Source organism: Nylanderia fulva, unplaced genomic scaffold, assembly GCF_048542155.1.
Source record: "Nylanderia fulva isolate GAGA-0341 unplaced genomic scaffold, ASM4854215v1 Scaffold70, whole genome shotgun sequence".
NCBI lineage: Eukaryota > Metazoa > Arthropoda > Insecta > Hymenoptera > Formicidae > Nylanderia > Nylanderia fulva.
Genome location: NW_028190808.1, coordinates 524960 through 645767, shown reverse-complemented (window position 1 = coordinate 645767; position 120808 = coordinate 524960). Strand labels below are relative to the sequence as shown.

Genomic DNA, 120808 nt, shown 5'->3' with positions numbered 1-120808 from the left:
CTCGCTGCCTTAAGCGCCGCGACATATACCGCACCGAAAAATATTTGTCATTTGCAACTTGCCTACAGATTAATTTAAACTTTACCATGTTGTTTATCATTAACACTGCTTAATTTATTATGAAATCTATCACAATCCGGGCGTGTACATAAAAGAGAAAGAGAGAAAGAGAGATGGAATGAGAGAGGGGGGGGGAAGAGAAAGCGAAATGGAGAAACAGAGATATATATGTATATGTATATAACTTAATCATGATAATTTCTGATTTTATAAATATAAACTAATAATTAATTTATAATCATTTATATAGTTTTTCTATAATTTTACATTCTAATTTTGTTAAGTATTTTTAAACGTTATTTCAATTTCTATGTTTATAATACGAGTGCAATAATCAAATTTTAGATAAAATATATATATATATATATATACGTATGTAATTTAGCTATATTTTTATTTATAATTTTATATATATATTGTTAGTTTATGTAATTGTTAATATCTATAACTAATTATGAGTTTATATATGTAAATGGTTTCATATATAAACTAATAATTCGTTTATATATAATTTTATATATAGTAATATAATAAAAGCTACATACATAGTACTCATTAGAATAAAATTTGATTTTTGGTGTACTATTATGTATGTAACGGTTCACCTTTCCCGACGCCGCGGATCGCTCGCCGGTTCCAGGATTCGGGAGGAAGGGGAGAATTCAGACTCGCTTATTCCTTTTTAACAAGCTTTGGTTTATTCAAAAAGAAACAAGTAAACAAAAAGATTGTTGGCATAAAGCCTAAATAGAGAAACTTATTGACTACTCGGTATAAACGAAATGTTTGTTGGCATAAAGCCCTAAATAGAGAAACTTATTGGGCTACTCGGTATAAACAAAAAAAGGAGGCGTATAGCCTGTAGCGGTGTCCGGAAAAGATTTACAAAATTTCCCGGTATAACTTAGAGATACGGTGTACGGAGGCGTATAGCCCATAGCAGAAAGAAACCGGAAACCGGGAAACCCGGCGTAATGACGAGAAACCCGTCACCCGGTGTATAGCAGGAAGAGACCGAAACCGGGAAACCCGGCGTAACAACGAGAAACTCGTTGCCCGGCGTGTAGCAGTAAGAGACCGGAAACCGGGAAACCCGGCGTAACAACGAGAAACCCGTTGCCCGGCGTGTACAGGAAGAACCGGAAACCGGGAAACCCGGCGTAATGACGAGAAACCCGTCACCCGGCGTGTAGCAGGAAGAGACCGGAAACCGGGAAACCCGGCGTAACAACGAGAAACCCGTTGCCCGGCGGGTTGTAGCAGGAAGAGACCGGAAAAACCCGGGGAAAACCCGGCGTAACAACGAGAAACCCGTTGCCCGGCGTGTAGGCAGGAAGAGACCGGAAACCGGGAAACCCGGCGTAACAACGAGAAACCCGTTGCCCGATACTAAAGGTAGGAGGCCAGAACCGGGAAACCCGGCGTAACAACGAGAAGCCCGTTGCCTGGCTAGGAGGTCCGGAACAGGACTGGTGCCGGCTCATCCGTCGAGCCGGCTTATATACCCTGCCGGCGGTTCCCCCACTCTACATCGAGGCTGTGGTGGGGGTAACGCCGGCGTCGTAGTGGGGCGCCTCTGGGGGTTGTAGTGGGGCGCCTCTGGGGGTTGTAGTGGGGCGCCCCTGGGTAGGGTGACCCGTGTATTGCTTATGTTTTTGTGTTTAGGAGCGCCTTAGGCGCCATAGCCTCAAGTGGCGGGCGGGTGATCGGCCCGCGAGGCGTTAGTAACGGCCACGCCGTTACATGTATAATAAAGTTAAAATAACGCTTTATAAAAAAATTTAAAACACTACAAAGTTACTATCAAATTATAGAAAATCTATGAAATTATAATGCAAACACACGAAAAACTAAAAAATAACCTATTTTAATTAGAGTAAACAAAACAGTAAAGCATTGTCATAGTCACACATAGAAACTGATATTAAAATATTTAAAATATATTTTTTTGAAACAAGATCGACAGAGAAAAACAATACAGAAAGTAGTTGTAGTATAGTAATTCTAATATTATACATTTGTGTACATAATGTACACAAAAATGTACAATATTAGAATTACTGTTCTAATATGTACATATGTACATTTGTGTGATGTTAATGAGTTTTATTAGACCAACACATAAAACAACATTGTGATAATTTTTTAGAATATAGTTTTTTTATTAGTTACATCTCAAAATGGTTAGTTGTTGTTATGCAATCAAAGAATGTTGAAATGCATTAAAGAACATTCTAAACACTTAATGTAAATATTAACTGTTATTCACAATACATAATTCGAAAAAATACGTATGTTGATACAAATGCAAATATGATTATAAGAAATACAAATACAATTTATGAAAAAAAATTATGGAACATAAATAAAGTAGATGTTAAGACTGCGAATATACTGGTCGCTATTCTCGAAATACAATTCGCAGAAAAACTGATGTAAAAAATTGCAGTAAAACTTAGCATACATCTGTGTCGTCTACATATAATCTTTGCGTACATTTTTTGTAAAACTATCTACTTAAATACCTATTTAATTTGAATAATTATAATTACTTTAAAAATTAAAATTATTAAAATTATTATAATTACTTAAAAAATTACACATATATTAATATATTATATTATATAAATTGAAAGTTGAGACTCCTGGATACTCGCCGATTATGTCGGAATCGTGACATCATGCAGAGGCGAAAAACACGATGAAAATTCTTGCGAAACATTTTTAAATAAAAAAATATTTCAATAAAATAACACTACAAACGTCTTGGCACACTTGTAAAATATATCGAAAACTAGCTTTTTCCCATTATAATCAATCAACAGCTGTAAAATGACTGTAATATCAGATCCAGTCCATCTGGTCTTTGCACATGTGCAATCATTCTGCATGACAAAGTCTGATGTTTCAATTATTTTACAGCTGCTGATTGACTATCAAGAGAGAAGGTTAGTCTTCGGTATATTTTACAAGTGTACAAAGAGATTTGTAGTGTTGTTTTATCGAAATCTTTTTATTTAAAAATTTCCGCAAGAAATTTCTCGCCTCTGACGTCAACACGTGGCTCTGACGTGGCTGCGACGAGTATACAGGAGCCCTAAAACCAAGATGTTAAATCAAAGCGCTTAGTGTAGTCTTAAAAACATACATTTTAAGCAAACAAAATTAAACATAAGCTAATTGCACATATATGTATTATTAGCATGAATTTGTTTTTTTGTAAAATCCATTGCATAACTAATTCTCTATAAAAAAATAATATATACAACTAGTCAATTTTTGTACAATCTCAATAGATTTTCCAATCACGAAATTTCGATAAAAGAAAATGCCATTCGCTTAAAGGAATAAAGGAAAAATGTTAGTAGCGATTTACTGAACCAATCAAACACTTTAAGTATTGACAAGTGATTTGAATTTCAGAGTTGTATGACAATATTAATATTTAAGTAATTAAACTATCTTTTACTTTATTATAACGCGTTTATCTTCCAGACTTATAGTTTAATCATCTCTTTATTTTACAAGCATGCTCATCTGGAGACACCAAAAGATATTCTCTGGAAGATTTAAGCTAGTGCGGACTCCATTCTTAAAAGGAGATAGCACCTACTGATCTAAGTTTGATCAAGGACGTCGACCAATGCGGACTCTGTTCTCGACCAAGGACAGTCCCAGCACCCACTGGTCTAAGTTCGATCAAGGACGTCGACTAATGCGGACTCTGTCCTCGACCAAGGACAGTCTCAGCACCCACTGGTCTAAGTTCGATCAAGGATGTCGACCAATGCGGACTCTGTCCTTGACCAAAGACAATCTCAGCACCCACTGGTCTAAGTTCAATCAAGGACGTTGACCAATGCGGACTCTGTCCTCGACTAAGGACAGTCCCAGCACCCATTGGTCTAAGTTCGATCAAGGACGTCGACCAATGCGGACTCTGTCCTCGACTAAGGACAGTCCCAGCACCCACTGGTCTAAGTTCGATCAAGGATGTCAACCAATGAGGACTCTGTCCTCGACCAAGGACAGTCCCAGCACCCACTGGTCTAAGTTCGATCAAGGACGTCGACCAATGCGGACTCTGTCCTCGATCAAGGACAGTTCCAGCACCCATTGGTCTAAGTTCGATCAAGGACGTCGACCAATGCGGACTCTGTCCTCGACTAAGGACAGTCCCAGCACCCATTGGTCTAAGTTCGATCAAGGATGTCGACCAATGCGGACTCTGTCCTCGACTAAGGACAGTCCCAGCACCCACTGGTCTAAGTTCGATCAAGGATGTCAACCAATGCGGACTCTGTCCTCGACCAAGGACAGTCCCAGCACCCACTGGTCTAAGTTCGATCAAGGACGTCGACCAATGCGGACTCTGTCCTCGATCAAGGACAGTCCCAGCACCCATTGGTCTAAGTTCGATCAAGGACGTCGACCAATGCGGACTCTGTCCTCAATAAGGACAGTCCCAGCACCCATTGGTCTAAGTTCAATCAAGAACGTTGACCAATGCGGACTCTGTCCTCGACTAAGGACAGTTCCAGCACCCATTGGTCTAAGTTCGATCAAGGACGTCGACCAATGCGGACTCTGTCCTCGACTAAGGACAGTCCCAGCACCCATTGGTCTAAGTTCGATCAAGGATGTCGACCAATGCGGACTCTGTCCTCGACTAAGGACAGTCCCAGCACCCATGGTCTAAGTTCGATCAAGGATGTCAACCAATGCGGACTCTGTCCTCGACCAAGGACAGTCCCAGCACCCCATCTGGTCTAAGTTCGATCAAGGACGTTCTACGACCAATGCGGACTCTGTCCTCGATCAAGGACCAGCTCCAGCACCAATTGCCCCAGTCCAGGCACCCATTGCGTCTTAAGCTTCGATCAAGGACGTATCGACCCAATGCGGACCTCTGTCCTCGACTAAGGACAGTCCCCATGCACCCCATTGCGTCTAAGTTCGAATCAAGCACGTCTGACCAATTGCGGACTCTGTCCTTCGATAATAAGGGACCACCGTCCCGCACCCATTGGTCTTACGTTCGATCAAGGACGTCGTTATCCGACCAACTGCGGACTCTGTCCTCGACTAAGGACAGTCCCCAGCACCCACTGGTCTAAGTTCGACTTCCAAGGGTGTCAACCAATGCGGACTCTCTCTGTCCTCGACCTAAGGACAAGTCCCAGCACCCACTTGGTCTAAGTTCGATCCACGGCACGTCGACCAATGCGGACTCGTTCTCGATAAGGGACAGTCCAACACCCACTGGTCTAAGTTCGATCAAGAACGTCGACTTAATGCGGACTCTGTTCTCGATCAAGGACAGTCCCAGCACCCATTGGTCTAAGTTCGATCAAGGACGTCGACCAATGCGGACTCTGTCCTCGACTAAGGACAGTTCCAGCACCCATTGGTCTAAAACATAAGAGTACTGAGACTATCTTCTTTTAGAAATAGTCCGCACTAACCTAAGTCCTCCAAAAGAACATAAATATCTCATCTGTTCGCTAAATGAGCATGTCTGTAATAATAAAAAGCTATAAGTAAGATAAATATGTAACTACTATATGTAACATATTATCTATATATATATGTATATATATCATTTGTGATATAATAATTATTATATATAATATACAATATTGTTAATACATAAATAATATTGTATATATAATAGAAAGTACAGTTAGTCACCAAAATGTCCACAATACCGTCTTGTGTTGTGTATCACGAAAAAATAAATAAATACAATAGAATAGCAGTCTTATGATACACAAGAGGTCATATGTATACATATATATTTGCAAATTAAATTCTTTTTCAAACTATTGTATTGTATTATACTTATATTTTATCGTTTTATATGTAGCATGCTATTATGCTTCTAAAACAAATAATATTTCAAAATAAACAAAACAAAAAATTCATAAAAAATTAAAAGCTACAATTATATTGTTGCCAACTTTCAATAACTTCATTATCGGTGTAAATTTTGTCGAAAACTGACATCTTGAAAGAATATAAAATAAATTTGATAGTAGTATTATGTTTGAAGTATTAATTAAATGATAAGAAAACATTTTTTAAAATATTATCTAATGAAATAAACAAGAATTCAAAGCAGTTTGCAATTACCAAGAATGACATTATTCATATTGTGTAGATCTTTCTGTTTATTATGGATCCATGTTTTTATTTGCGGCGATGTCCGATTAAATAAACAACTATACTTCTTTTAGTTTTCTTGAATTTCTCGTAAAGACGGTAGCGTTATAATATTTCATCTGTGTGGAAAATGCTTGAAGTACTGTTTCTTTTTCTTTTTCTGTCCAACGCTGCTTTTGGTTTTGCCATAAGGAGATGCTAGAACAGATGACTAAACTTATATTATTACCATATATTATGAAAATAGTGCATTACATATTGAAATTGATAAATGCCGAATTACTAGATGTGAATTAACCGAAATATTAAAATATAAAATAAAATTTTATATATTTATATATTTTAGCTTTACATTTTATTAAAAATATAGTCATAAAAGAAATATAAACAATATTTTTTAGCTTTACATTTTTTATTAAAAATTACTAACATCATAAAGAATAGCAAGAAAACGTATTTATATATACACTAAAATGACAATATTTATTTTCAACTAAATGATTTTTTTTCTTTTAGTAGCGATTAGTAGGTATACTAGGGGAGTTCTAACCCGTGGGCAATGAGGGGGGGTAAGGGGCGTGCGGCGGAATCGGGGGCGAGGGGGTGTGACGTCACGAGGGGAGGGCGGTCTATCAGTAGATAAGCTTATCTTTTGTTATAAACATATCAGATAACCTGATAAGTGGATCATGTTAACCTGATAAGGGGATCATGTTACCTGATATGTTTATAAACAAGATAAGATAAGGGGATCATGTTACCTGATATGTTCATAAACAAGATAAGATAAGATAAGCGGCGTCTTGTTAAGGTATCAAAGATAAGATAAGCGGCGTCTTTGAGCGATATCTAAGTTTTCATAAACAAGATAAGATAAAATTCTTACGAATGGCTGCCGCCGTTTCAGGCTTGGATCGAGCGCCGACAATTGGATATCCTAAATTTTCTCCGAAGATAAGATAAGATAATTCTGCGAATTATTAAGAACAAAGGTTTGCGACAATCAAGCGGGTTGATCCGTACAGGTTGCGACATGTTAATCCGATCCAACGTGTCGATCCGACGGGGTAAATGAAATGGCGGGCCTTATCATGTATTTCTAAAAAATTATCAGCGATATCTAAATTTTCTCTGAAAATCCAAGCTAAGATATCGCACAAATATTTCTCGCGAATTAACAATGCATCATCAATCCCACGAACAAAGGATGATCGGGATATATAATGAGGACCGATGCAGCTGCCGGGCCATAGTACCACTGGCGAGCGCACGCTTCATTCAGAATGTTTGTAATACTATAAGTGCTTCCGACATTCTCAGTTAAGTGCCGAACAGTTCACAATATATTCCTAAGAGTGTTTTTACTGCAAAAGTGTGGACAATTGTAGAGCATTTGTGGGAAAAACTGCCGGAGCACATTAAGGTGATCATGAGGTTCAAAACCTATCGACGCTGTCGTGAACATTACAATCAACCGTGGCAGGAAACGCACATTGACGGTCCTAACACCCATGATCAGGGATTGCAGCGAATGTCAGCAAAAATAGGCTGAGGTTAAAGTGTGAAAAAGTGATAGACATCGAAAAAAATGGAGAGCACACCGCAAATCATGCAGAGTGTCATGAGAAGGGGTGTTTATAAGACTGCCGAGAGATGGTATAGACATCTCGAGGTATGCTGTCACAATGAAAAAAAAGATAACCCGTTTTGTAATAAACGTTGAAGCGGCGACTTCAATTGTACAATATGTACGAAATCGCGAACTTGGTGTGCGAAAACCGCATACAAGAGATGTTGCCTATTTCCTGGAAACGCATGAAGACATGTAAGAGTGGCTGGTGATTTATCTAAATGCACCCAGAACGTCTAAGCGGACACAAGCGAGTCGCATGTTATCAACGTCGATACAAAAATTGTGTCGATTATTTCACTGTGGACAACTATGATTTTGGCTACATGGACATGCCTTCAACATCGGTGTCATGCAAATAACACAATCATCCGAAAATGATTCTGACCAAGAAATGGAGGAGGAGTCAGATAGGAGAGAACCGTCATCATCATCATCATCATCATCATCATTATCATCGCCAGATTTCTTGTCGGCAGCCTATTTATCTATTCTATGATAAAATAGGTGTTACAACATATGTGATATTAACTGTGTTCTGAGAGAGAGAGTAGATATGTCTTCGCGGAAGGTGTAACATGTCGATAGACAACTACTGAGCAGCCGCTATTTTGTTTCGTCGGAGATCATCTTCGGAGATAATTGCATCATTGCATGAACAAAGGGATGACCGGGATATATAATGAGGACCGATGTCACTGCCGGGTCATAGTACGGGTGACATTTCGGCGTAATAAGTGACTCGAGAATAAATTGTTTTTGTGATAAAAAATGGAGAAAGACAAAGAAGTAGTGATCTCCGACGATGAAGAGATGGAGGTGGTCGTCGTCCCTGATGACGAGATGGAGATCATAACCATCTCCGACGACGACAGCGACAGTGATGGTGCGCTGTACGACCCTGTGTATGACAGGGAGGTGAACAACGTCCTGGATAACATTGAGGAGATGGAGGTCGATATCGTACCCATTGATGAAGACGGCGATGACGATGACGATGACGATGACGATGACGATGACGATGACGATGACGATGACGATGAAGATGAAGATGAAGATGAAGATGAAGATGGGTTACGATAGTGACAACGCTGTCCGGGAGTCGTGCAGGTCCCGCATGTATGGCATACGCGCCACTGCATCCCTCGACGAGACAGCGAGGGTATGCACTGTGGCGTCGTATGTCATGGCATTCGTCGCACCATGGGAGATGATCAGGATCTGCTTTCGCTGTTTCGTGAGAAACAGGGGCAGATTCCTGAGCATCACAACCATCGAGGGACACACTACATCGCGGTACACAGCTGTACCCGAACTGCGTTGCGAGGATTGCCGGGGAAAGACTATACGTGTTCTACCTGGCCAACGCTTGTCCCACATGTCAAGGACGTGAGTATATATATATATATGTCAAAAAATATATATAAAATATTAATTTATTATATTTCTATGCACAGATGTCGAGTCTGATGACAGCGATGGGTGATGCGGACCCCTTCTCTCACTGCCCCCATCAGGGCTGTAAGTATATTAAATACCAAAAAAAAAATCTATAAAATATAAATTATTATTATTATTATATTTCTATGTGTAGATGCCACTACCTCGAGCCGCCACATCTCTCTCTCTCTCGCCGGCTCTCTCCGCTCACTCGCCGTCACCCGTATTTATTTATATTTTATATTTGATATTTTTTATATTTGTTATATTTTTATATTTTTTATTATTTTATATTTTATATTTTTATATTTTTATATTTTTATATTTTTATATTTTTTTATTTTACATATATTATTTTTTATTTTTTATTTACACACACAGTAGAGAGGGTTTGGAGTCGTTAAATACCGCGGAAGTGACGAACCGCGGGGTCCTCATCTCTACTGCAACACATGTACAAGTACACACACGCATACACACACACACATACACATACATATGAGGTGTAAATCCGACCGGCAACCTCCACGCGGTACACCTCGGGTAATGCCAATGCCGGCGGTAATATATTAAATAAGAATAAAAAAAAATATTAATAATATAATAAAATTTTATTAATTTAAAAAATGTTTCCCTTCTTCTTTCCTTATAGAAAAAATATGTAAAAACTAATGTAAAAAAAAATATGAATAAAAAAGTAATGAATAAAATATGTATTTTATTAAAATAAAAAAAATGTTTTTTCCTCCTCTCCTTCACATCCCTCGCCGCCCGAGCCGCCGACTCTCTCCCGCAAAATCTCGCCGCCGCATCTCTCGCCGCAGGCCCGAGCCGCCAACTCTCTCTCGCAGCATCTCTCGCCGCAGGCCCGAGCCGCCGACTCTCTCTCGCAGCATCTCTCGCCGCAGGCCCGAGCCGCCGACTCTCTCTCGCAGCATCTCTCGCCGCAGGCCTGAGCCGCCGACTCTCTCTCGCAGCATCTCTCGCCGCCGCATCTCTCGCCGCCGCATCTCTCGCCGCAGGCCCGAGCCAGCCCGACTCTCTCGCCGCCGCGCGCTACCTCTCTCTCGCCGCCGCATCTCTCTTACTCTCGCGCGCTGTGTCTTCTCTCTCGAATGCGTGCTGAATCCAGGCTTGGATCTCTTTCTCTCTGTCTCTTAATGTCGCGTGCGCCTCTCTTACTCTCGCGCACTGCGTCTTCTGTCTCTTAATGTCGCGTGCGCCTCGTAAGATAAAATTATCGATTCTGCCGCAGCATGGATGGTCTTATCTCGTAAGATAAAAATATCGATTTTTTTCTCGCTGAATGCAATGTCCTTGACACAATAATTATATCTCACAAAGTATGTAACGGGTGGCGCGCAAATAAAGTACACCATGATATATACATATAAGTATTTATTCATCTTATATTTAATACATAATTATATATAGTTTTATTACATATTAAAACTAAAGCCACCAGCTCGCAATCGACAAGTTGGTGCATGTTGAAGGCATTGCTAGCGCGTATCGCATTCGACAATTCTCTCGCATTCGTTACAGTGGATGCAATATTGGAGAATTGAGTATATTTGATATCAACCGTTGCGACGAGCCTCGTCAAACGATCGAACATTATTTCGATACATGAATCGAGCTCGAACATACGATGTAACGTCGATTCGACCATCATCATGCGCACTGTCCGCTGATTCGAGACTTATGAGCTTGGTGCCGTTTATCTTGTGAAATCGCACTGTTAGCGGCCCGACACTTATGCAATTATACACATCGTTGTTGGAGGAGGAGTCATTGTTCAGGTAATTGTGAATAGCGTGGCGTTGCTCGTAGAGTCCTTTCCACGTTTCAAGAGATAGTAATAGCTGTTTTCCCCGATGATCTCCTATGGCGATCTCCACGTAACTCGGCGGATCCATTCTGATGCCGATTTCGAGGAATTTGAATTCCGTTGCCGTCAATGCGTATCGTCTTCCAAGTATGCGAACCGCACGAGGCTCCAGCGAAACGCTGTAAAAATGAGATAAAAAAGATAAAATAAAATTAAAAATATAAAATATATAAAAGATACAAAAAAGTTATACTTACTCGTCGCATTTCTTCTCGCACATTTCTTCATGTCTCGGCATGTAGTAATTCATGCTGCTGCTGTTTCTTTGAACCGAAAGTATTAAAAAGTGAACCGTCAGTTAGAACGGTCGACGAAAGACTGATTGTATAATAAGGTACTAATAATCGAGTAACGGTCATTTTTAAAATATTAGGAGAAGAGGATTCTTAGAAATATATCTGGAGAGAAAGAACAAAGAGAAATATTTAAAATATTAGGAGAGGGGGATTCTTAGAAATATATCTGGAAGGAAAGACAAATTATTATAAGAAGTGGGGGTAAAAGAAATTCTTAGAAATACGATTGCGTGAGAAATTTTTAAAAGTAGTGGGGGTAAAAAGAATTCTTAGAAATATCTAGTTAGGAAAAATAACAAAGAGAATAGTATGTAAATAATATGTTTATTCAAAAAACGGATGATCGTCGCGATTAGCCGACCACCAATTGAATAATTTAAATACATTTTGTAACGCGCAATTTTTTACATGTTTATTACATCGTAGAGTATATGTGGGATCTAATTTATTTAATGCAGGCACATCTTCATATATGGCATCCAAGGTCTCAATCATGAAACCGCTGCACACATCGTCCACTATTTCGGCAAGCCACTCTCGCTTTTCGAGTCCTTTTACATACACGAGAGAGGACTCTTCTTTTTCTTCCTCCTCGTCTTGTTCATTTATGCCATTGATAGCTGCCGTGATCAAGCGCTGAGCCATGCAGTATGGAACATTTTCCATCCTCTCATTGCAAGCTGTGATGATGCTGAGTTATCCATGAGGCCTGGTACCCTTTCCGACTTTATAAGCACGCTCCACGGCACAGAGCATGCGAAGAAATAGTGCGACATGATATATCCTCTTCTCAGGATTGGCCGCTTCCTTCACGATAAATCGCTTGTTTAGGATAAATCCTTGCAGGTCGACGAACGTTGGTGCGGACATGATCTCTTCGATGTGAGTCAGTCGAGAGGTATTACTTCACTAACATCAGACATCTCGCATCATCATCATGATTATGTATCCTCCTCCTCCCCTCTCTCACGCGCGTAGTTGTGTAAACAATTTAGGTGATTTTGCGCACAACGTTGGTCAACGGGTTGTACTGGATCATGCGATCGTGCATGATGAGACAATATGCTGTGGTATTATTAGGTATATTTTCCTTACACTAAAATTCCAATCTCACATCCACCGTTGCGCTTTTGACCGATTCGTTTTGTCGAGAACAATCGATAATCACAAACGGACCGTTTTGTAAAAACCGTGTGATGGTGAGGCTCGGCTCGAGATACTCGTATCCGTAATAATTTTTGCAGAAAACGCGCATACATGTCATACAGAATCGACCATCTGTTTCTATCGAAATCCAGATTCATATCGTCGTACGGATAACATTCCGAGTTCAGATAGAGTTTCACGTTGGTTAATTTACAGTTGTCGAATCGACTCGTATCCTCGGACATGGACGTTTTTCCGCCCTGTCTGCAGGGCAAAAATTACATATCGCGGCTTCTCCAGTTGAGTCGCGGTCTTAATGGCCCACGAATGCTTGGTCGTACGCTGCAATAGCGGAAATTCGTATAGATCTCACGAGCGGAAACCCATGCTGAGGTAACGTCCGCTTTCCAGAGCGCGCAGCATCGACAGCTTCTTAATCTCGCTCAACAACACGTGTGGCATTTGCCATTGTATCTTGAATATGTTGATCGCAGGCTCCAGTGCAGAATTTCCATACAGACAATTATTGTCGTTGCGCGCTCGTATTAGGATCAACTCATGACGCGCATTAATAACCACGCGTTTGTAATCCTCGCAAAATCCCAGCAACATTTGCAGCGGTACGCAAAAATTAAAGTATCCATTCACAGTAGTCGGGCTATCCCAGCCTGCATTTCGCATAATCACGCTTCTATCGGATGACATTGTTACATAGTTTTTTTAGCAGACTTGTTATTCCCACATTCCTGTTGCGATCAATCTCCACACCATCGAGCTCATAGCGAATTTCGTCAAACATGAATGCGACGCAGTTATTTCCCAGGCATCACATTGGATCCCTCAACTGGATGAGTTATCCGCAGTTCACCCTCGATGTAGAGGAAACTCTCATACGGCAAACGTATATAAATCCTGTTGTTGTATGAGTATTCTTATCTCGTTGCTGTATCCAAATGTTGTGTTGGCAAACGGGTTGTATGTGTGAGTCTTAATCTTGACGATGCGATCGTCAAAGACTGGCTCTTCCTCGATGTTGAGAATCTCAGTCATTGTTCAGATGGCGCGCACCGCAAATCCCAAAGATAGTAAAAACGCAACGTTTGACGAGGTGAGGTCTCTTCTTCGTAGTTGATTTGATATTAGCGAATGATGTTGCTGCTGGCCTGATTGTGTTCTTTGTGTCTTTATTCAACACGAGCATCCCGTCGCACAGGGTGGCCCGCCGTCGTACGTGCAATCTAACTGTATCTCTTCACCTCGAAAATCGAGCAATCGTCCCTCCTGATCAGTAACGCGTAACACTAAATCAGTAATGCTTCGTACGAAGACCGGCAGGTAAATGATCTGCGCCGGCATTTCCGATATCTTATATCCTGGGTGGTACCCTCGGTGAAAATTCATGTATCGTGTGAACGAGTTTATTGTTGCTGTATGCACCCGCGGTCACGTTACACTCTATGCGGATAATGTTCACGTTGATAATATTAATCGCCATGTTCGATTTGTGCCATTTTCGCGGTTGCAGTATAACGATTCGAGAATCCCAGCAGCAATCCAATGTTGTTGGGCATGCTAAAGTTTACTCTGTAGGCACACTTGATCTCGCTTCTCATCGTATTGTAATTAGCGCGGAGCACGAATTGGGTAATCTTCATCGTCGACACCTTTATCACTAACAGCATTATGTTTTCGGGAAAGTGCGCGTTTCAAAAATTCATGTATCGCTTGCAGCTCGTACGATCCCTCGGGAATCGTAATTTCCGCATCGTCTGTTTCCGTAGTAAAAATTTATTATTCGAGGAATTCACATTCGATATAGTGTGATAAGTTTCAAAATCCGTCAGACCGAGCTCGTAGTCCGCGCTCGCTCAAATCTATGGGCGGAAAGTAGGTCGCCGCGAGGACGCTACTCTTCCCAGTCAATGTTAGTGTTAGCGACATGTTGACAAAACTGAGTTAAATAACGCAATGTCAGTCTTTAAATTCGCGGCGAGAAATCTCGGAGAAACTGCAAGCACAATTGTCCACAGATACTCTGATCATACGTTGATAAGAGGTGTAATTGTATTCCAATTTCGGCACGTTTTAAATATCGCACCAATTCCTCGGGTGGTCGAAGATTGCCAAAACTGTCGAAATAGATTGCGCGATTTCCCCTTTTTGCATACGCCACCCAATGAGTGCCAGAACCGTCTGTGCTGTCCAGATTGACGATACCGCTCTCATTTTTCTCGCGCGCCATTTATCGGTAAATTATTGCGCATAAATACACCTTTAAAATATGAAATGTGCATACGTTTTGCAAGTTGTAGCAATTGCACATTTGTAGTTACACCTTGCGGCATTTTTAACGTTTTTTTGACGTTTTTTTTTCCTCGCTCCTCGTCCATATTTGTAAGGGGCGAGATACAGTCCGCGGCCTTCCATGGCGCGATTGTGGCGTAGTATCTCTTGCAACTGACGTTGCGCGGCTTTATTGTCGTTCACCGCTTTTGCTACGCCAGCCGCTCCGCCGACCAGGGATCCGAGCGCACCCAGCATTGGTAAAATCGGTAAAAATCCGCCTCGTTTCGCTGCCGAAAGTACCCTCCTCTTTGTCCTTCCTCTTTTTCGTTTTCAAGCCCATGCCGAGCTTCGTCTTGGCCTTCATCACTGTCCAGACAACTGCGGCCGCGGCTCTCTCACCGAGACTCGAGTCTTTCGCGACGATGCGAGTTTTCGCTTTCTCGGCGAGTACCTTATCCGCCGCGTGTCTCTCGGTGAGTTCGCTGCTCCGAGAGTACGCTATATCGTGTTCACGGCACGCCGCGTCCAATGGGTTGACACCTTGATCACCTCTAGCCAATCGCTTTTCCAAACGAGTTTCCGGGCCGCAAAATTGATAACCGGGAATATGAAGCTCGACCGGAAGTGCGTTTATCGCACGATTTAATACACCTGTGCCTATTTTCGTTGACATCCGTTGCATTCTTTAGACATTACTGAGCAAAGCGCGAGTCCGCGCAGCTATAAATAGGCGGACGTTAGAATTCAAATCGGGAGTAAGAAAATGAAATTCGTGCGACAACCTCTGACGATACGAGTGATGAATTACGACGACAGAGTACGCTGCAGCGTGAACGAAGGTGTGCGCAAACACGGTACGATGCTACAGACAACTACGAGGTGTGTTCAAAAAGTATCGCGAATTTTGAATTTCTGCGGGTTACGTATATTTGATTTTCGATTTTTTTGTGGTGTTATGTTGGTACTCATGTTTCTCATTTATGCCGCCAAGTACGGCCATTTTGAATGTTCAGTTAATTTTTGACAGCTGCTTTGCTTGCACGTGTTTTGGCTCGTTTTCGATTTTTGCCTATTCCAAAAAATGGATCAAAGAATCTGTATCAAATTTTGTGTGAAAAACAAAATTAAGTGCGCGGACGCATTCCGAATGTTGACTGTGGCATATCGTGAAGCTACCTTGGACCGAAGCAACGTTTATCGGTGGTACAAAATGTTTTCCGAGGGCCGAGAAGATGTGAACGATGAAGAGCGTGCCGGACGCCCGAGCACGTCAACAACAGACGAAAACATTGATGAAGTGAAGAAAATAGTATTGGTCAATCGTCGAATCACCGTTAAAGTTGCTGAGGACCTAAACATATCGATTGGCTCGTGCCATTCGATTTTCACCAATGATTTGGGCATGGCACGGGTCGCCGCGAAATTCGTACCAAATTGCTCAATTTCGACCAAAAACAGCATCGAATTTTTGGCCAAAAACAACACACTAATAATGCCGCAGCCACCGTATTCCCCAGATCTGGCCCCCTGTGACTTTTTCTTGTTCCCGAAACTGAAGAGGCCCATGAAAGGACGACGCTACGCTACGATTGAGGAGATAAAGACGGCATCGAAGGAGGAGCTGAACAAGATCACAAAAAATGATTTTTTGAAGTGCTTACGAAGATTGGAAAAAACGTTGGCACAAGTGTATAATATCTGGTGGGGATTACTTTGAAGGGGACAAAATAGATATTCATGAATAAATAAATAATTTTTGAAAAAACACAAAATTTGCGATACTTTTTGAACACACCTCGTACACGCGCGATCGTTTGCGGCCCCTCAAACTGCTGTAAAACCAACGTGTTGATAAGCCTGCTGGAAAGTCCGCACGGTGTGCGTTTCGAGAACGTGTACGTATACTCGAAATCGCTGCAACAGCCGAAATATCGCTATTTGGAAGATTTATTGACACCGATTGACGAAATCGGCTACTTTACATTCTCCAATAACAGTGACGTCATTCCACCAAGCAAGGCATATCTAAATTCAATTTTTGTCTTTGATGACGTGGCATGCGACAAGCAAGATACAATAAGAGAGTACTTCTCAATGGGGCGCCACTCGAACATCGACTGCTTCTATCTCTGTCAGACATACGCGAGAATACCGAAACATCTTATACGCGACAACGCGAACCTGCTAATCCTATTTAAACAGGACGCCACCAATTTGAAGCACGTGTACAACGATCACGTGAATACCGACATGTCGTATGAGGATTTCAGTGAGTTATGTCGTACATGTTGGCAACAAAAGTATGGATTTCTAGTGATAGACAAGGACAGCTCGCTTACGAACGGGCGATACAGAAAAGGATTTAACGAGTTCGCAATACCGCAGAGCCATTAGTCGTCGACAGCACTCTCTAGAGTTTAGGATGGCTGATAATATTCGCCAGCGTGAAAAGGTTGCCAAGGAGATTGCGAAGACGGCCGAATTCGATCCGCAAGAAACACCGCGCTCTGAAGACCGGAAAGATCGATGATGATATCGCCGTCAAGACTCACTTTAAACTTATTATCGAGCCGCTACAAAAGATTGTCGACAACGCGACGATTTCGGTGAAAAACGAGCCTAACACCGACGACGACGACGACGACGATGACGGTGTGAAGATCGAGACACGGTATGAGGGGGAGACACCGAAAAAGAGAAAACATAAAATTATCAAGCGATATAAAGAGGAGGATAAGACATTGAAAAAGAGAAAATATGATATTTCGAAGCCATTGGACGCTTCATTGCCGACAACATCTACACCGATAAGCGCACAACTTGTGATGCCTAAAACACTCGTAGACGAAAATGTTTTCGAAACCACGCGTAACCCGCCCGAAATATCCCTTCGACACTGGTTAAGATCGTCGGAAGGTCAACAAATGATGCGAAAGGATTGGGGACCATTAGAACAAGAGTACATGGACGCTCTCTTCGGTGCTGATGAGAAGAAAGAAATTGATAATGTATATGGAGTCTACTTCGGCGAGAATGAAATGCAGCTCGGCAGCAAGCGATTCGCGATTGACAAAGATGATAATATAATCATAGGCGACACGCGGTACATTGGAACGCCCGGATTGTACGAGTTGATCTTCAAGAAAAGACCTAATTACCGGGATGACGATTTGCAAAAATACAAACACATATTATTGACGACAAACGTGCATAAACGCAATTTTAGTGCGCAAGGTCGTGTGAAGAGTAGCAAGGGGGACAAGTACAAATATAGAATCGCACTGTTGACACGGGTGGAGAGCCCAAAATCTGGCACTGGAATGCCTCGCGCTATGACGCTAACCGACAATAAGATTGATTACGTGCACTGGGACAACCCCAACGAGCTAGTGGATCGCCTACGATTGCTCGACGCTTCGCACCAAGCCGGCAACAACGCGCACGACAACGAGATCCTGTCGATCATCGAGGAACTGCGGGAAGCGGGCATTATTATAAATTAAACAAGGGTTCCGACAATCTATTCAGTCCATCGCGTGACACTCTACAAAGCATTGCAAAAAATGTCTATCAATAAATTTGGATTATTCGAGAGGAGAATTGATACAACCGGCGATCATTGGCACACATTGATGAGAAGATGTGTGCGTAAAAACGCTCTATGTCGCGTCGCTACAGATTATGACGCGAGATCGCACAAGATTCGCCGTGTAGCGCAACCTGAGGCGGATACCGATGCCGTCAACAAATTGTACCTGGAAGAGTGCTTTAAAACATTGATGGTCCAACAGAAAGAGTTAGATGAGAAGCTGACTGCGTTAGAGAAGGATGTACGAGCGTTGGAGACTGCGATAAAAGAACTTTTGCGTGCACCAAACACTACCTCAGACACAGACATCTAATGAGCGGTTGGCTCAGAAACGTCTATCAAACAGTTGTGAAACGTCTAGAAGGGATTCTCGAGTGGTTACGATCGACGTGCTACCAAACAACAATGAGTGGTATCAGTGACCGACCCGGAAGCAGCAGCTGTGAACGACCTGGAAACGGTGGTGAACGCGACCGCTACGATCGAGGTTACGATCATGTCAAACAGGGTTGCGAACGAGGCTACGAACAAGTCCTTAAAGGTTACATACAAGGCTATCACCAACTCAGTAAGGGTTGCGAACAGGTCAGGGACGGTTACGATCGATTCAAAAGCGGCTGCGAACGGATCAGAAACGACTGTGAAAAAGGCTGCAAACGAGTCAAAGACGATTTTCGAATGGGTCAAGGACGGGAGTGAACAACGCTATAACGACTACCTAACCCGAAAGAACCCCGAAACAACATGGCACGAACGTGAACGAACCCCGAAAGAACCCCGAAACAACGTGAAAGAACCCCGAAACAACGTGAACGAACCCCGAAACAACGTGAAAGAACCCCGAAACAACGTGAACGAACCCCGAAACAACCTCGAAACAACGTGAACGAACCCCGAAACAACGTGAAAGAACCCCGAAACAACGTGAAAGAACCCCGAAACAACGTGAACGAACCCCGAAACAACGTGAACGAACCCCGAAACAACGTGAAAGAACCCCGAAACAACGTGAAAGAACCCCGAAACAACGTGAACGAACCCCGAAACAACGAGAAAGAACCCCGAAACAACGTGAACGAACGTGAAAGAACGAGAATGAATAGTGAAAATAACAACGAGCAACATAGTTTGGAGAGAAGGCAGTTGGTAAACGAGTTGCACACGTCAGCGAGAAAAAATTTCCCTCGAAGACATGTCATAGTGCGAGGATACGATGATCTGTGGCAAGCCGACATTGTCGAGATGCGTCCGTACTCCCGTTTCAACAGAGGTTTCAACAGAGGTTACCACTACATACTCACTGTCATCGATGTGTTGAGCAAGTATGCGTGGGCTGTACCACTCAAGAGTAAAGGAGGAAGCGAGACAGCTGACGCAATCGCTGAGATAATTCGAGACAGCAAGAGATGTCCGAAAAACATGCAAACCGATAACGGGAAGGAATTTTACAACGCCGATGTGCAACGACTTATGCGAAAACATGACATTAATCACTATTTGACATATTCGGTATTGAAGGCGTCGGTCGTCGAGCGATTCAATCGCACGCTAAAGAACGACATGTGGAAGATGTTTACGCTGAATGGCACTTACAAGTGGTTCGACATACTGCCACGCCTCGTATCAGATTACAACGGACGCAAGCATCGAACGATTGGTATGCGACCCGTCGACGTTACCCCCGCGATCGCCGAAAGACTCTTGGCTACCGTGTACAATCGTGTAAAAATCGCGGGCCCGGCAAAGTTCAAAGTAGGTGATCAGGTACGCGTCAGCAAGTACAAACAACTTTTCGAGAAAGGTTACACGCCAAATTGGACAACCGAGGTGTTTAAGATTGTTAAAGTGCAGCATACTAATCCCGTAACATATCTACTCGAGGATTATCGCAAGACATCTATCGCTGAAGCGTTTTACGAGCACAAGCTGCATCGCGCAAATTGTCCGGATGTGTACCTCGTGGAGAAAATACTGCGCAGGAGGGGTGACGAGGTTTACGTGAAATGGCTGGGATTCGACAGTTCGCACAACTCTTGGATACATAAAAACAATGTTATTTAATGTATTTTATTCAATCATTGTATAACATACTATATATTGTATACCATATATATATAAAATATATAACAAAAAATATATAAAATATATATACTTCTCATTAATACATCCTTACAATATAAATATAATAAATATAATAAATATAATTTACAACGGTATTCTATAATGTCCCCACGGCAAGGTGTCGGTCGACTCAGGTACGACATACCGTTTGTCGTCGTAGGGACTTAGTGTAGAGCAATTTTTGTCTCGCTGATGGTATACACTTTATGTAATTTCGATCTTATGCATGACTGCTGACGCGTCATTTCTATTTCATCATTAAGGAAACGCGTATAATCGTCGTTGTTATACTACGCGCTACGACGTTATTTTTGACACCTTTTGCCTTTTTAGTATCTTTTTTACCGTTTACCCGCAAAGCATACATTTTTGCTCTAAGCCCGACAAATTCGGTCATTATCGCGCCGTTATTCTCATCTTTCATCAGACCCGGCACTTTTTTATTTGCGAGTGGTATACCGTACGCATTATTCGCGGCGTAGTCGCTGGTATCGAATCGAGCGATATCGCGTTTCAAATTTTCATAGACATCTTGACATTTAATTTGATATATTAAACTGTCCGTGTCGGTGTACATTACTCTACAATTGTCACGATAGAGCGGTGACATGTATTCGTGATGAAATTCATAAAGACATACTTTTGATATGTCGAGTATGCACATGCCGACGTAGATTGGTTTGTAGATTTTAACTTCGAGTTTGCGTAATTCAATTGCAACTAATTTTTCCGAAAATATGCTAGTACTATGAAAATTTGGTTTCGCGATCTTTGCCTCCGCACCGTACCGTCCGTCCCATTTTGTTAATAATTTTACATCAACATGATTGCGCACATTTTCCATCGTCTTGCCAAATACCGCATTATTCATCAATTTATATAAATTTTTTTCAAAATCGTTTTTCGCATGTGTTCTAAACTGCGTGTTGAGTTGGATGTATTTTTGCAGCCACGCTGACTGCGTGAATTGTAGTATGTGGTATATTTTTGTTATGCGTAGCCCGTGGCGCGTGCACTGCTGTAGATTACGATAGTGTATCACATAGCGCTTCTTATCGCAAAGCGTTGCGAGGAGTTTATACTCCCTTGCCGGGCGGCTTATCGCGCGTCGGGCAAAACGGTAGGTCAATGTGCGCGTCATGAAGATGCCGCGGATACTCTAAATCTACTTTGAGAACATAGCCTATAGGCGAATCGAACGATGATACGTCAAAATTCGATATATCGTCGACCCACCGAAAATCGGCATACGGCAATGGTTGACACATTGCCCATCCGTACAAATTATTTACATCGAAATACATGAGGTACAATGAGAGTTTCGATGGGTCGTACGATTGCATGTACTTGTTATTAGCCTGTGCGTATCGGCCTGAACATTGACTAAGGCCGCCGCGTATATCCCGTTCGACAAACATAACCATGTCAATGTCTGTTAATAATTCAAATTTTATATTCGTATGTTTTAACATGGCGTCCCATGTATATCCGGGGAGAGTATAATAATACGCGGGATCGAGTCCGTAACTTTTTATACAACTATCGCGAAAATTCTCAAATATATCGGCCAATAACAAGACATCAATTATTAAATATAAATCGCTATATTCGCCTAGCGTTCGAAGGGAGAATCGGCTCCAGACGGTCTCGGCGTGCGCGTAATCACTCTCGGATACTGTGTCGCCGGTTAAGGAACTGTAAAATGAGTCGCGCGGCGGTAAACATGTGTCTTGTAATCTGTCCACGCAGTCTATGTATTCGTACGGAAAGACGCCCTTCCGTGTCAATAAATTGAATTTTTCACTAGTTAAATTTTGATATTCCGAATGTAAAATTTTTAGTTTTTCTTTATCCAAAAATGACGCTAATTTGTCGAGACTAGCGCTGAGAAACTTGTACGAATCGATAAACCGTAATTTGATATAATTTTTCGAATTATTATGATCTCCATCTCGTCATCAGGGACGACGACCACCTCCATCTCTTCATCGTCGGAGATCACTACTTCTTTGTCTTTCTCCATTTTTTATCACAAAAACAATTTATTCTCGAGTCACTTATTACGCCGAAATGTCACCGTACTATGACCCGGCAGTGACATCGGTCCTCATTATATATCCCGGTCATCCCTTTGTTCATGCAATGATGCAATTATCTCCGAAAGATGATCTCCGACGAAACAAAAATAGCGGCTACTCAGTAGTTGTCTATCGACATGTTTACACCTTCCGCGAAGACATATCTACTCTCTCTCTCAGAACACGTTAATATCACATATGTTGTATACCTATTTTATCATAGAATAGATAAATAGGCTGCCGACAAAAAATCTGGCAATGATGATGATGATGATGATGATGATGATGATGACGGTTCTCTCCTATCTGACTCCTCCTCCATTTCTTGGTCAGAATCATTTTCGGATGATTGTGTTTTGCATGACACCGATGGTGAAGGCATGTCCATGTAGCCAAAATCATAGTTGTCCACAGTGAAATAATCGACACAATTTTTGTATCGACGTTGATAACATGCGACTCGCTTGTGTCGCTTAGACGTTCTGGTGCATTTAGATAAATCACCAGCCACTCTTACAATGTCTTCATACGTTTCCAGGAAATAGGCAACATCTCTTGTATGCGGTTTTTCGCACACCAAGTTCGCGATTTCGTACATATTGTACAATTGAAGTCGCCGCTTCACGTTTATTACAAAACGGGTTATCTTTTTTTTCATTGTGACAGCATACCTCGAGATGTCTATACCATCTCTCGGCAGTCTTATAACACCCCTTCTCAAGACACTCTGCATGATTTTGCGGTGTGCTCTCCATTTTTTCGATGTCTATCACTTTTTCACACTTTTAACCTCAGCCTATTTTCGCTGACATTCGCTGCAATCCCTGATCATGGGTGTTGGACCGTCAATGTGCGTTTCCTGCCACGGTTGATTGTAATGTTCACGACAGCGTCGATAGGTTTGAACCTCAGGATCCACCTTAATGTGCTCCGGCAGTTTTTCCCACAAATGCTCTACAAATTGTCCACACTTTTGCAGTAAAACACTCTTAGGAATATATTGTAACTGTTCGGCACTTAAACTGAGAATGTCGGAAGCACTTGATAGTATTACAAACATTCTGAATGAAGCGTGCGCTCGCCAGTGGTACTATGGCCCGGCAGCTGCATCGGTCCTCATTATATATCCCGATCATCCTTTTGTTCGTGGGATGATGATGCAATTGTTAATTCGCGAGAAATATTTGTGCGATATCTTATCTTGGATTTTCAGAGAAAATTTAGATATCGCTGATAATTCTTAGAAATACATAGATAAGGCCGCCATTTCATTTTACCCCGTCGGATCGACACGTCGGATCGGATTAACATGTCGCAACCTGTACGGATCAACCCGCTTGATTGTCGGCAAACCTTTTGTTCTTAATAATTCCCAGAATTATCTTATCTTATCTTCGGAGAAAATTTAGATATCGCTGATAATTCTTAGAAATACATAGATAAGGCCGCTATTTCATTTCACCCCGTCGGATCGACACGTTGGATCGGATTAACATGTCGCAACCTGTACGAATCAACCCGCTTGATTGTCGGCAAACCTTTTGTTCTTAATAATTCGCAGAATTATCTTATCTTATCTTCGGAGAAAATTTAGATATCCAATTGTCGGCGCTCGATCCAAGCCTGAAACGGCGGCAGCCATTCGTAGAATTTTTATCTTATCTTGTTTATGAAAACTTAGATATCGCTCAAAGACGCCGTTTATCTTATCTTTGATACCTTACAAAGACGCCGCTTATCTTATCTTATCTTGTTTATGAACATATCAGGTAACATGATCCCCTTATCTTATCTTGTTTATAAACATATCAGGTAACATGATCCCCTTATCAGGTAACATGATCCCCTTATCAGGTTATCTGATATGTTTATAAACAAAAGATAAGCTTATCTACTGATAAGACCCCCTCCCCCGCGTGACGTCACCCGCCTCGCCCCCGATTCCCCCCCGCCCCTCACCCCCCCTCATTGCCCCCGGGTTAGAACTCCCCTAGTATACCTACTGCGATTATTTTTACATAAAATAATTCTGAATTTTAACTATTGCTTATCAAAGAAATTAAGAAAAATGATATTGATTAAACATTGCAATTATTTAGTAATATGTACTTTGTAATATGTAGCAATTAATATATGTAACAAACACCATTATGAATAACTTTATTAAATATTTTATAACATTCAAGAGAGAGAATCTTTGAAAAATTTAAAAAAATATTAAACTAAAGAGACAGTGTTTTCAAGAAATACTTATAAAATCATCAAATATTGATCTAATATTCTTGTTGTATAACTTACACAATGAAAATATGAATTTTAATAAATCAATGCGAAATACTTACTGGATCTTTTCCGTTTATTTTTTGGTTTCTCATTTATTATATTATTGGATGTATTATGTGAAGATATATCTGAAATAAACAAATTTTCAGCATTAAAAATAAATACGTTTCAAATAAACATACGCAAGGTGAAAAATTGAACTTGTTACAATCGAATTTCATATATATATAATCACTAATTCAATAAAAATTTCTGTACTAATTTAATAAAAAAGAAAGAGCTAATTTAAGATAATGTATATTAATAATGTATTAAAAATGTATTATCGCAAGCAATAAAAAATTCAAAATATATCATAAACACTGCTAAAAGATGTTTACATTCATAGATTACTAGAACGTCTTTTGAATGTTTTTGTTTTTCGGACTTTTTTGCTGCCTAAGAAGACGTTATTAAATCATGTTTGTGTGCTAGTCTATCGAATAAATATTTTTATATTTCAATGTCAAAAAAAATGTAATATCTTTAATTTTTCACCTAGTATTTCTTATTAAGTAAAAATAGAAAATTAGTTTAAATTTCTATATATTTACTTAAAGATAAATTTTCTTCATTTATGTGCGTCATCATCATTGCGTCGTTATTATTTTCATCATCTAGATTATTATTTTCATCTTCGAGTTCGCTGTCTGATGAAGATTCTTTCAAATCTTGTATATTACCTTGGACCGCCTCTAAATATTGTGATATTTTAAGAATATCCCTGCTTTCAAGCGGTTGTCTATAGTGTTCTCGATGTATTTTTTCTGCATGTCCCATGAATGTAGACAAATCGGAAACATCGATATCATTAAGATTCAATTGTATGCAATGAGTTGCCACGTGTTTCCTTAAAATCGTACCGCGTAAACTTGATGATTCAATTGCATTGCATTCTTGCGCAAATTTGCGCATTAATATGCAGGCTCTAAGATATCTATATCTATTTTTGTTATAACCAGGTAATCCAAAGACGTATGGATTTTTCTGCGTTACTTCAGCTTCTTTACGAAATTGTAAAATCAGATTAACACATTTAAGTAGCTCATTCGTTAATAACACAGGTACGGTACGCCCTAATTTCCCTCTAATGCAAAATCGACTATAATTTTCTGCTATTCTTCGGTTCTTCTCTGATAATAATGCATATATATCGCAATACATGTTTTTATTTATACTTTCGTGATTTTTAAAATCTTCGATAAGTATTCGCTCTATTTCTCCCGCTCGTCGTCTATTGAATACGTGAAATGATGTTAACGTTACCTCTGTTAAAGAGATCCAATTTTTGTAAGAAAAAGATTTTTCTAATGCCTCATAGGCCTCTTTTCTTACTTTTTCCAAATGTTGATACAATGTTTGAATATCTTGCATTAACGGTAGGTTCACTTTTTTGCGTCTTTTGTAAGCTGATTGTGTTTCAATGACAGTTTTGTTGACTGTTGTTCCAATGTCTACAACTAATAATTTTAGAAAATCTTTTACTAATTTCTTTTTCTCTGAATCATTTGCCTTTATGTATTCTGTAATAAGTAGATTTCCCACATGTTTAAGCAATGTTGATAAATTAGCCGCTACCGCTGGAGTTTTGTAAATATTTTCTTCATTATTGTAACCTGCTACAATATTAATTGCAGAAATGCAATCATCGTATACTTTTGGATGATAGAGTGACTTGAAATCTTTAATAGTTGTATTTATTTTCTTCAATGCTAATAGGAATCGACCAAGAACGCGCAACCTTGCACGTATCATATCGTGCTGGTGTTGTGTTTTATATTTAATACATAACTTATTTGCATATAATATTAACAATTTATCATATCGTATAATTCTTGTTACTTTATCGTCTCTCATTACTGGAAATACAATTTTCTTTAACGTTTCACTTGCCAAATGATGAATTCTGCAAGCCACTTTTCTGCCCATAATCATGATGCATTTATTTTTACTAAAATCTTTTTTAAAGCAATTTCGAGAATGATGCCGTATGGTTTGTTTTGCAAAAAAACCTTGGCATTTTCCACATGCTATAAAGTCTGTAGCAACTTTATTGTGTTTTTCATTGGGACGTCTGCATACAATAAGTTTTCCATTATTAGCTTCTGAGTTTATGTTAAATTGAAAATTTCCTTTTTTTCTAATAATATCTATTATTTTTTTCCGTTCCGGATTGTCTTTAGCTAATAGGGCGAATTTTTTAACTTCAGGTTCATCACGATGTACAGTTTCCAAATGACGCGGAAGTTGCGTTTGCAATTTCAAGCAATAGAAACAGTAGTTTTTTTTTATAGTTTTAGCATTAGACATTTCTACATACATATCTTCGTCGTTGCACGCAGTACTATTTTCTATCGAGACATCTGTATTCGATACTGAAGACGCAGTTGTATTTAATTTCTCCTCTAAAACTAATTTCTTTTTCTGTTGTGATTCGTTATGTTCCAATAAATGTAGTTCATCTTCAGATGGCAAATACTCCGAATCACTGCTATTTTCTTTATCATTATTAATATCTAAAGTATAAAAGAAAATATAAAAGAACATTAAGTGAAAACATGCATTAACATATAACTGTAATGTCTTTGATTTTGATGCATTTTATAATATTTGCTTATATTTTTATCTTCTATTTCTCAAGATATGTTAAATGAACATAGTAAATCTTAATTCAAGAAATGTGTGGATCTTTTAAAATGCGATATCCTATATTATTTAATATAAATATGTGTAAATATACAATGTCCCAAAAGTTCTGCCATAGTCAAATATCTTGAAAACAAATACTTCAAAAAAATATTTAATAAAAGTTATAGGGCTTTATGTAATGCATTAAATATAAAATCTCTTGTAAAATATTTAGTTTTCGATAATCTTTAATACTTTATTACTTTTATGCATAAAATAATTAGACATATCAATTGATGTAAAGAAAACAGTTTTGAGGTTATTTTGAAGAAAATATATTATAATTTGCAACTTTCATGCATCACTTAAAGCCTTATAATTTTTATTTGAAATATTTTCTCAAAAAGCTTTTATTTTCCAAATGTTTAATTGTTGCAGAACTTTTAAGACATCCTGTACGAGAAACTGCAAAAAAAAAACAAGAATAACTTTCAATATTTACATAAGTATATTTTAGTATTATTCAAAATATAACACGTATAACAACTGTTTAAAACATAACTTTCAATCAGGATATTTATTTTTATATTATGCATCAAGACCAGTCATGACAGTTGTAATCCAAATAACTTGTCATTATTTCGTGAGAAAGTTGGTTGTCACTATGCTACTGTACATAGAAATTGATTGTATATGCGTATATATGACAAAATCTTTGGTTTTTAAAAATATTTAAAAAATATTAAATGATTCTTGTATCAATTATTTGTAATTCTATTACAAGTCGCCGCGTACAGTCGCACGTTATAGATCCGCACGATTTTTATATATTTCTGTACCGAGATGGAAAGATTGTTCTCAGAATATATTTGGTGTTAACTGTAAATACTCTCTCACAATTATTTTAATTCCCGTCTCGTATCGAAGCGTCTAAGTAATTCGACGCGCGTATAACCAAAGTGGTGACGTCCCGACGTGATCGCGAGCGAGCGGGAATTCGCGATTCTTTTGTGTTCGCGTGAGAGAGCGGTACATTTTTTACTTTTTATTGTGACGACCGGTGAGACGATCTATTCGATCGGACCCGGAAAAGTGATAGTGACCAGTTGCGTGTAAAAAAAAAAAAAAAACGATTTGACATAATTGTGACGCGAGACGATGGAGTGATCGGTTCGCGCGTAGAGACGGAGGCGCGGGCGTACGAGCAACCGCGTGTGTAAATGCAGCAGGCGGCCCCGATTGCGATGCAGGCGGCCCCGAGTGCGATGCAAGCGGCCAGGTTGGAGCAGCCGCCGGGATACTTTTTCACCGCTCCCGAGATAAACCGTGTTGGCATGCGAATGCCAGAGTTTACGCCGTCGGATCCGGAGCTCTGGTTTAATATCGTTGACCGGAGTTTCCAGGCCGCCGGAATCACGGTCGATGCTACGAAATTCGGCTACGCACTAACATCCATCGGGCCGAATTACACTGCCGAGGTGCGAGATATAATCATGAACCCGCCTGCGGAGCACGCGTACGAAACGTTGAAGACGGAGCTGGTCAAGCGTCTGAGCCTGTCACAGGAGCACAAGACCCGGAGGCTCCTGGAACATGAAGAAATTGGAGATCGCAAGCCGTCGCAATTTTTGAGACACCTCGCTGGAAACGTGGTTGGCGACCCTGTTTTGCGGACGATCTGGCTTAGCCGGTTGCCAGCTTACATTCAGCCGCATCTGGTGACGCGCACGGCAGACACGATCGAACAACTGGCCGATATCGCGGATGCGATTGTTGAGGCGACCCGGGCACCGGCGTTTCAAGTGGCCGAGGCGTCAAAATTTGTGCCACCGCAGACGCAATGCGCGAGCGATCCCGGGGCCTTGGAAGCCAGGATGGAGGTGCGACTGGCGCAAATGCGGCTTGCGATGCAGCAAGAGATGGCAGAACAACTGACGGCCATACGTAAGTCGATAGAATCAATTGGTGATAACCGATATCGCGACGATGATTGACGTCGTTCGCGACCTCGTTCGCGTTCACGTTCACGCCCGCGAGCGCGATCCAGCAGCCGTGGTCCACCGGCCAGCGGCGTATGCTGGTATCATTGGCAGTTCGGAGCGGAGGCACGGCAGTGCAGACCACCCTGCTCGATGCAGATGCAGGGAAACGCAGGAGCGGGACGTTAGAGGCGGCAAGCGACCCGGAACATAGTGCGCACCGCTTATTCGTGACTGACACAAATACGAGAACGAAATTTTTAATTGACACGGGCGCGGATCTCTGCGTGTTCCCTCAAAAGATGGTTCGAGGGCCACGACAGAGATCGACCTACGAGTTATCGGCCGCCAACGGCACACCAATATACACATACGGGACGGAAAACATGACTTTGAATTTCGGATTGCGACGGGCTTTCGCGTGGCGTTTCGTGATCGCGGACGTCGAAGCCAATAATCGGTGCCGATTTCCTCGAGCATTATGGCCTCCTCGTGGATCTGCGCAATTCTCGCCTCGTCGATCAGCTGACGAGCTTGACGCCCGCGGGCGTTGTATCCATTGCGACGTACCGCAGATTAAAACGGTCACAGGGGAGACGCCATACCACCGGTTGTTGGTGGAATACGCGGACATCACAAGGCCGAGCGGACAAATACAAGAAACGATCCACGCCACGCGACATTTTATTGAAACGACGCCGGGACCGCCTGTCGCGTGCAGACCACGAAGACTTGCTCCGGATCGACTCGCGGCCGGAGTTCCGACGAATGGTTGAGACCGGAATCGCGCGACCTTCAAAGAGCAGTTGGTCGGCGCCCTTACATATGGTGCCGAAAAAAAGCGAAGAATGGCGACCTTGCGGCGACTATAGAGCATTCAACGCGAGGACGATTCCGAACCGATATCCTGTGCGACATATCCAGGATTTTGCACAGGCCCTCGGAGGAAAAAAACTATTTTCAACAATAGATCTGGTGCGGGCGTACCACCAGATTCCAGTGGCGGAGGAGCACATCCCGAAGACGGCGAACACCACACCGTTTGGCATGTACGAATTTCCGTACATGTCATTCGGATTGAGAAACGCGGCGCAGACGTTTCAGAGATTCATCGACAAAGTCTTACGCGGATTAGACTTTTGTTACGCGTACGTCGATGACATTCTGGTCGCGTCAACGTCGGAGGAGGAGCATCAAAACCATCTGAGAGCAGTATTCAAACGTCTGCGGGAATACGGGGTGACTATCAACCCCGCGAAGTGCGTATTCGGACAGCAGAAGGTAGAGTTCCTGGGATACGAAGTTTCCGACGGGGGAACACGACCGCTGCCGACACGTGTGGAGGCGATCCTCGCGGGTCGAGAGCCAGGAACGACGAAGGAGCTGCGACGCTACCTAGGCATGCTCAACTTCTACCGACGATTCCTGCCAAAAGCTGCCGAAATGCTAGCGCCGTTGAACGATCTCCTCCACGGCAACGTCAAGGGAAAAGCGGCGATATCGTGGACGCCGCGAGCGCAGAAGGCATTCAAGGATTCGAAAGAGAGCTTGGCACAGGCCGCGCTCTTGCGACACCCCAGGTTAGACGCAGAGCTCGCCCTGTTTACTGACGCGTCGGAGCAGAGCATCGGCGCGACTTTGCAACAGCGTGGCAGCGACGGATGGGAGCCGTTAGCCTTCTTCTCGAAAAAGCTAAGCCCATCCGAGATGAAGTACAGCGCGTTCGACAGAGAACTGCTGGCAATCTACCTGGGGGTCAAACACTTTCGATACATGCTGGAGGCGCGCGCGTTTGTGATCTACACGGATCACAAACCGTTGATCTACGCCTTTCGTCAACAACCGGAGAAGAGCACGCCGCGCCAGTTCCGCCATTTGGACCTTATCGTGCAGTTCTAAACCGACATTCGGCACGTGACAGGCGAGGAGAACGTCGTGGCGGATGCGTTATCACGAGTCGAGGAGCTGAATTCTCCCCTGGACTACGCTGCACTAGCGGAGTCGCAGGGGACTGACAAAGAACTCGACGATTATACAAGGCGAGAGACCGGAATAAAACTCGAGAAAGTGCAGATTCCCGGAACGGGGATACAAGTTTACTGCGATACGACGACATCGACACCGCGGCCGTTTTTGACAAGGCCGTTTTGGCGGGCCGCATTCAACTTGGTGCACGACCTGGCACACCCAGGAATCAAGGCAACGGGCAGACTCGTGGCGCAGCGCTACGTCTGGCCGTCGATGAACGTTGACTGCCGCAGCTGGGCGCGTGCATGCGTGCCCTGTCAACGTTCAAAGATCTCTCGACATGTCTCGGCGCCATTAGGAAAATTTGCAGTACCATCGAGCAGATTCGAGCACGTACACCTGGACATTATCGTGATGCCCGTCTCAGAGGGCATGCGATATTGCCTCACGTGCGTGGACCGCTTCTCACACGGTGGCCGGAGGCGTTCGCACTACGAGACCAGGAGGCGGAGACGGTCGCAAGAGCATTCTACGAGGGATGGGTTTGCAGATTCGGGGCGCCCGTGCGAGTAACAACGGACCAGGGGCGCCAGTTCGAGTCCCATCTCTTTCGACGGCTGAGCGAGATGACAGGAGTGCAGCACCTGAGGACGACGGCGTACCACCCGCAGGCCAATGGAATGGTTGAGAGGTTACATCGCCAGCTCAAGACGGCAATCAAATGCCGGCAGAATGATCGCTGGACGGAGGCGCTGCCGACGGTGCTGCTCGGGATCCGAGCAGCGTGGAGAGACGACCTGCAGGCGACCGCAGCGGAGCTGGTGTACGGCCAGACGCTGAGGATCCCAGGGCAATTCCTGGGCCGACGACCTGTGAACAACGAGGACGACGCGGCCGACTTCGCAAGGACGCTGAGGGAGCAGTTCGAGGAGCTGCGACCGGTGGACGGCACCCGACACGGGGACCGACGGCCGTTTATTTACAAGGACCTAAGTAGGAATAGTATGGGGGTTCTAACCCGGGTCCTCTGAGGGGGGTGCGGGGCGGGGGGGTTTTCGGGGGCGAGGGGGTATGACGTCACGCGGGCGGGGGGTCTTATCAGCAGATAAGCTTATCTATGTTTATAAACAAAAGATAAACAATATCTATTACAAAGGGCTGCCGACAATCGGGGGGGGGGGGGGTTGCGTTTCTTCTCTTCATACGTTTATGTTTATAAACAAAAGATAAACAATATCTATTACAAAAGGGCTGCCGACAATCGGGGGGGGGGGGGTTGCGTTTCTTCTCCTCATACGTTATCTGTATATTTCTAAGAAATATAATCAAATTCTAAGAAGGGCCACCGCTTGGCATGCGCTGACAATCAAGGGGGTTGCGTTTCTTCCCCCAAACGTTATCTGTATATTTCTAAGAAATATAATTAAATTCTAAGAAGGACCGCTTGGATCCGAGCGCCGACAATCAGTTTTCTGAAAATCTAAGATAATCAAATTTTAAGAAGGGCCACCGCTTGGCATACGCCGACAATCAAGGGGGTTGATACATGATCTATACGTATATTTCTAAGAAATACCAGCGCCGATAACCAGCGGCTGCAGGAATTTATAAACAAAACAAGCGCCGAAAATTTACGTCATCTAAATTTTTCTCGTTCGTACGTTGACGAACAAAGGGTTGATTGGGATATATAACGAGGACCGATGCCGCTGCCGGGCCATCGTACCACTGGCAAGCGCACGCTCGCTTCATTCAAGATGTTTGTCATGCTATCAAGTGCTTCCGACATTCTCAGTTTAAGTGCCGAACAGTTACAATATATTCCGATGATTGTTTTACTACAAAAATGCGGATATTTCGTAGAGCATTTGTGGGACAAGCTTCCAGAGCATATCAAGACGGATCTGGAGGTTCAGACATATCGTCGCTGCCTCGAACATTACAATCGGCCGTGGATGCGAACGCATATTGACGGTCCAGCACCGATGATCAGGGATTGTAGCGAATGTCAGCGAAAATAGGCTGAGGTTAAAAGTGTGAAAAAGTGCCAGACATAAAAAAATGGAGAACGCGGAGAATGTTGAACGCGACCTGTTGGAGCGTTTTCGCCAAGTGGGCACCTTGGGCGAATATTTCGGATGGCTGCAAGAGTGCGAACGGTTTATCGAAGAACTGGAAGAACGCAGCCGTGTCAAGCGTCCGCGTATCTCGATTGGACATAGGCAATCTCTCGTGGCAAGAATAGCGCGACTCGAGGGTGCGAAGGTGCGCTTGCAGAGACAGTATGTCGGTGAATCCATGTTTAGTGGTGGATCCATACCTAGTGGCAGCGGCGGCGGCAATAACGCGCAAAGACTTGTTTGGCGCGAGATCGATACGGCGTTCGATAGCCGTATACTTACCGATGCGGTAATTAACGTCGACTATATCGAACCGCGTCAGTTTTTGGAAAATGCAGCAGACATTATAGTCGAGAACGTGGAGAATGTGCTGCAGAGACACATCAGTGTAAAAGTGAACACTGTTTTCAACGGCGAATTTGTGTCCGGTGACAAGCGTGCCAATAAAAGTATTAATACGAGAAACTTTGAACTCTTTCGCACGTCCGATGTACGCGAGTGGTACGAGCGCCGCGTAATCGAGCCCACGTTAGCATCGCTAGAAGATTTCCAGGAACGCGATAGCGGTTGGACATTGTCGCGGATAATAGATTTGACAGTAAATATCAACAAGTATAATCCAATGCGCGCTGGATGCCATGTCAAATTACCGCAAAAAATTATGGTAAAAAGAGCGGTTGTTAATGTGCTATCGCGGACAATGCATGTTTTGCATGGTCAGTGGTAGCCGCTCTGTACCCCGCTGAAAGACATATGGAACGAGAATCCTCCTATCCGCATTACACCACAGTGCTGAATCTCCAAAACATTGAGTTTCCAGTGACTGTGAATCAAATTAAAAAATTCGAACTTGCAAACGACATCTCCGTAAACGTGTACATCATCGACAACGAGAACATCGTCCCGCTACGTCTTTCGGAAAAAAAGAAGGACAGACACGTCAATCTGCTGTACGTGGAAGACGAAAACAGCGTCGGGCATTTTGTTTTGATAAAAAATCTGTCTCGCCTCGTGAGCTCACAACTGAGCAAACACAAATGTAGAAAATTTATCTGCGATCGGTAAGTATATATTTATTAAACTTAAATTATATTTAAAATATTTCTAATTAAATTTTTTATTTTTTACAGATGTTTACACTATTTCGGAGCGGCGGATAAATTGCAAGCGCATACGGAAGATTGCGGGAATTTGAACGACTGTGCTATCCGGATTGCCGAGCGACAAGGACAAGTGGCTCAGCTTCGACAATTACACGAGGAAGGAGCGGCTGCCGTTTGTAGTGTACGCCGATCTCGAGTGTGTTTTGGCAAAGACCAAAGATGCCAAAAATTATCAACACCATCAAGTATTCAGCATCGCGTATTACGTACAGTGTTCGTATGACAGTTCGTTGTCCACATACAATTCCCGCCATAGTGTCGATTGCGTCGCGTGGTTCGCCGAACAGCTTAAAAATTTAGCAATCCGCGTAAAAAATATTTTAACGACCAATGTCCCCATGATAAATTTAACGCCTGACGAGTGGGCAAAATTTCGCAGCGCAACACATTGTCATATATGCGAAAAACCGTTTGACGAAGACGATACACACGTTTGCGATCATTGCCACCTCACCGGGCGGTACAGAGGCCCCGCGCACTCAAATTGTAACTTAAATTACAAAGAATCATTTTGTATTCCTATAGTCTTTCACAATCTGTCCGGCTACGACGCGCATTTCATTATCGAGGACATAGCCACAGCGTTCGAAGGGGAAATCGAATTATTGCCGATAACAAAGGAAAAATATATATGTAACGGCGTGTCCGTTACTAACGCCTCGCGGGCCGATCACCCGCCCGCCATTTGAGGCTATGGCGCCTAAGGCGCCCCTAAGCAAAAAAACATAACTGATACACGGGTCACCCTACCCCAGGGGCGCCCCACTACGACGCCGGCGTTATCCCCACCACAGCCTCGATGTAGAGTGGGGGAACCGCCGGCAGGGTATATAAGCCGGCTCGACGGATGAGCCGGCACCAGTCCTGTTCCGGACCTCCTAGCCAGGCAACGGGCTTTCTCGTTGTTACGCCGGGTTTCCCGGTTTCAGGCCTCCTACCTTTAGTATCGGGCAACGGGTTTCTCGTTGTTACGCCGGGTTTCCCGGTTTCCGGTCTCTTCCTGCTACACGCCGGGCAACGGGTTTCTCGTTGTTACGCCGGGTTTCCCGGTTTCCGGTCTCTTCCTGCTACACGCCGGGCAACGGGTTTCTCGTTGTTACGCCGGGTTTCCCGGTTTCCGGTCTCTTCCTGCTACACGCCGGGCAACGGGTTTCTCGTTGTTACGCCGGGTTTCCCGGTTTCCGGTCTCTTCCTGCTATACACCGGGTGACGGGTTTCTCGTCATTACGCCGGGTTTCCCGGTTTCCGGTTTCTTCCTGCTATAAGCTATACGCCTCCGTACACCATATCTCTAAGTTATACCGGGTAATTTGTAAATCTTTTCCGGACACCGCTACAGGCTACACGCCTCCGCATTTTGTTTATGCCGAGTAGTCAATAAGTTTCTCTATTTAAGGCTTTATGCCAACAAACATTTTGTTTATACCGAGTAGTCAATAAGTTTCTCTATTTAGGCTTTATGCCAACAAACATTTTGTTTATTTGTTTCTTTTTGAATAAACCAAAGCATTGTTAATAAGGAATAAGCGAGTCTGAATCTCCCCCTTCCTCCCGAATCCTGGAACCGGCGAGCCGATCCGCGGCGTCGGGAAAGGTGAACCGTTACATATATCATTCTCGAAAACTGTTAGATTGACACAAGACAAAAATGCAAAAAATTATATCAAATTACGCTTTATCGATTCGTATAAGTTTCTCAGTGCTAGTCTTGACAAATTAGCGTCATTTTTGGATAAAGATAAACTAAAAATTTTACATTCGGAATATCAAAATTTAACTAGTGAAAAATTCAATTTATTGACACGAAAGGGTGTCTTTCTATACGAATACATAGACTGCGTGGACAGATTACAAGACACACGTTTACCGCCGCGCAACTCATTTTACAGTTCCCTGACTGGCGACACAGTATCCGAGAGTGATTACGCGCACGCCGAGACCGTCTGGAGCCGATTTTCCCTTCGAACGCTAGGCGAATATAGCGATTTATATTTAAAAATTGATGTCTTGTTATTGGCAGACATATTTGAAAATTTTCGCGACAGTTGTATAAAAAGTTAAGGACTCGATCCCGCGTATTATTATACTCTCCCCGGATATACATGGGACGCCATGTTAAAACATACAAATATAAAATTTGAATTATTAACAGACATTGACATGGTAATGTTTGTCGAACGAGGTATACGCGGCGGCCTTAGTCAATGTTCAAGTCGATACGCACAGGCAAATAACAAGTACATGCAATCGTACGATCCATCGAAACCTTCATCGTACCTCATGTATTTTGATGTAAATAATTTGTACGGATGGGCAATGTGTCAACCATTGCCATATGCCGATTTTCGGTGGGTCGACGATATATCGAATTTTGACGTATCATCTATCGCGTTCGATTCACCTATAGGCTATGTTCTCGAAGTAGATTTAGAGTATCCGCAGCATCTTCATGACGCGCACATTGACCTACCGTTTTGCCCGACGTGCGATAAGCCGCCCGGCAAGCGGGAGTATAAACTCCTCGCAACGCTTTACGATAAGAAGCGCTACGTAATACACTATCGTAATCTGCAGCAGTGCACACGCCACGGGCTACGCATAACAAAAATATATCGCATACAATTCACGCAGTCAGCGTGGCTTCAAAAATACATCGAACTCAACACACAGTTTAGAACACGAGCGAAAAACGATTTTGAAAAAAATTTATATAAATTGATGAATAACGCGGTATTCGGCAAGACGATGGAAAATGTGCGCAATCATATGGATGTAAAATTATTAACAAAATGGGACGGACGGTACGGTGCGGAGGCAATGATCGCTAAACCAAATTTTCATAGTACAAGCATATTTTCGGAAAAATTAGTTGCCATAGAATTACGCAAACTCGAAGTTAAATTCTACAAACCAATCTACGTCGGCATGTGCATACTCGACGTATCAAAAGTATGTCTTTATGAATTTCACCACGAATACATGTCACCGCTCTATCGTGACAATTGTAGAGTAATGTACACCGACACGGATAGTTTAATATATCAAATTAAATGTCAGGATGTCTATGAAAATTTGAAACGCGACATCGCTCGATTCGATACCAGCGATTACGCCGCGAATAATGCGTACGGTATACCGCTTGCGAATAAAAAGGTGCCGGGTCTGATGAAAGATGAGAATAACGGCGCGATAATGACCGAATTCGTCGGGCTTAGAGCAAAAATGTATGCTTTGCGGGTGGATGGTAAAAAGGACACTAAAAAGGCAAAAGGTGTCAAAAGTAACGTCGTAGCGCGTAGTATAACATTCGACGATTATACACGCTGTCTTAATGACGAGATTGAAATGACGCGTCAACAGTCATGTATAAGATCGAAATTGCATAAAGTGTATACCATCAGCGAGACGAAAATTGCTCTAAGTCCCTACGACGACAAGCGGTATGTCGTACCTGATTCGACCGACACCTTGCCGTGGGGACATTATCGAATACCATTGTAAATTGTAAGGACGTATTAATAAGAATTATATATATTTTGTTATATATTTCATATATTTCATATATGTTATACAATATATATTATGTTATACAATGATTGAATAAAATACATTAAATAACATTGTTTTTATGTATCCAAGAGTTGTGCAAACTGTCGAATCCCAGCCATTTCACATAAACCTCGTCACCCCTCCTGCGCAGTATTTTCTCCACGAGGTACACATCCGGATAATTTGCACGATGCAGCTCATGCTCGTAAAACGCTCCAGCGATAGATGTCTTGCGATAATCCTCGAGTAGATATGTTACGGAATTAGTATACTGCACTTTAACAATCTTAAACACCTCGGTTGTCCAATTTGGCGTGTATCCCTTCTCGAAAAGTTGTTTGTACTTGCTGACGCGTACCTGATCACCTACTTTGAACTTTGCCGGGCCCGCGATTTTTACACGATTGTACACGGTAGCCAAGAGTCTTTCGGCGATCGCAGGGGTAACGTCGGCGGGTCGCATACCAATTGTTCGATGCTTGCGTCCGTTGTAATCTGATACGAGACGTGGCAGCATGTCGAACCACTTGTAAGTGCCATTCAGCGTAAACATCTTCCACATATCGTTCTTTAGTGTGCGATTGAATCGCTCGACGACCGACGCCTTCAATATCGAATATGTAGAATAGTGATTAATGTCATGTCTTCGCATAAGTCGTTGCACATCGGCGTTGTAAAATTCCTTTCCGTTATCGGTTTGCATGTTTTTCGGGCATCTCTTGCTATCCCGAATTATCTTGGCGATTGCGTCAGCTGTCTCGCTTCCTCCTTTACTCTTGAGTGGTACAGCCCACGCATACTTGCTCAACACATCGATGATGGTGAGTATGTAGTGGTAACCTCTGTTGAAACGGGAGTATGGACGCATCTCGACAATGTCGGCTTGCCACAAATCATCGTATCCTCCCACTATGACATGTCTTTGAGGGAAATTTTTTCTCGCTGACGCGTGCAACTCGTTTACCAACTGCCGTCTCTCCAAACTATGTTGCTCGTTGTTATTTTCACTATTCATTCTCGTTCTTTCGGGTTCTTTCGGGTTCGTGCCTTGTTGTTTCGGGTTTTTTCGCGTTCGTGCCTCGTTGTTTCGGGTTCTTTTGCGTTCGCGCCTCGTTGTTTCGGGTTCGTGCCTCGTTGTTTCGGGTTCGTGCCTCGTTGTTTCGGGTTCTTTCGGGTTCGTTGTTTCGGGTTTGTGCCTTGTTCTTTTGGGTTCTTTCGGGTTCTTTCGGGTTCGTTGTTTCGGGTTTTTTCGGGTTAAATTCTCATTGTTTCGGGTTCGTGGTTCGTTGTTTCGGGTTTGTGCCTTGTTCTTTCGGGTTCTTTCGGGTTAAATTCTCGTTGTTTCGGGTTCGTGCCTCGTTGTTTCGGGTTTGTGCCTTGTTCTTTAGGGTTCTTTCGGGTTCGTGCCTCGTTGTTTCGGGTTCTTTCGGGTTCGTTGTTTTGGGTTCTTTCACGTTCGTTCACTCACGTCCTTGACCCATTCGAAAATCGTTCCTGACTCGATCACAGCCTCGTCCCAAGTCGTTTCTGATCCGTTCGTAGCCCGCCTTGGCCCGTTCGCAGCCGTCCCTAACCTGTTCGCAACCCTTACTGAGTTGTTGATAGCCTTGTATGTAACCTTTAAGGACTTGTTCGTAGCCTCGTTCGCAACCCTGTTTGACATGATCGTAACCTCGATCGTAGCGGTCGCGTTCACCACCGTTTCCGGGTCGTTCACTGCTGCTTCCAGGTCGGTCACTGATGCCACTCATTGTTGTTTGGTAACACGCTGATAATCCTTCCTAGCTGTTCAACAATTGTTTGCAACCACTCGAGAATCCTTTCTAGACGTTTCACAACTGTTTGATAGACGTTTCTGAGCCAACCGCTCATTAGATGCCTGTGTCTGAGGTAGTGTTTGGCGCACGCAGAAGCTCTTTTATCGCAGTTTCCAACGCTCGTACATCCTTCTCTAACGCAGCCAGCTTCTCATCTGACTTTTTCTGTTGGATTATCAAAGTTTTAAAGCACTCTTCTAGGTACAATTTGTTGACGACATCGGTATCCGCCTCAGGTTGCGCTACACGGCGAATCTTGCGCAATCTCGCGTCATAATCTGTAGCGACGCGTTGCAGAGCGTTTTTGCGCACGCATTTTTTAATCAATCTATACCATTGATCGTTTGTGCCAGGGGTTGCATCATTTCTCCTCTCGAATAATCCAAATTTATTGATAGACATTTTTTTCAATGCTTTGTAAAGTGTCACACAATGAACTGAATAGATTGTCGGGAACCTTGTTTAATTTATAATAATGCCCGCTTCCCGCAGTTCCTCGATAATCGACAAGATCTCGTTGTCATGCGCGTTGTTGCCAGCTTGGTGCGAAGCATCGAGCAATCGTAGGCGATCCACTAGCTCGTTGGGGTCGTCCCAGTGCACGTAATCAATCTTATTGTTGGTTAGCGTCATAGCGCGAGGCATTCCCATGCCAGATTTTGGGTCGTCCGATTCCACCCGCGTCAACGGTGCGATTATATATTTGTACTTGTCCCCATTGCTACTCTTCACACGGCCTTGCACATCAAAATTGCGTTTATGCGCATTTGTCGCCAATAATATATGTTTGTATTTTTGCAAATCATCCTCCTGGTAATCAGGTCTTTTCTTGAAGATCAACTCGTACAATCCGGGCGTTCCAATGTACCGCGTGTCGCCTATGATTATATTGTCATCTTTGTCAATCGCGAATCGCTTGTTTCCGATGCGCATTTCATTCTCGTCGAAATAGACTCCGTATACATTATCAATTTCTTTCTTCTCATCAGCACCGAGGAGAGCGTCCATATACTTTTGTCCTAATGGCCCCCAATCCTTTCGCATCATTTGTCGACCTTCCAACGATCTTAACCAGTGTCGAAGGGATATTTCGGGCGGGTTACGCATGGTTTCGAAAACATTTTCGTCTACGAGTGTTTTGGGTATCACAGGTTGTGCGTTTTTCGGTGTAGATGTTGTCGGCAATGAAGCGTCCAATGGCTTCGAAATATCATATTTTCTTTTTTTCAATGTCTCCTCCTCCTCCTCTTTATATCGCTTGATGGTTTTATGTTTTCTCTTTTTTGGTGTTTCCCCCTCATACCGTGTCTCGATCTTCACACCGTCGTCGTCGTCGGTGTTAGGCTCGTTTTTCACCGAAATCGTCGCGTTGTCGACAATCTTTTGTAGCGGCTCGATAATAGGTTTAAAGTGAGTCTTGACGGCGATATCATCATCGATCTTTCCGGTCTTCAGAGCGCGGTGTTTCTTGCGGATCGATTCGGCCGTCTTCGCAATCTCCTTGGCAACCTTTTCACGCTCGCGAATGTTATCAACCATGTCGGCAGCACTCTCTCTAGAGTTTCTCTCGACCGGGAGGATTGTTGGCGACGACTAATGGCTCTGCGGTATCGCGAACTCGTTAAATCCTTTTCTGTATCGCCCGTTCGAAAGCGAGCTGTCCTTGTCTATCACTAGAAATCCATACTTTTGTTGCCAACATGTACGACATAACTCACTGAAATCCTCATACGACATGTCGGTATTCACGTGATCGTTGTACACGTGCTTCAAATTGGTGGCGTCCTGTTTAAACAGGATTAGCAGGTTCGCGTTGTCGCGTATAAGATGTTTCGGTATTCTCGCGTATGTCTGACAAAGATAGAAGCAGTCGATGTTCGAGTGGCGCCCCATTGAGAAGTACTCTCTTATCGTATCTTGCTTGTCGCATGCCACGCCATCAAAGACAAAAATTGAATTTGGATAAGCCTCGCTCGGTGGAATGACGTCACTGTTATTGGAGAATGTAAAGTAGCCGATTTCGTCAATACGCGTCAATAAATCTTCCAAATAGCGATATTTCGGCTGTTGCAGCGATTTAGAGTACACGTACACGTTCTCGAAACGCACACCGTGCGGACTTTCCAGCAGGCTTATCAACACGTTGGTTTTACCGCAGTTTGAGGGGCCGCAAACAATCGCGCGTATAGTTGTCGGTAGCATTGTACCGTGTTTGCGCACACCTTCGTTCACGCTGCAGCGTACTCTGTCGTCGTAATTCATCACTCGTATCGTCAGAGGTTGTCGCACAAATTTCATTTTCTCACTCCCGATTTGACCTCCAACGTCCGCCTATTTATAACTGCGCGGACTCGCGCTTTGCTCAGTAATGTCTAGAGATTGCAACGGATGTCAACGAAAATAGGCACAGGTCTATTAAATCGTGCGATAAACGCACTTCCGGTCGAGCTTCATATCCCCGGCTATCAATTTTGCGGCCCGGGAACTCGTTTGGAAAAGCGATTGGCTAGAGGTGATCAAGGTGTCAACCCATTGGACGCGGCGTGCCGTGAACACGATATAGCGTACTCTCGGAGCAGCGAACTCACCGAGAGACACGCGGCGGATAAGGTACTCGCCGAGAAAGCGAAAACTCGCATCGTCGCGAAAGACTCGAGTCTCGGTGAGAGAGCCGCGGCCGCAGTTGTCTGGACAGCGATGAAGGCCAAGACGAAGCTCGGCATGGGCTTGAAAACGAAAAAGAGGACGAAGAAGAGGAGGATACTTTCGGCAGCGAAACGAGGCGGATTTTTGCCGATTTTACCAATGCTGGGCGCGCTCGGATCCCTGGTTGGCGGAGCGGCTGGTGTAGCAAAAGCGGTAAACGATAGAAAAGCCGCGCAACGTCAGTTGCAAGAGATACTACGCCACAATCGCGCCATGGAAGGTCGCGGACTGTATCTCGCCTCTTACAAATATGGACGAGGAGCGAAGAAAAAAAAAACGTCAAAAAAACGTTAAAAATGCCGAAAGGTGTAACTACAAATGTGCAATTGCTACAACTTGCAAAACGTATGCACATTCCATACTTTAGAGGTGTATTTATGCGCAATAATTTACCGATAAATGGCGCGCGAGAAAATGAGAGTGGTATCGTTAATCTAGACAGTACAGACGGTCCTGGCACTCATTGGGTGGCGTATGCAAAAAGAGGAAATCGCGCAATCTATTTCGACAGTTTTGGCAATCTTCGACCACCCGAGGAATTGGTGCGATATTTAAATGTGCCGAAATTGGAATACAATTACACCTCTTATCAAACGTATGATCAGAGTATCTGCGGACAGTTGTGCTTGCAGTTTCTCCGAGATTTTTCGCCGCAAATTTAAAGACTGACATTGCGTTATTTAACTCAGTTTTGTCAACATGTCGCTAACACTAACATTGACTGGGAAGAGTAGCGTCCTCGCGGCGACCTACTTTCCGCCCATAGATTTGAGCGACGCGGACTACGAGCTCGGTCTGACGGATTTTGAAACTTATCACACTATATCGAATGTGAATTCCTCAAATAATAAATTTTACTACGGCACAGACGACGCGGAAATTACGATTCCCGAGGGATCGTACGAGCTGCAAGCGATACATGAATTTTTGAAACGTGCACTTTCCCGAAAACATAATGCTGTTAGCGATAAAGGTGTCGACGATGAAGATTATCCAATCGTGCTCCGCGCTAATTACAATACGATGAGAAGCGAGATCAAGTGTGTTTACAGAATAAACTTTAGCATGCCCAACAACATTGGATCGCTGCTGGGATTCTCGAATCGTATACTGCAACCGCGAAAATGGCACAAATCGAACATGGCGATTAATATTATCAACGTGAACATTATCCGCATAGAGTGTAACGTGACCGCGGGTGCATACAACAACAATAAACTCGTTCACACGATACACGAATTTTCACCGAGGGTACCACCAGGATATAAGATATCGGAAACGCCGGCGCAGATCATTTACCTGCCGGTCTTCGTACGGAGCATTACTGATTTAGTGTTACGCGTTACTGACCAGGAGGGACGATTGCTCGATTTTCGTGGTGAAGAGATAACAATTAGATTGCACGTACGACGGCGGGCCACCCTCGTGCGACGGGATGCTCGTGTTGAATAAAGACACGAAGAACACAATCAGACCAGCAGCAACATCATTCGCTAATATCAAATCAACTACGAAGAAGAGACTCACCTCGTCAAACGTTGCGTTTTTACAATCTTTGGGATTTGCGGTGCGCGCCATCTGAACAATGACTGAGATTCTCAACATCGAGGAAGAGCCAGTCTTTGACGATTGCATCGTCAAGATTGAGACTCACACATACAACCCGTTTGCCAACACAACATTTGGATACAGCGACGAGATAAGAATACCCATACAACAACAGGATTTATATACATTGCCGTATGAGAGTTTCTTATATATCGAAGGAGAACTAAAGATAAACCATCCAATTGAGGGATCCAATGTGACACTGGGAAATAATTGTGTCGCATTCATGTTTGACGAAATTCGCTATGAGCTCGATGGTGTGGAGATTGATCGCAACAGAAATGTAGGAATAACAAGTTTGCTCAAAAACTATGTAACGATATCATTCAATAGAAGCATGGTTATGAGTAACGCTGGCTGGAGTGATCCGATTTCTGCGAGTGGGCACTTCAATTTCTGCGTACCGCTCTACATGTTGCTGGGATTTTGTGATGACTACAAACGAGTAGTGTTTAATGCGCGTCATGAGTTGATCTTAATACGATCGCGCAACGACAATAATTGCCTGTATGGAGATTCTGCACTGGAGCCTGTGATCAACATATTCAAGATACAATGGCGAATGTCACACGTGTTGTTGAGCGAGATTAAGAAGCTGTCGATGCTGCGCGCTCTGGAAAGCGGACGTTACCTCAGCATGGGTTTCCGCTCGTGGGATCTATACGAATTTCCGCTATTGCAGCGTACGACCAAGCATTCGTGAGCCATTAAGACCGCAACTCAACTGGAGAAGCCGCGATATGTAATTTTTGCTCTGCAGACAGGGCGTAAAAATATCATGTCCGAGGATATCAGTCGATTTGACGACTGTAAATTAACCAACGTGAAACTCTTTCTGAACTCGGAAAGTTATCCGTACGACGACATGAATCTGGATTTTGATAAAAACAGATGGTCAATTCTGTACGACACCTACACACGTTTCTGCAAGAACTATTACGGTTACGAATACCTCGAGCCCAATCTCACCATCACACGGTTTTTACAAAACGGTCCGTTTGTGATTATCGATTGTTCTCGACAAAACGAATCGATCAAGAGCGCAACGGTGGATGTGAGATTGAAATTTGAGTGTAAGGAAAACGTGCCTAATAATACCACTGCGTACTGCCTCATTATACACGATCGTGTGATCCAGTACAACCCGTTGACCAACGTTGTGCGCAAAATCACCTAAAAAATGTTTACACAAATACGCGTGTGAAAGAGGGGGAGGAGGAGGATACATAATCAAGATGATGTGAGATGTTTGATGTTAGTGAAGTAATACCTCTCGACTGACTCGCATCGAAGAGATCATGTCCGCACCAACGTTTGTCGACCTGCAAGGATTTATACTAAACAAACGATTTATCGTAAAGGAAGCGGCAATCCTGAGAAGAGGATATATCCTGTCGCACTATTTCTTCGCATGCCCTGTGCCATGGAGCGTGCTTATAAAGTCGGAAAGGCGTCAGGCCTCGTGGCTAACTCAACATCATCACAGCTTACAATGGGAGGATGGAAATGTTCCATACGGCATGGCTCAGCGCTTGATTACGGCAGCTATCGTTGGCATAAATGAGCAAGAAGACGATGAAGAGTCCTCTCTCGTGTATGTAAAAGGACTCGAAAAGCGAGAATGGCTGGCCGAAATAATGGACGATGCGAGCAGCGGTTTTACCATTGAGACCTTGGATGCCATATATGAAGATGTACCTGCATTAAATAAGTTAGATCCCACATATACTCTACGATGTAATAAACATGTAAAAAATTGCGCGTTACAAAATGTATTTAAATTATTCAATTGGTGGTCGGCCGCAAAATCCAGGCTTGGATCCGACGATCATCCGTTTTTTGAATAAACATATTGTTTACATACTATTTTCTTTGTTATTTCTCTCCTTCACCAGATATATATTTCTAAGAAATCCTTTCTCCTAATATTTTTAAATATTTCTCTTTGTTCCCCTCCAGATATATATTTCTAGGAATTCCTTTCTCCTAATATTTAATTTTTTATCCCCACTACTTTTAAATATTTCTCTTTATTCCCCCTCCAGATATATATTTCTAGGAATCCCCTTCTCCTAATATTTTAAAAATGAGTGTTACTCGATTATTAGTACTTTTATACGATCAGTCTCTCGTCGACTGTTCTGACTGGTGGTTCACTTTTTAATACCCTCGAGAAAAATATTCTGCACCAAAAAAGCAGCAGCATGAATTACTACATGCCGAGACGCGATGAAACGTGCGAGAAGAAATGCGACGAGTAAGTATAACTTTTTCTATTTTATATATTTTATATTTTTTCTATTTTTATATTTTTTTATGAGTTATAATTTCTTTTTTTCCTAATTTAGTTTTAATTTTTTTTTCCTAATTTTTTTACAGCGTTTCGCTGGAGTCTCGTGCGGTTCGTATACTTGGAAGACGATACGCATTGACGACCACGGAATTCAAATTCCTCGAAATCGGCATCAGAGTGGATCCGCCGAGTTACGTGGAGATCGCCATAGGAGATCATCGGGGAAAACAGCTAATACTATCTCTCGAAACGTGGAAAGGACTTTACGAGCAACGTCACGCTATTCAAAATTATTTGAACAATGACTCTCCCAACAACGATGTGTATAACTTCATAAGTGTCGGGCCGCTAACAGTACGTTTTCACAAGATAAACGACACCAAGCTCATAAGTCTCGAATCGGTGGACGTGCGCATGATGATGGTCGAATCGACGTTACGTCGTATGTTCGAGCTCGATTCATGCATCGAAATAATGTTCGATCGATTGACGAGGCTCATCGCAACGGTCGATATCAAACATACGCAATTCTCCAATATTGCATCCACTGTAACGAATGCGAGAGAATTGCCGAATGCGATACGCGCTAGCAACGCCTTCGACATGCACCAACTTGTCGATTGCGAGCTGGTGGCTTTAGTTTTTAATATGTAATAAAACTTTATATAATTATGTATTAAATATAAGACAAATAAATACTTATATGTATATCATGGTGTACTTTATTTGCGCGCCACCCGTTACATACTTTGCGAGAGAGCAACCACTAGAAAAGAAAGAAACAGCGCGAGAGAGAGACGGCGAATTAAGACGCGAGAGAGAGAAAGAAGACGGGCTGCAGCGAGAGACGTACGCGAGAGAGAAAAAGAGACATACGAGTTTTGAGAGAGACGTCGAAATAAGACGCGAGAGAAATGTGAAGGAGAGAGAGAGAAAAAGAGACATACGAGTTTTGAGAGAGACGGCAAAATAAGACGCGAGAGAGAGAAAGAAGACGGGCTGCAGCGAGAGACGTACGCGAGAGAGAGAAAGAAGACGGGCTGCAGCGAGAGACGTACGCGAGAGAGAAAAAGAGACATACGAGTTTTGAGAGAGACGGCAAAATAAGACGCGAGAGAGAGAGAAATGTGAAGGAGAGAGAGAGAAAAAGAGAGAGCTTTTAAAATAATTTTTAATAATTTCTTTATATTTACTTATAATTTAAAAGGGAACAAGAGGTAAGGAAGACATTTTAATCTAAAATAAATACACTCATTTGATAATAATATTTTTTTTAATCTATAAAATATGTGTACATTTACATTTGTGTGTGTGTAAAATTAAAAATGAAAAAAATATAAAAATAAAAAATTAAAAAATATAAAAATAGAAAATAAAAAAATATAAAATATAAAATATATAAAAATAAGGATATAAATGAAAAATAAAAAAATTAAATAGTTTACATTATGGACGATTGGGGTGGCGACGGTGACGGTGGCGGTGATTGCGGCGGTGATTGCGGCGGTGACGGCGGCGGTGACGGCGACGGCGTGGCGGCGGTGTAGGCTGAGGCCTAACATCGTACGGGTCTGGTAGAGTGAAAAGCTGCACCAGACCCCAATCAGCTTCGTCGTCGCCTCTTAAATATGCGTCCCAATCCGACATCTCTGGAACCATTATTGGAACGTATGGTTCATCTGTAAACATAACAATTATTAATTTAAAAATATAACAATTATTAATTTAAATATATAATACAATATTATAAATTTTATTCTTACCGTCCCAATTTTCATACACAGGTACAGGTTCCGGCTCGAACAGCCACACCAGACCCCAATCATAGAAATCGCCGTCATCGTCTCTTATATATGGATCCCAATCCCAATCACACATATCTGGAACCATTATTGAAATGTAAACATAACATTATTCATTTAAAAATATAATACAATATTATAAATTTTATTCTTACCGTCCCATTCGTCATCCCCTATCCATTCTTCAAAGTCGTCATCTGAATAATTTTCCCATTCTGCATCCCTTAATATATCATAAACGAGGTCCTTGATCACCCAACAACAACAAATAATACAGAGGGCAAACTACAAAAAAAATATTAATATTAATATATTTTTTCCTCCACTATTAATTAATATTTTTGCACTTAAAAAGCACTACCATTTTCGTTGCAATGTCCCGACACTTCGTTGAGGACCGTTCAAAACTTTATGATTGCAGAGACAGCCCTGCTCTCCACAGGCTGTACCCCACTTAAAAAATCTTCACAAAGAACTATATCTATTTCAAAAAACATTCCAAGTGTCGAATGTTTACATCTCACGTTCGAGAGAGCCGGCGGGTCGCATCCATGCGAAGGGACACGTGGAGAGGCGCGCGCTCTTCCATGCATATGCGAGAGAGAAAACGAGCCGCAGCGGCGACAGCGCGAGAGAGAGACGGCAAAATAAGACGCGAGAGAGAGAAAAAGAGACATACGAGTTTTGAGAGAGACGGCGAAATAAGATGCGAGAGAGACGTGAAGGAGAGAGAGCTTTTAAAGATAATTTTTAATAATTTTTTTATATTTTCCTAATATTTAAAAGGGAACAAAAGGTAAGGAGGACATTTTAATCTAAAATAAATACACTCATTTGATAATAATATTTTTTTTAATCTATAAAATATGTGTAAATTTACAAAATTTGTGTGTGTGTGTGTGTGTGTGTAATTATTTATAATATAAAATTTATAAAATTATAAAAAAATACAAATATAAAAAAGATATATGAAATCAAAATTATATAAAATAAACATATAAATAATATATAAAATTATTTAAAATTATATAAAATATATATATAAAAAAAAGGCCGTCGGAGGCGAGAGAAATTCGGCTCGGGCCTGTGGCGAGAGAGAGCTGGCGGCTCGAGGTAGCGGCGAGAGAGAGCCAGCGGGCCTGCTGCGACTGCGAGAGAGGGGGTCGCGTTAACCATCTCTGTCAGACTGTGCCTCGGCATCTGCACATAGAAATATAATAAATTATTATACTATTTTATAGATTTTTTTGGTATTTTAATATATATATACTTACAGCCTTGACAGATTGGGCACAAGTTGGCCAGGAAGAGTACGAACACTCTTTCTAAACAATCGATGCAATAAAGATGCGGTACATCCCTGTACCGCATCGTCACGTGCCTGTGCGTTAGTGTAGTTGCTGCGAATCTTTCCCTGTTTCTCATGAAACAGGGAATGCAGATTTTCACTGACCCTCCTGGTGAGACGTCTGCTGTTATAACGCATACCCATGTATCTTCGTCGAGGGATGCAACTGCTCGTACATCTAACGTACGCGAGTGACACGACTCCCGAACAGCGTTTTCGCTTTCGTACCCATCGTCATGCAAATCTTCTTCCTCCTCTTCTTCTTCTGCTTCTTCTTGCTCAACAATGGGTATGACATCACCCTCCATTTCTTCTATATCATCTAAGATGATATTCACCTCCCTGTCGTACACAGGGTCGTACATCTCGGCGTCGCTCTCGCTGTCGCTGTCGGAGATCGTGATGACCTCCATCTCGTTATCAGAAACGTTGATCGCAATGTCTTTTTCCATTTTTTTTCCACACGCGTTTGCACAATTATGATATAAGTCAATGAATTTTTTCCGCACTTCCGTAAATAAGTATAGCCACTAGACTTTTTTTCACGGACTGGTCAGGGTGCTGTCAAATCCTGGACTGAATGATTTTTGAGAGCGCATAGGTCCTCAATATATATCTCGTTCAGCCCTTTGTGCTTCACATGCGATCGAACTTATCTCAGAAAGAAAGATGATCGGTCATAAAAGAGCAGCCGCTGCAGCAGTTGATTATTGTTTTGTTTACACCTCGTGAAAATATGTCTTGACACATTTACTACAATCCTCTCTTTCACGCGTGATAAAACTTATCTCATAAACACTGCTATACTCTTCGCATATATTGTACACCTATTTAATCACAGAAAAGATAAATAGGCTGCCGACAAGAAATCTGGCGATGATGATGATGATGACGGTTCTCTCCTATCTGACTCCTCTATTTCTTGGTCCGAATCATAATCAGATGATTGTGTTTTGCATGATACCGATGGTGAAGGCATATCCATGTCGGCAAAATAAAGGTTGTCCACAGTAAAATATTCTGCGCAATTTTTGTAGCGACGCTGATAGCATGCGACTCGCTTGTGTCGTTTAGACGATCTGGTGCATTTGGATAACCCACCAGTCACTCTTAAAATGTCTTCGTGAATTTCTAGGAAATCGGCAACATCTCTTGTATGCGGTTTTTGCACACCAAGTTCGCGATTTCTTACGAATTGCACAACCGAAGTCACCGCTTTACGTTTAAAATGAAACGGGTCATCTTTTTTTTTATCATAATAGCATTCATCGAGATGTCTATATCATCTCTCAACATTCTTAAAACACCTCGAATGATCTTTTTTTACCGCGTTCTCCATTTTTGTAAAAATTCACTTGTACTGTACAGAAAAAACTACTTTAATTGCACACTAAACTTTTTTCTCACAGCTATTTTTCCTTGAGGAAAGCATGCGCTCGCCAGTGGTACTATGGCCCGGCAGCGGCATCGGTCCTCATTATATATCCCAATCAACCCTTTGTTTGTCAACGTACAAACGAGAAAAATTTAGATGACGTAAATTTTCGGCGCTTGTTTTGTTTATAAATTCCTGCAGCCGCTGGTTATCGGCGCTGGTATTTCTTAGAAATATACGTATAGATCATGTATCAACCCCCTTGATTGTCGGCGTATGCCAAGCGGTGGCCCTTCTTAAAATTTGATTATCTTAGATTTTCAGAGAACTGATTGTCGGCGCTCGGATCCAAGCGGTCCTTCTTAGAATTTAATTATATTTCTTCGAAATATACAGATAACGTATGGGGGAAGAAACGCAACCCCCTTGATTGTCGGCGCATGCCAAGCGGTGGCCCTTCTTAAAATTTGATTATATTTCTTAGAAATATACAGATAACGTATGAGGAGAAGAAACGCAACCCCCCCCCCCCCGATTGTCGGCAGCCCTTTTGTAATAGATATTGTTTATCTTTTGTTTATAAACATAAACGTATGAAGAGAAGAAACGCAACCCCCCCCCCCCCGATTGTCGGCAGCCCTTTGTAATAGATATTGTTTATCTTTTGTTTATAAACATAGATAAGTTTATCTGCTGATAAGACCCCCCGCCCGCGTGACGTCATACCCCCTTGCCCCCGAAAACCCCCCCGCCCCGCACCCCCCTCAGAGGACCCGGGTTAGAACCCCCATACTATTCCTACTGACCTAGCGACGGTTGAACAGGTGTTCGTGCGACACGAGGGACCGAAAAAGATGTTGCAGGCGCCGTACGAGGGGCCGTACGCAGTCATCAGCCGAGACGACAAAGTCTTTGTCGTGCGTATGCACGGCAAAGAGAAAACGGTCTCAATAGACCGTCTTAAACCGGCTTATATTTTATAGAGCGAGCCAGAAAACAACAGCCCGGCAGAGTCGACGGCACGAGACCAGGACACCGAGGTCAAGCAGCAAAGCGCGCGAGAGGACGTGAGGCTGCTGCCCCGAGAGAGCGAGAGAACGACGAGAGCGGGAAGAAAGGTCCGATTCCCGAGTCGATTCCAGGCGGGCCTGTAGCACCGGGGAGCCAGGATGTGCAGCAAACCCGTGAGAAATCACCGCAATCATCACAAAAATAATAAAAAAATTTAAGTATACGGGTCGCGATTCTTTAATTTTTTTTTTTTTTACAAGTATTCGCTATTTCAAATTTCTTTGATTTGTGTTATCGTCGAAAATTTATGTATACACGGCAACAGCGACATAAGCCGCGAAACGCGAAAAGAAAAATTTGACGCGTATCGAGAACTTGTATATTCTGCGTTTTATATTTATTCTTTTAATTTAAATGGACGAGTCTCAGACCGAGAGCGACGGGCGACAGAATAACGTTTTATATTTATTCTTTTAATTTAAATGGACGAGTCTCAGACCGAGAGCGACGGGCGACAGAATAACGTTAAGTACAGCGAAAATTCTTCACGTATAGGTTGTCGGTATTTATTAGCATTTATTTATTACATTATTGTTATTTATTATTATTTATTTATTATTTATTTTTTGTTACGTCATATTTATTCTCGACTTGGCGCTCGAATTTATAACGGCGAGCAAATGGTAACATTCGTCTCGGTCTGCCATCGAAAAACTTTTGCGAAAACAGTGCATCACGCAAACGTATCGTGCTATCGGTATAGCACTGGCGGGGGAGTACTGTGGCGATTATATCGTCACATGCTTCCCCAAAAATCGAAAGCGAAAACACGTATATAAATACGGACATATACACATACGAACACTCACAAATAAACATAAATAAAATATAACAGACGAGACGAAAGACGAAAAACATCGAGACGTAACAGAAAGGAAATAAACGAATAGAACATTTTCGAAGCTTATCAAAGGTGAATTTTTTTAAGACGAACGAAGAGCGATAGGAAGAGCGTTTTACATGCTAGGAGATTCCGCTACCGACAGTCGCCGCGTACAGTTGCACGTTATAGATCCGCACGATTTTTATATATTTCTGTACCGAGATGGAAAGATTGTTCTCAGAATATATTTGGTGTTAACTGTAAATACTCTCTCACAATTATTTTAATTCCCGTCTCGTATCGAAGCGTCTAAGTAATTCGACGCGCGTATAACCAAAATATTATTCATCGAATATGCAAGCAATCAAGATATATAGAGGAGAAGGTACGAATGAAGCATGTCAAGTTTTTGAGATATAATAATTTAAAAATGCGAAAAAGGGCATTTTTTTACATTTTTTAGTAAGATATTGTATAACTTTTAATTGGGATGTGATACAAATTTCTTCGACGGCTTAAAATAAAGCTTGAGACTGTAGTTTATGTAACAAATATGAAAAAGTTCGAATCTATAGAGTTTATAAAAAAATTAACCATACCTCAAAAGATTCTTTATATTGGTATAAGAAAAAGTAGAAAAATAATATTTTCATGTTATGATTTACTTTTTTTATAAATTCTTTAGATTCGATTTTTTTCATACTTGTTACATGAACTACAAATAGTAACTACCAATATATTAGCACGGGCTACATGTGTACCTTCTTTATATAACTTAATTGCTTGCATATTCGATGAATGACATAGCTATTCGAAAGAAGAATTTTTTATTTACTTTTGACGGTTTCCCCAGCGTCAAAAAAAAAAAAAAAAAAAAGGTGGACCATTTTAATCAATCCTTTATTCTTTATCATTGCGTGGATTGATTAAATGGTCCACCCTGTATATCTTGATTGCTTGTATATTCTATGAATGATATAGCTATTATATTTTTATTTATTTTTGGAGTGGCGTCATAATAATCGTTTTATGGAAAATATGGTGTCGTCAAAATAGCCAGAGTATAAATGGACTATACATAATTTTGTACTGTTGCTGTACTAACCGATCTATACTTAATTGCTTATACATTTGTACCAGTGCATTTTATCATAAAATTATAAGTAATGTATACGTCAGGGAGTCAATGTACTCTTATGTATACCATAAAATGTTTGATTTTTTGATGCCAAAATAGCCTATTGACATATATATATATATTGTTACGTCCTCCGGACGTTCTTTCTTGCAAAAGACGTCTCTCGCACACACTCTCACTCACTCGCGGCTCGCGAAATAAATACACTCTCTTATGAAGAAATGATCCTTTATACAATGATGAAATACAATGACTAATGTACACGCGAAAGAAAGAAGATTGCTCTCTGGTCAAGTCACGTCCGTACGAGATGACAGCTAGACCAAACCTGTCATGGAGCCTGAAAACAACCACAGTGTTACGTCCCTGATCTTTCATCCTCTGAATATCATCCCTTGTGTCGTGGAGCTTCATCGTTAAGGGGGGTTGTTTATTGACAACCGCCCGGTGGTTGTTTTCAGGCTCCATGACAGTTTTGGTCTAGCTGTCATCTCGTACGGACGTGACTTGACCAGAGAGCAATCTTCTTTCTTTCGCGTGTACATTAGTCATTGTATTTCATCATTGTATAAAGGATCATTTCTTCATAAGAGAGTGTATTTATTTCGCAAGCCGCGAGTGAGTGAGAGTGTGTGCGAGAGACGTCTTTTGCGAGAAAGAACGTCCGGAGGACGTAACATTTTGTGTTACGTCCCTGATCTTTCATCCCCTGAATATCATCCCTTGTGTCGTAGAGCTTCATCGTTAAGAGGGGTTGTTTATTGACAACCGCCCGGTGGTTGTCAATAAACAACCCCCCTTAACGATGAAGCTCCACGACACAAGGGATGATATTCAGGGGATGAAAGATCAGGGACGTAACAATATATACATTTACACATTTATATTATTAACATAATGTATGAAGGAGAGGAAACACAACATAAGTATTATTATATGGGAAAATTATCATTTTGTTGGAAATATCTTCCACTAGTGACATAGATAATTCTCCGAGTTCATGTACTGAAAATATATCAAAATTTGAAGATTGAAATGGTTCAGAAATAAAACTTGTTATATTAATAAATTTTTTTCCAATTAAGTAGTACTTATTATCTTTTATAGCAAAATTTTCTATTAACATAATACACTTATCTTTTAAATAACAGCAATTATCTCCAAAACGTGTACCAAACGACACATTATTTATAATCAATTTTTTAAATTGAGCAGAAAAATGTGTCATAGGTAAAGGTCCTTCATGATGTTCTAGTACCATTTGCAATTTTATTTTTTTTTTGACAGTTTAGTTATCAATATATTTTGTGACTCATGAATACGCTTTACAAGTTGTGCTAATGGATAATGAGATTTTCTAACTAATCGTTTTAGATATTGCATGTAATTTTCAAAAGGAAATGCACTGTAAAGATCTAAAGGTCCAAAAACTTTGCAATCATCAACAACATGAATTAATCCATGTACATTGTGTGAAGTGTATTCTGCTCCATAAATGACTTTAAATTGTTTCACAAAAAATATTAATAATAAACATGCTTATTCTAAATACTTTGTATATAAATTAGCATTAATTAAAATTCTAACAGCAATATGTAAAGATATAAAATGTAAGTATTTGTCAGATCAAAGGATATTTTTTAAAACAACTGGACCACAATACAATAAAAAAAATCTAAATTCAGTTGCTTTCCAGCGTGCAACTTCATTTAAAGACCGGGTTTTTCTTACAAAATCAGGAGGAATACAAGATTTTATTTCAATGAGATAACTTGAAATAGATTGTATGTTGGTTTTTGATAATCTATGTGAAATAGGTCCAAAGAGCCATATATTTATTAGTTTTTTTACTACGCCAAGGCATACTAAATGCATGTATTCAAGAGGGAAACTTTTTACCATGTTAATCGAAGGTATTGTTTCTAAAATTGATGTTCCTGTATGATGTTCAGATTGAACTCTATTACAGAAATTTTCATCCGTTCTTTCAAAATAATTTATTTCAGGATAACACACTCTGGCTTTTATATATTTTCCTCTTTGCATACATTTAGTACATGCAATAAATCCAGTGTGACCTTTGCAAGAAGTAATGAGTGATTTTGCTGGAGCATCACATATAAATGCTTTAATTGCAAATGGTATAGCATGATTATTATAAATAAAACCATCTTCCGATAACTTTATAGCTTCATCTGTAAAATCTTGTAAAAACAAATTAACATCATTAGGTTTTTCATAACCATGATAGATACCTATCACAGATATATATTGTGGATATTCAGATATTGAGCATAATATTGGATATATCTGACTACTGGAACTTTTGCTTAAAGGCAAACCATCAATATTAATAAACAAATTAATTTTTTCTGGCTGTTTTTCTAAAAAATTAATTAAATTTTGAACTGCAAATTGAATTTCCATGTGTACATAAGTGCCTGAACCTACAGATTTGTAGGGTACATGTCGAGGAGTACAAAGTAAAGTTCTGGGATCTTGAGGCAAAAAAATATTTGTTTCTAATTTTAATAAATTTAATAAACTTCGTAAGGCGTTATGTGAAATATTATATGATATTGCCCATAATCGTAATTTATTAATAAAATTATTACTTTGATTATGTAAATTTTGATTTTCTATATTTTGTTGTGATATTGGAGTATCATTTTTAATAACATTATCAGAGTTATCAGAAGATAAGCTATATAAGTCATGTAAAACATTAAAGCAATCTGTATTAAAACAGTCCTCTGTTTTATAAGTACTATTACATTGGAAATCTGTATTTTTTGTAATTAAAACATCATTTATACAATCATATTTAGAATTATTACAATTCTCCTGTGATAATGTAAAACATGTTGCGCTTTCTCTTTTAACATTTCTATAAAAAGTCGCTTTACTACGACGTTTCATTATATTTGTTCTTGGAAAAATTAATGTGGGATTCTTAATGATAAATTAATTGTTAAAAGAGCTTGTAAGAAATCAAAGGTTAGAAAATCTATCACTGTAACAAATAATACAACGTGAGGAAATGATAATAATATTTATTGTTTTTAATAACAATTAATATTTACTTACCTTCTCAATAAGAGCTTTTTTTTCTGTACAAGCTTACACACTTTTTATTTATCGTACACTATATACTATGAACGGACTCAACGGACTGTATGTACTTAATAATAAAAGCAGAAAAGAGATAATGAATAATTGCTCCTTCTTCTGTAATTTCTGAACGCCATCTACATCTTAAATACATTTGAATATTCTGTGAACATTTATGGAATATAAACAATATATTCTTATAGCTGATTTTAACATGTTCTAGGTAGATTTATAGATTATTCTTTATAAACAAGGATATTCTATAGAGATGTATAGATGATTTCTTTGAGAATATTCTCAAAAAAATATTTTTGATGCTACATAGAATATTCATGCAATATTTGTGTGTTATCTGGGAATAAAACTTAAATTAATCTAAAATTATAAAAATAAACTCGAAAGTTAAAACAAATGAGAAAGCAAACGTTTCAATCCAATTTTTCGGATCTTCTTCAGCGCAGTACAAAAAGCAAAATTAAAATCACCAAAGTCTAAATATTTTTAACGTATAAACGTCTAATAAACATATTTAAACGCGGTTACATTAGTAAACGAAATAAAACGTCGTAAGATTAACATTAATATGACTCTCACTGAGCCATCATATTTACGTTACTGTGAGAAGCGATCCTCTCTAGTTTTCTGACTACGAGGTTGGCAGGTGTTAAAATATAAAATATTAATCGCATCCTATAAATCAAAATTTATTTTATTAAGTATAGAGAATTTATTGAAAAGAAAAAGGGAGCTGGAGGAAAAGAGCACAGAAAGGAGGGCGTGAAGGCTTTTAAAAAAATAATAAAATAGTGAGATCACCAGAGAAAGGAAGGGATGAGCAAAGGGAGACTAATTCAAGATATGTGACAGGAATTGAAAGAGATGATGGGGAAATTGAATAAGGAAATAAAAAAGCAGAAGGAAAGGATAAGAGGAGAGATGGAGAAGCTAAGAAGAGACTACAGAGAGCAAATGGAAAAATGGAGAGAAGAGAAGGAGTTAAAGGAGAATATAGAAGGAATGAAGAGGAGAGTGGAAGGGCTGGAGAAAAAGATGGCGAAAGGGAGATAGTGATAATAGAATTGGAGAAAGAGGAACAAAAATGGAAGGTAATGGAGAAGAAAAAGAAGCTAAGAGGTAGAAAAAAGAGGATCATTGCGGATCTAACGTGGAAATCATAAAACACATTATGAGTTGACAGTTTATTTGCAATTCGAAACGCCATACTAAGATATAAATAGATAAGAAAAACTGTAATTTCGTATTCATTTCTCGTTTTTCATATAAAATTGGAGTTTCTTGGGATCGTTGATATGTATTGCAATCTTGAAGAAAGATTTTTAATTTTGTCAAATTAATGCAACAAAAGACTAGAAATATGAAAATCGTAATTTTGTTACTAATATAGACAGTCGAGGGATCCTTTAATTTCGCACGATTAGTTAGTAACTCTTATTTTCATTGCTTTGAAGAGAACGTTTTTTTATCATGTCGGCGGATGCAGTTTTTAAATCGTAAGCTAAACCTAAATAAACAAAGAAGTCGATAAATGCTGTGGTAAAATTTAACCCATAATTTCCAAATTCCGCTGTTTTGTAATTCCAAGGGAAAATGTGATGATAATTGTGCCAGCCTTCGCCAAGAGCCATGATAGAAACTGCAATATTGTCGGTAGAGCTGATTGATCTATATAATATAATAATAACACTGTTACACAAAAAAACAAAAGTGGTATGTCCGAGAGACCCCCCTACTCCTTGGTTTGTTGGTGCTCTGAATCAAAATCCGAGGTCCGTTTAACACCATCAGATCCCAATTTTTTATAACCTCAAAATATATGAAATTTCGGGATAAATTCGACTTTATATGGAAAAATCATTCAACTCTCAGCTGAAATTTAATGGAAACGTTATGCCGATGATATATATTGGTGTATTGAACTATCATACCTATTTATACTGTAACGGCGTGGCCGTTACTAACGCCTCGCGGGCCGATCACCCGCCCGCCACTTGAGGCTATGGCGCCTAAGGCGCCCCTAAACACAAAAACATAAGCGATACACGGGTCACCCTACCCTAGGGGCGCCCCACTACAACCCCCAGAGGCGCCCCACTACGACGCCGGCGTTACCCCCACCACAGCCTCGATGTAGAGTGGGGGAAACCGCCGGCAGGGTATATAAGCCGGCTCGACGGATGAGCCGGCACCAGTCCTGTTCCGGACCTCCTAGCCAGGCAACGGGCTTCTCGTTGTTACGCCGGGTTTCTCGGTTTCTGGCCTCCTACCTTTAGTATCGGGCAACGGGTTTCTCGTTGTTACGCCGGGTTTCCCGGTTTCCGGTCTCTTCCTGCTATACACCGGGTGACGGGTTTCTCGTCATTACGCCGGGTTTCCCGGTTTCCGGTCTCTTCCTGCTACACGCCGGGCAACGGGTTTCTCGTTTACGTTCTCGTTGTTACGCCGGGTTTCCCGGTTTCCGGTCTCTTCCTGCTACACGCCGGGCAACGGGTTTCTCGTTGTTACGCCGGGTTTCCCGGTTTCCGGTCTCTTCCTGCTACACGCCGGGCAACGGGTTTCTCGTTGTTACGCCGGGTTTCCCGGTTTCCGGTCTCTTCCTGCTACACGCCGGGCAACGGGTTTCTCGTTGTTACGCCGGGTTTCCCGGTTTCCGGTCTCTTCCTGCTACACGCCGGGCAACGGGTTTCTCGTTGTTACGCCGGGTTTCCCGGTTTCCGGTCTCTTCCTGCTATACACCGGGTGACGGGTTTCTCGTCATTACGCCGGGTTTCCCGGTTTCTGGTTTCTTCCTGCTATAGGCTATACGCCTCCGTACACCGTATCTCTACGTTATACCGGGTAATTTGTAAATCTTTTCCGGACACCGCTACAGGCTATACGCCTCCGCATTTTTGTTTATACCGAGTAGTCAAAAAGTTTCTCCATTTAAGGCTTTATGCCAACAAACATTTTTGATAATACCGGGTAGTCAATAAGTTTCTCTATTTAGGCCTTATGCCAACAAATATTTTGTTTACTTGTTTCTTTTTGAATAAACAAAGCATTGTTAATAAGGAATAAGCGAGTCTGAATCACCCCCTTCCTCCCGAATCCTGGAACCGGCGAGCCGATCCGCGGCGTCGGGAAAGGTGAACCGTTACATGGCGCCAGAACAAAGACCTGCCCAGTGGAGATCCCGACTCGCTTAGGCCTATCCAGATGCCCGCGTGGGTAAATCAATTATCAAAATCCGAAGCTATTGCCTTGGCCAAAAGACACGGAATCGATAGCCAAGGAACTTTAGACGAGGTCCGCCGACGCCTCCGCCGATTTGTCGGGCAAAACCCCGCGCTATTTCGAACTCACCTACCTGTGCCCACTATCAACGTCGAAATGGCCACCGGAAGCCCAACCAAAAACGAAGAAGCTACCGCCCCGACACCTGTTGAACCGGCCAGGATCATGGATCAGATCCGAAAATGGGGGTGCCACTTCGAGGGCAAGGACCCCCTGGCATTCCTCGAGCGTACGGAAGAGATGTGCCTGGGCTACGGCTACACCGACGCCCAGATGCTGTTAGGGCTACCCGAACTCTTACGGGGAGACGCCCTGCTGTGGTATCGCAACATCCGCGATACCATAGCCAGCTGGGCCGACTTTCGCCAAGCTGTCCGCCAGCAATACCTGCCAAGCGGGTATGAGAGACAGATGAAAAGGACGATCCAGGGACGTCAACAACGCCCTAAAGAGTCCTTCCAAAAATACGCCACCGAGGTCCTGACCATGATGCGGCGCGCCGGGGGATATTCACCCCTAGACCAACTGGAACAGCTCTACGAAAACATGGATCCGGAGTACCAATTGTACATCCGTCGGGCGGACGTGCTCAGCGTCGGGGATCTGAGCATCCGAGCCACCGAATACGAAGAGGCCGACCGCCGGAGACAGGAACGACGAAGGGACGTGCCGCAAAGCCACACCCCGGTCGTAGCTTCCGCGGTCTACAGTTGGGAGGAATGTTGCTGGAGGTGCAAGCAACGAGGACATACACGCCTGCACTGTCAGCGACCTCCGAAGAAATTCTGCTCGAGATGTGGCAAGGACGGGGTCCTCACCCGTGACTGCCACCCCCCGACGGGAAACGGGGTGCGGGCCGGAGACGTCGCGGCCGTCGTCCAGCCCGACTCGGCCTAAAATACAACCCGAGACCGCACCTCCGGATCCAGATCGCCGGTCAACATTTGTGGGGCCTCCTCGATTCCGGCTCAGAGATCTCATTCGTAAACGCTGAAACGGCCCGCCGAATCAACCGCACACCGTCTAGCCCAGATCTCAAGGCAGCCCAGATACGCCTGGCCGACGGGACCCAAGTCCCCATTGCCGAGACCATCGAAGCAACGGTCAGGTTACGAGGGAAATCGTACCGCCACCGCTTCTCCGTACTACCACAACTAGACAACGCCGTACTAATAGGCATAGACCTCTGGGCGAAATTAGGAGTCGAGCTGCGCCCGCCGCCCAGACCTGTCACCGAGACAACAACCAAAGATGGAATCGCGACAGCCAGTATCAGCCCAGGAACTACCAGCGAGGCGCTAAGGCTACAGGCCTTTCTAAATAACGAACTTCCAAAGTTCGAATCGGTCCGCGGCCCGACCGACAAAGCCACGCACCAAATTCGGCTAAAACCGGGGCCGCCCATTAAACAACGATATCGGCCCCGTAATCCGGCCATGCAAGCCGTGATCGACCAAGAGGTCCAAAAGATGGAAGCCGAAGGAGTCATCGAGCCCTCCACCAGCGCCTGGAGCTCTCCGATAGTGCTGGCAAAGAAGAAAGACGGGACCTACCGATTTTGTATAGACTTCCGCCGATTAAACGCGGCCTCCGAGAAAGATGCATACCCGCTGCCTCACATTGCCGCCACCTTGGATAAGCTACGAGGCGCACACTACTTGTCCACGTTGGACCTACGCAGCGGGTATTGGCAAGTGCCACTAACTCCGGAGAGCCGCCCCGCAACCGCCTTCACGGTGCCAGGGAGAGGGCTGATGCAGTTCCGCGTCATGCCATTCGGACTGCAATTCAGCACCGGCCACCTTCCAACGGCTGCTCGACACCGTGCTAGGACCCGAATTAGAGCCACACGTCCTCGTCTACTTGGACGACATAGTTGTCGCATCCCGTACTTTCGAGGAGCACCTAGGCCACTTGGCCGAAGTCTTTCGCCGCCTCCGTGACGCCCGACTCCGTCTCAACCCAGAAAAGTGTCACTTCTGCCGGCCAAGTCTCCGGTACCTCGGACACGTTATCGATCGGCACGGAATCCGGACGGACCCAGAGAAAGTGCGAGCCATTACCGATTGGCCTGCCCCCACGACCCTCCGCAGGGTTCGGCAATTTCTGGGGGTAGCGTCATGGTACCGCCGATTCATCGCTGACTTCTCCACTATCGCCGCCCCTCTCACTCGACTCACTAAAAGAGAGCGCGCTGGACCTGGGCAAAAGAAGAAGAAACCGCGTTCCGGAAACTAAAACAGGCCTTAACCACCGCACCTGTCCTCGCCTGTCCAGATTTTGCGCGACCATTTCTACTACAAACCGACGCCAGCGCCCACGGGTTAGGGGCCGTATTAACCCAACACCTCGGCGAAGGAGAGCGGGTTATCGCGTACGCCAGCCGGACCCTCAACGCAGCCGAGAAGAATTATAGCGCTACCGAACTAGAGTGCTTGGCTGTCGTGTGGGGTATACGCCGGATGCGGGATTACCTCGAGGGCTACCGATTCACCGTCGTGACCGACCACCAAGCTTTAAAGTGGTTACAACACATCGAGGCCCCTACCGGACGACTAGCCCGCTGGATGTTCGAATTACAACAACATGATTTCGACATCCAGTACCGGCGCGGGACACTTAACCAGGTGGCAGATGCCCTCTCCCGCCTCCCGGAAGCTTTGGCGGTGACCCGGCCGAAATGCCGGTGGTACCACCGTAAACTAGCCGAAGTACGGAGACATCCGACCGATCACCCGGACTATAAAATCCAGGATCAACGATTGTACAGGCATATACTCCACGATCTGGACTTCCGGGAAACACCAGCCGAAGAGCAATGGAAGCAGTGCGTGCCTACAGACCAACGACCCGCCCTGCTTCAGCGAATGCACGACGACCCGGCCGCCGGGCACCTAGGCATTTCCAAAACATTGGCTCGGGTGGCCCAGCTATATTACTGGCCCGGCATGTTTCGGGAAATTGCCCGGTACGTCCGAGGGTGCGCTAATTGTGCGCGGCACAAGGCCAGTCAACAACGACCGGCTGGTCGGATGATGGCCACCTCCGTCCGCGCACCATGGGAACAAGCCGCCGTAGACCTGATCGGTCCCCTGCCTCGATCCACTAGCGGCCATACCTGGCTATTAACCATACAAGACCGGTTCAGTAAGTGGATCGAGATGGTCCCGCTTAGAAAAGCCACCGCCGTAGCCGTAGCCCGAGCACTCACCGACCGCCTGATATACCGGCACGGGTGTCCGGTCGCCCTGGTGTCCGATAACGGGACTCAGTTCGTCGCGCAACGCATTAAGGCCTTGCTAGCTTCCTACGGGATACAACATCGGACATCCCCCGTGTACACTCCGCAATGCAATCCGGTAGAGCGAGCGAACCGTACGGTTAAAACAATGATCAGCCAGTACGTAGGCCGGCGGCACAAAGACTGGGACGAGCGAATCCCCGCCTTACAGTTCGCCATCAACACCGCCCGACATGAGGCCACCGGATACACTCCGGCCTACATCCTGCACGGCCGAGAGCTCGCCCGCCCACATCCAGAGGATCGACCAGGAACCGCACCAGCACCAGGACCAAGCACCCGCCAGACCCAGTTGGAGGACGCCTACAAGGTGGTCCGAATCCACCTCGCCCGGGCCTTCCAGCGGCAAGAGAAGCCGTACAACCTGCGGCGACGAGACTGGCGACCGCAGCTGGGCGAACGCGTCTGGAAACGCGACCGCCCCCTGTCCAGCAAGGCCAACGCGTTCAACGCCAAGCTGGCCCCGAAGTACAGCGGACCGATGACTGTCCGGAGGATCGTATCCCCCGTAATCGTTGACCTCAAGGACGCCCGAGGACGATGGCACCGCCACATCCATGTGCAGGACCTCAAGGCGGCATCCGAGGAAGAGGACGAGGAAACCATCGGGGCGTAGGACAGGGCCAGCCGCCGTGATTCCTCCAGCGCCATACCGCCCACGCCACTCGGAAGTTCCGAGCCACCTTCCCTACTGGACGGTGGATAATACGGTTCGACCGTTTCGGCCGACCACGTACGATCCGCCGTCTAGAGAGGGGGTAATGTAACGGCGTGGCCGTTACTAACGCCTCGCGGGCCGATCACCCGCCCGCCACTTGAGGCTATGGCGCCTAAGGCGCCCCTAAACACAAAAACATAAGCGATACTCGGGTCACCCTACCCTAGGGGCGCCCCACTACAACCCCCAGAGGCGCCCCACTACGACGCCGGCGTTACCCCCACCACAGCCTCGATGTAGAGTGGGGGAACCGCCGGCAGGGTATATAAGCCGGCTCGACGGATGAGCCGGCACCAGTCCTGTTCCGGACCTCCTAGCCAGGCAACGGGCTTCTCGTTGTTACGCCGGGTTTCTCGGTTTCTGGCCTCCTACCTTTAGTATCGGGCAACGAGTTTCTCGTTGTTACGCCGGGTTTCCCGGTTTGCGGTCTCTTCCTGCTATACACCGGGTGACGGGTTTCTCGTCATTACGCCGGGTTTCCCGGTTTCCGGTCTCTTCCTGCTACACGCCGGGCAACGGGTTTCTCGTTGTTACGCCGGGTTTCCCGGTTTCCGGTCTCTTCCTGCTACACGCCGGGCAACGGGTTTCTCGTTGTTACGCCGGGTTACGTCGCCGGGCAACGGGTTTCTCGTTGTTACGCCGGGTTTCCCGGTTTCCGGTCTCTTCCTGCTACACGCCGGGCAACGGGTTTCTCGTTGTTACGCCGGGTTTCCCGGTTTCCGGTCTCTTCCTGCTACACGCCGGGCAACGGGTTTCTCGTTGTTACGCCGGGTTTCCCGGTTTCTGGTCTCTTCCTGCTACACGCCGGGCAACGGGTTTCTCGTTGTTACGCCGGGTTTCCCGGTTTCCGGTCTCTTCCTGCTATACACCGGGTGACGGGTTTCTCGTCATTACGCCGCGTTTCCCGGTTTCTGGTTTCTTCCTGCTATAGGCTATACGCCTCCGTACACCGTATCTCTACGTTATACCGGGTAATTTGTAAATCTTTTCCGGACACCGCTGCAGGCTATACGCCTCCGCATTTTTGTTTATACCGAGTAGTCAATAAGTTTCTCCATTTAAGGCTTTATGCCAACAAACATTTTTGTTTATACAGAGTAGTCAATAAGTTTCTCTAATTAGGCCTTATGGCAACAAATATTTTGTTTACTTGTTTCTTTTTGAATAAACAAAGCATTGTTAATAAGGAATATGCGAGTCTGAATCTCCCCCTTCCTCCCGAATCCTGGAACCGGCGAGCCGATCCGCGGCGTCGGGAAAGGTGAACCGTTACAATACTATGAGATACTTTGCATACCTTCTTGAAATACGAGATCACAGCAAGAAGGAAGCTATATTTACTGTAAATAGTGCACTCTTTATTTGGATGCGATGAATATAAAATGGACCATCGATTGTCTTCGTGCCGTAAAAAACACAATGATCTTGTGTTTATGTTTACTTATTTTTCCAATCTATAAGAAGTTGAATACTTCTTGCATCCATTACATGATGAAGTCATGTTCGGATAGAAACTACCCAGGTAGCAAAATGACATCATTTTGACGTTTTTTTGGTGACATTAGTTTGCTACTTGGGTACTGAATCTGCTGACATGATGAACAGTACGGGCGATGACAACTGCTCTAAAAGAGAATAAAAATATGGCCAGAAAGGAACACAATGAAACCTGGATCCATGAAGATAATCAAGAAATTGTTGATTGACAAATCAAAAGTTTTACTTCCGCCTCTCCATATAAAACTTGGTTTAATGAAGCAATACGTAAATGCTTTAAACAAAGAAGGTGATTGTTTTCGCTACATAGGACAAACGTTTCCTAACATCTCTGACGCTAAATTGAAGAAAGGAATATTCAACGGCCCTCAGATTCATACATTGTTAAAAGATGGGATCTTTGCTACAAAAATGAATGATGTCAAAAAAAAGCATGGCTTAATTTCAAAAACGTTGTCGGAAATTTTTTAAGAAATCACAGAAATCCAGATTATAAGAACTTGGTGGGAAAAATGATTGAAAACTTTAAGGAATTAGGATGTCTGATGAATTTGAAGATACATTTCTTGGATTCGCATCTCGATTGGTTCTCAGAAAATCTCGGTGATTATAGCGAAGAGCAAGAAGAACGATTCCATCAAGATATCAGAAAAATGGAATGTCGATATCAAGGAAGGTGGAATGTAAATATGATGGCTGACTATTACTGGACAGTGAAAAGAGATATACTACAAAGAGCGAGAAAGCGAAAAAAACGAATGCCTTTACACAGAACGTTTGAGAGCAAGAGAGAGCGCTACTCACGGTAAATATAGCTTCCTTCTTGCTGTGATCTCGTATTTCAAGAAGGTATGCAAAATATCTTTAGTATAAATAGGCATGATAGTTCAGTACACCGACATACTATATATCATCGGTATAACGTTTCCATTAAATTTCAGCCAAGAGTTAAATGATTTCTTCATATAAAGTCGAATTTACCCCGAAATTTCATATTTTTTGAGATTATAAAAAACTGGGACTTGATGGAGTTAAACGGATTTAGATTCAGAGGACCAAAAAACCAAGGCGTAGGGAATCTAGTTTTTCGGACATACCACTTTTGTTTTTTTGTGTGCCTATGTAATTTTTAAGCACCGATATGATGTGAATTATTATAAATACTGTAACGGTTCACCTTTCCCGACGCCGCGGATCGGCTCGCCGGTTCCAGGATTCGGGAGGAAAGGGGAGATTCAGACTCGCTTATTCCTTATTAACAATGCTTTGGTTTATTCAAAAAGAAACAAGTAAACAAAATGATTGTTGGCATAAAGCCTAAATAGAGAAACTTATTGACTACTCGGTATAAACGAAATGTTTGTTGGCATAAAGCCCTAAATAGAGAAACTTATTGACTACTCGATATAAACGAAATGTTTGTTGGCATAAAGCCCTAAATAGAGAAACTTATTGACTACTCGGTATAAACAAAATAAGGAGGCGTATAGCCTGTAGCGGTGTCCGGAAAAGATTTACAAATTACCCGGTATAACTTAGAGATACGGTGTACGGAGGCGTATAGCCTATAGCAGGAAGAAACCGGAAACCGGGAAACCCGGCGTAATGACGAGAAACCCGTCACCCGGTGTATAGCAGGAAGAGACCGGAAACCGGGAAACCCGGCGTAACAACGAGAAACCCGTTGCCCGGCGTGTAGCAGGAAGAGACCGGAAACCGGGAAACCCGGCGTAACAACGAGAAACCCGTTGCCCGGCGTGTAGCAGGAAGAGACCGGAAACCGGGAAACCCGGCGTAACAACGAGAAACCCGTTGCCCGGCGTGTAGCAGGAAGAGACCGGAAACCGGGAAACCCGGCGTAACAACGAGAAACCCGTTGCCCGGCGTGTAGCAGGAAGAGACCGGAAACCGGGAAACCCGGCGTAACAACGAGAAACCCGTTGCCCGGCGTGTAGCAGGAAGAGACCGGAAACCGGGAAACCCGGCGTAACAACGAGAAACCCGTTGCCCGGCGTGTAGCAGGAAGAGACCGGAAACCGGGAAACCCGGCGTAACAACGAGAAACCCGTTGCCCGATACTAAAGGTAGGAGGCCAGAAACCGGGAAACCCGGCGTAACAACGAGAAGCCCGTTGCCTGGCTAGGAGGTCCGGAACAGGACTGGTGCCGGCTCATCCGTCGAGCCGGCTTATATACCCTGCCGGCGGTTCCTCCACTCTACATCGAGGCTGTGGTGGGGGTAACGCCGGCGTCGTAGTGGGGCGCCTCTGGGGGTTGTAGTGGGGCGCCCCTGGGGTAGGGTGACCCGTGTATCGCTTATGTTTTTGTGTTTAGGGGCGCCTTAGGCGCCATAGCCTCAAGTGGCGGGCGGGTGATCGGCCCGCGAGGCGTTAGTAACGGCCACGCCGTTACACTACCCCCTCTCTAGACGGCGGATCGTACGTGGTCGGCCGAAACGGTCGAACCGTATTATCCACCGTCCAGTAGGGAAGGTGGCTCGGAACTTCCGAGTGGCGTGGGCGGTATGGCGCTGGAGGAATCACGGCGGCTGGCCCTGTCCTACGCCCCGATGGTTTCCTCGTCCTCTTCCTCGGATGCCGCCTTGAGGTCCTGCACATGGATGTGGCGGTGCCATCGTCCTCGGGCGTCCTTGAGGTCAACGATTACGGGGGATACGATCCTCCGGACAGTCATCGGTCCGCTGTACTTCGGGGCCAGCTTGGCGTTGAACGCGTTGGCCTTGCTGGACAGGGGGCGGTCGCGTTTCCAGACGCGTTCGCCCAGCTGCGGTCGCCAGTCTCGTCGCCGCAGGTTGTACGGCTTCTCTTGCCGCTGGAAGGCCCGGGCGAGGTGGATTCGGACCACCTTGTAGGCGTCCTCCAACTGGGTCTGGCGGGTGCTTGGTCCTGGTGCTGGTGCGGTTCCTGGTCGATCCTCTGGATGTGGGCGGGCGAGCTCTCGGCCGTGCAGGATGTAGGCCGGAGTGTATCCGGTGGCCTCATGTCGGGCGGTGTTGATGGCGAACTGTAAGGCGGGGATTCGCTCGTCCCAGTCTTTGTGCCGCCGGCCTACGTACTGGCTGATCATTGTTTTAACCGTACGGTTCGCTCGCTCTACCGGATTGCATTGCGGAGTGTACACGGGGGATGTCCGATGTTGTATCCCGTAGGAAGCTAGCAAGGCCTTAATGCGTTGCGCGACGAACTGAGTCCCGTTATCGGACACGAGGGCGACCGGACACCCGTGCCGGTATATCAGGCGGTCGGTGAGTGCTCGGGCTACGGCTACGGCGGTGGCTTTTCTAAGCGGGACCATCTCGATCCACTTACTGAACCGGTCTTGTATGGTTAATAGCCAGGTATGGCCGCTAGTGGATCGAGGCAGGGGACCGATCAGGTCTACGGCGGCTTGTTCCCATGGTGCGCGGACGGAGGTGGCCATCATCCGACCAGCCGGTCGTTGTTGACTGGCCTTGTGCCGCGCACAATTAGCGCACCCTCGGACGTACCGGGCAATTTCCCGAAACATGCCGGATCCAGTAATATAGCTGGGCCACCCGAGCCAATGTTTTGGAAATGCCTAGGTGCCCGGCGGCCGGGTCGTCGTGCATTCGCTGAAGCAGGGCGGGTCGTTGGTCTGTAGGCACGCACTGCTTCCATTGCTCTTCGGCTGGTGTTTCCCGGAAGTCCAGATCGTGGAGTATATGCCTGTACAATCGTTGATCCTGGATTTTATAGTCCGGGTGATCGGTCGGATGTCTCCGTACTTCGGCTAGTTTACGGTGGTACCACCGGCATTTCGGCCGGGTCACCGCCAAAGCTTCCGGGAGGCGGGAGAGGGCATCTGCCACCTGGTTAAGTGTCCCGCGCCGGTACTGGATGTCGAAATCATGTTGTTGTAATTCGAACATCCAGCGGGCTAGTCGTCCGGTAGGGGCCTCGATGTGTTGTAACCACTTTAAAGCTTGGTGGTCGGTCACGACGGTGAATCGGTAGCCCTCGAGGTAATCCCGCATCCGGCGTATACCCCACACGACAGCCAAGCACTCTAGTTCGGTAGCGCTATAATTCTTCTCGGCTGCGTTGAGGGTCCGGCTGGCGTACGCGATAACCCGCTCTCCTTCGCCGAGGTGTTGGGTTAATACGGCCCCTAACCCGTGGGCGCTGGCGTCGGTTTGTAGTAGAAATGGTCGCGCAAAATCTGGACAGGCGAGGACAGGTGCGGTGGTTAAGGCCTGTTTTAGTTTCCGGAACGCGGTTTCTTCTTCTTTTGCCCAGGTCCAGCGCGCTCTCTTTTTAGTGAGTCGAGTGAGAGGGGCGGCGATAGTGGAGAAGTCAGCGATGAATCGGCGGTACCATGACGCTACCCCCAGAAATTGCCGAACCCTGCGGAGGGTCGTGGGGGCAGGCCAATCGGTAATGGCTCGCACTTTCTCTGGGTCCGTCCGGATTCCGTGCCGATCGATAACGTGTCCGAGGTACCGAAGACTTGGCCGGCAGAAGTGACACTTTTCTGGGTTGAGGCGGAGTCGGGCGTCACGGAGGCGGCGAAAGACTTCGGCCAAGTGGCCTAGGTGCTCCTCGAAAGTACGGGATGCGACAACTATGTCGTCCAAGTAGACGAGGACGTGTGGTTCTAACTCGGGTCCTAGCACGGTGTCGAGCAGCCGTTGGAAGGTAGGCCGGTGCTGAATGCAGTCCGAATGGCATGACGCGGAACTGCATCAGCCCTCTCCCTGGCACCGTGAAGGCGGTTGCGGGGCGGCTCTCCGGAGTTAGTGGCACTTGCCAATACCCGCTGCGTAGGTCCTACGTGGACAAGTAGTGTGCGCCTCGTAGCTTATCCAAGGTGGCGGCAATGTGAGGCAGCGGGTATGCATCTTTCTCGGAGGCCGCGTTTAATCGGCGGAAGTCTATACAAAATCGGTAGGTCCCGTCTTTCTTCTTTGCCAGCACTATCGGAGAGCTCCAGGCTGCTGGTGGAGGGCTCGATGACTCCTTCGGCTTCCATCTTTTGGACCTCTTGGTCGATCACGGCTTGCATGGCCGGATTACGGGGCCGATATCGTTGTTTAATGGGCGGCCCCGGTTTTAGCCGAATTTGGTGCGTGGCTTTGTCGGTCGGGCCGCGGACCGATTCGAACTTTGGAAGTTCGTTATTTAGAAAGGCCTGTAGCCTTAGCGCCTCGCTGGTAGTTCCTGGGCTGATACTGGCTGTCGCGATTCCATCTTTGGTTGTTGTCTCGGTGACAGGTCTGGGCGGCGGGCGCAGCTCGACTCCTAATTTCGCCCAGAGGTCTATGCCTATTAGTACGGCGTTGTCTAGTTGTGGTAGTACGGAGAAGCGGTGGCGGTACGATTTTCCTCGTAACCTGACCGTTGCTTCGATGGTCTCGACAATGGGGACTTGCGTCCCGTCGGCCAGGCGTATCTGGGCTGCCTTGAGATCTGGGCTAGACGGTGTGCGGTTGATTCGGCGGGCCGTTTCAGCGTTTACGAATGAGATCTCTGAGCCGGAATCGAGGAGGCCCCACAAATGTTGTCCGGCGATCTGGATCCGGAGGTGCGGTCTCGGGTTGTATTTTAGGCCGAGTCGGGCTGGACGACGGCCGCAACGTCTCCGGCCCGCACCCCGTTTCCCGTCGGGGGGTGGCAGTCACGGGTGAGGACCCCGTTCTTGCCACATCTCGAGCAGAATTTCTTCGGAGGTCGCTGGCAGTGCAAGCGTGTATGTCCTCGTTGCTTGCACCTTCAGCAACATTCCTCCCGACTGTAGACCGCGGAAACTACGACCGGGGTGTGGCTTTGCGGCACGTCCCTTCGTCGTTCCTGTCTCCGGCGGTCGGCCTCTTCGTATTCGGTGGCTCGGATGCTCAGATCCCCGACGCTGAGCACGTCCGCCCGACGGATGTACAATTGGTACTCCGGATCCATGTTTTCGTAGAGCTGTTCCAGTTGGTCTAGGGGTAAATATCCCCCGGCGCGCCGCATCATGGTCAGGACCTCGGTGGCGTACTTTTGGAAGGACTCTTTAGGGCGTTGTTGACGTCCCTGGATCGTCCTTTTCATCTGTCTCTCATACCCGCTTGGCAGGTATTGCTGGCGGACAGCTTGGCGAAAGTCGGCCCAGCTGGCTATGGTATCGCGGATGTTGCGATATCACAGCAGGGCGTCTCCCCGTAAGAGTTCGGGTAGCCCTAACAGCATCTGGGCGTCGGTGTAGCTGTAGCCCAGGCACAGCTCTTCCGTACGCTCGAGGAATGCCAGGGGGTCCTTGCCCTCGAAGTGGCACCCCCATTTTCGGATCTGATCCATGATCCTGGCCGGTTCAACAGGTGTCGGGGTGGATAGCTTCTTCGTCTTTGGTTGGGCTTCCGGTGGCCATTTCGACGTTGATAGTGGGCACAGGTAGGTGAGTTCGAAATAGCGCGGGGTTTTGCCCGACAAATCGGCGGAGGCGTCGGCGGACCTCGTCTAAAGTTCCTTGGCTATTGAATTCCGTGTCTTTTGGCCAAGGCAATAGCTTCGGATTTTGATAATTGATTTACCCACGCGGGCATCTGGATAGGCCTAAGCGAGTCGGGATCTCCACTGGGCAGGTCCCTGTTCGGGCGCCATGTAACGGTTCACCTTTCCCGACGCCGCGGATCGGCTCGCCGGTTCCAGGATTCGGGAGGAAGGGGGAGATTCAGACTCGCTTATTCCTTATTAACAATGCTTTGGTTTATTCAAAAAGAAACAAGTAAACAAAATGATTTTTGGCATAAAGCCTAAATAGAGAAACTTATTGACTACTCGGTATAAACGAAATGTTTGTTGGCATAAAGCCCTAAATAGAGAAACTTATTGACTACTCGGTATAAACGAAATGTTTGTTGGCATAAAGCCCTAAATAGAGAAACTTATTGACTACTCGGTATAAACAAAATAAGGAGGCGTATAGCCTGTAGCGGTGTCCGGAAAAGATTTACAAATTACCCGGTATAATTTAGAGATACGGTGTACGGAGGCGTATAGCCTATAGCAGGAAGAAACCGGAAACCGGGAAACCTGGCGTAATGACGAGAAACCCGTCACCCGGTGTATAGCAGGAAGAGACCGGAAACCGGGAAACCCGGCGTAACAACGAGAAACCCGTTGCCCGGCGTGTAGCAGGAAGAGACCGGAAACCGGGAAACCCGGCGTAACAACGAGAAACCCGTTGCCCGGCGTGTAGCAGGAAGAGACCGGAAACCGGGAAACCCGGCGTAACAACGAGAAACCCGTTGCCCGGCGTGTAGCAGGAAGAGACCGGAAACCGGGAAACCCGGCGTAACAACGAGAAACCCGTTGCCCGGCGTGTAGCAGGAAGAGACCGGAAACCGGGAAACCCGGCGTAACAACGAGAAACCCGTCACCCGGCGTGTAGCAGGAAGAGACCGGAAACCGGGAAACCCGGCGTAACAACGAGAAACCCGTTGCCCGGCGTGTAGCAGGAAGAGACCGGAAACCGGGAAACCCGGCGTAACAACGAGAAACCCGTTGCCCGATACTAAAGGTAGGAGGCCAGAAACCGGGAAACCCGGCGTAACAACGAGAAGCCCGTTGCCTGGCTAGGAGGTCCGGAACAGGACTGGTGCCGGATCATCCGTCGAGCCGGCTTATATACCCTGCCGGCGGTTCCCCCACTCTACATCGAGGCTGTGGTGGGGGTAACGCCGGCGTCGTAGTGGGGCGCCTCTGGTGGTTGTAGTGGGGCGCCCTTGGGGTAGGGTGACCCGTGTATCGCTTATGTTTTTGTGTTTAGGGGCGCCTTAGGCGCCATAGCCTAAAGTGGCGGGCGGGTGATCGGCCTGCGAGGCGTTAGTAACGGCCACGCCGTTACAATACGATTCACTAATTTTAAATAAATAAATATATATACATATATATTTGTACATAATAAGTCACATATACTGCACAAATGCATACTTATTATATGGTTTTTCACCCCATAAGTGAGCCACAGAATTCACCGCCCAAGTAAAATTTAAATTTAAACCATATCTGCACACGGACATGTGCCATGCATACCAGAAACTCTCATTCCATGCCAACCAAGGTACCAATATTGGTATGATAAAGCAACAGAGTACTACCAAATATGAATACCATCTAAAAAAAAGTATGAATAAAAAAAATAATATCAATATATAAAGTCAAACGAACAATGCTTCATTTGGTTCCGTAAAAATAAGTTATGCCTGTCGTACTTTCTTTAAAAGACCACGAGGGGGTCTTGTTCTATATCACTCATGTCAATTGTAGCACCCTTGATAATGACGTCCGAATGTTTATGAACCATAAGCCATCCGATATGCGAGAAAAAAAATCCTCTACGCGCATTATACGGATCCGCATCAGTGTCAGTGAATTTATGATGCGTTCTATGATCTCTAACCCACACGAAAATGTTATCCTAAAAATTATAGCTTAATAAAATTTGAATACCACAAAAACAGAAATAAAATGTAGAACTTTAAATAATAGCTAACAAAAGTTTACAATACACTTGAACGAGAAGAAAAACATTAACAATAAACTTACTTGGAGAGCAGCAGCATTGAGAATTACAAGAATGAGTCTCAGTGGCCATTTCGCTTTATAAGACCGATGACACCATAATCTATGAGCGCCAGCAGTAATGCCAAAACCCGAAAGAACAGCAATAATATAAACTATAAATTACAAATAATTATTCGATAACATATATGTATTTTATTTTTATTATTATATTGAATATGTGCAATGTAGTTTAAAATCTTATGGAATAATAACAAATAAATAAAAAACATACACCAGATAATCGTCCACAGTTTGGCGTAAAAGGCAAACAGATATAATCCGTAAAGGATGGAAAGATAAATATAAGTGAAAATAATCACATTTTTCCAAACAATTTTCATTTCATAATTGACCTTATGTGATTCTTTTGTCAATATTTCGTCATTTACAGTCTCTTTAAATTTCATTACAAAATTTTTCATTATATTGAATGTCAAACTGTAAAAAATTGTGTTTAATAGTAAAAAGTGCAACTTCTATATAAATTTCGTAATAATAGTCTGCAACACATAATAATTCTTAACATTGTATAATGTTTTATCATATAATTTTTACTCGTTAGCATTATAATTCACGATTAAAGTTAATACAATACAATAATAAAGGAAGCAGCGGTCTGAATTTGTGATAAAAAGACAAAAAATTTTTATATACGAGTTTTTTTTGCTTCTCGCGTCACGTCATAACAATATTTGCTTGTATAAAAGTTTCATAATTTATACGTACAAAATAAGATCGCTTCCTCCAAATAATTGCATAAAGGAATATTAGTGAACTTGCAGAAATAAGTTTAAAAGTCTAATAAAAAAGATCTCGATTGTGGAATATTTCATTTACATGTGTATGTGCGAAATGACATTTAGGAATAAAACAGAGCAGAAAAGTAATTGCGCGATGTTGCGATAGAGAAAACAATCGTGCAGTTAGACAAGGACAGATAGTCATATTATCTTCGTCTCTCTCATACATAAAATAATATAACGCAAAACGTCTGCCTCTTTGTCAACATAGTTTCCTTCAAGAAAGGCTGAATGAAAAGATTAGTATATTTCTTTATATCCATGCATATATGTATGTATGTATGTATATATGTATGCGTATGTATGCGTAGAAAATGTTTATAAAGAAATATATATATATATATATATATATATATATATATACATACCTATCGATTTATTTAGCTATCTGCATATCTATCGAACTATCTATCGATCTACTTATCGATCAATCTATCTATCTATTTATCTATCTATTGATCTATCTGTCTCTCTGTGTTCCTGTTTCTATCTCTCTGGCTCTTCTCTCTTTTCTACATTGCATTCTCTTATACATGCTGCGACCGCCTCTCCGTCCTCTCTCGTCAAACTAAGAGAGAGAGGGCGAGAGAGACTGCAGCGCAACTTCGTCGTGCCGCTCTCCGTTCTCTCAATACTTGCTCGGTATCACTGATTGCTCGGTATCGTATCTTTTTGGGCGCCAGGTGCGGTCAGGCCGCACCACTCAACAATAGCTCAACTAATAATCAGCGGACACGACGGCTCGGCCTCGGTAGCTCGGTATCAACAGGGGGTAGAGTGTCGTGGTTCTTTCCGTAAGGAGATTCGGATTCGCGGTCTCGGAGAGAGAGAGGAAATCTCGATATTGATTGTACTCAGAAATAGGATAAAATAAGAATATATTTTCAGTTAATAGTATATAAATGGTGTGAATCAAAGTAGCTATAATTTTATTATCGAGCCGTTGGGAGATCGCTGGGTGTTATCGAAATCTTTAGTTATCGTTACTCTCCTCCCTTTGTAACCGGCTCGGAATCGAATGGATCATATACCAATCCAGCGTAACTTATTCTCAAATTTCGTTAATTAATGACTCGATACAATGCTACAAATATAATATACTACGATATGACTGTCGACTCGTTTCGGTGCCCCTCGGAGAGGCAAAGAAGGCAAAGATTTACGCAATAACTTAATGACGCGGAAATCGACGTGAGTCCCGTGAGTCTCTCCACTAATTCTCGGTACTAAAAGATTTACAGCATAATTGCTCGGTATCGTTAATTTTCTCTAATGACTCACGGATCTCTGCCGAATCCGCGCTTACCGGACGATCGAGGAGGTGGCCTTACAATATTTCGCCGTCGCAGTGGGCTGTAGTGGGTCGTTGTCCCTGGGTGTGCTCGCAGGACACCGGCTTGCCGAACAGTGATTTCCTTTCGGGCCGGCGGGACCTCGGCAGGTACGCTGGTGGGGAGGGGGAAGACAATGCGCGCCACCCCGGCCCGGTTGCCAGGTTTCGCGGCAGCGTTGCGCCCCGCGCCGGACCCGGAATCGATCCTCGTATCGATTCCGGTGTCTCGCGGCTGGTCGCGGACTTCCGCCGCCAAATTCAAATTCCAGCCCTCGGGAGCGATGATGTAGCAGGTCCATTTTCGGCGGTCCCGTCCACACCTCGTATGGCCGTATGCTGATGTTCCAAACGACCTTTCTTGGCTGAGGGAAGTCGTTCCGGGGTGATCAATCCCGTTAGATCTCCGTGTTTCTCTCGAGGCGTGGTGGCGGGCCCCTCAGGGCATCATCCTTGTCGAGGGATGTAGGCGCCTTTTACTCCCTGATCTGGACTGCTCCTGTTCGTCCCATTGAAGCTGTAACGAGTTTCTCTGCAATATCGCTTCCTTCTTTTCTCGGTACCGTGTATAGGTTATCGTTCGTAATACTCACCGGGCCGGTCGCTCAGTCTCTGCTCCTCCCCTTTCGAGGTCGTTCCTCCGTCGCCTGTCCGGGTCCTCTTCTCCCTAAAACAATGGCCGTTCTCCTGGCCTACCACCTCGATCCCGATACAGAGTGCGGGCGAGCTAGCGAAAAGGTCGCTGCTCACCCGCACGAGACACAAAATAATATAGCGCTCTCAGACGCTTCCCGGCCGGGCGCGTCCGCCCTTGTGACGGGCTCAAAAGACCACGTCACAACTCCCCCCTTCCTGGGGAGGACCGAGAAGGTCTTGGACATCGACCCACATCGATGACCACCCACTCGATCACTGCCCCAAACTCAAACTTTTCTCTCGCCATGCCCTCCACCCACGAGGTCCCGAATTCTGCCGACAGTCATGATTAGGTTTTACTTCCCGCGATATCTTAAGGGAGTCTCGCCTCCCGAGACCACCACTCCGAAGGTGTCGCTCCGGGATGGGACAGACAATAGGGTGCAATTAACGGGGTCTCACATGTCTTACTACGAAAGTCCGTTTATTGACCTCCTCAGGTACAATTAGTATACGCCCTACGGGGTGTTCTTGGCCCCTCCTCGGTATCTGGTCTCCCATCTCCTTCCTTTCGGGCCGTATGGGCCAAGCAATAATAAAAGAACCAAAAAAAAAACACATCGGGGAGGAAGTCGGGAGTGTCCCCGAGAATGAAGAGAAAAAGGTGAGGGGCTCCCTAGGGGCGAAATAATAAAAAAAAAATAAATAATAATAAAAAAAAATTAATAGGGGTTGCCAGCCCCCACAAAAAAACAAAACAAAACCCGTCATTCGGAGGGGCTAGGGGTACGGGGTGGTACGGGGTCCCCTGTGTCTTCCGCTACGTTCCGGCGGTGGTCCCCGGCGTGGCCCCCTCTCGTCTTGCGAGGGGTTGTCTCTCTCGTATGGGGGCCCGCAGCGTGGGCAGGTCCTCACCGTGGTTCCCCTTTGTCCGCACCCGTAACAAAAATCCGCCCTCCTCTGCCGGATTCATCTCCTCTACTCGGGAGGATTTTCCTGTGTTTCTCTCGGTATCCTAGTCAGGGTCGGGGGAATAGTAGGGTTTTAAATATTGTATGTGGCTTTTACCGGCGGCTGACCCATCTAGACGAGTCAGCTCGTAAATTACGGAGGACAATTTCCTCCCGATTCGGAGGGGACCTTCGAATTTGGGTGCCAACTTTGCCGCGAAGTTATCGGCGGCCGACGAAAGGACGTGCCGCCTTCGCAAGACTAGTGCACCCGTACGAAAACTGCGAGTTCGACGCCTCAGATTATAGTACGTCGCCTGTTTTTCCTGGGCCTCCTCTAAACGTTCGCCAACCCATTCCCGAATCGACTTCAGCCGCTCCATTCTATCCGACCAAACCGCGGGATCGGCTGCGTCGACCTGAGCCATCTCGTTACCTCGGTCTCGCAGCCTCCCTCTCGGTATCAACTCTCGGCCCAGATTCAGGAATGCCGGCGAAGTTCCCAGGGAGGAATGCTCCGCGGTATTATATGCAAACCGGAAGTCCGCAATATTCCGGTCCCAATCCCTATGATCCCTATCTATGTAAGCGACTATCATTGTTTTTAAAACCCTATTCACCCTTTCTACGGGGTTCGCCTGAGGGTGGTATGGAGGGGTGGTATCGTGCCGTATCCCGTTTTCGCGGGCGAATTCCTCTATCTCCCTATTCACGAACTCGGTACCGTTGTCCGTCAGTAAACATTTGGGCGTGCCCCAACGCGAAATAACTAGGTCTACTAACGATTCCCTAATCTTTGGACCTGTCGCAGATCGGAGAGTCTTACACTCTATCCACTTTGTGAATAAGTCCTGAATCACTAATAGGTATTTGAAACCGGACCTACTACGCGGTAAGGGTCCCATAATATCGGCGGCAACCACCGTCCATGGAGCTTCCGCTATTCGCCTACCCATGAGTCCCGCAGGACAGGCCTGCTCGACTTTTGTCAGTTGACACGGGCCGCATTTCTTAACATAACCTACTACATCTCGGAACATTCGCGGCCAGTAGTATGAGACCGCGAGACGCTGATATGTCTTCTCGATACCTAAGTGTCCGGATTGAGGAGCGTCGTGGGCTTCGCGTAACGCCTCCCTTCGTGACTCACTCGGTAGCACTAATTTCCATCGGTTCAGGTCTTCTACTATGTCCGAAACGACCGGCTTAGATCTTAGAAAATACAATTGGGTGTCTATTATTCGCCATTGATTGTAGCGATCCGGATCGCTCGCGACCTGTTTGAATCGATGTTTATACCATTTATCCGTGCTCTCGGGATCGGGATCTTCTCCTATCGCGCCCGCGGCCGCAACTACCGTTTCGTCGCTCTCGACTTCCCCCTCGTAGCTTCTCGATAAAGCGTCTGGTACGTGGTGTAAGGCCCCCTTTCTATGAATAATTTCGTAGTCGTATTCCAATAACTCGAGGGCCCACCTGGCTAATCTGCCCGTGGGATTCCGCAAGTTATGGAGCCACCTCAAACTACTATGATCTGTTATTACGGTGAATTTGTAACCCTCCAGATAGGGACGAAATTTCTTAATGGACCACACCACGGCCAGACACTCCTGCTCGGTAACTGTGTATTTTTTCTCGGGGTCCGTCAGAGCGCGACTCGCGAACGCGATCACTCTCTCCCCCTCCTCAAAATTTTGCGTCAGCACGGAGCCCAAACCTACCGAACTCGCGTCGGTTTGGAGTACGAAGGGTCTCTCGAAATCCGGGCATGCTAATACCGGTGCCGTGGTTAAATGCTCTTTTACGATTTGTACCGCGCGCGACTGCTCTTCCCCCCACTCCCATCGCTTGTTCTTCTTTAGCAATCTAGTGAGGGGCTCGGTAACGGTAGCTAAGCGCGGCATGAATCGTCTATACCACGAGGTCATGCCTAAAAACCGTCGTAGCTGTTTAATATTTCTCGGTATTGGAAACTCTATCACTGGTTGAGTCTTATCCGGGTCGACTGTAAGCCCTTCATTCTGCACGATAAATCCGAGATACTTTACTTGTGATTGACAAAATTCGCATTTTTCCGGGTTTATTGTTAACCCGGCGGACGATATTCTAATCATGACCCTCCTAAGCCACGCCAAATGTTCCTCGAATGTCGGCGTCGCGATAATAATGTCGTCTAAATAGGCGAATGCGAAAGGCTCCATTTCCGGTCCTATTAATTTATCTAGCAGCCGTTGAAATGTGGCCGGGGCTCCCGTAAGCCCGTACGGCATCCGCGTAAAATGAAAAAGTCCCTTGCCGGCTACGCTGAAGGCTGTTATTTCACGGCTTTCCTTAGCCAGGGGTATTTGAAAATACGCCTGACTGAGGTCCAAAGTGGAGATGTATTTCGCGGCTCTTAACTTGTCGAGGATAGCGTTCATGTTCGGGAGGGGATACGCGTCCTTCTTCGAGATCTCATTAACCTTCCGGAAATCTAGACAGAACCTATACTTTCCGGAAGGTTTCCTCACCATCACTATTGGATTGGACCATTCACTGAAAGAGGGCTCGATTATTCCGCTTTTTAGCATTCTATCAACTTCCTCGCGCACGGCGTCTTGTATTTTCGGGGATACAACGTAACACCGTTGTTTGATCGGTTTCTGTGCCCCGACGTCAATACGGTGTTCTGTCAGGGTGGTTACCCCCGGGTTATCGTTTGGAAATATCCCCGCTTCTTTCACTACGCTCTCTATCTGTGCGCGCTGGGAGGAGTCAAGCTCGGGTAGCCCGCTGCAGGCGTGTTCGGACGGCTCGGTAGCGTTAAAACGGTACCTATGTGAGGGACTTCGCGAGAAGAACCACTCGGATTTGGCTAGATCTAACCCTATTCCAAACTTGCACAAAAAATCCATCCCTAGGATGCACGAAACTGCCAAATTGGGTAATAATCCCACGAAAAGGGTGTGTTCTATGCCGCCTAACTGGAGTGGTACCTCGCTAACCTCGTTTATTTTCGCCACTTGGCCATTCGCCGTCCGGATTTTTCCGCCTCGGTATCGCGATATTGGTAATCTGAGAGATCGCACGAGCTTAATTCCCTCCGTCCCTATCAGCGTTCTACTCGAGCCTGAGTCGACAAGAGCTCTTAACGGTCGTCCTTTTATGTATACTTCGAAATATTGCAACGGGGGAAATTCGGTATCGTCTAAGGTCACGTATGATTCTATACCCCCGGTGCCTGTAATTTCTCGAGTCCGTTCTTTTTGAGCCGATAGGACCCGATCTACCGACTCTCTCCCTCGTTTCCCGCGCAATTCGGACACGTTCGCGTCGTGTGCTGTTTCTTTCCGCACCGATAACAATGCAGACTTCGCGTCTGCGTACATTCTCGCGACCGGTGTCCCTTTTGTCCACAATTCCAACATTTCATGTCGGCTAATCGGCTACTCGCGGTGGATGAGGAGGGTGTCGTGTCCGTACCCGCGTTATTCACGGCGGCCACCGGAGGCCTCTTCGTCTCGGTAGCTTTCCCCCTTTTCTTGGGCGCGGTCGCGGGGACTGCGGCCGCGGCGACCGTTTTCGGGTGTCTAGGTGATCGCGATGCTCCCCTATACGCGAGTTCCGGAAAAATAGACCGCGTTGTTGTCGGCTGTCTATCTAGATCGTAACATTCCTCGATCTGCGACGCTAGGGTTTCTAATGACCGAAAGTCATAAATTTCGTTACGCCTCACAGCTATACGCAACCTCGGTATCATGTTTCTATGCGCGTAATTTAGCTGTTCGTTTAGCTGCCATGGGGGGTCCAATCGTTCGAACAAGGCCTGCATGCAGGTTATATAATCGGCGACGGGTTCGTCTTCCCCCTGCTTGCGTCGCATTATCTCGTCCCGCAAGGTGAATTGGAAGTTCGGGCATCCAAATCGCGCACGCCACGCGGCCTCGAATTGCCCCCAGGTACGCCAAAGATGTTGATTCAGACGAAACCAATGGGCCGCGGTGCCCGATAAAAAGAACGGCAGACATTTAAATATTTCGTCGTCATCTAAGGGAATTAATTGCCGACCCTGCTCTATACGAATGAGGAAGGCCTCCGCCTCCCCGTCGCGTGCCCCGGAAAAATTTAAATTCCACTTTCGCATTACGTTATACGCGTCCACGGCGGAATTCGGTTTTACGCGAGGGCGATACGGCTCGGGATTTCTCCGCGGCTCCGGGTGCGTCTCTGTTGGCTCTGGGGGATGTATCCTGATTCGCGGTTTCGAGGACCACGCTAGGGCTTCGCCCCCGACAGCACCTTCCTCGGTATCCGACTCCTCGTCTGACGCTTCCGATATTTCAGGGGTCGGCATATGCTCTCGCCCTATTAATTGCGCGGCCTCGTATCTCAATAATCGAGCCCTAAGGGTGGGGAGGATCCCTTTGACGGACAGCTTTCTCTCCGCGAGGGCACACCTCACTTCCTCCTTTGATAACTTTCGAATCCACCGAAATTGTTCTTTTGTCGACATTTCGTTTTATGGTTAGTGACGGTGTGAGGGAAATGAGATCTCGAAGGGGAAGATAGATAGTACGCGGACCGTGACCGGATTGACTAAACGTACGCTCCCTCCCTCAACTGTCTCGCCAACTAACTCTTTCTCGGTATCTTGGTGAGCGTTGTCTAAATTAGACACCGTCAATCCTTGATTACGCCGCTCGGTCACGATACCCCCCCTCCTAGAACCCGAAAATATGTTGCGAACGATATTCTATAAATTCCTAGTTAATAGGAAAGTCACTCACAGGCGTGAATACTCGGCGCGAATATCTCTTGAGGAGATAAAGAAGGGGCGAGAAGAAGAGAGAAGAAGAAGAGGAAAAAAAATTCTATTCTTATTCCTAATTCGATAAACAGAAAGAAACTAACAAGTTCGCGAAAGGCAGCGTATGCGAGGAAGTGGGAGAAAAAAAAAATGTTCCTTTGTATACACGGACGTCCGTTACTGAGTCGAGTCTCGCTAAGGAATTTCGGGAATTCGCGTAAACATCTATTCACCAATATTCGTTCTTAGCTCTCGGTATCTTGACCATAATATCTGAGGACGCGATAATCCCTCAAGAACAATACGTGTTTACCCGCTTTTAGACTCGGCTCGACGAGTGGTAAATATTTCCGCGAAGAGATCGAAAGAAAGAAAGAAGAGAAAAAAAAATTCGTCGCTTTCCAATACTATTCCCCATACTGGGACAGGAATATTTGCCGACTTTGTATCACACGAAAAACTCGGTATCAATCAGGTGCCTATAATTCACTCGATATATCAAAGAAAGTCGTAAAAGGCGTATGAGCGCGCTACCTTTGTAATACTATACTACGCGGTCGGGTTTACGATGCCGCTCGCGACAAAGAAACGTGTCGGCGGTCGCTCTCTGCCATACGCGTAGCGCTCCTTCGTACTCGTGCACTTAACGCGATGGCACCTCAAATTCGAGTCCCCCCCGTTGTGACGGGAAGCCTCGAGATATCGAGACAAGCACAATGGGAACAATCTTAATAACGCGGGAACAATAATAATTGGGGACAAAGTAATACAAATACATGCAATAAACAAAAGTCATCGACTGTATTACGTCAAATAATACTCGGAGAATCTCCGACGGAGATCCCCGGCTCGGGCGAGACTCAAGTCAGCGCCCGATAGACAAAGAAAAAGGAAAGAAAACAAAAGAGAAGTATTTCTCTCACCCTACTGTCTCTCCGTTACCCGAAACGACACGTATTCTCCTTTATTAATTATCCTCTCTTTCGAGAGGCCCCACGTTGGGCGCCAAATTTGCGACCGCCTCTCCGTCCTCTCTCGTCAAACTAAGAGAGAGAGGGCGAGAGAGACTGCAGCGCAACTTCGTCGTGCCGCTCTCCGTTCTCTCAATACTTGCTCGGTATCACTGATTGCTCGGTATCGTATCTTTTTGGGCGCCAGGTGCGGTCAGGCCGCACCACTCAACAATAGCTCAACTAATAATCAGCGGACACGACGGCTCGGCCTCGGTAGCTCGGTATCAACAGGGGGTAGAGTGTCGTGGTTCTTTCCGTAAGGAGATTCGGATTCGCGGTCTCGGAGAGAGAGAGGAAATCTCGATATTGATTGTACTCAGAAATAGGATAAAATAAGAATATATTTTCAGTTAATAGTATATAAATGGTGTGAATCAAAGTAGCTATAATTTTATTATCGAGCCGTTGGGAGATCGCTGGGTGTTATCGAAATCTTTAGTTATCGTTACTCTCCTCCCTTTGTAACCGGCTCGGAATCGAATGGATCATATACCAATCCAGCGTAACTTATTCTCAAATTTCGTTAATTAATGACTCGATACAATGCTACAAATATAATATACTACGATATGACTGTCGACTCGTTTCGGTGCCCCTCGGAGAGGCAAAGAAGGCAAAGATTTACGCAATAACTTAATGACGCGGAAATCGACGTGAGTCCCGTGAGTCTCTCCACTAATTCTCGGTACTAAAAGATTTACAGCATAATTGCTCGGTATCGTTAATTTTCTCTAATGACTCACGGATCTCTGCCGAATCCGCGCTTACCGGACGATCGAGGAGGTGGCCTTACAATATTTCGCCGTCGCAGTGGGCTGTAGTGGGTCGTTGTCCCTGGGTGTGCTCGCAGGACACCGGCTTGCCGAACAGTGATTTCCTTTCGGGCCGGCGGGACCTCGGCAGGTACGCTGGTGGGGAGGGGGAAGACAATGCGCGCCACCCCGGCCCGGTTGCCAGGTTTCGCGGCAGCGTTGCGCCCCGCGCCGGACCCGGAATCGATCCTCGTATCGATTCCGGTGTCTCGCGGCTGGTCGCGGACTTCCGCCGCCAAATTCAAATTCCAGCCCTCGGGAGCGATGATGTAGCAGGTCCATTTTCGGCGGTCCCGTCCACACCTCGTATGGCCGTATGCTGATGTTCCAAACGACCTTTCTTGGCTGAGGGAAGTCGTTCCGGGGTGATCAATCCCGTTAGATCTCCGTGTTTCTCTCGAGGCGTGGTGGCGGGCCCCTCAGGGCATCATCCTTGTCGAGGGATGTAGGCGCCTTTTACTCCCTGATCTGGACTGCTCCTGTTCGTCCCATTGAAGCTGTAACGAGTTTCTCTGCAGTATCGCTTCCTTCTTTTCTCGGTACCGTGTATAGGTTATCGTTCGTAATACTCACCGGGCCGGTCGCTCAGTCTCTGCTCCTCCCCTTTCGAGGTCGTTCCTCCGTCGCCTGTCCGGGTCCTCTTCTCCCTAAAACAATGGCCGTTCTCCTGGCCTACCACCTCGATCCCGATACAGAGTGCGGGCGAGCTAGCGAAAAGGTCGCTGCTCACCCGCACGAGACACAAAATAATATAGCGCTCTCAGACGCTTCCCGGCCGGGCGCGTCCGCCCTTGTGACGGGCTCAAAAGACCACGTCACAATGCATACGTATATATAATTTTTTAAAAATAATCTGCATTACATAAATAAAAATAATTAAATTTATAATCTAAAAATATAATAATTGTAAACGAAGAAGGGCTATAAGAGCTATTAAACATAATACAGTGTCAAATGTTATTAATAAAATTCATTTAAATTAAATAATAAATACATAAGAAATAAACATTTATGCGAACGTTTCGGCTGACATTTCAAGCCTTCTTCAGCGCAATGCAAATGATTTAATTATAAATTGAATTGTAATATTAAACATTAAATTTAAAGTGTAAGACAGGCAATAAGAGCCAATGGCGGAAGACAGTGCGTTATCCCAACGAAACTAAATTTTTTTGTTAGAATTAAATATCTATGCACAAGGCACCAAATTTTACTTGGTCATGGCCAAGATTTAAAATATGAAATAATCTCATTTTTGAAATTTAATTTCAATAATCCTTTAACCCCCCTACGGAAATAAATAAATAAAATGCAAGAGAAAATAATAGATCCGAAAGTCGCTGAATCGGGAATCGAACCCGATTATTTCATATTTTAAATCTTGGCCGTGACCAAGTAAAATTTGGTGCCTTGTGCATAGATATTTAATTCTAACAAAAAAATTTAGTTTTGTTGGGATAACGCACTGTCTGCCGCGATTGGCTCTTATTGCCTGTCTTACACTTTAAATTTATATTTATATTACAGAGCCGTGTTTAAACTCTTAACTTAAACATTAAAGACGGTAATTAACAATGTTAAAATAATAAATATATAAAGTCAGTTTTTTGTCTTGTTATATATGTTGCTAAACAAGTCATCGTGTATGACAACCACCATTACTGATACATACTGAGTTCGAGCGACCGTACCATGCAATCACTTATGAGTATGGACTTCCTGATTTACTGGTCAAGGGAGATATCTTGATTGTATCCTCATAATGAAATGTTGTTAAACATTAAATTAAGATCTAAATAAATAATATCCGATTATTCATTATACCCTGTATATACGTACATACATAATACATACATATATATTGTATATATGTATATATAAATGTATGTAAATATGTATATATGTATGTATTTATAGGGTGTCCTGCAACTGATGTCTACAATGAAACATATTTGTATTCTTGAGATCATTCTAAAAATAAACATGATTTTGAAATTTTCAAGATTTTCTCCATCTATACATTTTTTGCGATATTCTAATGATACCCCCCTCATTCTTATTCAAAATTTATGGGGTTCAATTTTTATAAAATTTTTTTACATAAATAAATATATATATATATAATTTTGAAAAATAACAATTTCTGAAACATAAAGCAGTCACTTGCTTATTTTAAATAGTTATTAGTAATAGAAATATTATGGTAGTATTAAATAGTCGTTACAATAGTACAATAGTAGTAATAATAGTTATAAAGTTGCAGTAGTAACAAAAAAAAATGTTTCATGCCAAAGACGATCCATTCGTCTGCTAGTTGCTTTTAAAATATCTTCTCCCAAAATGATTTGCATGTGCGTTTTCGTTATTTAAAAAAAGGTATTTTATACCAGAGATGATATATTCGTCTGCTAGTTGCTTTTAAAAATATCTTCTCCCAGAACGATTTGCATGTGCGCTTTGGAAAAAGATATTTTATATCAGAGACGATATATTTGCCTGCTAATTGTTTCTAAAATATCTTCTCTCAAAACGATTTGCATGTGCGTTCTGGTTATTTAAACAAATATATTTACCAGAGACGATATATTTGTCTGCTAGTTGCTTCTAAAAATATCTTCTTTCAGAACAATTTGCATGTGCGTTCTGGTTATTTAAACAAAGATATTTTATTATCGATTTTAAAAAATCGGTGGAATTATTCTTAGATACGATGGATTCTAAAGTTAGTATTCAAAAAGTGTCACCTTTTCCTAAATAATAAAAAATTATCAAATCAATAGTTTTTTGGGTGCGCGTGTCTTAGTTCGATAATTAATGTTCTGCCAATATCGCGAATCGGGAGAGAATATCTTAGACGGAATAATTATTAGGTGTTATACAGTATATTGTCTTTTACTCCGTTTATTCGAGTCACACAAAGAATATAAACTCTTTACTCTCCACCGAGGAAAATCGTGTATCGCGAACGCGAGTCAAATTCTATCTGCCTTTCGAGGCCGCGCATTGTCTTGCTTCTCTCCATTTTTCCACGACCTTATTTTTATTTTTAGGTGATTAGCCTATCTATTATTTTGAAGAACTTTCGCTTTTTATTATGTTCGGAAATCGAAATCTACCTTCGTCATGTTAGTCACCTATTTGTTTATTTATTATTTTGTGTCCCCGGTCGCGATATTCTTAACACACGTCGCTTGTAATATATTTTTATTTCGTGTAAATTCTATTTTATATATATTTTAATATGCTTGTGGCATTTATCGCCACAGTACCCCCCTTCTAGTGGTTTTCTAATTTTCGACCGCGTGTTATTGCACAATTATTTTATCACCGCCTATTCGTCGATTCGAGTCGTTATTAGTCACCGCGTCAATGTATAATCTCGCGTGGAGAGATAAATAGGAAACAAAAACAATATAAATTAATAATAATATAAATTAAAATTTTGTCCGACACGCCGCGTTACATTATATATCGATCCGGAAATCGGACCCTTCGACCGCTCCTCGTTCGTGTCTCTCGTCTTTCACTCGCTGGCTGCGCCTTATTCGACTGCTCCGGGTCCAGTCTCATTTCTCTGTCTCCAGGAGTCCTTGCCGTCGGCGACGCTTTGTTAGCCTGTTTCTCTGAAATCAAATATGCTGGTTTTAAACGATCAATGGATATCGTTTGCTCTTTGCCGTGCATACGCACGACAAAGATTTTTTCTCCGCGTCAAACCACCGTGTAGGGCCCATCGTATGGCATCTGCAATTGTGTTTTCGGCCCGTCGTGCCGAACAAACACACTCTCCGTGGTTCCCAGCTGTTTGTATACAAACGGGCGTCGTTCTCCGTGCTGCGTGATCTCGACCGGCCGGACCTCCTCGAAATGACGTCGCAACTCCTTCACGAAATTGCTGGCGTCTCTCTCCTCGCCGGGCTGCTTATTCAAGAATGTCCTGGCAGTCTGAGCGTTTCTCCATATACCAGCTCGGCCGCCGTCGCCTGCAGATCGTCCTTCCACGCCGCTCTTATGCCCATCAGAACTGTCGGCAGCACATCCGTCCACCAGTCCTTCTGATGGCACTTGATCAATGCTTTTAATTGGCGGTGCCATCGTTTCACCATGCCGTTGGCCTGGGGGTAATAGGCAGTCGTCCTCAGGTGGTTAGATCCTAGCAATCCGCTCAACTCCTTGAAGAGGTGCGCCTCGAATTGCTGTCCCTGGTCGGTTGTTATTCTCAACGGCACGCCGAATCTGCTTATCCAGCCGTGGTAGAATGTCCTTGCGACTGTCTCTGCCTCCTGGTTCTCCATGGGAAACGCCTCCGGCCAGCGCGTGAATCGATCGATGCAAGTCAAGCAATATTTATTTCCTGTCTAATATCGGCATATTAATGATATCCACGTGCACATGCTCAAATCTCTGACTTGGTAGCTCGAAAATGCCTCTCGGTGATTTTACGTGGCGTGTAATTTTCGCTCGCTGGCACTCGATGCATGCACGTGCCCATGTACTACAGTCCTTTTTTATTGACGGCCAGACGTAACGCTGTGTCACCATCTTCACCGTCGCTCGTATCCCCGGGTGTGCCAGTCCGTGTAGCATATTGAATGCGGCCCTCCGAAAAGGCCTTGTCGAAAATGGTCTCGGAATCTTCGTCATTGTATCGCACCATATCGTAGTGCCTGCGCCTGGAATCTCTATTTTTTTTAATTTGAGTTGCCCTCGATGTACTCGTTGCACTCCGCATCGTCCTCCTGCGATCTCGCGAGTGCCTCGTAGTCCAGCGGTGTTTTTATCTCCTCTATGCGTGATAGCGTGTCCGCCACTACATTCTCTTCTCCTCTCACGTGTCGTACGTCTGTCGTAAATTGTCCGACAAAATCTAGATGCCGAAATTGTCGCGGCGTGCATTTTTCAGGCTTTCTCTGAAATGCATACGTGAGAGGTTTGTGGTCCGTATAAATTGCAAAGGTCTGTGCCTCGACCATGTGGCGGAAATATTTGATAGCTAAATAAATCGCCAAAAGCTCTCGATCAAATGCGCTGTACTTGGCTTCCGTCGGACTTAATTTTTTTGAAAAGAAGCCCAGTGGTTCCCAAACTTCTTCCGCTCGCTACTGCAGTACGGCTCCCACGCTGCTGTCCAATGCGTCCGTGAATAGGGCAAGCTCCGCGTTCACTTTCGGGTGCGATATCAGACTAGCTTGCACCAAGTTACTTTTTGCGTCCTTGAACGCCTGTCTCGCTGCCGGCGTCCACTTAATGAGCGTCTTTTCTTTAATATCGCCATGCAGTAACTCGTTTAATGGCGCCTGAATTTCCACGGCTTTTGGCAGACATCTCCGGTAGAAATTAATCATTCCCAGATATCGCCTCAGTTCTTTCGCCGTCTTCGGCTCCTCGAACTCCTCGATCGCCCATACGCGCGCCGGCAATGGTCGTGTGCCGTGTCCGCTCACTTCATATCCGAGGAATTCGACTTCCGCTTGTCCGAACACGCACTTTCCCGGATTAATCACGACGCCGTATGTTTGTAATCGCTCGAACAATGTTTGTAGGTATTTGTTATGCTCTTCGGCCGTCGTTGACGCGATCAGAATGTCGTCAATGTACGCGTAATAAAAGTCGAGTCCGCGCAAGACCTCGTCGATGAACCGTTGGAAAGTCTGCGCCGCGTTTCTCAATCCGAACGACATAAACGGGAACTCGAACATGCCGAACGGCGTAGTGATCGCGGTCTTCGGAATATCACTTTCCGCCACCGGTATCTGGTGGTACGCGCGCACTAGGTCGATCGTCGAGAACACCCGTTTGTCTCTTAGTTCCATCGTGAAATCCTGAATGTGCCGGACCGGGTACCAATCCGGGATCGTCCGTGCATTTAACGAGCGATAGTCACCGCACGGTCGCCACTTTTTACCTCTCTTCGGCACCATATGTAGCGGAGACGCCTAACTACTTTTCGACGGTCTCACGATACCGAGCTCCATCATTTTTTGGAACTCTTTTCGCGCTGCGGTCAATTTATCCGGCGCAAGTCTCCGCGGTCTGCACACTACCGGCGGCCCCGGGGTCGTCTCGATAAAATGTTTCGTGTTATGTCGCACCTCTTTCGGGCGCCCGTCAGGTCGTACAATGTCCGGATATCGCGCTAAGAGTTTATGATACGGCGTCACTCCCGTCACCGTTCGTATGGTCGGCATTCCGCACTGTGCACTACGTCCCCCGGCTACGAGTCCCGTCGCCTGATTGACTAGCCGACGATTCCGCAAGTCCACCAGGAGTCCGTAGTAAGACAGAAAGTCCGCGATAATCGGCCTCGACACATCTGCGAGTACGAATCGCCACGTAAAGTTCCGTCGTAATCCGAGATTTAATGTTAAAGTCTTGGTTCCGTAGGTATGGATCACCGTTCCATTCGCTGCGGATAACTCGTACGTCGATTTCTGCCGCGGCCCACGCACCATCCTGCGAGGAAAAACGCATAGGTCTGCGCCTGTATCCACGAGGAAGTTAATTCGCGTGTCGCGGTCAGTTACAAATAGACGGCGCGAATCCTGGCCTTGATCACCGGCCGTCATCAGTGACGGGCCATCGCGTTTTCCTGCGGCTGTCCGGCACACGGGGGCTCACATCTTCGTGCGTCCGGTCCGAATCTCTAATGGTAGTAACACAGATGGTTTGACGCGTGACCACGGACGCGAGAGCGCAATCGCGAACGCTCCCGCCTGCGACGACCACCGCCGTCGCTCCGGCGAGGTTCTCGCTCTTCTAACGCCTCGATGCATTTTCCGCAAGCCAGTCATTTGTTCCGCGAACTCTTGCTGCATGGCCATACGCATCTGTGTCATCTGCACATTGATCCTCGCTTCCAATACAGCTATTCCGTTTCCGTCGGCACCCGCGAACGCCGTCGGCCGAGCCGCTTCCGCGACGTGCACCGCGGGCGCTCTCGTTGCCTCCACGATCGCGTCCGCCATATTCGCGAGCGTCTCCAGCGTATCTCCCACGCGCGTTACAAGATGTGGCTGCAAATAAACGGGTAGTCGACTCAACCAAATGGTGCGCAGGACTTCATCCCCGACGACATTACCGGCGAGACCTCGAAGGTGCCGCAAAAATTGTGTCGGTTTGCGGTCGCCTATCTCCTCATACTTCAGGAGCCGACGCGTCTTGTGCTCCTGCGACAAGCTTAATCTTTTGATCAGCTCGCATCTCACAGTCTCGTACGCGCGTTCCGCTGGCGGGTTCATTATTATGTCGCGTACCTTCATCGCGTGTCGCGGACCGATCGCCGTAAGAACGTAACCGAACTTGGTCGCGTCCGTAGTAATTCCAGCGGCCTGGAAGCTCCAATCTATTATATTAAACCACAATTCCGGATCCCCGGAAGTAAATTCCGGCATCCTCATGCCTACGCGATTTACTTCGGCGCCCGCCATGAACAGGAAAGGTCGTTCAACCGCTTGTTGCGACGTCCCTGGCACAGGCAGTGCATCTCGTCTCGGCTGCTCAATTTGTATTAACGGAGGGGCAGCCTCATCGTCGCGCGTCAACACCATACTGTCACTTTTCTATGCATTCTCCAAAATCCGTATCACGATTTTTGGCAATGTCCACAGCACTTTGCGTCACCTTTTATCACGTCGGGGTCACCACTTTGAGAGCGCGTGTCTTAGTTCGATAATTAATGTTCTGCCAATATCGCGAATCAGGAGAGGATATCTTAGACGGAATAATTATTAGATGTTATACAGTATATTGTCTTTTACTCCGTTTATTCGAGTCACACAAAGAATATAAACTCTTTACTCTCCACCGAGGAAAATCGTGTATCGCGAACGCGAGTCAAATTCTATCTGCCTTTCGAGGCCGCGCATTGTCTTGCTACTCTCCATTTTTCCACGACCTTATTTTTATTTTTAGGTGATTAACCTATCTATTATTTTGAAGAACTTTCGCTTTTTATTATGTTCGGAAATCGAAATCTACCTTCGTCATGTTAGTCACCTATTTGTTTATTTATTATTTTGTGTCCCCGGTCGCGATATTCTTAACACACGTCGCTTGTAATATATTTTTATTTCGTGTAAATTTTATTTTATATATATTTTAATATGCTTGTGGCATTTATCGCCACAGTTTGTTATATTCCAATACATATTGTTGCAAAAAGACGCCTCAATGCAAATGTTTGCTATAATCGGAGAAACGAAAAAAAAACATTTTGTGGCTGCGTTCTCATTATTTCTCACGCGAATGGGCGATGGAGGGGCCCATTTTATTCTCGATATTTAAAAAAATATTATATAATATTTTTTCATTATCGAGTTACATATAATTATCAATATAATTACTTATCATTCACATGTGTGTGTATAAATATATTTACTAAGCATTCACATGTATGTATAAATATATTTACTGAGTGTTTTAAATAAAACGTTACAATTTTTTATTTCTAAAACTATAATTTTTACTATAATAAATTATTGTATAAGTAGAAACTTTCAGACTTTTAAATCATAAGAAATTAATTATATGTATAATCATATTCGATTATTTCTCTCACACATTCTGTGATTATAATTAATCTCTTACGGATTAAATATTATATTTATTATAGATATTATAGATTTGACTAAAAACTGTCATTTGATTAATGTGGTTTTCTGACAGGTAAACCTCAAGATCGATTAATTCTGAATTACATGCAAGAATCGTCAACAAAGATAGATTGGCTGCACATTAAGATTTCTCAAATTTTGAACAAATTGTTTCCCAATAATGACGCTTTTGATCAGCCTGAAAGATTGTATATGTAGAAACTTTATACATATATATGATTATACATATAATTAATTTCTTATGATTTAAAAGTCTGAAAGTTTCTACATATACAATAATAATAAATTATTGTATATGTAGAAACTTTCAGACTTTTAAATCATAAGAAATTAATTATATGTATAATCATATTCGATTATTTCTCTCACACATTCTGTGATTATAATTAATCTCTTACGAATAATAAAAATTGTTTTCATTGGCAAGTGATAGTTTTTGGAACCGACTATTTTTATTCAAATTTATTAATTAATATAATGAGAGTTACTAATGTTATTGACAATGATGACTTTTTTATATTATAAACAAATTACTATAAAAGTTCGATTATATAACTGTGCAATATTCCGTGCTACGCGGAGTGTTTAGTTAGTGCGCGGACGCGAGTGTCAAGTTTAGGACGGCACAGAAAAAAAAAGAAAAAAATAAAGAAAGTTCACGGCACACAATATATTTTTACAAATAATTACACAGCACAAAAGAAACGCTCTAATGCAAGTGAACTGCAATTAGAAGCGTGCAATGATTGCCGGAAGTGCAATCCAACGACAAAATCGATCTCCCGCGAGAAGTGCGACGAAAATCGAGAAGAGCGAAAAGGAATGCTGTCTGTACGCGCGAACGACCGTACGCCGATAAATCCGTTCGACAAGAGAGAGCGTGAACCAACGTGATTGTTTTCTACCGACCTTCGAGAGAGTTCCGAGGTAAGGAACACCGTGTTTGTGTTCCTTCCACATGACGATAGAATCCTCTCGAATGTCGGAGGACAAAATCACTTGTTGTCGTCGGTTATATTTATGACGAGACGGTTACCTGTCACCGTTCAAAACGACAGGTATTGCAAGCGTTAAAGACGCGCGCGGTCTTGCGATATGGCGGGGCGCGTTCGCTCGCGATTGGCGCACGGGGATTTAGCGCGAATCGTCGCCAAATTCGAGCGGCTATTTCAGCGCAGTTAGCTGCGCTTGTCGCAAGGCGAAGAATGCACTCCGAGATGCATTCCCACACACCCACACACACACACTTTCTCTCTCTCTCTCTCTCTCTCTCTCTCTCTCTCCAATCCGCAACATCCCGCCCGCCTTCGTCGGGAACACGCGACGAACTATCCTAGGGTTGCTAGGGATAGTGTGTCGACTGGTTTTATCGTCGCGGCCGCGGATCGAGCGCGAACGCGAGTTTTGACAGGCGAGGTTAGGAGCCCCATGTGCCACGTGCTGAGCGAGTGGAGCTGCGACAGACGACTAAATATGCGAGACAGGTAAGTATGAGAAGAGTTAACGCAGTACAATTGACAATAGTGAGACGAACGACTAATTTTATAACTAATTTTACAATATTTCACAGATATTTGCCGAGCGCGAGGTTGCACGAGACACGCGGTTACGCGGGGGTCCCGGACTCCACGGCGGCTACCGTCGGCAGTGGAACCAGCTTGACCACTGGCCGGGTCAGTTCACCGACGGTGGTGCGGACGTCCACCACGCGCACTTGGCCATCCTCGCCTGGGTGTAAGCGCGTAACTCGGGCGAGCGGCCACCGGCACGGCGGGGTGCTCTCTCCTTTGATGAGGCTACTTGATATATCGTAGTACATATTTCGAATATTCTTAGAATATACTCAATATACTTTAACGATATTCTCAGAACATTCTCCTAATCTACATGTGCTGTGTGGGTATATATACATAAATATTTTGAAGTAAAATAATATAATGTTTGGAAATATATAATTTATTATTTTACAAAATGTAAATTATATTTATTTGGATGTTATTATAGAAACATAGAAACATGGATCATAATATGTATACGTTCCAATCGCAATATCAGCAAGACGATGCCTTGGAAAATGAAAACTATTATTCTGTAATAAATGAAGATGTAAGTTTGGAGTATGAAGATGAAGATGCAATATTAATATCGTTAGTGCAGGACTATCCTTTCTTATACAATAAAGAGTTGACAGACTTCAAGGATAACATAAAAAAACAAAATGCATGGGCAGAAATCGCAACTGCTGTAAATATAACAGGTAAACAAAATCTTTTAATTTATTATTATTTATTTAACTAATTTTAGTGAAAAGTTATTAATGTTCACTAAAATTACTTAAATGCAATTAAAGTAATATGAATTATTTTTTGTTTTTATCAGTTATTTTTTATTAATTGAAATTTATTAGCCCCCGTATCGGGATGCTCAACGCATACGGATTTTCTCAATTTAATCGCAACAGATAGGATCACTTGGAGTTTCATCCCGCCTCATGCTCCTCATTTTGGAGGACTATGGGAGGCAGGAGTGAAGAGTGTCAAACACCACCTTCGTCGAATTGTAAGCTCACACGCATTGACATTTGAGGAGTTCACGACAGTGTTGTGCAAAATTGAGGCTATCCTCAACTCAAGGCCGCTTTCTCAATGATACTCCAGATGACTACGAGTTCCTGACCCCAGGTCACCTTTTGATTGGGACTGCCATTACTACGAATCCGGAACCTTCCGTTCTACAATTGAACGAAAACAGATTGTCGCGATGGCAATTACTCAGACAGATTACGGAGCGTTTTTGGAAGCAGTGGCAGTCAGATTATGTCAATACTCTTCAACAAAGATCAAAGTGGCGTCGAGAAACGCCTCCGATTCAGGTTGGCTCAATGGTTTTGATTCAAAACCCCCTTCTCCCACCGTGTAAATGGGAATTAGGGCGAGTTATTCATTGTCATCCGGGCTCTGACGGGTTAACTCGAGTCGTCTCAGTTAAAACAGCGACGTCCGAATACAAGCGACCAGTAACTAAATTGTGCCTACTACCTATCGATATTAACTTAATCGATCAACTGTCGGAACGTAAGACAGGTACTGCGGAAAACCCAACTCCATAATGCGCATGCTGCAACGTCTCAATCGTTCGCATAATTAGGACAAGTCAAGTCCTTCGTAGTTAGTTAAGGCGGGCGGCGCTCAATATCCTTGACTACTCAAGACCACTCGCGTCGCGTTAATGTAAGTTTAGTAAGAGTCTATGTCTTAATATTGTTATTCAATCATGTAAGCAACCAAATGCCTGTTATTGTTCAATATGTAATCACTGAATCTCACTCGAAAAATCATTAAGCGATTAACGTTTTATTTTTTCTTTTTTTTTTCTTTATGTAACAAAAAAAAAAACCCAAACCTGGGGTAAGTTCTTTAGTTACTGTAAGACATTTCGAAATCTTTATTTCGAGGCGGGCGGTATGTTCAGAAGTAAGTTGACCCCAGGTCAAAAACTTTATTATTTGTTCAAAGAGAATGAAGAAGTAGGTCGATAATTTGAAATTCTATAATTTTTGAGTTAATCCGGCACGGGGCAGCACGCACTGAACCTACACGCCGGCGCTTCAAGCGTTCGATTATCGAATCGATCGGGGATGAACTGCCTCGTCATCGAACCTGGGCATTCGCTCCTGGCACGGCTTTGCGATTAGTCACATGTGGGTTTTCCGTCGCGATTCTAATTGTTCGTAGTTCGTTTGATTAATAAAAAAAATAATAATCAGATTGATATTCTGCTGTGATTCAGTGATAAGTGAGATGTGAAATACGTTCACTTTGACATTCGCTAATTAACGGTAGCAACAAGGTGCGCCGTTATATACGCGACATAAAATTTGCGCTCAAAACATTGTTAACGAAGCGGAATTCAGTGATTTGGGACCAGAATTCACGCAATGGTGAAATATCAAGGTGCCGAAGTCCGATTGTTTCCACGAACGTAATAATTGTATACATGAGGCTCGCGCGTGTTCGCTTGGCACGCGTAGATCACGTGAGTTGGAGCGCGCAGATCACGTGATCAGTCATCTGGGACTGATACCTGATGTCGTGATTGTATTGTGTTTGCGTTCTTTTTTTTCATCCCTTCGAGCCCGTGGTGCTCAACGCACTGTAATATTTATGTGATCAGTGATTCTCCATGTTAATTGAAACATTTCGGTTCGCGATTTAATATCGCATTCGCCGCAATCGGCAACGTGTACGAAATCTTAATATGAGATTTCGAACGATTCGATACACGAGCTTCGAGCGTGTTCATCGTAACTAGCAATTGTTATGCAACAAATAGTTTTTCGGTGGTGTCCATGCAACACATGCTAGATACCATATAGTGAGACATTTCGGACTGCTTAACAACCACGTCGTACGTGTTTTCGCGGTGACTATTTTATTCGTTAATAGATAAAGATTTTATGTAAAGGTTTCAAATTAATTTGCGTTTATGTACATTGTGACTCTCGGACAAATTTAGTTAATAAATGGATTGTTTTTGTGTAATTTGTGCATATAATTCCGTATTCTGGTTCTCGATTCGGCACGTGGCTTATTAAATCGTTACCCATCCTGCGCACCAATCGGAGCGCGTCCACCCTCCTTAAGATACGGTCCACTTTGAAGCTTCCTGTGCAATCTATACACGAGACGGATATCGACGATCGGATTTACAACCCGATTGTCAGGATCCGTAGCTTCGTGCGTGAGCGTTCAACGTCAGCAATCGAGCGTACGCGCAAACAGTAGAAATAAGTTAAAATTACTTTTTATTATAGTGTCTTTGTTAACTTAAAAATATTTTACATCTAAACATATAAATATTATAAAGAGAAGTCTTTAACTAAAAAAAATTAAATATAGAAAAGCTCTTCTATAAATTAAAAGAAATATTACTTTTTTTAAATAACAAATATTATAACTTTACAAAATTAATATTATTATAGAAATATTATATATAATAATATACTATCCTTTTTAATTGAAGAATAAAAATTTTAAAGACATAACAAAGATAAATATATATATTTTATAGAACAAACTAAAAAATAAAAATAAACCTTATTTAAACTAAGACAAAGTGACAAATAAAAAAAAAAGTAGAATTTATGTGTTAAAGCCGGAATACAATTAATCCCCATCAAAAGATCCAATTAGTCTGATTGCTGCATAGAAGTGTTAAACCATCATTTCATATAGTCTTCAAATACGGAAACCTGCACCTTAGGAAACTTCTTGAAAGAAACACTTATTAAATGAAAAAAAAAAAAAAACAATAAAGCAGGAGTAATTTAATATTCTAATCAGCAAACAATAATTTAACTTTAAATATATATTTCTAATATATTTGTTCATTAATTGAATATATATATGTATATATATATATATATATATATATATATATATATATGTATATAATATATATATATATATATATATTATTCACATGTGTATGTATGAATATAATTACTTAACATTTACATGTGTGTGTATGAATATATTTACTGAGCAGTCACATGTGTGTGTATAAATATATTTATTGAGTGTTCTAAATAATACGTTACAATTTTTTATTTCTAAAAGTATAATTTTTAGAAAATAATGCTGCAAATAAAAGTTCCAGTATTTCAACAGAGATATACATACTTTGATGTTACAGAAATGTTTGTAGAAGGCAATTTTCAATATCATTAGTCAACTTGATTATTTGATATTGATTAGTCTAATAATAAGTATTGATGTAAATTGATTCCTTGTAACATATTCTGCATATAGGGTAAAAATCAATACTTGAACGGTTTACGAGATATTTTACATAATCTAACATTATATATATATAGGAAGAATAGAGATGTAATAAATATGTACCGGGTTTTTCAATAAGCGTTACAAATTTTTATCGCTAAAAATGTTTGTAGAAAAAAATGTTTCAAATAAAAGTTTTAATATCTCAAGGGAGGCATAGTTGATGTCATAGAAATGTTTGTAAGAGGCAATTTTTAAGCTTATTTATTCAGTTAATTTAATTATTTTATATATAATTATTCTAAGTGTTTATGTAAATAGATTTTTTGTAATATTCTGCATAAAAATATAAAGAAATGTAGCCAAGAATTAAACAGTTTCCGAGATATTTCACATAATCTGATATATTTTTGATATAAAATACAAAATATCTCGTAAAATATTTAGTTTTCAATAGTCTTGCTTCTATGTACGCTCCTGCGCTTCTGCATGTATAGAATAATTAGACGAAACAATTGGTATAAACAACAAAAATGTTGTTTTTACAAAAAAATATATATAGCTGCATGTAGCAAATCGTATATTTTTTTACTGTGTATCTTTTTTTATTTGTTTATAATTATTTTATACATAAAAGTATTATCGAACACTAAATATTTTATTTACGAAATATTTTTTATTTTTTATATCAAAATATGTTAGATTATGTAAAATATCTCGTAAACCGTTCAATTATTGACTTCCCAAGTAGAACAAAAAGTCACGATAGTGTCAAAATGATGTCATTTTGACTTTAAAATGTCAAATTTATATCAAGCCTTTCTGCGGTGACGTTAAAATGACGTCATTGTGGCCTGCATGGATATAGAGGGCGCTAAAAACTTTAGAAATCGAAAGTGACACCATACAATTGCCATATTTATTTTGACACGTGTGCACGTGTACTACGCACAAAGCAAGCGTGAACAAATCTAGAAGAGGACGAATGGTCTGTTTTCATTAGTGGTGTGATTGTTTGGCGGTTTAATTGTGCCTGGAAACACGAGGGAAATGAATTCATTAAAGGTATTTATAATTGCTAATTAATATTAACCTCTTGATTTTTAAAGTTTTATAGTTAAAATATTAGAGAATTGTGTAGTACAAAATTTATTATTTTTTAAGATTTTTAAAATAATATTTGTTAGATCTTACATACTTTTGTGTATATTACAATAACATCGTTGATGGAATAAAGTTCCTTGCGTTGGAATAATATACATATATGTGTCGGCTGACGTACTTTCTTTATAAAGATAGAGGAAAATGATCATATAGTTTGACATGAGAAAAATCCAACAAAGAGGTTAAAATAAAGCTGAGGAGTGAATATTTATGTTCATCTGAATAATATTTCTCTTTTTATATATGTATATGTATTGTTGTATTGTCATGTTGTGATAATATTTCTATTTACTTTAAATTTTTTTACTTTCATATGGTGTTTTGTTGTACTGTCATATTTATATTTATATATAGTACTGTTGCGATATTATCTTATTTATTAAATTTGCAGACTTTTATGCTGTCACATATACACATTTAGGTATATATAATATATTCTCTTAAATTTATTTATTGTATGTAAAGCAAAATATGAAACGCAAGCTGCATGCTTCATCTGTGAAAGAGGTCAGAAAGCGTCTTAAGACCGAAGAAGTAAGACAGACTTTGACACAAGTTAATGATGCGTTAGAAATTTTTGAACTAGAAGGTCATAATCAACATTCATGTGATAATTTATCAATTCATTCAGAAGAGAATCGAAACAACTTTTGCAATAATAATGATGAATTAGATGAAGACAATGTTAGTTTTAAGCCAAATGTGGAGACTGATGTTGATTCAGATGAAGAATTTGTAATTAATCTCCAGGATCAGAATGATATTCAATTAACACAGAATTTTGATAAATATCTATTAAAATTTTTGAAGAAATGGGCAATGAGAGGTGTTGCACATAGAAAAGTTGATATAATTCTTGTAGGACTACGATCCCTCCATAGTTTTTTACCAAAATCTCACAAAACTTTACTGCAAACTCCACGCAAAGTTGAATTACAACGTAATGGTAGAGGTTTAATGTGGTATAAAGGTGCCTGAACATCTAACATTTTCATTAGATTCTGAGTCAGTTGAAGAATCAAAAAAGAAGAAACTTAAGAAAAGACACAATATTCCAAAACCTAGTTCAACTCTATCTTCAAAGCTCAAGGAATTATTCGAGAGTAGCAAAGCCAAGAATTCAGCTAAGTCTACGAATGAATATTTTGCTAATTCAAATCTTTCATCTACATCATCAAAGAAAAATACAACTCTTGTTCGTCGATTATTGCAGGAAAAATCTACACAATCTGATTTGTATTTCTAATTACTGGAATTTTATTGCAGCATTTAATAGTAGTAGACTATTCTTATATGTTCTTGTACTTTTATTTTTTAGAATCTACTAATAAAGAAAACTTGTCTGACAATGAAATGTCATCAACTTTGAGATCTCCAAATTCTTCTTACAATTTTGATTTATCTGAAAAGGCTTCCACTTTTGAGCAATCTCCAGAATCTCAAGATATACTTACAAAATCTGATTACGATAGTGTGAGACAAATAAATAAAAAAAAATTCTCGAAACAGATCTACATCATTAAAAAGGTTTTTAGAAGGTATTTTTATTGATTACCTTATTATTATGATAAAAAATAATTAATTAATTCTGAATTGAACATTTTATTATTGATAGGTTCACAGTCTTTTTATTTTTATAATAAAATAATAAAAATTGTTTTCATTGGCAAAGTGATTATTTCTACATATACAATAATTTTATATTCTACATATACAATAATTTATGCTGTAAGCCTTAAATTTAATCCATTATATTCGATTATTCTTCTGACATTTAACTATATGATTAGTTTATTTTTTACAATTTACGGCTTTAGGTATTGACAGCCATAAATCAGGTTTAAGGTTTATTATATCTGTTATATAATCGAACTTTTATAGTAATTTGTCTATAATATGAAAAAGTCATCATTGTCAATAACATTAGTAACTCTCATTATATTAATTAATAAATTTGAATAAAAATAGTCGGTTCCAAAAACTATCACTTGCCAATAAAAACAATTTTTATTATTCGTAAGAGATTAATTATAATCACAGAATGTGTGAGAGAAATAATCGAATATGATTATACATATAATTAATTTCTTATGATTTAAAAGTCTGAAAGTTTCTACATATACAATAATTTATTATTATTGTATATGTAGAAACTTTCAAACTTTTAAATCATAAGAAATTAATTATATGTATAATCATATATATGTATAAAGTTTCTACATATACAATAATAATAAATTATTGTATATGTAGAAACTTTCAGACTTTTAAATCATAAGAAATTAATTATATGTATAATTATATTCGATTATTTTTTTCACACATTCTGTGATTATAATTAATCTCTTACGGATTAAATATTATATTTATTATAGATATTATAGATTTGACTAAAAACTGTCATTTGATTAATGTGGTTTTCTGACAGGTAAACCTCAAGATCGATTAATCCTGAATTACATACAAGAATCGTCAACGAAGATAGATTGGCTGCACATTAAGATTTCTCAAATTTTGAACGAATTGTTCCCCAATAATGACGCTTTTGATCAGCCTGAAGGATTTCCCTCCTTGCCATTGGAAACTGAGGAATCTTTTGTAAACTTTGATGAACAATTAAATATTAAAGTATTATATGGTCAAATGGTGAGTATTTTAACTAAGGCACTATAAAAGAAGGTATTCTCACGTTTGCCATTTTCTTTCCAACTAGGAGGAAATTAACCAATCACAAAATTATTTTTTTCTAAATTCAATTGTGATTAGTTAAATTCTTCCTAGTTGGAAAGAAAATGGCAGACGTGAGAATATCTTCTTTTATAGTGCTTTATTTTAACCACTGTTAATTCAAATATTTATATCTTTATTAAATATTTAAACTGGCTTTATGTTATAGTTCAATTACTTGTTACAAAAAGGAAAGGGAGAAACAACCTCTATTTTTACTTATTCTATTTTGTCGACTTTACTTAGGAACAACGTAGCACGACTCATTAGTTGGAAAGGTTCTGGAGGAGTCAAGCTCAGTTTTCAAAAATCCAAAGTAAAAAATCTAATAGAAGGTAAATATCATCTTGTTTTTTAAAATTTATTTTCAAATTTATTAAATATATATATATATATATAAGAATTGCATGTAAATATATAAAGCAAAAAAAAATATATATATATATATAATATTATTGTGTTCAAACTATGTGATAAAGATAGACACAATTATGTATGTATGTTTTACTGTCATTGACACGCTTAGATAAAAACGCGTGTGCGAGATGATTCAACAGTAAAAATATATTATGTTGTCTAAAAAAATATAATATGTTAAACACAATAAAATTGTTTTTTTTACATCCATGTAAATTTTTAATATATGGAAACTGCCGATAATAGCAAAATTAAAATTGTCGGTAATTATCGACAATTTTAGTTCCGTTTAGATGAGAGCGCTAACCCGTCGGAGTTCGGCCAACGCTCCGGCATCCGCCGCGTGGTTTAACAGTGTAATGCCGACGTTTCGCAAACGTTGCAGTTTGCATCTCTAGGGCTGAGAGCTCCGATATTGAGCTTTCTTGGGTTGTGATCCTTATATATATTGAATATGGATTGTTAGTTTCATCTCTCTATAATGATAAAGATTAAAAAGAAGAGAAAAAGAATTAAAAAGATATTAACAAATCATCTTTTTGATAGTGATAGTTTGTTAGTTTCATCTTTCTATAATAATAAAGATTAAAAAGAAGGGAAAATAATTTAAAAAGATATTAACAAACATTCTTTTTGATAGTGATAGTTTGTTAATATCTTTTTAATTCTTTTTCCCTCCTTTTTAATCTTTATCATTATATAGAGAGATGAAACTAACAATCCATATTCAATATATATAAGGATCACAACCCAAGAAAGCTCAATATCGGAGCTCTCAGCCCTGAAGATGCAAACTGCAACGTTTGCGAAATGTCGGCATTACGCTGTTAAACACGGCATCCATTCGAAAACCTTCTGCATTGATGATTTCAATAGCCGCGAAAGTCTCAAAACTAGAATTTAAGTCTTATATTTGTCATATTATGCCGTCAATAAAACATCAAAATAATGTCAAAAGACGTCAAAATGACATCAATAAGTCGTCAGAAAATGACGTCTCATGAATGTGACATTTCAACGTCATTTTCGGGTCTCATAGGACCTAACTAGGACGTCTCATTGATCGTTTCGTGACCAAAATTGGCCGTTAGTATGACGTCATTTTGTTACTTGGATATATTTACAATTATATATATTTATGAAAGAAATAGTAGGACAGTAGTGTAATACAAAAAAATATTAATTTATACATAGTATATACATACATATATAATAATTATTTTCTTGTAACGCTACTATCTTATTATTTCTTTCATAAGTATATAATAAATACAAAAATGACATAATCTTTAAAAACTGATCTTTAAAAAAGGTAAAGGAGGCGCCTAGTATGGGTTCACCAGTAGTCAAAATTTATCCATTGTAAACCCATGGAGAATCGTATTTACGTAGAATCGTACTACAATAGTTATTTGTGTTACAAGTACGAAAAGTTGGCTATTAGTCACGAGTGCGGGTAAACGCACGAGCCGAAGGCGAGTGCGCGTTTACCCGCACGAGTGGACAATAGCCAACTTCCGTACGTGACACACATACTATTTTATATTACAAGTATATTCAAAGTGGCACTTGAGTACCTGATTTCTGTACCTGATTTACGCAGTAAACTGATATATGAATAGCAGATAGGGTTAGGTGCGTGTTGGGAGGGCGCTGAGTGGCGATAGTTTTGCCAGTTGTTTTGTATGTGCGCTGCAAGATGACGTTGATATTCTTGAACAAGGCTTGATACTCGTAGGCAATAAGTTATTGCCCACGGTTTTTCCGTGAGATAAGACTTTGAATATGACGTATGGAATATTTTGTAGGTAGATGTTGGCAAATCGTTATTTTGCGTACAGAAATCGCTTACGAAAAGTGCCACTTTGCATGCACGTGTAATACAAAATACAATGTGTTGCACGTACGAAAGTTGGCTATTGTCCACTCGTGCGGGTAAACGCGCACTCGTGACCAATAGCCAACTTTCCGCACTTGTAACACAATATACTATAGCAGCACGCCAAATTTTTTAACTAACACTTTTTTATTTTTTATTGATTCTTTATACGACTCTATATAGGTTTGCAATTTTAATTTTCCACTAATACAAGTTTCTACTTTTACTTGTAATTTTTATTATTTTTATTTTTTGATATCATTATTTTTGTAGTACGATTCTACATGGATTTGCAATGGTTAATTATAGGATTTTACATGAGTTTGCAATGGTTAATTTTTCATAGAATTCTACATGAATTTGCAATGGATAAATTTTGACTACTGGTGAGCCTATACTAGGCACTTTTTTTATCTTCTTTTTAAAGATCAGTTTTTAAAGATTATTTTTCAACGCGAAGCGAGGTTCCACATGGTTTTACAAGTTTAACTACGATTTTTAAAATTAATAGCGCACCTCGTGCAAAAAGAAACGCGTCTTTCCTCGTTAGCACACGTCCTGGTAGCGCACCTCGTGTGCTATTGAGAAAAGAAACGCGTCTCTTCTCGTTAGCACACGTCTCAATAGCACATCTCGCGCGCTATCGGAAAAAGAAACGCGTCTTTTCTCGACAGCACACGTTCCGGTAGTGCTCCTCGTGCGGGAAAGAAACGCGATTGGCGTACTATTGAGAAAAATAAAATATATAATGTGCGCTATCGGGACTATGTTTAATTTTCTTGTGTGTTATCGGGATGCGTATTAAAGGGATGTGGGCTATCGGGAATTATTTTTAATTTGACGTGTGCTATCAGGCTGTGCGCTATCGCACCATGTGCTAACGAATCCCGCGCAACATAATGACATACAAATACAATTATATTACTTATATTACTTATTTTGACTTATATTACTTATATGTGACATACATGGTGCGTTCACAAAGTTTTAAGACTAATTTTTTCCTGAGTAGGAGAAGGCGCGCAGACCGGTTCCACCGACAGGGTAAAGTATTGTAGTTGGGAGTGTCAGCTAACCGACCGTTCAGCGGCAATTGCCTCCGAGACGCTGGAGTAAGCAGATCGCTAGTGGCGTGAGTGCGTGTCAGTGACCCCTGTCGAAAACTCGGAGAGTCGAAAATGCAGCGTCATTTGGAGCAGCGTTAATCGATAAAGTTCTGTGCGAAACTGAACAAAACCGCTACAGAGACTTTTGGTATGATTCAAATGGCCTATAAAGAAGAAGCCATGTCACGTGCAATGGTTTTGAATCATACCAAAAATCTCTGTAGCGGTTTTGTTCAGTTTCGCACAGAACTTTATCGATTAACGCTGCTCCAAATGACGCTGCATTTTCGACTCTCCGAGTTTTCGACAGGGGTCACTGACACGCACTCACGCCACTAGCGATCTGCTTACTTCAGCGTCTCGGAGGCAATTGCCGCTGAACGGTCGATTAGCTGACACCCCCAACTACTTTACCCTGTCGGTGGAACCAGTCTGCGCGCCTTCTCCTACTCAGGAAAAAATCAGTCTTGAAACTTTGTGAACGCACCATGTATGACAAACACGATAATCACGAAGCATTACTAGTCACTGGTGCAATCTTGTGGCAAACGTTTCAACTGATCAAAATTTGAGTGAGTTCCGATTGTCACAGTATCAATTGAACACGATAATATTTTCCAATCGGACACAGTCTCAAAATGACACAGTTTCGATTGAACATAGTTCCGATTGAACATAATCCTTTCAAACATGATACTGATTGGACGCATACAATTGCTATCAGACACAATCTCAATCTGATACAGTCCCGATCAGACACAGCTAATCGGATACAGTGTTGATCGACTCAGCCCCAATTGGGAGAGGACTACGATGTCCATGGCCCACAGATTTGACTATGAATTATTGTTAAATGAATCATTTAGAACAAAACTAAGAATGGTCAAAGTTGCTTATCGTTTTAGAGAAATCGATCTTTTATTATCATAATTATATGGACTAATGTAGAACCTTACGGCGTATGGAAGGTGTATGCGTAAACACAGTGGATACCGCCCTGTGGGAGGCTCCACTATCAAAAAACTAAACGCAAGTTTGGATTGAATCTCGCTTCGCGTGGAAAGTTGCAAACTCATGTGTAAATAAAAAAATCATGTGGAAATGTTTGGCACGATACACTACCATGTCTCTTGAAGCTGATTAAAGTTTGAGACATTCCTGGAGCAAATATTAAAAATTCATATAAATACAATATAAATATGCAGAATAATATAGCAATATAATATAGCAATGTAATATAGCATAGAATATAATACATAAAATTTTGATACATTAATCTGAAAACATCTCTTATACTTAAGAAATTGTCTCTTAAATTTCTGAAAACATTCTGGTTTTGTTAAAAATCATTTCTCCCACTTCTACTGTTACACATGTCACTCTTTAAGAGTCACACACAAAATAGAATTAATACCGGTCAGATACACTCTGCAGAAGATACTCTTATACTCGAAAAATTGCCTCCAGATCGCAAAATAATTCTGCATTCTTATTAATTATGCGTAAAATATGTAATAAAAGATTTATATAAAATATCCAAGACCGCATAATAACGTATGTATAATATAACAAATTCATTTTTAGCAGTTATTTGTTATTACTTTATTTTCATATTATTGGACAGCACAGTTTATAATTAGCTGCTCATACTTTTTCTTGCAAACAATTATGTTTCTTTACATCCATTTATTCCTTTGTTTTTTTGTGCATAAAATTATTAATGTAAAATCAATGAAAAACAATATTTCGTTTATGTAAAATTATGTCAAACTTAAATTATAATTTAAGTATAAATTTAAATATAAAATATTTCCAAAAAATGATCCGCGATTGCCAGTTGAAATATTGAAATAAAGATATCAGGGAATCAATTGACCAATACTGGCTAAGGTGAATAATTTTTTATTGAAAAAGACGCAACGTTTCAACCCCAAATTTATTATTAATATCTTGTCATGTTCTGATCGTAGACAGGAAATTGACATTATAATCATTTAGTTTTTACCACTTTCTTGTAACAGGTATTTTTTTAACACTTATATTTATGATTTTCCGTATTTGTTTTGTATTGTCATTTTTTTACTGAGATTTATAATTTAATTATAAATTTAACATATATAAGATAGGCAATAAGAGCCAAATCGCGGATGACAGTGCGTTATTCTAAACGAAACTAAATTTTTTCGTTAGAATTAAATACCTGTGCACAAGGCACCAAATTTTACTTGGACACGGCCAAGATATAAAATTGGAATAATCTCTACAAGAGATTTTTAATTCCCTGTATCCCCTATTCCCCCTAAAGAAAATAAATGCGAGAGAAAAATATAGATCCGAAAGTCGCAGAATCGGGAATCGAACCCGAGACCTTTCGCTTGCCGGGCGACTGCTCTTCCAACTGAGCTATTCAGATCCTTTCGATTCTATACTTTTCTCTGTTATATATATTAATGTTGGTAAATAAACGCCTTTAAGCCAGCGTGTATAAATTAAGAGTTTAACTAGGCTCTGTAATATAAATATAAATTTAACATATATAAGATAGGCAATAAGAGCCAAATCGCGGATGACAGTGCGTTATTCTAAACGAAACTAAATTTTTTTGTTAGAATTAAATACCTGTGCACAAGGCACCAAATTTTACTTGGACACGGCCAAGATATAAAATTGGAATAATCTCTACAAGAGATTTTTAATTCCATGTATCCCCTATTCCCCCTAAAGGCCGTGTCCAAGTAAAATTTGGTGCCTTGTGGACAGGTATTTAATTCTAACGAAAAAATTTAGTTTCGTTTAGAATAACGCACTGTCATCCGCGATTTGGCTCTTATTGCCTATCTTATATATGTTAAATTTATATTTATATTACAGAGCCTAGTTAAACTCTTAATTTATAATTTAATTTGTAGCCTGAAGAGGATCCAATTCGGGGTCGAAACGTTGCGTCTTTTTCAATAAAAGATTATTCACCTTAGCCAGTATTGGTCAATTGATTTCCTGATATCTTTATAAAATATTTTGTAAAAACCATTCTTTTGTTGATCATGCTACTTTTATAACTTTTTATAATAAATGTTGTACGAAATCGATTTGTATAAGAAATTGAGAGAGTCCCGTTAGCATATGATAACAACTCAATAGCACATGTTTTTACCTATTAAAAAGAATTAAAAAGTGGCGCCAAGTCCACGCACCATGTGAAAAAATGTTATATAGAAACAATGTTTTTACATAACTGTAAAAAACTGATCGAAAAAAATGTTATTTTATTTTTATACAATATAATTTAACTGTATAATATAATAATTATAATATTAAGAATATTTAGTCGGATCTCTGAAATAAATACATAATATCTCCAGCTCCATCTTGGCCAATAGAGCCAAATGCAATGTTATTGCGAAAAATTAAAAAACTTAGGAATTCGTATCTTATAGTTTAGATCTCAAAATTCTCCTTCTTCGTGTTTTAACCCTGGCAAGAAAAATATTGGTACAAAAGTCGGCTGAATCGGGAATCGAATCCGAGACCTTTCGCTTGCCAGGCGACTGCTCCTTCAAATATTCTTAATATTGTTTCTTTGCGTCTGGGCCTATTATTACGACGCTTTGGGGTGAAAGCATTGAGAAAAGTATTGTTTTATAAGTGTCTGAATAGCTCAGTTGGAAGAGCAGCCGTCCAACAAACAAAAGATCTCAAGTTCGATTTCCGATTCAACCGACTTTCGGATCAATATTTTTATCGCCTATTTCTTTACAGAGGGATTAAAATAGGAACAAGGGGAACTTTGAGATCTCAACCATAAGATATGAATTTTTAAGTTTCTTAATTTTTCACAATAACATCGCGTTTGGCTCTATTGACCGAGATGGAGATGGAGATGTTATATATAATAATTATAATTTAAAAAAAATAGATGTAAAAAGTTCTGTTTGTTAATAATTCAATTCCAATTTCTTAATTTTATTTGATTCTCATTATTTCCTTTATAATTATATATAATCTTTCAAGTGATAAAATTATTATCTCATTTCGCTAAGTTTTCTATTGTAATCTTTCTTATATTCTCGGTATTGTATTCTATATATAGCATTCATTCGAAATCACCGCATCGCCGATGTATCTTTTTGCTGTATTTAAGCGGTTTTTCTTGTCTCACGCGTCTTACCGCACGCGCTTCTTACTCTACCTTCATAGCGAAAATCAGCTGACTTAAATCGTCGACCTACTGTGTGTACCGAATAAATTCGACTTTATCGTGTTTGTTTAAAAATCTTTGTCTTCGATCAACATTCGTACGAGTAATATCGCGCTTTCAGTCGTTATCATGATTTTCTCTATCTTTTACTTGTATTATCTCCAGTTTTCGTTGTACATTTAAATAAACTTTCAGTGCATTATTGTATTGACTGTTTTGTTTTCTAATCAATCCTATTGTCGAGGCTCACAATAAGAAAGCACGTGAGCCAGCCATGACAACAACGTGACCAAGCGAGAGGTCATGGAACGTATGCTAAATTTGGGGACTCACGGGCAGACACAGTTTAGCGTTTGTACCGAGACAATGTAGAAAGAGTTTTTTTAGTAACCGTCGTAGCGATTAGATGTAGAGTCAATTTGTCTATCGTCTTTTGAACAGACATATATAGTTAGGCGACAGCCGTCGTACTCAAACGACGAAGAAGAACGAAAGCAATGTATTATTTGTGATTATTAAAGTATCGTTGGAGCAAACGATTCAATTATCCATTACAAGCCCGTACATTGGTCCTTCGAGCCGGATTTGTGAGCAATCAAGCTAGTACAATGAGTGCACAGGAGTTGCGTCGACAACGAGGATATGTTAAGGCCAAGGTGACAAAGACATGGAAATACGTCGAGAATGTCGTTAATAAGAAAATAGCAGCAAACATTGAGACAATTACTGTACACCTGGAGAAGCTAGAACAGGCGTACAACGATTTTAACGAGTTACAACGAAAGCTAGTATGCACAATTGAAGAAGATCTACAAGCCGATGATCAGAAGGAGGACAATACTTTCGAGGATCGATATATAAAATTGAAAGCGACGCTATCAAAATGGAAGGCTGCGCTCAAGCCTGCTGTGAGTGCGAGTGGCAGCAACGAGTCGCTCGCGCACGTGTTGGAACAACAGACAGAGGTGATCCGAGCGTTGAGTGCAAGTGCGCACAATGAGAACAAGGTAAAACTGCCGACAATTAAGTTGCCAACGTTCTCGGGAGAAATCAAATATTGGAAACGATTCTCCGACAATTTCGTCACATTAATTCACAACAGTAAATTATCGGCTGTTCAAAAGCACCAATATCTAGTCGGTGCAGTAACGGGCAGTGCGGCAAAAATCATCGAGTCTATTGAGATTTCGGTGCAAAACTATGAAATAGCTTGGAATCTTTTGAAGAACCGTTACGAAGATCCAAAGGCATTGAAGCGGCATATTCATTGTTTGTTTGAAGCACCCAAGGTCGATTGAGAGTCAGCAGTCGAAATCGAAGAGCTGGTCAACCATTTTCAAAAACATTTGCGCATTTTGAAATCAATGGAATCCGAGAGCGAGTCTTGGGCAGAATCCTTGATGCCCTTCATGATCGAGGAAAAGCTGGGTGGGTCCACTCGCCGTCGCTGGGAAGAGAGTATGGAAGGTAGAGGAGAGATGTCAGTCAATTTACTATTTGAATTTTTGCAGCGACGCGTTCGGATGCTCAATCGATTGGGCAATTCAATTAGCGAGAAAAGGTCTATATCAAAGGGACCCGGACCGAAGTTTGGAAGGGTCAACGCTATCGAGAGTTTGAGATTGTTAAGAAAAGGCGAGTCCAGAGCATCTGGGAGCAATCAAAGAAATACACCCGTAAGTTTGGTCACGTCAACGGTTGCTGGGCGCTGTTTCGTGTGTAGCGGAGCGTATTGGATATATTTGTGCGAGAAATTCATAAATCTTTCCGAGCAGGAGCGAATCGAGGAAGTCAAGCGGTTGAGACTTTGTTTTAATTGTTTGAAGAACGATCATTTCGTAAGAGCATGTAAGGCGAGTTCATGTCGACGATGCTCGGGAAGACACAATACGCTGTGTCATACAGATCACGAAAAAGGTCAAGCGCAAAAGGTTATCGCATCGAATCGCAAAACAATAGATAGAAATTCGAAAAAGAGCAATAGCGTCAATTTATCCGTGCACCATGCAGTCAAACGCGCAAATTTTGGTCAAGTTTTAATGGTAACTGCGGTGATATATATTAGGGATTCCCGAGGATTTGAACAGCCGATTCGCGTTCTTCTTGACAGTGCAAGCGAAGCAAATTTTATAACAAAGGCCGTGTGTGCAGGATTAAATATTAAGACGAACGATATTCATAAGGCGGTTTCGGGAATAAACAATACAATTTGTGCAATTACGAGAGGTTGTCGAGTCACAATTAGATTGAGAGTAACGAGTTATCAAGTATCGGCGTTTTGCTTACAATTAGTCGTTCCAAAAATTACACGGGAACTGCCTGCGACTGCAATTAGTGCTAAATCATTTTCGGTCACAGATACAGTGAAATTGGCTGATCCTCAATATTTTCAGTCTAGTCAAATTGATATGCTATTAGGCAGCGAGTTTTTCATGAAGCTATTAGAACTCGCAAAAATCGAACTCGGAACGGAATTACCTACATTGCAAAACACGAAATTCGGATGGGTCATTTCGAGACCAATTCCCGCTCAATATGTCAGAAAGGAAAACGTCAATTATGTTGCGTGCATGGCTACACAGATATCTTTGCAAAAATTATTAGAGAAATTTTGGGAAATCGAAGATTGTATGGGACGCGGGAGCATAGCAATGTCGAGTAAGGAATGTGCGTGCGAGGAAATGTTTGCGGAAACACATACTCGAAATAAGGAAGGTAGATTCGTCGTTCGTTTGCCCTTTCAAAATAATAAACACGAGCTCGGCGAGTCGCGATCAATCGCGGAGAAGCGGCTGATGTGTTTGGAGCGAAAGTTTAAAAGTAACGAATTATTTCGAAAAGCGTACACGGAATTCATGCGAGAATATATACAATTGAACCATATGACAAGCATTCCTGCGACCGCGACAACAAATACTCAAGCTATTTATTTACCTCACCACGGAGTAATGCGTGAGTCAGCTGTTAGCACGAGGCTTCGAGTTGTTTTCGATGCTTCGTCTAAGACAGATTCGGGCATATCGTTAAATGATACCTTGATGGTAGGCGCGACATTGCAAGATCCATTATTCAATATCGTATTACGATTTCGTGAGCAGCCGATAGTGATAACGGCTGATTTACAAAAAATGTATAGACAAATTCTGGTTCACGACTTCGATCGAGATTATCAGCGAGTTCTGTGGTGTTTTTCGACAGATGAGACAATACAAGAGTATCGTTTAAACACAGTAACGTATGGACAAGCGTGCGCGCCTTTCCTAGCAATAAGGAGCGTGCGACAATTAGCAAGCGAGACAAGTGATTGATACCCACGAGCGTCGCGAACGTTGTTGCGAGATTTGTACGTAGACGATATTTTGACGGGAATGAGCGATATTAATGAAGCGAAACTGTTAATCAAAGAATTGACGCAATTGTTGAGAGCAGGAGGGTTCGAGTTACATAAGTGGCGATCAAATCGTATGGAAGTATTGACCGGAGGAAACGAGCTTAGCAATTTAACCGATGTTCAGGCTATTACGGACGAGCGAGATACCGTGAAAACGTTGGGTCTTCTATGGCAACCGAGTAGCGACAATTTGCAATGTGAGTCACAGGCTGGGTCTGATGCGAGAACAAAGCGGAGCATATTATCGTCCATTTCTAAACTATTTGACCCGCTAGGATTGGCAAGTCCTTTGATCATTACAGCAAAGATGATTATGCAAAGCACTTGGCAATTAAATCTCGATTGGGACGACGAATTGCCTGCGAACTTGCATCGGGCGTGACTAGAATATGTGCAAGATTTGTCGAAGATTAGTACAATGCGAATACCGAGACAGGTTGTCGGTTGTTCAAATCCAGTATTTATTAATTTACATGCGTTTTGCGATGCCTCAGAGCGAGCGTATGGGGCATGTGTATACGTACAGGCGATTGCTAACGATAATCAAGTTGTGTCGAGATTGCTTTGCGCGAAGTCACGTGTGGCGCCGGTCAAGAAAATAACGATTCCGCGATTAGAATTGTGTGGAGCGGTGATGCTAGTGGATCTGATTCAAGTCGTTATCGAGTCATTAACGATCAAGATTCATATTATACAATTTATGCATGGAGCGATTTGTCAATTGTCTTCGCGTGGATAACGGGTAAGCCGAATCGGCAAAAGACTTTTATTTCCAATAGAATTGCGAAGATACAGTCAATTTTGCCTGCCAAGCATTGGGGGCATGTCGCGGGTAAAGAAAATCCTGCGGACTTAATTTCTCGAGGCACCACCTTTGATCAATTAGAGGCAAGTTCGTTGTGGTGGTCGGGCCCACAGTGGCTTTCTGAATTTCCGGAGCATTCGCGGCATGAAGCTCGTGAGTTGTCGAATCGAGAACGAGAGATTCTAATGTCCGAGGAGAAAACTGAAAAACGAGTTTTCGTGACCCAGAGCGACTCCGATTCCATTATCCGTACAATTTTGAATAAATTCTCTTCATTGACAAAAATTGAGAGAGTATTGGCGTGGTGTAGACGATTCATCGCGAATAGTAGGCGAAAGCCGTTGAAGCACGAGCGTGACAATTTATCAGTGAGGGAGTTGTCCTTGTCACAATTACAATTAATAAAGTACATTCAAAAACAATTCTTTGCGAAGGAACTACATGAATTAAAGATCAGGGATCATGTGAGCGAGAACAGTGCTCTTAAAACCCTGAGCCCACTTATTGATGAAGACGGAGTCATCAGGGTGGGCGGCAGGTTGCAGAGATCAGTCTGTAATTACGATAAAAAACATCCAATTCTGTTGCCGGCAAGGTGTCGGTTCACCAAGTTGTTGTTTGAGCGGGAGCATTGTCGTATGCTTCATGCAGGCCCGCAGACTTTACTTGCTTCAATCTGGGAAAGATTCTGGCCTTTAAACGGTCGCAATCTTGCGCGTAGAATTGTCAGGGAATGCACGGTTTGCTTTAAAGTCAATCCAAAAGTATCGAATCAGATCATGGGATCATTGCCTCCAGAGAGAATAACTTGTCAACGAGCGTTTTCGGTGGTCGGAGTGGATTATGCCGGCCCGATTAACACTTTAGCGAGTAAAGGTCGAGGGCAAAGATCGCGAAAATCATATATTGCGTTATTTGTGTGCTTTTCAACAAAAGCGGTTCATATTGAAGCGACTAGCGAACTGACAACGGACGCATTTTTAACCACGCTTCGTCGTTTTGTAAGCAGACGTGGTTATCCGCAAAAAATTTATAGCGACAACGCCACAAATTTTGTGAGCGCAAAACGAGAGCTTGAAGAGTTGTACATTGCGATTAAGACGACATTTAGCAATGCGATAGATGATTATTGTACCGATCGACATATTCAATGGAGTTTTATTCCTCCCCATGCGCCTCATATGGGTGGAATATGGGAAGCGGGGATAAAATCATGTAAATATCATTTGAAGAGAGTCATGGGCAAAGCGCGACTCATGTTTGAGAAGTTTAGTACCGTGTTAGCACAGATCGAGGCATGCCTGAACTCGAGATCTTTATGTTCATTATCATCCGATCCTAGCAATTTACAAGCCTTAACGCCGGCACATTTTTTAATAGGCGAACCATTGACTAGCTTGCCCGATATCGACGTTACGGGGACTTCAATTAATAGATTGGATAGATGGCAATTGACTCAGCGAATAGCGCAGCACTTTTGGAAACGATGGAGTATTAAGTATTTGACGTCATTACAAGATCGATGCAAATGGACCACGGAACAAAGAAATTTAGATATTGACGATATAGTCTTAATTGTAAATGAAAATGCTCCACCGTTGCAATGAAAGCTTGATAGAATAATCGAACTTCACCCAGGAGTCGATAATAAGATTCGTGTCGTAAGCATTAAGACTAAAGATAGTGTTATCAAACGTTCAATCACAAAAATATGTAAATTGCCTGTCGATAAGCACAAGAATTAATTACCATTAATTGGTGGGCGGGATGTCGAGGCTCACAATAAGAAAGCACGTGAGCCAGTCATGACAACAACGTGACCAAGCGAGAGGAACGTATGCTAAATTTGGGGACTCACGGGCAGACACAGTTTAGCGTTCGTACCGAGACGATGTAGAAAGAGTTTTTTTAAATAAAAACTTTTGTACTCGGCTCGAATTATTGTGTTATAATAAAAATGAAATATCGACGGCAATCGGATGTGCGGATGTCATGCACAAAATTAATAAATAGAAATGAGATCTCACATAAAGCTCATTTATTTAATTCTAAACGTTTCGACCCACTTCGGGTTTTCTTCAGTAGCTCCAACATACAAAAAATTCAAGAAATCAAAGATAGTCATTACAAATAAAAAAATATAAACCTCAAATACATACAATCCGCAAAACAAATTAAATGTTCTTCTCCTCCCTATTCAAACTGTTCGGCCGACGGAGTGTCTCCCTAACGGTGACCATCGTCAGGAAGGAAGCAGAGCACATAAGTGACTCTCTTACCAACACTAATCAAAGTCACAACAACAATATATAAATTAAACATAGAAAATTCACAAGAATTAAAATTTAAAAATCGGAGAGATCACTCACCCCGGCAGTAAAAACAAAGAGAAGACGATGTTACACGTGACACATCACTCTAACGACTGTGCGGTATTCTACCTCGGCACAGTCAATACATATATGTATACGCAAAAAAAAACCAAAACATAAAATGAGTTTTTTTAGTAATCGTCGTAGCGATTAGATGTAGAGTCAATTTATCTATCGTCTTTTGAACAGACATATATAGTTAGGCGACAGCCGTCGTACTCAGACGACGAAGAAGAACGAAAGCAATGTATTATTTGTGATTATTAAAGTATTGTTGGAGCAAACGATTCAATTATCCATTACAAGCCCGTACACCTATCAATATAATCAATTCTATCTATATATTAATACTGTAAATTGACAAAAACTTATGTTGTAAAATTGAAAATTCCAAAAAATATCAAAACATTGCACCAAATAAGTAAAAATTTATACAAAAAATTAAAAATTAAAAAATAATGCAAAAATTGAAAATTAATAAAAATTAAGAAATATAAAAATTTTAGTTAAAAGAACTTGGCGCTGTTAAATTTTAAATGTACTGCAATGTACCTTGTCTGTAATATATCTCAAAGTAACAAATATTAATTTTATGTAAACATTACGTTAATAGTGAATAATTAATTTTAATATTACATCATAATAACTGGAACATTAATAGAACATAAATATGATGTTTTTTTTAAATTGGCCAACAGAGCCAAAGCACAAAAAATTAATTATTCGGAACTGTATCTCTTAGTTTGAGATCACTAAGTTCCATATATAAATTAATCTCGAAATTAACATATGGAGAAATAGGCGCGAAAAATATAGGTCCGAAAAGTCGCTGAAGCGGGAATTGAACCCGCGTCTTTCACTTTCCGGGCGACTGCTCTTACCAACTAAATTTGCCTTTAGATGTTAGTAAATAACGCCGTGATTAGGCCAAGGCGTGAATAAAATCAGAAAGAAATATTTTTATCGGCTCTCAATATTAAGAATATAAATGTTTTTTTTTAAATCGGCCAACAGAGCCAAAGCACGAAAAATTAATCTCGAAACTTACATATGGAGAAATAAGGTCGAAAGGGTCTGAATAGCTTAGTTGGTAAGAGCAGTCGCCCAGAAAGTGAAAGACGCGGATTCGATTTCCGCTTCAGCGACTTTTCGGACCTATATTTTTCGCGCCTATTTCTCCATATGTAAATTTTGAGATTAATTTATATATGAAACTTAGTGATCTGAAACCAAGAAATACAGTTCTGAATAATTAATTTTTCGTGCTTTGGCTCTGTTGGCTGATTTAAAAAAAACATTTATATTCTTAATATTGAGAGCCGATGAAAATATTTCTTTCTGATTAATAAAACAATTAACTGAAACATAAATATACAGAATACGTTATACAAATATTAGCATATTGTTCAATTTGGAGTGCCAAATTTTTCAATTAACATTTTTTAGTATTAATTCTTAATTTTCGCATAAATTTTTAATTTTTCATATTTTGTATAAATCAATCAAAATTAATATTGGACGCTAGTGGTGAAAATAAACTTGGCAAACTTGATTTCGACGTAACTAGCAATTTTATTCAATACTTTCACGACGTTTCGACCATTTTGTTGTGGTCCTTATCAAGTAAAAATTCCATCAATTAAAATAAGATTAACGCAACATAACACCGGTCTTATATAAAATTAATAGTTAAAAAAAGAACACGTCCCATTCGTCGTTGACGAAACATCATAGCGATGGGACGTGTTCCTCTTTTAAATATTAATCGCTATGATGTTTCGTCAACGACGAATGGGACGTGTTCTTTTTTTAACTATTAATTTTATATAAGACCAGTGTTATGTTGTGTTAATCTCATTTTAATTGATGGAATTTTTACTTGATAAGGACCACAACCAAATGGTCGAAACGTCGTGAAAGTATTGAATAAAATTGCTAGTTACGTCAAAATCAAGTTTGCCAAGTTTTTTTGTATAAATGTTTTATATGATTATTTTTTATTTTTTAGAAGTATTAATTTTACAACATAAGGTTTTGTCGATTGACAATTTTTTATATCTATTTTTCTAGAATTATAATTATATTGTACAACTAAATTATATTGCGCAAAGATAAAATAATATTATCATTTAAAGCAATTTTTTACAATAATGCAAAAACACTGTGTTTTGCGAACACTTTTTTACATGGCGCGTAGACTTAGCGCTCTTTTTTTATCTTTTTCTGAAAAAGATTCTACATATCACGATCAATTTTAAAAGAATGTGTAATACTTTCAAATAAGAAAATTTTCCGTCACGATTCAATAACAAAATAGTATTTGGTCTGTATTGCATATTGATTTTTCATTATTTATTACGATAGATGAAAACGCGATTATCATATCAAGAAATTAAAAATTAAAGATTGACACTGATACAGCATAACAAAAGATAATCTTCTAAATTGTATCGACTTACCACTTTTCTATTACTCAACTCTCACAGTTGTTTTGGGATATTAAAATTGATAACGAATTGTTTTTTTTGTCGGAACGACAAACAAGTAAACTGACAGCAAGATGTGGTTCTTTTTAATCAAGGTGTAATGATTACTTTTTTTAATAGTTTCATCGATTAACTTCACTGCCTGTAGATATAAGTAAATTGAGATAAACAAACAATCTACGATAACGAGCGACGACGATAAAAGAATTGTGAGGCACAAATATCATATGTCGAATTATATATTATTGTCAGTATTTAGAGTGAGAGAGAAGAAGAAAGAGCCTATCAGCACATCCGCTAAAAAAGTACGAATCATGTGAATATTTTTCTTGTAAAATGAGGTAAAATAAATTAGAATAAATATTAATTTTAATGTAATACATAATGCAAGTAGCTTTGACTTTGACGTATTGTATATTCTAAGTCACTTTCTAAAGATTTTAATTGTCATTCTTATCATTCAACCATTGTTTATTAAAAAGTTATTAGCAAATAAATGTGCATAAAAAATAATTCAGAAAGAAAATCTACTAAGTTCAAATAGAAAGATGGCCTGTACCTTCAAAGGTATTAATGTAGAATCCATGTTTATTACACATTTGTTCTTTATTTTAATCAATATTATTTGTTCTT

General features: G+C 42.2%; 9 protein-coding genes, 1 long non-coding RNA gene and 5 pseudogenes across 11 annotated transcripts; 8 read left to right on the top strand and 7 right to left on the bottom strand.

The window, feature by feature from the left end:
- Window positions 1-5173: 5173 nt before the first annotated feature.
- On the bottom strand, window positions 5174-26776 carry LOC146720375 (uncharacterized; annotated as a pseudogene).
- LOC146720376 (uncharacterized) lies at window positions 9292-11433 on the bottom strand (annotated as a pseudogene).
- A 2947-nt stretch (window positions 26777-29723) lies between the features above and the next one.
- Window positions 29724-30404, top strand: LOC146720374 (uncharacterized). Its single transcript, XM_085488731.1, has one exon. It carries the CDS (start codon window positions 29724-29726, stop codon window positions 30402-30404), a length of 681 nt encoding a protein of 226 aa, XP_085344857.1.
- Window positions 30405-33657: 3253 nt separating this feature from the next.
- On the top strand, window positions 33658-34796 carry LOC146720373 (uncharacterized; annotated as a pseudogene).
- A 2742-nt stretch (window positions 34797-37538) lies between these two features.
- LOC146720372 (uncharacterized) lies at window positions 37539-38380 on the top strand. The gene has a single exon (XM_085488713.1). It carries the CDS (start codon window positions 37598-37600, stop codon window positions 38378-38380), a length of 783 nt encoding a protein of 260 aa, XP_085344839.1. The 5' UTR covers window positions 37539-37597.
- Window positions 38381-40699: 2319 nt separating this feature from the next.
- On the bottom strand, window positions 40700-41784 carry LOC146720371 (uncharacterized). The gene has a single exon (XM_085488730.1). It carries the CDS (start codon window positions 41782-41784, stop codon window positions 40708-40710), a length of 1077 nt encoding a protein of 358 aa, XP_085344856.1. The 3' UTR covers window positions 40700-40707.
- A 3001-nt stretch (window positions 41785-44785) lies between these two features.
- On the top strand, window positions 44786-45262 carry LOC146720370 (uncharacterized). The gene has a single exon (XM_085488729.1). The coding sequence runs from the start codon at window positions 44786-44788 to the stop codon at window positions 45260-45262; it is 477 nt and encodes a 158-aa protein (XP_085344855.1).
- A 1397-nt stretch (window positions 45263-46659) lies between these two features.
- On the top strand, window positions 46660-47619 carry LOC146720369 (uncharacterized). The gene is made up of 2 exons (XM_085488711.1): window positions 46660-46816; window positions 46939-47619. Exons 1-2 carry the CDS (start codon window positions 46764-46766, stop codon window positions 47504-47506), a joined length of 621 nt encoding a protein of 206 aa, XP_085344837.1. The 5' UTR covers window positions 46660-46763; the 3' UTR covers window positions 47507-47619.
- A 674-nt stretch (window positions 47620-48293) lies between these two features.
- Window positions 48294-49179, bottom strand: LOC114934133 (uncharacterized). The gene is made up of 5 exons (XM_085488728.1): window positions 49016-49179; window positions 48810-48939; window positions 48616-48732; window positions 48446-48531; window positions 48294-48407 (listed from the first exon to the last, which is right to left on the bottom strand). The coding sequence occupies exons 1-5, from the start codon at window positions 49016-49018 to the stop codon at window positions 48294-48296; spliced, it is 450 nt and encodes a 149-aa protein (XP_085344854.1). The 5' UTR covers window positions 49019-49179.
- A 6119-nt stretch (window positions 49180-55298) lies between these two features.
- LOC146720368 (uncharacterized) lies at window positions 55299-56523 on the bottom strand (annotated as a pseudogene).
- A 2335-nt stretch (window positions 56524-58858) lies between these two features.
- LOC114946344 (acyl-CoA Delta-9 desaturase-like) lies at window positions 58859-120398 on the bottom strand (annotated as a pseudogene). The gene is made up of 6 exons (XR_014926112.1): window positions 120149-120398; window positions 75144-75349; window positions 74894-75024; window positions 74560-74765; window positions 74279-74461; window positions 58859-59203 (listed from the first exon to the last, which is right to left on the bottom strand). The product of XR_014926112.1 is annotated as an acyl-CoA Delta-9 desaturase-like (transcript).
- LOC114934379 (uncharacterized) lies at window positions 91175-91690 on the bottom strand. Its single transcript, XM_029307066.2, has one exon. It carries the CDS (start codon window positions 91688-91690, stop codon window positions 91175-91177), a length of 516 nt encoding a protein of 171 aa, XP_029162899.2.
- On the top strand, window positions 100391-103925 carry LOC146720367 (uncharacterized). Its single transcript, XR_014926113.1, has 4 exons — window positions 100391-100695; window positions 102113-102332; window positions 103223-103440; window positions 103691-103925. It is a non-coding gene; the product is annotated as an uncharacterized LOC146720367 (long non-coding RNA).
- Window positions 112486-114429, top strand: LOC146720366 (uncharacterized). The gene has a single exon (XM_085488727.1). It carries the CDS (start codon window positions 112486-112488, stop codon window positions 114427-114429), a length of 1944 nt encoding a protein of 647 aa, XP_085344853.1.
- On the top strand, window positions 114490-116924 carry LOC146720365 (uncharacterized). Its single transcript, XM_085488726.1, has 2 exons — window positions 114490-114709; window positions 115087-116924. Exons 1-2 carry the CDS (start codon window positions 114490-114492, stop codon window positions 116922-116924), a joined length of 2058 nt encoding a protein of 685 aa, XP_085344852.1.
- Window positions 120399-120808: the final 410 nt, after the last annotated feature.

Coding starts and splice junctions, on each gene's coding strand:
- LOC146720374 (XM_085488731.1), top strand. CDS start 29,724: ATGCTGGTATCATTGGCAGTTCGGAGCGGAGGCACGGCAGTGCAGACC.
- LOC146720372 (XM_085488713.1), top strand. CDS start 37,598: ATGAATAACGCGGTATTCGGCAAGACGATGGAAAATGTGCGCAATCAT.
- LOC146720371 (XM_085488730.1), bottom strand. CDS start 41,784: ATGGTTGATAACATTCGCGAGCGTGAAAAGGTTGCCAAGGAGATTGCG.
- LOC146720370 (XM_085488729.1), top strand. CDS start 44,786: ATGTTTGACGAAATTCGCTATGAGCTCGATGGTGTGGAGATTGATCGC.
- LOC146720369 (XM_085488711.1), top strand. CDS start 46,764: ATGAATTACTACATGCCGAGACGCGATGAAACGTGCGAGAAGAAATGC. Junction 46,817..46,938: donor TGCGAGAAGAAATGCGACGA/GTAAGTATAACT, acceptor ATTTTTTTACAG/CGTTTCGCTGGAGTCTCGTG.
- LOC114934133 (XM_085488728.1), bottom strand. Junction 48,733..48,809: donor AGGGGATGACGAATGGGACG/GTAAGAATAAAA, acceptor TAATGGTTCCAG/ATATGTGTGATTGGGATTGG. Junction 48,532..48,615: donor TGTGTATGAAAATTGGGACG/GTAAGAATAAAA, acceptor TTATGTTTACAG/ATGAACCATACGTTCCAATA.
- LOC114934379 (XM_029307066.2), bottom strand. CDS start 91,690: ATGGTGCGTGGGCCGCGGCAGAAATCGACGTACGAGTTATCCGCAGCG.
- LOC146720366 (XM_085488727.1), top strand. CDS start 112,486: ATGGAATCCGAGAGCGAGTCTTGGGCAGAATCCTTGATGCCCTTCATG.
- LOC146720365 (XM_085488726.1), top strand. CDS start 114,490: ATGAGCGATATTAATGAAGCGAAACTGTTAATCAAAGAATTGACGCAA. Junction 114,710..115,086: donor GAGTAGCGACAATTTGCAAT/GTGAGTCACAGG, acceptor CTTTGCGCGAAG/TCACGTGTGGCGCCGGTCAA.